The 144,179-nt window shown below is 39.8% G+C and overlaps 1 protein-coding gene across 12 annotated transcripts; it reads right to left on the bottom strand.

Moving 5' to 3' along the window:
- Positions 1-32,063: 32,063 nt before the first annotated feature.
- Positions 32,064-143,761, bottom strand: EYA1 (EYA transcriptional coactivator and phosphatase 1). 12 transcript variants are annotated; one of them, XM_077352166.1, is made up of 19 exons: positions 143,632-143,761; positions 136,529-136,578; positions 135,028-135,155; positions 133,619-133,681; positions 115,547-115,624; positions 114,172-114,241; positions 113,751-113,896; positions 111,437-111,574; positions 99,313-99,395; positions 97,144-97,330; positions 88,883-89,025; positions 87,546-87,629; positions 66,070-66,159; positions 48,580-48,638; positions 48,220-48,380; positions 47,356-47,470; positions 45,491-45,612; positions 43,192-43,292; positions 32,064-35,401 (listed from the first exon to the last, which is right to left on the bottom strand). In XM_077352166.1, exons 3-19 carry the CDS (start codon positions 135,149-135,151, stop codon positions 35,321-35,323), a joined length of 1,845 nt encoding a protein of 614 aa, XP_077208281.1. In that variant the 5' UTR covers positions 135,152-135,155; positions 136,529-136,578; positions 143,632-143,761; the 3' UTR covers positions 32,064-35,320. The 12 variants fall into 12 exon arrangements, with proteins under 12 accessions (XP_077208281.1, XP_077208282.1, XP_077208278.1 ...); XM_077352167.1 differs by lacking the exon at positions 143,632-143,761 and adding an exon at positions 141,690-142,335 and having other exon boundaries at positions 113,751-113,893; XM_077352163.1 differs by lacking the exon at positions 143,632-143,761 and adding an exon at positions 141,690-142,334.
- Between the last annotated feature and the right edge of the window lie 418 nt (positions 143,762-144,179).

The raw sequence follows: 144,179 nt of genomic DNA, 5'->3' as shown, positions 1-144,179 counted from the left end.
TTTTTGAACAGTTGATTCTTGGAATGTAAATATGTTGTTCCTGTTTTGCAAGGGCAATTCATATTTACAGAAACCAACCAACCATAACTTCTAGCTAAAGAGAAGGCCATGATTTGTTTTTCTAAGAGAGCAACAGTCATCTTTTTTATTATCAAAGAACCATAATAGGTTCAGACTGGCATAGAGGTATGTGAACTAATGATTCACAGTTAGGGTTGCCAGCTCTGGGTTAGGAAATTTCTGGTGATTAAGGGGTAGAACTTGAAATGGGTGAGGTTTGGAGGGGAGAGGGACCTCAGTGGGGTAAAATGCCACAGAGTTGTCCTTTTAAAATGGCCATTTTGTTCAGGAGAACTGATCTCTGCTGTCTGAAGATCAGTAGAAATTCTGAGAGTTTGGCAATCCCATTTGCTGTATTAGTCAGTTCTGCTGGTGTAACCAAAGAACTAGGCAACCTCATCTGTGCACACTCAGTAGGGTTTTAGTTGTTAAAAATCAAAAGGCCACTGAATACGCAGGTTAGTTTCACAGTACACAAGAACACATGAAGCTGCATCATTGGCCCATTGGCAGTAGCTCTCCAGGGTCTTAGGGTTTCAATTCTTTAGATCATAGGCAATAGAGTCTTGTGTAGGGTTTGTTTGTTTGTTTTAGTGTCCAGAAACTTGAAACTCTTCTATATGAATGCATCTTGGGATACTTAAATCATAAAATCATAGAATCATAGAATAATAGAATTGGAAGGGACCTCATGGGTCATCTAGTCCAACCCCCTGCACTATGCAGGACACTCACATCCCAATCGCTCATCTACTGTAACCTGCCACCCCTTTGCCTCCACAGAATCAGCCTCTCCATCAGATGGCTATCTTGCCTCTGTTAAAAAATTTCCAAAGATGGAGAACTCACCACCTCCTGAGGAAGCCTGTTCCACTGAGAAAGCGCTCTAACTGTCAGGAACTTCTTCTGGATGTTTAGACGGAATTTATTTTGAATTAATTTCATCCCATTCGTTCTGGTCTGTCCCTCTGGGGCAAGAGAGAACAATTCTGCTCCATCCTCCATATGGCACTCTTTTAAATACTTGAAGATGGTTATCAGATCCCCTCTCAGTCGTTGTCTACTCTGCAATTGTTTACTTAGGAAAACATTTTTATCCTTATTTTCTCACCGTAAACAGTATCTAAAAGTTCTTGATGAAGCCAGCTGAAGCTAGCAACAAGAAATTAGAATGAAGGTCTCACAAAATCGAAAGCATCAACAACAGCTCCCTCCCCATCCTCCACTGGACCAAATGCCCATGAAAGGCCCACATGAAAAGAATATTTACATTGCTTGTGGAACTGGGCCAAAGTATGAGTACTGTTCTCTTTCCCCAGGAAATCATTTAAGACAGTGGTCCCCAACCTTCTTATCACCATGGACCGGTCAATGCTTGATAATTTTGCTGAGGCCCGGGGGGGGGGGTAGTCTTTTACCAAGGAATCGTCACCGCCACCTTTCAGCTGCCGCGGACCGCTGCTCCGGAGTGGGGCGACCGCTGCTCCGGAGTGGGGTGAGAGGGCGGCCCAGGGGCCCGTGCACGTGTGGCGGCCCCAGCGCAAACGCGCATGTGCGGACTGCCGCACACGCACGTTTGCGCCCAGCAGGGGCGCAAACGCGCGTGCGCGGCAGTCCGCGCACGCACGTTTGCACCGCCGCCATACCGGCGGCTGCGGCTCCCCCTCCCGGCCCCATCGGGCCGCCAGCAAATCAGCCGCCAAAGCAGCCGATTAGCTTGCGGCTTGGCAAGCTTCTCTTCCCCCCCCCTCCCGAAACAAGAAGCTTGCCGGGCCCCAAGCTAATCGGCCGCTTTGGTGGCCGATTTGCTCGCGGCCTGGCGAGCTTCTCGCTTCGGGGGGGAGGGAAGAAGGAGCCGCGGCCCGGCGCCAATGCCTTCGCGGCCCGGCACCGGGCCGCAGCCCGCAGGTTGGGGACCACTGCTGTAAAGGTCGAAACATGTTAGGTCTTTGGACGCCTGGTTATGTAACTAATATGTATGTGTGACCTATAGGAAAAAGTGTCGCTCCCTGCTGTTTTAATCATTTTTATTATGTTTATATATTTCAGCCCCATAAATAAAATACAAATTACATTAAACACATTTTTAATTTTCTTAGCCTTTTAAGGTTCTCAATTGTATTTCAGGCTGGGTTGTGTTACCCCTTCTTGTTTGCTGCTCCTAAGGGGGATTATGCCTGAAGGTGTCTTATGGCTTGTTCATACAGCATCAAATCATAGCTTTGTACTATTGCTGAACCAAGCCACAGATTAAACAACTGATGAATTAATCCAGTGTTGCTGATCCATTCTAGTTCTTTATCAGGACTTTCCATTTTTCTTCTTCCTTCTCCTCTGCCATGCTTTTTAACCCACAGAATTTATCAAGCTAAAATCATAGCCAGTGTTATTGAATACTGATTCAAAATTAAGAAAAATGAATTCATGCCCCCCTGTGAAAACTGATATGCTGCTATAGTGTATAAAATTACTAGTGATAATCATTTTCATGTTATTTGTAGTTCAGTTCTGATGTATTTACTGTCTGTTACGGCACATATACAACAATATTCTGTGGGCAAGCACATGCCTAACATTCCATCCTTTGTAATTATGGTTACATGCGCATACCTTAGGGGGTTAGGTTCCTGCATGCACAGCACAAGTGCTGGTACAATTCTTTGTAGCCTATAGGCTCTCAATTGTCTCTGGATATCAGTGAAACCTTTGCAATACTGGGGAGCAAAGGACACTTTAGAACCAGCACTAGAGAATGATCACATGTCCTCCTGCATATACATTTCCTTGTTTTAAAAATATGTTTGTTCATTTATTTTGATATAACTGTTGATCAGAGTACTAAGGCAACTCAAAATATTCAACATCTTACAATTGGAGTACAATTAATGAATGAAAATCCATAAATGATACCAACATTACACTAAATTGGGGTGGCTTGGCTATTGGAGAAGCTCACAACCAGATTGAGCCCCAGTGACACTGGCACTGCTGCAGGGAACACTTGGCTTGGGAGTAGCTTCTGGAAGCACGACAGGAGGTACCCCATTCATGATGGTCAAGTCCAAGCTGAGTGGGCTGTTGAGAGACTGCTTGACTCAGTTTGGTCCTGGGCTATTTTACTGGCCAAATCACTTAAACTATTGCTATCACAGCTGTAATAAATTTGTAAAGCTTTCTCCAAAAGGCTTGTATTGATGAACTCCCAGTGAAGGAAGTGCAACTAAACTGGCAGTGGCACATCCTTGGAGTAAGTGGGGAAGAAGGAAAGAGATGGGCTCAAAATGCAAAGAGAAACACAAGAGAACACGATAAAGATATGGGGTGCAGAAGTGGGACTGTACGTTACCAGAACACGAATGAGAGATCCAAGGTGACTATTGCTTGCTTTAGCATGTCTCAACATCTTTTGCTTTTATTAGTGGTTGCAGAAGTTAATAAACACAGCTCAAATACCAATAAACAAAGCTGGTATAATGGCTGGAAAACTGGCCATATTATTCAATGCAGTTGGCTAAGGCTGGTCTAAATTAAAGCTTGCATATTTTGTTCCTAAATGGCCTTTCTTGCAGATGCTGCTGATGGTATTTTCACCAACCATAACTCCTACAGACAGCAATAAGTGAGTTTAGACAAATTGTAGTCTTTGTGGTTTTGTTGCTGTGACTTATACTACAAAAGGCTTGTTTTGACCCCTTTTTGGTCATTTGGATGAAACAAAGCAGCTGTTTCAGTTTTAAGAATTCACTTACAGTGGTCTTTGGTAATTATATAGGCTTGGGAACTCCTGTGGTAACTCGTTTACTATACATAATTAGCTTCAGGATGTCCTCATTCTGTTTGGTCTGAAATAATTCATGGTGCCATTTCAGAGCTGTGTGTATGTTTATGCACTTGTATAAGAGGGGCAGTTTGGGAGGTGAGAGAAACAATATCCAACAAGGTATGGTTCAGCAGATCCATTCAATGTTTAATTAGGCACAGGAATTTATCACAATGTATTTTATTTAAAAATTGGTCCCTAATTACTGCCTGCACTCTTCCTACTTTCTTTTCTGAAAATATGGGATTTATGTCTTGAGTGATGTAACGATTATACTGGCTCTTGTAATTTCTAAATAATGGGAAGAGCTACCAGGTTCAGGACAGATGCAATAATATATTTATATGAAGAATGCATTTCTATAGCACTTCACCCAAGTCTGGACTTCACTTACATTTGCTCAGTTCAACCAGAGAAAGTGGTAGGCAATTTCATTACCGACTTATCCTGAATGGCTGGCAATGCTTGTAGAATCTTAGCTCCACAAAGTATTGCACCTGTTCTTTGTTATCTCTTTGTGACACAATAAAGTCTATACTGTATAGATTGGACAGCAAGTGTGGAAGAAGAGCTGGAATGTAATAGCTTCTGACACTGAGCAGCAAACAAGGAATAAAGAGCCTGACCTCTCAGAAGATTCTGAGAGCCTTTGACAGGCATGTGAACTGATGAGCAAGTAGAAAAGAACAAGAGTCTAGTAGCACCTTGAAGACTAACAATATTTGTGGTCACTGTGAGTCACTGTTCATTTATTTTGTTAGTCTTTAACATGCTATTGGACTCTTGCTCTTACACTCAGACTAACACAGCCACCCATCTTGTGCTAAGCAACCATATGAGTACTGAGAAGTTAAGGAAAACCTGCATGCTCTTTCAACTAAGGGAGGTTTTGCCAGACTTTCAGACTGCTTTGATTTACTGACGTACTATGATACAAGCACAGTGATCTTAAGCAAGTTACTCAGAAGTAGATTCTACTGACATTAATAGTGCTTACTTTAAAATAAGCATGCTTAGGGTACACCTAGAAAGCAGTGAGAAGTTCAAAAGTAACAACCTCTCAGAGCTGGATGTCTTCTGTTGGCATGGGCTTAAATGGAGGACTAACCTGGTTTAACTCAAACTGACCATTATTTGTTTATTAACAGTGTACTCTAAGCAGAGTTGCTAAGTTTTAAGTCAATGAATTTAGAAGAATATAACTCTGTTTAAGATTAAATCACTTGTAGAACCCAAATTTCCCACTAGACAAGGGCTAGAAGGTGCCACTACTGAGAAGTTCCTCTTCTGTATGTCACATGCCTAATCTTAGAAGACAAGAGCACCCAAAGCAGAGCCTCCAAAGATGCCCATGATGGTTGGGTAGGTTTATAAGGAACAGGAAATCCTTCAGGTATATTAGTCCCAAACTATTATTGTTGTTGTTAGGTGCGAAGTTGTGTCCAACCCATTGCGACCCCATGGACAATGATCCTCCAGGCCTTCCTGTCCTCTACCATTCCTCGAAGTCCATTTAAGTTTGCAGCAGCTGCTTCAAGCAAGAGCATCCACAATTACGCATGTGCTAAAAAAACACCCATACTCTTTTGGATTCAACCAGAGGAGGGATTTAAATGGGTGGGTGGGGACCCTGTCATTATCAGCTGTTAGATGAACACTCTCCCTCTGTCGTCTCAGATGCAGCCTGAGAAAGTGTGGAGGATTGATTTGGGCATGTTTCAGCTTTTCCGAGCCAAACTGCCCATACCTAACAACATCAACACACTATTTCATATAGTTATAAACATCAGTGCACCTACATGTCAAATTCTCACTCCCCCTAATAAAGAAACCGGGGCTATGACATGCAGATCTTAATGCATACATGTTTATGATCATTCTGATCTACCATACGTTCAGCAAATCTGATTATGATCATATTTACGAGAATGAGTTATGGATATTTTCACTTTTATAATCTCACAATATTTTAAACTTGTTGGAAATTATTTCAAGCCTGTATAAGAAGTAGTCTGCACTAAAACTACCGCCTTGAGGATGCAGCATGGCCAACAAAGCGCCCATGTCTTAAACTGCTTTTTGTCTTGAATGAAGAACATTGAGAAAAGACTGGCTGATAAACCAACTGAAATTTGAATGTGATGTTGAAGTTTTCTGTGAGCCTTTTGGTGGGTGACTAGAACACTGAACCAAAAGAAGAATTCCTTCAGGGGCTTTTACATGTGTCTAATATTAAACACTGTTGATCTTCCACATGGTATAAAATATCTATATAACATTATTCCACTGAGAAAACTTTGGTGTGCGGTAAGGCATTTGTAGCTAACCAATGACTGCAGGCCTCTGAAGCTGGATTTTTTTTTTGTGTGTGAAAAAGACCAGTTTAGAAAATATTCTCACTATAAAACTGGCTATAGTCTAAACAAATGATATTCACCAAAAAGTACTCACTCTGACAACAAGCGTATCTGATCGTATAAACAAAATGCAAACATCTGCCAGTCATTTGTAAAAATGGTTTTGATTTGACTATATTAAAATAAGGCCTTTTTATATTTTTACTTTCGAGCGCAACGCATGTGGTTTTTACATATGTAGCTTTAGAAATCAAGCACCATTAGAAAAATGCAAAAGGCATGTTGACAAGGTTACTGCCTGACAACATGGTGGAAAAACAGCAACAGGGTTTGTGGAATTTAAAAATCAAATCCCCAGTGTCATCAGACTTAGACACAACTAAATGCTGGGAACAGAAACTGGATTCTGGTCTGTGCCCTGTTTTTTAGCCTTCCAGAGCAACTGGTTTGCCATTTTAAGATAAAGTGTGCTGGACTAGAGGATTCATCAGGGCTCTTTGGGTGTTCTTATGAATCCCATCTTACTAACAATATGAAACTGAATACAATATTCAGCCTGATGGGGCATACAACAAAGTCAGAAATGGTTCTTTTCATATAATGGAAATGGATAAGATCATTCTAGATGCTTTGTGACAGCAGTGAGGCTGTTCGTGTCGCTTTCTAGGCTGGTACAGGAAGGTTCTCACATATCATGCCTCTGGCCCAGAAGATAAAAAGCAGTTTGGGGAAGAGTAGAAGATAACGGAGCAGCAAAAAAGCATGCAGGAGTAGCTGGCAGGTAAAAATCCGTAGAAGTAATTCACTGTAAATCTACTGCACAAACCATGCATCATAGCCAATATGGAGCAGCCTTTTTAAAAGTTAGTAGAAGAATCAAATTGTCTCCAGCAAATCATTTCTCTAGCTGGAGAGTGGTGAACTGAACTAGCCAGCCAAAGTCAATTTGCTACCTGATCTGCATCCTTATTCATGAGGGCCAGATCAACAAGCTGGCTGACAGCTTATCTTAAATGGAAGACTCTTTTTCTGTTCCATTAATGGAGTTCCTGCAGGCAATCTACTATATTTAAGCCTGATGTTACATTTAGCTTGTGTGGCAGACCAATACAGTGTGAGGCTGCTAAGCTGAACTGATGCTGCCAGTCCTACCAGGTCTTTACTCCTGTTTTCTTACCTATACCTGCTCAGTATTCAAGCTGAGTTCACAGGTTCCTCTACCAGGAAAGTGTATATATGGACCCTTCAATTCTTTTTGCTACCTATTCCATGGAAACACAAAGTTATGGCAAAAATGGCTCTCATTGTAAAAACTGATTTTTAAATAATATTTTCTAATAGACTGATGCTGGAGCCTGAATTAATAGCATGCAAAGTTCTTTTCTGCTGTTGATACATGTAAAGATAAAAAGGTCTTCATTGTGGCTGAAAAAGAATGTCAAGTAGACGGTAGCTGAGTCAATTCAAAACTGTCCACCTGGAGCAAAATTCCACCTTAGTGTTCTTTCCCTAGGACAATGCTTTGCTTTCCAAATGCTCCAATGGGTGCTTTGTTTTGCTTTCCAATGACCTGTTTTACCTTTGCAACCTTTCACATTCATCCCAAGGATAACCCAGAAAGCTGCAGTCTCCAATGGAAGTCACAATTTGTTCTGACCACCAAACTTTAGGGCCCGAGGAAGGGCAGCCACACTGCAGTAGAGATAGCACCCCAAAGGACATCTTGAGGAAGATATATGGTTATTGTTGAAAAGTCTATTATGTTCCCCATGCTACCCATTCAGATGAAGGCAACTACTCAACCATTGAGGGTTAGGCTGGGGAACAGTTGAGGATCTGGAACACAGCACATGCTTTGTGTTTGGAAGGTTCAGTTCCTGGCACCACCCTTTAAATAATCAGGTAGTGGATGACATGACACACCTGAGATGCCAGAAGATCAGGGCTTGCCGGAGTGGATAATGATACTGAGCTTGATAGACTAATGTCTGGCAATTCCTCATGCCCTTTTTCGTCTTGTGAGCACTACAATGTGAGAAGCATTGTGTTTTAATAAATATACTATATTGCCCATTAATGTGGCCCAGTCCTAATATGAGTGGCAGCAACATGTTAATGAAATTTTCAACAGAAGTAAACCACTATTGCTTCAGTCACCTCAGGGACTACTTAATATGCAGTTGCCTTTTGCCAGTAGGAAATGTTTACCTGCTTCAGCACCTCAGAATGATTTGCTGTCTCTAGCTGTACTAACAATATCCTTTATGTGAGAACTTTATGGCTTAAAGAAACATAAAGGAATAGTTGGCTCAATGGAGTGATTAGCCCATGCTCATACATCTTCATTAGCATTTAAATTCAGACAAAGTCAATTGCACCTCTCATCTTGTAATCTGATACACAGTAGATATTTCTCTCTGTGCTCTGTGTTTACTTAGGAGATTTGAGATAGATCATCAGTTGTTTTGCAAATCCCTCTTTAATAATATAGCAAGTTGAATTGGGACCACATTGAGCACTCTGGAATGTTGAGAATCTTTTTTTAATCTGAAAGATGCAACTCGGGTTGATTCCTGTCTTTTAAAGTGCCAGCACAATAGAACATGAAAAGTGTTGAGCAACTGAGAAGCTAATATCAATCACAAGAAGTCACATAACATGTAGTATTCTGATATATAATTGGACAAATCCTCCAAATAACATTTTGGCCTCCCAATTACTTCCACCCACCCCACCCACCCCATTACTCCATTGTCTTGGCACAGCAGTGTAAATTGGTTATAGTTTGTTGGCAGCTCACGCCTGATGACTGAGAGATATGCCAAACAGGCCATTTAACATTATCAGATTGAGATATCCTGAGGATACCACGTTACTGGCCGAAAACTGTGAAGACCTGAAATGGCTACTGATAAAGTTTAAAGCAAAAAGTGCTAAACATCAAAAATATAAAATTAATGACTACTGTGGAATTATACAAATTTAAATTTGATGATGAAGAAATTGAAATTGTTCAAGATTTTCTATAACTTGGCTCCATCAACAACCAAAAGGGAGACTGCACCCAAGAAATCAGAAGGCAATTGAAACTGGGAAAGGCAAATTAGCCCTAAATCAATGTTTACATAGCCAGAGATAATGACTTATTGGACCTTTGAGCTCACAGCACTCTCTTTTGACTTTCCATTCATTGCTTGTAAAACTACAAAGGTATGACAGCAAAATCCAAATTAGGGTAGGAGATGTCCACAGTCTAAAATGTGGCAGTTTATTAAGGTAGTTGTCAACCTTTCTTTTGGGGGGGAGTGGGAAGAATAGCGGAATCTTGATTCACTGCCACCTTCTAGAGCACGTTTATAAGAACATTTGTTTTTATACTAGATTACCAAATGAATTATCTTGTTCATCTACTGATACATGAACAGAAAACATGTTCAACAGGTATCAAATCCATATTAAATGCCTCCTAAATATCCATAACCCATGCATTTAGTCAACATTATAAAGCAGCTAGGGCCTCATGTTTTTGGCTTAGTTACTGGAAGATAAAGAATTGAGAAGGCCGACCACAGTCCCTCTCCTGATGTGATCTTTGCTTATAACAGCAACCATAAAAGTGCAGTTCACAGGAAGGTGTGATCTCTTTTGTGTAATTTACTGTCCTCTGAGACCTAGAGGCTACCTTCTGATGAGACAGGCATCAGAGAGACTAATTGCTTTTATTTATCATGCATCCCAGGATACTTTCACAGCCAAGGCCTGAAGTCACGTGCCCTGACTAACCAACCAAGTCCAGGTTTAGAGAATCATTGCAGAAAAGAGGAGAATGTGGGGCTTATAGTGCCTTCTGCATTTGCTAGGCCCCAAGTCAGAAATAAGCTTGCCAACCTCCAGGCAAGGCCTGAAGATCTTTCAGAATTACAACCAATGTCCTTGCTTCAAAGAACCGTTCCCTTGGAGAAAATGGCTGTTTCAAAGTGCAGACTCTATGGTAGTGAAACCCACTGAGGATCCTCCCCTCCCGAAACCCCAGTATCCCTAGGCTCCATCGCGGAATCTTCAGGAATGTCTCACCCTGGAATTGGCAGCCCTAGTCAGAAATGGAAGGTATACATGTGTAATTTTTGTAATGCTAATATCTATATTTTGTCATATTTTTTCGTATGCGAGTTGCCTTCAGTACCTCAGATCAAATAGTGTAGGGGCACATAAAGAAAGTAGTAAAATAAAATAATGGCTAATTATATTTGACACAAAGAAAAAAGAAAGCAACATCTGTTTGCAAACAATACTGCTATATCCAGTCACTGTGAAGGAAGAACATTGGAGACTGAATGGCTCTTTTGTGATCTTTGTTTATTTACCAGTTATACAAATATTTGTCATTATGAGGGGTGAGGGAAATGTTGAGGGAGGCTGGTGTACTGCAAGTACTCAAAAACCAGTCTTTCTCAATCAAGTCTGTAATTGCATTATTTCCAGTAATAGCTGGACCAGGGTGCAAAGCAGGCTACAACACCGTTTTCAAGGGCTTCACTTAAGTTTTCCTGTCAAGACAAATCGCAACCTTTTACTCACAATGGAAAAAAATAAAGCGTGTACCCGAGAATACCACTGGGCCAAGCCTCAGCCTGCAACCTGCATTTTGTGGCCTTGGGCTTTGAAAATCCAAAGTGCTCAGAACACAAAGCTGCTTGTACTAAGTCAAACCATTAATCTATCAAAGTCAGTATTGTTTACTCTGATGGGCAGCAACACTCCAGGGTATCAGTAGAGGTCTTTCACATCACCTATTACTATTGATCCTTTAACCTGGAAATGATGGGAAATTATGCATTCTCTCTACCCATGGCATGTCCCTTCCTGAATAGAGTTGGTCTTGAGCTATGCTTTTTGGTTTGTCAAGTTCAGTGGTCATAAAATTCTATAGACCTGGAACCCACATTTAACAACTAATAGTGTGGGACCCACTGGTTCAAGACTGGAGGCATCAGGTTAAGAGATCTGGATAAAGGGGACACATGCCATGCTCCAGGAGGTATACCATGGTGAAGAACATGGTAAGAGACACATGAAGACAGAGGTAACTACTGAATAATGGAGCAAATGCAGAGACCACTGGGGGGGGGGGTGGAATGCTGAAGGGAAAACTCAGAAGGAGCTAGTTCAGAGTGCACAGGAAGTTGAGTTCAGCCTCAGCAGTGAGAGCTCAGATCTGGCTCAGCGAAAGACAAGATGGAATGGTTTCTCTTCTTGGTAGTATGGCAGGGTGGTAAAAGCCTGCTTATATGCTGGGAAGTATTAAAGTAAATCAAAACTACTCTCTGAATTGATGTGCCTCGGCCAGGTTTATTTTTTATCTGACTGGAGATCTGTACTGTGGATCTTATAATATTATTTATGTCTCAGTGATCTCCATACTCTAGTGGGTGCACCACAAAACATACCTCACAGTAATAAACCTGCTTCCTCTAGAACACCTGAGAACTGAAGAGAAGCTCTGCCCCCCCCCCCCAGAATCACTGAAGGTTGCGAGGGTCCCTTCAGGTGATAGAAACAGCCTGTCACAGGGAGCTGGCAGGATTGGAATAGGAGGGAATATGCTAATTTCAGCCCTCAATGAAATGAAGGTGCAGAGAGAAGATGGAGAAGATGGAAGAGGTAGGGCTGGCGGATTCTCTCTTGGCCACCAGTGTGTGTGGGGGTAGGGTTGTCAGATCTAGGTTGGGAAACTCCTGGAAATTTGGGGATGGAGCTGGGGAAGGACAGGAACCTTAGTGGGCTACAACACCACAGAGCCCAACATCCAAACCATCAATTTTATCCAGGGGGATTGATTTCTGTAATCTGGAGATGAAGTATAATTCTGGAGGATCCCTGGGTCTCACTGGTGATTGGCATCCCTAGAAAGAGGTTATGGAGAAAGGAGGCAGATCATAAAAGATACTGAAAAAAGAGCATGATTGTTCTCTTAAAACAATGGGGGTATTGAATAAGGATCACACAATCTAATGACATTGAGAAAATCCTGATGTAGATATTTCCTCAAAAGTTGTGATCTGGTTTGGTGATCCATGCTCTGATGTCAAGCAGGTTAGGCTATTGTAATGTGCTGTACATGAATCTGCCTTTGAAATCTGTGAAAATGTTAGTTGATCCACAGTGTGGTGACAAGACTATCACCAGGAGTAGGATGCAGGGGAAATATCACCCACATGCTGAAATAACTTTATTGCTTTCTGATCTATTGTGTTTTACGATGTCAGCTACCCTTTGTGGCTTTCTGAAGAGGTGGTGTAGAAATGTTCTAAATGCTGATGAAAGATATAAACCAAGCAATGCTCTACGTTTACACACTCTAGTGTATATAGAGGCTGGCCACATGCCATCAAAAAAAGCCTCTCCAAGACTATTTGTGATGGAAATTGTAGACTTTGTGCTGTGTTCTGCACCAAGCTTAGATGATTAGGCTGTTCAGGACTTGAGATCTGTATAACACACAAACATAATGACACTTGTGGAAAGGCATGCAAAGTGAAATATTAGCAGAATTAGGATCAAGCTGGATATTAAAGCTTTGATTCCTCCTCACCTCGGGGAGTTCTCTCACCTTTACCAACCAGAAGAAGGCAGGAACCGATCTGAACAGTGGCATCTTTAAGACCCACAAAATTTTATTCAAAGGTTCATTAAGCTTTCATGTTCACAGTGAAACAAGATGTCCACAACCATTACCTATAGGTACAGAGGGGATATATATATATATATACATATAGAGCGGTTTCTCAGTGGAACAGGCTTCCTCAGGAGGTGGTGGGTTCTCCATCTTTGGAAATTTTTAAACAGAGCCTGGATAGCCATCTGACAGAGAGGCTGATTCTGTGAAAGCTTAAAGGGGTGGCCGGTTACAGTGCATGAGCGATAGGGTTGTGAGTGTCCTGCATAGTGCAGGGGGTTGGACTAGATGGCCCATGAATTTCAACTCTATGATTCTATGATTCTATGATTCTATATATAGATAGAGTGGAGGTCTTGTTTCACTGTATCTCAAGACGTGCGAGTCCACATGACAGGTTATACCTAGAAATGAACTGTGTTGGTCTTAAAGGTGCCCCTGGGCTCAAATTTTGTTCTGCTGCTTCAGACCAACATGAAAGAACTAATGGGTAAATCTTTCCCTCCCTCTATCTGAATATGAGGAAAAGCTTTAGCCACTGGATTTCTGCAAATCACCCTGCTGCTAATGCAGGGGGGGGGGGGGGGAAACAGAAATTCTATACTCCACACTTCTTAATTCCTAATACTAGAACTTGAGAGTCGTGGCTTTGTCGTTAATCCAGCCTGGCTGTGGAGCATGCTCAGAGGAATTCTGTGCCCCACAAATTCCAGGCTGAGGCTTGCAGGGAACATACATTCTCAGGCATGAGTCCTGCTACATCCTGGCTTACATGAAGTTCTGCCATTCTCCACAGGTGTGAGTGGCTGTGGAAGGCCAAAACTGAGCTGGGAAATCTGATTTAAATTATTAGGTTGCTTAATCCTTAAGCAAATTTTGGCAAGGAAGCAGGGGAAGGATTTTAAAATGCCAATGCCATTTAATCATGTTGAAAATTAAAAAAGAGGAATGAAGGTGACTCTTGGCTAGGATCATGTTTCAGAAATGCAGCAATAATTAAAATGCCACCTCTGAGTGAGAGCCAAATCTTTCTCAAGGAAGAATTAGCGGAACCATTTTATTTTCACATATTTATGCGCAAATGTATATATAGGTGGCTGGGTGGAGTTTCAAGAAAGTGAAAAGACGAACAAATCCTTTTCATTGCTGCTGGGATTCAAAGAGACTCAAAAAGAAACGCAGCTGTGAAAAACAACTCCAACTACCAGATCAAGCTTCACCTTTTTGTTTTTTGAGGGTGTCACAGCAAATTGCATTGATTTCAGTTGTGGTACTGCCGCATGAAAAACAGTATCTTCTTTTCTGCCAATAACATTTTGTTGTACCAATGAGTTAAGATAGTTTGGCTGCCACACGAAGCAGAACCAAAGAGGTCTACTCAGAAGTAAGCCCCATCTCATTCAGCAGTGCTTACTCATAGGAAAGAAAATCTGAGGACAGTGATACTCAGTAGCCCTGGAGCTGCATACAGCTCTTTCACACATTATCTGTGCCTCTTTCATATTATGTTCAGTGATAAATAGCATGCCAATACATTATTTTACCACAAATCCATTACATCACACATAGTTTGGGCTCCCCAGTTTGAGAAATACTGAAGGGGAGGCTACTATATGGGAAGAATTAGTCGTGATTAACTTATTCTGCTGGCTTGGATGGGACTCAAATTATAGTTAACTTTCATTGGATTTGAGCCAAAGGGTTTTTTTAAACATTTTTTAAAAAATTAAGTCTTTAAATATATGTATTTAATGGAATTGTTTCTGGATTTGTTGGTGGATTGTTAAAATAAAAAGGCCTGATGGAGTGTAAAACTTAAACGTGGTGGAACTGTATGTAAACATTGATTTATGGCCCATCTAGACATTCTGTTGTATATAAGCCACTTAGCTCTCATGTGGGGGCCCTGAGGAACATGTGGAAACAATTGGCTGGAAGGATTCTAAGTAAAAAAAATATGCATTTTTACCATTGTGCAACGTTCCACATTTGGGCTCATGAGACTTGTTTCCACTCCTGGAATTGATGGCATTTTAAAATTAATCCTTTTTTTTTAAAGGCCAATCTACCTACATTCTTTATCACTTGATAGAGACAGAATAATAGGCTGACTTATTCCGTTAAGAGCAAACGCACATTACCAGTGCCCAAAGGGATGTGAGATGCTCTTAGTAAATTTGCATGGGAGGCCTGTCACCAGAATAACTTTATGTATTTGCATAAAATGAGCTACCTGAACTCAGGTCATTTTCATGTAAAGTTTAGAATGTTGGCGTGTAGAGTTGGTGTTGTGAAAAATCAACCCACTGTTGTATATATTTAGACATACAGGTGTGATGCTTTAGAGAAAACATTCCAGGAAGATTTCTGGGCTTTTCCATATAATGAGATATGTTTGTCGTATGTCACACAAACATCATCCACAGAGCCTGTTCCCTACCATTATGTTTCTATAATGCACTCATTATCATTTTGCCCTTGTATCCAGACAACTCCGTTAAGATCCCTGTACTGGCATGATTCCTCCCTTTCTTCCTGAAACTCATTTTCCTGTACTTCCCTCCCATTGCAGAAGGAATCCGCAAGATAGCATCTAGTTTGAAATGTGAACAGTTTTTTTCCATCTTGTGGACTGCCACCCAAACCCACCCAGAATGCCAGAGTATTTCAGGGTTGGAAGGTGCTTGCGCTGAAACAGAAGTTCCATTTGGAGGCCCGACAACAGCAGCCAAGGATTGCCTTCCTTACCATTTCTTCATTTCCACTGAACAGCAGAGTCTACCTTGTCCTTGGGCACCATTTTCAAATACATTTTTCAGTGCACGCTCATACCCCTGTAAAAATGCAATTGAAGGAAACAGCTGTTGCAGACTGTATACTGATGCAAGTCAGCGAAAGGAATTCAAAAGGGCAGGGGGAGTGAAGAATGCTCAAACATGGAAAAAGAGGCAACCCAAAGGGGTGTGATATACACCAGATACAACTTTCAGGTGTGGTGTGGTAGGGCAGGGAATGTACTCATGCAGGGAATTCTTGGCCCCTGGAGGCTGCCAAAGCACTTCAATGCTTCAGCACATGTGCAGCCCCCCAGCCCCAACTCTCCCTGGAAAACCAATCCACAATGTGAATGTGAACAGATGGACCACTGACAGGGGAAAAACATAGAACTCTGTTTTGATCTCACCGATAGTATTGCCATTGGAACCACTACAACACTGACAAAAACCCAGAAAGCAGCTTCAGTCTGGAAAATGCCTTGTCAGGTAAGAGATCATTACTGACCTTTGCCTTCATATTTTGATAAAGATTTCCTCCTAGATCTTTTTGGTCCTCATTTCAAATTCTGATACTACACCACACTGACTGACTCATGAAAATGCATCAAGCTTGTGAAAACGCATGTTCGTGCTTGTGGACAAGGGTGATCTGTTATCTATTTGTTTTACTATTTATTTTATTTACATCATGCACACCCAGCCTTTCTTTGGGTGCACAAAGTAGCTCATATTGTTCTCCCCTGCTCTATTTTATCCCCACAATAACCATGTGAAGTAGATTTTGCAAAGAGTGCGTCCCACCCAGCTGGGCACCTATGCCATCTAACAGGCTTCCATGGCAGAATAGGAACTCAAACCTGGGTCTCCTAGATTCCAGTTCAACACTCTAGCCATTACACCACATTGGCTCACCACAACCATGAACCAAAGTAGCAATATAAACACAGGAGAACAGAATCAAATCCCTGAGAATCTCTGCAGCAGAAACTGAAGGGAGGCATTGTTGCAAGCCCAGAAGAACCAGTGCCACCATGGATGTGCAAACCCAACAGAAATAAGGTCAAGCCAGGAAAGTGGTTTTGTGGGAAATGTCAGGCACAGTGCATAAGTTCAAAAGTGCATAAATTAACCCCCTACAAGCTACACACACCAAACATACAGGATATCTCACCTTTGCCATCCACTCATCTAAAATATTTCCAAACTGGGGGTGGATTACATTTTGGGAGTCCTATTTATGACCCACCAAAATGGTAACTCCATTTGGAGATAGGCAGTCAGTCACTGGAGCTGATGCTGAACTCCTCTTCCCCATACAGGATGGTCATGGAGGAGTTGACATCCTGCTCCATGCTCTCCTGCTCCACCAAACACACAATAAAAGCATATGTAGATTTCCAGCAGATGAGGATGAGCTGCGGTTCAGACTCCTCTCCCTGTCCCTGCCTCTCATGCAACAGATAGGCGGATGGTACTACATGAAAAATGGGTGGCCAGACACTGGGAGGTCTCTAGCAGGACCTGCATCTCAAGAATTGCAGTGTCTCAGATGGCCATGACAATGCTCCCCACAGCATCCTTCAGCACCAGGCAAACAATGCCCTTAAGACATGAATCCTTCACCGCTGCTGGCATCCATGACTATATAGCCATAGATAATGTTGTTGTTGGCCACCTAGTATTTCAGGCTACTCCATATCATGGTGGCGATGCTTTGTGCCAAGTCATCTGCATCCATCCCCTACTCATGGAGCAGAACCAGTTTGTAGCCTGGTGGCTGGACTGACCCCTCCTGGGGCTTGGGCCATGCCTTGACAGTCTGGAAAGTGAGATTCTCTGGTTGACACAAGTGGGGAGTAAGAGAGATGTAGCCCATGGTGCTGGCTGCACTAGAAGTCTGCTGTGAAGTACATCATTTTGTCTTGTGCTCTAGAAAGCTCACCCTTGATCTTTGCCATTGTGCTGTGGAGCAGTGCATAACAGGAAAGACTTGCTGGACCTTGAAATTGAACCGAGTAATAGGGAGCCAGGTATTACACAGCTGGTGAAAGACTACATCCTCCATGAGGGAGAAGGGGTGGCCATCCACAGCAAACATCTCACTGCAAGTAGAGTGTCTGCTTCCTGGGTCCTCCATGTAGCTCTCCTGGATGTCATTGTTGACATCTAATTCAGGGGGTTGGACTAGATGGCCTCTATGATTTGATTATTCTCATTTCATGGAGACTGCTCTCTGAAGGTGCTAATTCTTCCAGGGCAAATACTCTCTGCAATCTGAAGATTGGGTCACCTTGGGCTCACCACAGCACTGATAGAACTGTTCTGACCAAGCAGTAATATCAGGACTCTCTCAGCTTCACCTATCTCACAGGGTGTCTATTGTGGGGAGAGGAAGGGAAGGTGATTGTAAGCTGCTTTGAGACTCCTTCTGGTAGAGAAAAGCAGCATATAAAAACCAACTCTTCTTCTAAGCAGTTTGCCTCCTTCATCAGGCTTCATCAACTGAAAGCCACCCATACAATTATAGCCAGACTTCACTCCAACAGTAGTGCTCCAAACCAAAGAACAGTACTGTAAATATATACCAAAGAGGCATTTTAATATCATGTAATTTTAGTTTTATAATTTTAAGCTGTCTGCCTAATCTCATGTTACGTCTGCAATGCATGCTAATGATTTGTCAAAGTCGTAATGCTTAACTTTGTTTACCAGTTTTTCAAATGATGAATTTGGAAGCATAAAACAGAGGGGAAAATGCACACCCATAAATGTATATAAAAATGAAGCATTTGTTTCATTAACTCAACAGAACAGGGCATGGGCATAAAATTTAAGTGTGCAGATAGTTTGCAAGGCTCTAGCTTACTGGTAGCTAAACGGCAAACCAATTCATTCTGAACATTCTAGAATCTGTTCATGTAATTTTAAAAGTCCACACTTGAATCTTTTAAAAACTTTATGTGCATATTAAACATTTATCTCCTGGACACATACTAGAGCTGTTGCTTTGGGCTTTCAGCTGAAGCTCAGCTATTGTAGAGCAAGCCTGGGGAGCATCTTGTAAAAGTTTTAATTATCATGTTAAATAAAACATCAGCTGTCTCTTTATGGGGTGCATCAGCCTGTGCAGCCTTTCTCCTGGGTTTTAATAGCTTTGTAAAAGTAACCATTAATAGACAGCTAGGTTTTTTGGATGATTGTTCAGACAGGGTTGGAGATGTGCCTTGAACTTGACTAAGCAGATAAAAATGGTGTTCATGGTCTTAAAGCCCTTTGAACTACAGGGGCTGAAAGTCTGCTTTTAATCTCGAATTGGGATGAATTGGAGAGCAGTAGCTGTGGATCTTTGGAACGAAATGTATAACAAATATGCAACCAACGTTAATAATAAACAGAGTCCAGTAACAAAGAGACTACTGTGTAAACCCCATTCTTTTCAGAGATGTCCTAGTACAATATGAAAGTTGGTTTCCTAAGGTCTTTAGGAATATCCTGGCATCAGGATCACACCTGACAATGCCCTGTGGCACAGCAGTCCCAGAATGATCTCTCTTGCCTGGAGATCAGATGTAATCGGGGGAGATCTTCAGCTACCTCTTGGAGAGACAAAGGGTGCTGGTGCTATTGTTTTGCCATCCTGATCAAGGGGTCCTGTGTGTGCTTCATCCTTTTTCATGCAAGGGAAAGAGGAGAGACTCTTCTTTAAAGGAAAGGATAAGAAAATGTTTATAGCAGCACTGGAGAGTGTGGAGAGTGACCGGTCACTCCCAAGTGACCTTCTGTCCACACCTGCTATAAATTATTCTTCTTGACATAAATTCAAAGGACGCAGCCAGAGCTCTGTTTCCCTTTCCTTTGCAGACTTTTGTGATCGTTAACGGAGTACTTGGGCATAGTGTGGGGCATGAAATGAGGTTCTGTAATAGGAGGGGGATATTATAATAAAAAGAAATCCCTTGTGTCATTGAAAGTACTTTTTTGTGTACTGAAGACAGCTTTACATCCAATCTGCTTCATATTTCCTGCATTTAATTAATCATAAGAAAGGATAAAACAAATTTCCCCCCTGTTTTCATGTTTATAGGTCTTTAAAAAACTTTACTTAAAAAAAGATGCTCCTCTTTATTTAGATAAAAAAGAGAGCAAATGTTATCTACTAAGAAAACATTCAGACCAAACACAATCAGAGAGATAATAAATTTTATTCAATCTTATAGCAACAACTGTGCATTGCTGAAACCATCAGAGGAGAAGGAAGAGGGCATGTTTTTGCATCCCAGTCCTGTTGCAATGTTCATTGGATTTATCATGTCTGGGGGCCAGACCCAGCTAAGAATGTCTCTTCCAAACTGCATCACATTTTGTGTTTTCATGGATAATTGTATTGGGATTTCAGTCCTGTCAGCTGCTTTGGAGAAACATTTTGGCTTCATAGCAAGATAAATATGGAAATTAATAGATACAACCATATAGCAACGTGTTACTACAACAATGTCAATTAAGTAAAATCATTCAGCACAACCTCATGCAAAATGAAACAAATCTATTACCAACATTTTATTCTACTATGTATGTCAGACGAGGGGAAGGCCCAATCAGAGGGGCTGGCACACTGTCTGGAAGCACAGCCTCCAATTGGCCCTCACTGAGAAGGCCCTGCCTGTCAGGTTTCTTCAGCTGCCTAGAAAACAGACTTTGACTTGGCACGAAAAAAAGTGAACTCAACATATACTTTGTCAGAACTGAGGTTCAGGGAACTGACATCCTAGACACATAGGACGTACAGGAAAGGTCCCCCATCCGCTCAAACATGCCACCATTGACCTCTCTCAACACCTCACCTGAGGCAGGGGCTGGGATGAGCGGCCACCTCCTCTGTGGATGCCTGCCCAGCCTTCACATCCCTTGGAGCCAGTTTGGTGTAGTGGTTAGGAGTGCGGACTTCTAATCTGGCATGCTGGGTTCGATTCTGCGCTCCCCCACAGGCAACCAGCTGGGTGACCTTGGGCTCGCCACGGCACTGATAAAACTGTTCTGACCAAGCAGTGATATCAGCGCTCTCTCAGCCTCACCCACCCCACAGGGTGTCTGTTGTGGGGAGAGGAATAGGAAGGCGACTGTAAGCCGCTTTGAGCCTCCTTTGGGTAGGGAAAAGTGGCATATAAGAACCAACTCTTCTTCTTCTTCTTCTTGGCAGTGGCCAGGAGGCAGTAGGGGTCTGCAGGACCTCCGTGGACTAGACACCAATCCTTCCTAGCCCCTGCTGCCAGTGAGGACCACCTGGCATGTGTCTCCCCCCCCCCTGGGCCTTGTCACTGTTTATGGCCTCAGTGCTGCTGCTGGGGGCAGGGCTGCCACCACAACCTCCACTGTGCTCCCATCATGCCCTTTGGGCTCTTGTGAGAAGGGCTCTGTGGGGGAACGCTGCCTCCAGCCAGCTTTTATAGCAGGCTTCACCACTAGTATTATGATAGAATTGTCAGCTAGGCTGTTGATAGTATTAGAATTCTGAATCTGGTCCCCACTCCCCCAAAGAGTTTACTCTTTTCACAGGACATTGGTATATGTTGCCTTATCTACAAAAACTTCCACCAATAATTAATTTAGTTTTGAGATTGAAATTGCAGTCTCACTCATGTATATTTTCTGTAGTGGCTCCCACCTTGTAGAACAGGAAGACCCCAACAGTACTATCATTCCACAAAACATACGCAATTAAAATGTTCAAGAGAGCATTCTTATAGTGCAATTGACCTGTTGAGGAATAGAATGGTCCAGAAGGGGGGCTTTTATATGGGAGTGGGCACTGCATTGCCTACACCTATATAATTCCACATTCTGTATTGGTCACATTATCCTGGCCTGGACAGTTAGCTGGTTATGTTTTCATTTAGGTTTATTTTCCTAGTCCTATTGCAATGGCATTGGTTCTGTTGCGGTGTTCATTTGCATTGTTCATTGTATGCTGTATTATGTATGGTCATATTGTTGCTCACAATGTCCTTCTATTTGGAACACCTAGTCCTTTTGCATTGTTCATTGGCTTGTATTGGAGAGCCAGCATGGTGTACTGGTTAGGAGTGAGGACTTCTAATCTGGCATGCCGGGTTCGATTCTGCACTCCCCCACATGCAGCCAGCTGGGTGATCTTGGGCTCGCCACAGCACTGGTAAAGCTGTTCTGACCAAGCAGTGATATCAGGGCTTTCTCAGCCTCACCCACCTCACAGGGTGTCTGTTGTGAGGAGAGGAAAGGGAAGGCGAATGTAAGCTACTTTGAGAATCTTGATTATTATTTTTCTTTCTGTACTTTGTAATTCACCTTGAGTCTCAGGGGAAAAGATGGGCTATAAAAAAAACTAAATACAGGGAAACAATAAACTTTGAAATTACACTATTTCCCATAAAGATGAGAAGTGACATGACTCTTTGTCTAATCAATAGAAATTTCAGTCAGCAGCCATACATTTTATTCAGTCATCGTGCAGTTCTTTGCATAATTGTTTCAGACTTTAGAAGAAACTTAGACTGAAGAAACTCTGAATGAAATTCACCATACAGTTTCATTAAAATGTTTCTAGGTCTTTTCTAATTGCCTATGTAGTTTAAGCCTATTGATTGTAGATCAGTGTGATTGTTACCATGCTCTTATGCTTGATGATAAATACATGAAATGTTTTGTTGGCGATAGTTGGTTATCGATCCATTTATTGATGGTTATTAATCGCTTGTTGTCAATATAAATTTTGTTTTGATGATAAGTGTCTATTACAGATGCACAGATATGTTTTAAATTTAGTGCATATTAATTACACTGCAATATTAAAGATATTGGAGTTAAATAAAAAGGGAGACTTTTATAGGTCAGCATGATTTAAGATTGTCTTTGAGAAAGATTTGGGTTTCAGTATTAATCTTGATAGTATCCAGTACCTGGACCATCACTGCACTTGTCCATCCCACATTGTACTTGTTCATTTTTTGGTCATTGGCCCCCCTCCAAAATCTCTCCCCTTCTGTACCTGCATAAGAACATAAGAAGAACCCTGCAGGATCAGAGCAATAGTCCATCTAGTCCAGCATCCTGCCTCACATAGTGGCCAATTCCTCTGGATGGACAACAACGGGGTCTAGAGCAGGGGTAGTCAAACTGCGGCCCTCCAGATGTCCATGGACTACAATTCCCAGGAGCCCCTGCCAGCGTTTGCTGGGAATTGTAGTCCATGGACATCTGGAGGGCCGCAGTTTGACTACCCCTGGTCTAGAGGCCAAGGCTTCTGCCTGATATTGCCTCCTGGCTCTGGGATTCAGAGGATTAGTGACTCAGAATATCGAGGGAATGTTTCCCTCAGTCACCAAGTAGCCATTGATGGACTTATCCATCATGAATCTATCTATTCTAGAAATAGTGAGCATTTGGGAATACTGCTAGTTTGAGGAACACATGAAAAATATGTGTGTCTCTTTTATTATGTGGTCAAAGCAAAGACCATCAAGTATGTAACATAAGTTTGGCTAAAGAATAAAGGTTCTTCAAAACCTTGATGGGTGTTACACATTGATGGAATTTTGTTTCAGTCTCTACTGTTTATTTAAATAAATGATATTTTCAGCTGTGTATAATAATGAAGACATTACCACTGAAATAATATTAAATATATAAGAGCCTTTAGTGAAGAAGACAGATTTCAAAAGTGAAATAAGAGGAAGCTTTTCAGAATTAGTCAGTTTAGTCTCAAATTTCAAACTTTCAGATAGAACCATGGAAATGCATCCCTTAAGAGCACTTTCTAAGAGGAGACCTCCTTAGGACTGCACCCATATTATATACGTATTTATTAAGCAAAGGGCATTAGAAGCTTTACTGTTTGCCCTCATGAGGATGGAGAATAGAAATTGACAAATTAACCCAGCCGTGCTTGGCCCAACCTGCTATCTTCTGAATTAGTTTGACTTGACTGGGACCATGTAGCTCGATCTGTCTGCCTACCTCTTGTATAGAACTGGTGTGTGTGTGTTCACATTTAACACTGATACATATAATTGACACTGTGCCAGATATATAGCCTGTGAAGCTGAGGGCATAGGGTGAGGTGAGGTGAAAGCAGAGAGTGAGAAAGAGGAGGGACAGTTGCTAGGAAAAGGTGTCTGGCGAAGCGATTTTGAACAGAGTTACACGCTTCTAAACCTTGTGCTTGGGGTTGCACTGTAAGATGCTCGGCCAAGTGAGCAAACCTGAAATGGGTAGCACAGCAGATCCTTTGAGGAGAGTTGTATAGTGAAGGGTGCAAGATTAAATTCCTTCCCAGCATTCTTCAGGGAACTAGTTTAAGGTTCATTGCCTCATTATACCATCTGTGGTTACTTGTTGAAAGGAAAGGTAACAGAGAGGGAATGAGTTTAGTGGGTTTACTTATCTGCAGATTTCTACTTCATACCTATAGCAACACTAAAGAAAGCAGGATATGCAGTGTCCTTTCATGAATAATAGGCATGCCAGCCTCTAGGTGGGACTTGAATTACAGCTTACCTGCAGACTACCAAGATCAGTTATCCTGGAGAAAATGGATGCTTTGGAGAGCGGGCATCGTGCCCCACTGAGGTCCCTGCCCTCCCCAGGCTCCATCCCAAATCTCTAGGTGTTTCCCAACCTGGATCTGGAAACTGCAGGCCCCGTTCCCCACGGGTGAATAGGGCCTGGCAACCCTAGTTAATAAACAGGTTTTCCAAACTTTGAACGTTTTGATGAATACAGCTATGCTGTTTGTCACCTTCCTATTCCTGGCTTTGCTTTCTCTTTGTGTTCCTTCTTTTCTGCTGCAGTGTAACCTGTAATTTCTTTATATAGCCATGAAAGCCTAATTCACAAGCCTCAGTCTCCTTGGGAAACTGGAACATGACTCTGTTGTATGTCCCCCTTCTTTCTCTTTTCCCTTTTGTTTTCTGTATTACATCACGGGTAATAGAACTCAACCTTGCTTGTGTTTTACATTGTTTGCTGGCTATTGCTAAGGCACATCCATCAGTCACTGAAGCAGAATAATTTTTCAAATATTTCTTTTCAAGTTTCCTTTAAATTTCAAAGTAATTAACAGTGCTTGGCTTGTTGAAACATGGCTTTCCGATCTCTCTTCCTGTCCGAGACTTCTGTGGCCCCAAGAAATCTTTCTTGAGTTTCAGAGGGAATGCCTGGGAATGGTGGGGAACATAGACTGGGAGATGCAAAAGGAAGAAACTGTCAGGCTCATACAAGGCCAGGTTTGGGTCCAAGCCAGTGTTTTTGTGCAAATAGCAAAAGTTATTCTCATTGAGACAAGAGTCTACTCTCACATATCCAATTAAATAAATGGCAAAGCATACCCAGTACATTAAAATACCACACTCTATCAGATTCTGTATTATCTCTGCATCAACAAAGTTTAGTGTTGGTGGTTTCAGTAAAAAATGTTCACATCATTTATATAATTTTTCACTGGGTCATTTCTAAAACTCAAAAGATGGGTTATTTCCAAATATTTGGCCCCCCAGGATGGCTTCTGAGGCTGTCTGTCGCTTCTGCTGATGTCACTACAGTGGCTATCAACCAAATCTGGAAATATGAACCTGAGATAGATTCAGTACAATGGGATTAGGGGTATTTGTATTCATTACAGGGTATAAAGATGCTATCTTTATTTGGAGTCCTGAGGTTTTGCTGAATGTTTGGATCAGCTCTTTTATTAGATGCTACAAAATAATTAGACTAAATCTTGAAGCCACTTTTGCTTTATGAGATTTCAGTTGGCTCACAAAGTATTTTATTAGAGAACAGGATTTCATGTTCTCCGTTCTCCTGTACAACAACTCAAGTACTTTTCTAAACAAAAGATAATTTTGATTGTAATTTTTTGTGTGTTTTAACTTTATGTAATTGGCATCCAATTTTTAACCTCTTATTGGTTTGACTTGCTAATCCAGACAGACAAATATGGTTTGATTTCTACCCTGCCTTTTGATTCAGAAAGGTCTGCAAGGTAGCTTAAACCAGGGATAGTCCATCTGTGGTCCTCCAGATGTTCATGGACTACAATTTCCATGAGCCCCTGCCAGCGTGCTAGCAGGGGCTCATGGAAATTGTAGTCCATGAACATCTGGAGGACCACAGGTGGAATACCCCTGGCTTAAACAACACAATAAAATCAAGTTTAACGTGTGTGCGTTCATTCCATACACTCTGACATGCAATTTTGGAGAGAAAAAATATTCAGTGTGATGCAGAATTACTATGGTTGCTTATTTGGAGGCAGGACATTTTCAGTTCTAGCTAGTCAGGGCTTTAAAACTAATTAAAAAACCACCATTATCTTGCTTGCATTCATTTCATTCTCCTTACTCCTACAGTGACTGACAATAATGATAAAAAAACATTTCTATTGAAGACTGCATGTGCCATGATTCCTTCTTGAGGTTTCTTTATTTTAGACAAAGTGAATGTGCCTTCCTTTGACAACACTTCCCTTGACGACACCTTTATGTTGGTCTGCCATGATCCCTATGAGAGGATGGAAGGGCTGTTTTTCAACTAAATGGCTCCAAAACTTGCAGCAAAGTGGATGCTGCTTGTCCGCTAAGTTTCTAACAGACATTAGGGAGTGGTGATATAGAAGTCAAAATATTAAACAAACAAGAAAACAAACAAATTGGACCAAAGGGTAAAATTGTACCTAAACAAAGCTCTCTATTATCTCAAGAACAAAAGGAATCCACACCCATAAAGGAAGGAGGAAAGGAAAACTGTCATTCTCTGAGGCTTGTTTACAAAGGTAATTGGCTGGAAGCACTCTGTCCTCCTCCCTTGCAAGAATCCAATTGGAAAAAATGCCATTGCCTGAGAAATAATTAGACTAAAGGAAATGTTGTTAAAGTGCAAACTGTAGCCAGCTAATATGACTGAAGATATGGATGGTTTGGGGTCAGGGAGGTCCATAATACAAAGAATCTCAGATTGATGATACTGGTCTGGAAAATCATGATAGTGGACCAATTATTTTCTATGTATATCTTTGACTTGGGAATTTTGTTATGCACACCATTACACAGCATTGTTCCGGAAAAGTATCTACCCATACCACAGGTCTCATGTGGTTGCTGTCATTCTCTTTATTCTCTTTCATTCCATCTCACTCGCTCAACTGCTAGCAATTGGATGGTCAGTTGACAGATTCTGCTACTCCAGGACTGCTGTCCTTTTTCTGTATAGGAACAGAGAGGTACAAGAGCCTGGAGCTCCAGTTCATATATTGTCACTCATATTTGATACAAAGCAGTTTAATACTTTTGTCACTTCAAAGTACAGACACGCTTCTCCCAATCTAGGATGCAGATCAATCAAGTATTTTTAATGTAAAGGAAAACCATTAAACCTAAATGTTTTCAATCTGTCACAACATGGAATGTGAACTTTAAACCTTGCATTGAGTATCTGGCATGATTTTAAGCTCTAAAATGGTCTCTGGTCAATTGTATTTTTTAAACTATAGTAGTAATGCTTAAAACATGCTGGTAAAAAAAAAGGATAATTCAACATATACACCGCCAGTGGCTTTCCACTGCATGTTTGTGGTATTCTTTCCAAAGAATATAAGGATGTGGAATTTGCAAGCCTACAGCTTCTTGGTGGTAATCCTATTGAGCTCTTGGTTTTGAAAATCCAGATGACATACTGATTAGTAATATCTTTAAGGAACTCACATCTTAGTATTTATTTATTTATTAGATTTTTATACTGCCCTCCTATGTGGCTCAGGGTGGTTTACATATAACATTGCGGGGTGATACATGGAACAACCTAAACATATAACATAGTCAAAGTAACATCAACAATAATCTAACAGTGGTTCTAAATCAACACAATTTCAATGGTCTTGATCAACAACAATTTAACAGGAATGGCAACTTAGGTAAGGCCCCCAGAGAGGTCAGACTGGTTCAGGCCATGGATGGGATGTCTGAGGGGGACCCGTGGATGTTATTGGGTTTGGTCGGTCTCAGGCAAATGCCTGGTGGAGCTCCCTTTTGTAGGCCCTGCAAAATTGTGGGAGTTCAGGCAGGGCCATCCACCAGGTGGGGGTCAGGACAGAAAAAGCTATGGCCCTTGTTGAGGACCGGCATGCTTCTTTGGGGCCAGGGATCACCAACCAGTTGGCGGGGCAGAGCGCAATGCTCTTTTGGGGGTATAGGCAGAGAGATGATCTCTCAGGTACACTGGGCCCAGACCACATACGGCCTTGAAGGTAAGAAAAAAAAACCCTTAAGTCTGATCTGCAATTCAGTTGGGAGAGAGCTGAGTTGTTGAAGTACAGGCTGGATGTGGGATCTCCATGATGTATTGGTCAGAATCTTGGCTGCAGCATTCTGAACCAATTGCAGTTACTGGATCAAGGATAAGGGTAAGTCTGTGGTGAGTGAGTTGCAGAAGTTCAGTCTAGTTCAGTCTGCAGAAGTTCAGCATGGATCACTGTGACTAGGTGGTGCCAAGTAGGGCGCTTGTAGCTTGGCTTGGCATAGATGGTAGAAGACCTGCTGCGCTACTATCATGACCTTTGCCTACATAGAGAGAGAGGCATCAAGGATCACACCCAGGTTTCTGGCAGAGTGGACTACTGCTAGACTCACTCCGTCCAGGCTGGGCAAGCACGCTTTCTCACTTGGTCCCTTCCTACCCAGCCACAGGACCTCTATCTTTGAAAGGTTGAAAGACTCTACTTGAGCCATTTCGTCACTGCTTCCAGGCATCTGGCTAAGGTTTTGGGGTGGGGGAATCAGGGCAAAAATCCATCAGGAGGAAGAGCTGGGTGTCATCTGCATATTGATGGCAACCCAGCCCAAGTCTGCACACCATCTGAGTAAGAGGGCACATGAAGGTGTTAAAATAGGAGAGAGGACTGCTCCCTATGGGACTCCACATGTGAGGTGATGATGGTTGGATACTCTCTTTTCTATTTCTACCCTCTGTCTGTGACCCTGGAGGTAGACCAGCCATTTGAGGGCTTTTCCCCATATTCTGGCATTGGCAAAGCAGTGAGCTAGGAGCTTGTGATCAACAGTGTCAAATGCTGCTGACAAATATAATAGTATAAGCAGTGCTGACCCGCCTCAGTCTAGCTGGCTATTATTATTATTATTATTATTATTAATAATAATAATAATAATAATAATAATAATAATAATAATAATAATAATAATAATAATAATAATAATAATATTTATTTCCCGCCACTTCCTGTGAAGCTCGTGGTGGGTAACAATAGTCTTAACCCCATTAGAATACCCATTAAAAGACTTTACAAAATCTCAATATGACGGAAAAGCAATCTTGTTCCCACCCTCCACTACCAGAGCGGTGGAAAGAATGGGGGGAAGTGATGTGACTTCCAATCCCAAGGGGGGGGGGATGCAGCTCTCATTCACTGACCCCAGCCTCAACCAAAAGCCTGGTGGAAGAGCTCAGTTTTCAAGGCCCTGTGGAAAGCTGGCAAATCCCGCAGGGTCTGCGGCTCACCTGGGAGCTCATTCCACCAGGTAGGGGCCAGGACCAAAAAGGCCCTGGCCCTGGTTTAGGCTAGGTGCGCTTCCTTGGGGACGGGAACTTCCCCAGGAACAATAGGTGCGAGATGGTTGATTATTTCCCAGAGGGGCCCCCCAATTTTTATGTCTGTTGTTTTTAGGAGCCACAATGGGCATGGGTCTCATTGCTGTTAGCATCTTGTCCACTTCAGATAACGAGAGTTGTCTGAAGTAACTCAGTGTTCTCTCCAAGGACAGCCATGGGTCCTCTAGTTCACTTTCTGTGTCCAAAGTTGGAGCTCACGGTGGAGAGTTGAGATTTTGTCTGCGATATGACTTGTGAATGCCTCACAGCTAATAATCAATTGGCTATTGTTTTGGTGCCCTTCATCAAGGGTGGTGGGGGATTGGACAACCTTGAATAATTGTGCTGGGCATGAGTGCACAGATGCGATGCATGTTGAGTAAAACTTTTTTTAATATATAGCCTTGAATATATAGCCTAGCAGCTACAGATACTTGCAAATAAAGATTTAGAAAGGGTCTTATCACGTACTGTGACAGTGTAGCACTGCAATTTAGGGCACCTTGAAGAAACTTAAAGAATCACTGTAGTACACCACTGATTCGTTTGCCAGCTGCATATGCAACATAGCACTGCTGTGCAAAGGGATCAGGAAAAACCAAGGAGAAAAAAGTAAGCTGATGCATGATGGAAGCCAGACAGGTGATAACCCCTTTGGATAATGCTGGACCATTTGATATTTTTTGTTGTTATTAACGTTTTTTCTACATCTTTTCTACATCTTTATTACTTTATTGTATTTTAGTTCTACATATTTATTACTAATCTGATCTGATAAAATAATGAAAATATCATGGATGATAGACATGTAGATTAAAAAGGACTTTAAATGGCGGCCTTCTTGATTCTATTACTTTTTAACAGCAATTCTACGTGCTTATGCTTTTATTGTACAAAGATTTTTTCTAGAGAAAAGGATTTCTTAACTTTGCATAATGAGTAGTGATGGGGGTTATGAAGCAAGTTTACAGTACCATATTTACTTTCCCTTTGCTCATGAATCTTGTGGCTCACATCTAAATTGTTTCCTTCCCTCTCCTTTGCATAGAGCTTGTTTTATCTATATACTGATAAACTTCCCTTAGGTGCTCCCGTGATGGCTTCTTGTTTTCCACCTTTTCTGCTACGCCAGTCAAGGGAATTCCAAGTAAAAATGTAAATGTTTGCAGGCTGGTAAATGTCTGTGCTGCCTAGTATCATACCTGTCTAGGAAGCCCAGAGGTATACTAGTCAGAGTGTTGGATTAGGATCAGAGAGACACAGGTTCAAATGTCCTGTCTGCCAGGAAGCGCGCTGGGTCAATTACTTACTCTTAGCCTAATCAACTTCACAGAGTTGTTAGGATTTAAAAAACAGAGAAAACAATATGTGCTGATTTGAGCTTCTTGGAAAAAGGATGGGATACAATTTATTAAATAAATAAAATGTAGGGAGGGCCCACATTACACCAGTTTTGCGGCAGCTACATTGGCTCCCAATAGAGTTGTGGATTTACTTCAGCATTGTTTTAAACCTTTAAGACCATACACGGTCTGGGCCTGGCGTATCTGACATACATCCCTGGAGTGCACTCAGTTTAGCAAATCAGCTGACAGTCCTTGGTCCCAGAGAAATTTGACCAGCCTAACAGGGCCAGGGCCTTTTCGGCTCTGGCCCTGGAGGAATGAACTCCCCAAGAATATCAGGACCTAATGGAACTATTACAGTTCTGTAAGACCTACAAGATGGAGCTCTTCTGCTGGGCCTTTGGTTGAGGCCAGTTTGAACAACTTTACCAACTTAAGGGCCTCCCTCAGTGATAAGTCAGATAGCTCTCCCATCTGTTTAAAGTTGGAACAGAACTGACATGTCATCAATTGTTTGGTGTTTGAACTGTTTAAATATTTTAATTGTTACTGTATTTATATTGGATCTTTCAACATGTTGTGAACTGCTCCAAGATGGCTGGGCCGATATGGGCGGGTTATAAAATAAATAAATAAATGTAACATTGTGTGCGCTTGCATATTGATGTGGCCTTCTATGCACTGCTGTTGAAAACTGACATCACAGCAGTGTAGCTAGGAACTCTGTAGCAGCAGCCACTGTAGAACTATGCCCTTTCTTTTGGTTTTAGTTTATATCTGACATTGCTTCTGAGAATGCACAGGTACAGAGGTATATCTCAGGCATCGTGGTGACCATATATTATGTTATACCAAGACTGTTATACCAAGCTGCAAGGGTTGACTATATTAAATAATGAATTCCATGGTAAATAAACCACTGAACTATTCTGAATGTTTACATCCTCTCCAGATAGAAAATGCCAAACAAATTCCTTGGCAGTTTGCTGCTTTTCCAATGGAAATTCCATAATTCTGTCGTTTACAGAAGCAATATAACTTGTGTCTGAAGAAGTGTGTCTGCCCACAAAAGCTCATGCCTTGAATAAATCTCTGTTGGTCTTAAAGGTGTTATTGGACTAAATTTTTCTTGCGCTACTTCAGACCAATGCAGCTACCTACTTGACTTGTTCTTTCACTATTGTATCTAGAAGATAGATTAGATTTTGCCTTTCGTCCAAGATGCTTTACAATGACTCTGTTACAGTATGTACCTCGAGAGTTAAAACTTGTCCATGACTTGTCTTCCATTTATCCAAGCCCAGCCATATAGCCATCATATGACTCAAATAGGAACACTTAAATAAAACAGTTATGCACTTGAGGGACAAATATGATGATTGCATGGAGATGGTCAAATTCATCCAGGAGATAAGTCTTTAATATGTCACAAATCATTTTATTAATTTAAACACAAAATGGAGGAAAATTTCTGTACAGAATTGTGGACACAACACACTTTTTGTACAATAAGGCCCAGACAAACTTTTTTAGTCAGATAATGACTACAAAAATAAAACAAAGAAAAAAATAATTGTCCATCATTATTTTGCTTGAAGCAAAAAAATAAAACATAAAATCTAATTACAGCCCCTGTCCTTAAAAGACGTATGTGCTCAACTTCATAGACTGTGAATAGTCCCTGAATTGGATTGCTCTTAGAGAATATGGTTGATGAAGACAAGGGGCCATATTTGATAGTCAAACAATCTGAAAAAATCACAAAATAATATAAACGGTAGCAGCAATATACATCCTCCTCAAAGAGAGAATGTTGCCTCATAGCTACTGCTGTTGCTTTGCTAGTAGCTGGCTTAAAAGCTGGTGTATTTTGCAAAAACAAAATTGAGAAATTGGAGAAAAAATTAGAAGAGCTGAGGTTTTTTTTTTCTTATGAAGACATCAGTGAAAAGAAGATACCGTTTCAGACCAATAATTTGGATGTGTGAATCCAGTGCAGACATAACGAGACTGGTAAGTTGTAACTGTGTTAATGTAAGTATCAATCTATGCCTTCACTAAAGGTAAGATGGGATGAGATTGCTCTAGGGATGGGCTGGGAGGAGGACATGCACATCAACCACAGTTAAAACAATCCCCTCACATTAAGTATACACTGGACTAAAATAGACTGGATTTTCCAGGGTCTTCATATATCACAGAAGACAAATACAGTTCAAATGTAATATAAGCTGGTTACAAGTATGAATGCATTTTAACAAAATTGGCAGTAACTATTTTACCATGCCCATTGCCAGCAATGGACCAACAAAAGTTTAAAATTTCAGGCGCACCTGTTATTTGATAGTTTTTACTTTCACCCAGACTGTTAAGTTTAAAAAGAAATTCAGTTTAAAATGTTCACATATTCCCAAGGTTTGAAATTCTGAAGAGGCAGGTGTAACACCAGTTTCTTTAATTTTGGGCTTTACTGTAGCTTCAGACTTACTAAAACCACAACCCTCATTATGGTCTAAAACAGTGGTCCCCAACCTTTTTATCACCGGGGACCGGTCAACGCTTGACAATTTTACTGAGGCCCGGGGGGGTAGTCTTTTGCCGAGGGACGTTGCCGCCTGAGCCCCTGCTCCACTTGCTTTCCCGCCGGCACCCCTGACTTCCTGCTGCCTGCTGGGCGATGCTGCCCAGGGGGAGCCCCAGCCATGGTGGCCACTGGATAGCACCAAAAGTGAGCCGGCGGCAGAGTGGCAGGGCAGGCCTCGAGGCAGCAGCTGGGGAGGAGGATGAGGAGGAGTTGTGTCCCGGTACCGACTGATCCACGGACCGGTCCTGGTCCCGGAACCGGGGGTTGGGAACCACTAGTCTAACAGTAAACTTAAGGGAGTTCTGTGAACTTCAGCAGTTAAAACTCAAAATCATCATTTTCTACCCACCTTCAAAATATTTATCTGTATTATGCCAGGGTTGTATTCGGTAGGTCTGGTACTTACAAAAAAAGCTATAACTGTCACTATGCCATGCCCCCCCCCCCCTAAATATGTAAAGATTTTAGCAAGGAAATAAACTTTTAAAACACTGCTTGTTTGAAGAGTAGGAATAAAAATTGCCAAAATGTTTTAAGAGAGTTTAAAAGTTTCAGCCTATCACTAGTTATTGTGCATTAACTTTAAAGTTAATTATTTGTTTTCAATATTATTTTTTTTAGTTAATTAACAATTTCTTTTATTATTTTAAAAGGCAAGAAATGTTGCATAAAATATTTTTGAAACCTCTTCCCTTTTAAGGAAATATGAATAAAGTGAATGATTAATTTCTACCATGTTCAAAATCTTCTCAGTAAAGAAAATGAAAGAGCAGAGCATGGCTTTTACTTTGCAGTTGTGCAGATTCTAAGCGTCACTTCTCACCACAGATTGTACTCAATTATATATATACCACAGCACAAAATACATGAGCTACAAATCAGTTGAATATTCACATGCTTCATTTTCTGCCTTTCTTGGAAAAGTACATTGAAACAGTGAAATATTAAGCCTGTATATTAGCATTTTTATAAGAAAGTGACAAATTAAACTTGTGCACTATTTTCAACTGACATGAAGTGCACTCATTTTGTACTGGGATGTCTGTGCACAAAATGCAGGTGGGAAGCCAATCCATGATGGGCAGAGTATAAGGAAGGAAAAGAGTAACTGTTATTTGGATATTACAGAGATGCCGAGGGGCAGGGGCAGAACGACAGAGAAAAGAAGCATAAAAAGCAATTCCGTATTGACACTTGACATCCATGCTTTTGGTCTTAACAAACTGATCTAAAAAAAATCCATTATCTACATATTTATACACAATACTTTCAGTAAGGCACCGCACAATAGTTTGTGCACACACTGCCTCATACTTCACCAGATAGTCATTACTACTGTTCATAGCATTTGCCTAAACAATATGTAAAACATTATCCATTCATTACAAATTTACACAAAAACATTCTTCCTGTACATGATTGTCTCAGTGATGTACCTATTTACTTAAATTAGACATAATTTTAAACTACTTTGCCATGTGCTAAAATCAAAATATTTTTTTTATTATCAGAAGGCAAGGACTCAGTATAGCCTTTTATCTATTATACATATCCACATTTAGGTGATGATGTCAAAACAGAGTCTGTTCATAAATAAGTAATAAGATTTACAGAGTACCCTGGGTCTGATAAACTAAAAAAAGTAAACCTTTTTTTTCTCCAAGAAATGTATCCATGGGATTTTGTTTTTAAAAAGCGCAGTCTTTGACGTGCAATCAAGTTTGCTGAAGTTTAAGGTATGTGTGCCACACTGAACATTCTAGAAACCTCACAGCAGCCCCCCCACCTCTTCACAGGTATGAACCTTTCAATGTAGCAAATGTGATAGGACACATTGTTAAAACATTCTCATCATGGCTTGTTTTCATTGGATTCACAGCACTAGAATCAACAGCTGTTACTGAAGAAAGAGACATGCTCCTCCGCTTACTGGAAGGGCAAAGGTTAAGACCAGTTGCAGCTGTATATCAACATGATGAAATCACAAAGTTCTCCCATAGGCCGGTGCTGATACAAGACATAGGCACACTGTCCATCGGTTTGAGGAAAGTTCTGGGGTTACAAAGTGCTACTATAAGTACTCCAGTTCCAAAGCATGATGAAGGGCCATAAGGTCAGAGTGGCTTGTGATCCTCCAGAACGGCATGGCATGCTATGAAAATACAAAACAAAAGTAAGGGGACAAAGCTCCATGTTATTTTATCAGCATATTTGCATCAACTAATTTAAAATGGAAGAGGCAAGCAAACTACCATGTGGAAAGAACAGAAAATCTGATGAATTCAAGTTTTTTTTTTTAAGTTTGCAAAATATAAGAGCTAAAGTAATATATTAAAATGTTTATAGAGATAGAACACATTAAAACAGAAAATCATTGTGCTTAATCACTGTTCTGGTTGCGGTTCTTGCCTGACTACAAAGACAGCCTCAACTGGAAACTATTTGAATATTATTCTTTATTAAGAATTCTAGGCTCTGAGAGACAGTAAACATATATTTTGTGTCTCAAGATGAAATTATGTGCCCCCTGCGGCCAGGAGATAAAAGCTGTATTACAGGACATATAGCCTATGTTTTGCATTTGTACCTCCACATAGACAAGTGTTCTACCATCCTCATTCCATGACAATTGTCAAAAGGAAACAGGAATAACTCTGCCTGCAGAGCAATACATATTTTCCCTAGGGTCATATAGAAGTACAGAAAAAGATTGCTGCAAGTAAAAGTTTACTGCTGCACACTATTATACAGCCCAACTCTCTGCTAGTGTCCCCTCATTATAATTTCATGGCTGACTTTGTTAAAAGATGTTTTAGATTTCCCTGCCCCCACACAAAGTTTAAAGAATGCAACAAACAATGAGTAGTTTAAATAAGGAATAATTTAGGACAAGAAAACTAAGCATTTTGCAATGTATTTATATTTATTTATTTTGGATCCAAGGCTCATATTATTTTATGAGCAGACTTGTTGTGTCTTCAATTGTGGTGCCCAAACTGAACACAGTATTCTAAGTGAGGTCTAACCAGAACAGAGATACTATTACCTTGCATAACCTGGACACTATACATCTTTTGATACAGCCCCAAATTCCATTTGCTTTTTCAGTCAGCAAATCACACTGCTGCCTCATGTTCAGTGTATGGTCTACTAGACCCCTAGATCCTTTCTGCACATACTACTGCCAAGATAGGTCTCCCCCATCCAATAATTATGCATTTAAATTTTCCTACTTAAATGCAGAACTTTACATTTATTGCTATTGAAATTCATTTTAGCCCAGTTTTCCAACCAGTCAAGTTGATCCTGTATCCTGATTCTGGCTTCTGCCATGTTTACTGCTCCTCTGAGTTTAGTATCATCTGCAAATCATCTGCAAGCACCCCCTCTATTGCTTCATCCAAATAATTTAGAATCATAGAATTATAGAGTTGGAAGAGACCTCCAGGGCTATTAAGTTGAATCCCCTGCACAATGCAGAAACTCACTACTACCTGTTCAACCACAATGACTCCAATTTCACGCCCAAATGATTCCCTTCCCCAACCAAAAATCTCTAGAATCCAGCCTGGACTGGAGGAAATTCACCTACTGTCCCACAGTGGTGATCAGCAATTACCTGGTTATGCAAGGAAGGGTCACAAGAGACAAACACTGTCACATCCCTTACTGCCCACCCACTCACAATCTGCCTAAATTCATAAAATTAGCATTTCTGTCAGATGACTATCTGATGACAGATGACTAGCCTCAGTTTAAAAACTTCCAAAGAAGGAGAACCCAACATCTCCCAAGGAAGCTTGTTTCACTGAGGAACTGCTCTGTCAGGAACTTCGTCCAGATGTTTAGCCAAAAATTATTTTGAAATAATTTCAACTCATTGGTTCTGGTCCAACCTTCTAGGGCAACAGAAAACAACTGTGCTCCATCTTCTGTATAACAGCCCTTCATGTATTTGAAGATGATGCAAGACTTTTATTAATATGTTGAACAACACGGGGTCCAGGACAGATTCCTGAGGCACTCCACTTATCATTCCTCTCCCAGAAGATGATGATCCATTAACGAGCACTCTTTGGGTGTGATATGTCAATCAGTTATTGATTTACCTAACAATAATAGGATCCATGTCACATTTTACCAACTTGTCAGCAAGAATATCATGTGAAACCTTATGAAAAGCTTTACTGAAATCAAGGTAAACCATGTCCACAGCACTCCCCTGATCCAGCAAGGTAGTAACTTTCTCAAAAAAAAAAGTTAGTTTGACATGACTACATGACTTGTTCTTGAGAATGTTGTGTTGACTCTTAGTAATCAAAGCCATCTGCTCTAACTGCTCAAGGACTGATTCAATGAGTAGTCGTGTTGGTCTGAAGTAGCACAATAAAATCAGAGTCCAGTAGCACCTTTAAGACCAACAAAGATTTATTCAAGGTGTGAGCTTTCGAGTGCAAGCACCCTTCGTCATCTGTTTGCAAGCCACCTGGATCAACCAGAGACAGGAATATCAGGAAAAGATACATACTACATCATCTATCAAGGATGATGGATTGATTGTGATTTGTACTCCTGAAACAGGCCTTTTAGTGACAGAAAAATATCTTTTATATAAATGAGATAAAAGACAGTTGTCATCCAAACAAAGCATTTGAGTCACTGGAAAAAAAATCCCATTGTACATGCATAAGGGGCTTGTTGCTGGAGTTGATACAATAAAGCAAATAGCTCAGGAATAGCCCACACCTAATCTCATGTTCCAGGGCAGTTTTGAGGCAAAATAGTCAAAGTTTGGACTTGAAGAGGAAAAATAACAATAACTTTCTGAGGACCAAATTAGGCAACTAATACCCCGCCCCCCAGCGCATTTAGCTGATTCATAGAAGTTGATAGACCTATTGTGTATGAATTCAGTGAATTCAGTGAATTGGTTAAAAAGTGATCCTAGGGTCTATAATTATATGTCATAGAACTGTAATGGGTGACCTTGTGCCAGTCATACTCTTTTGCACTAATCTACCTCATAGGGCTGTTGAAAGCATGAAATCGAGAATGTAAACCAATTGTGATTAAATGTGGACTATAATCTGTAAACCGCTCGGGGAGCGGTATAAATAATTCGGTAAGGGGGGTGAGCCGAATCCAGGATATGAAACAGGGAATGACAACTGGGAATGGCCCTGGAATGACAACAGACTGCCTCCGACTGCTTCCACTTTGAAATAGTTGGGAGGCCGGGGACCGTTGGCTGCCTTCAGTCCCTGCGGGGGCGGGGGAGTCTTCCCTGCCGCCATTGGGGGAAGGAAGGAGGGCAGGAGGGGAGAGGACCCAAACAGATTGGACTATGAGGAAATGTGTGAAATGTGGGGGGCGATGCATCCTGATCCACAGAGGCTGCAGCGGGGGAGAGAGGTCTTTGCCATTGCCAGAGGGAGCGGAGCTGTGCCACCGGGACCACACACCAGCGGGTCTGCGTGAAGCTGCAGGAAGAAGGGAAGGGCCAAGAGGGGAATCATCATGAAGCCATTGCTGCCCCGGGCACTGGAGACACTTTTGCCCTGGGGTGAGTCCTTGACTCATGGAAATGGCTTTTCCGTGGAGAGATGCAGACTTGCATTTGGTGTGTGCTTTTCAGTGTATGAGGTGAGATCAGCAGCCAGCTGGACAAAGCGAGACCGGGAAGCGGGCGGAACGGCAGGCTCCCTCCAGCATGTGGCTTTAAGGGGAATCCGACTGAGACAACAGCTGAATAGATTGTGGGGGGCCTTTTGGGGGGGGCTGATAAGGAGCAGCTAGATGGGCTCCGAGCTCTGGCCAGTCAGGGTGAGGGGCCAATCGCCCCCACGCCCACCCCTTCAAAGCTCGCTCTTACGAGCGGGCTTTGAAATCTAGTTAATAAATGTGAGATTTAGATGACAAACAATAGCTTGATAGTAGTTCCTGCCAGGAAAAAGTAATTTCATGAAGTGTTCCTCCCTTTTTACACTGGATTTTTAAAAAGGCTTATATAAGGCAAAATCTAGATCTTAAACGTGGGGTCGCAATGGGTCAGACACGACTTTGCACCTAACAACAACAACAGATCTTAAACTGGCAATCCTAAATTCCTAATGAATCTCATTCAACAGGGCTGGTAGACTGCCACCTGAGACCTTGTGGATTTATTTATTTGTTTGTTTGATTTCTTAACTACCACTCCCAAACCCAGCTGGCTTCTGAGGAGGGACCCAAGATTTTTCCTGACCAAGCCTCAACCAAAGGCCTGGTGGAAGTGTGGCAAAGATAAACAGATTTATATGGAGTGGCAAGAAAAGAAGGATAAGCTTGAAATTACACCAAGAAGAAAAAAAGAGGAGTGGCAGTCCCATCTAAAAATGTGGCAATTAAAATGTTTACATCCAAGCAAAATTACGATCCAAGTTATCTTTACAAGTATTCATAATTACAAACTGAAAAATTGTATTTGGAGGCTGGTCAATAACCAAACATTCTGTTAAACTTACTGTTACATTCTATATGTAATTTTCATAGCACTTAGAGATGAGAATTTCCCCAAACATACAAAGAAAGTGAATTTAATGTATCATGACACTATAAACTCAGCTGCATAAATGATTCCTGTTCTCCCATTTGCCATTACTGCTTAGCCTGAATATTTTAATTGTGTTATAAAACAAGTCTGCAGGAAATAACAACTTATGAGAAGGTGACAATGCCATGACTTATCCAATCTGAATGAAATGTAAGAGGGTGTTGCATCCTGTGTGAATCATATTTATTTTAATCAATCAAAGGGGATACCATAAAAATCCATTGTGAAAATGGTCACAGACTGACATGTTCATTTACAAGTAAACTGCATGATGTTCAGCTTTCTCTTATGCAGATACGACTTTTTCAGTTTGTAACAGATATGCTGTAGTATGTTATCTCTAATAAAATCTGGCACAGTTTGAAATACAATTTTTTAATTTTGTCCTACACAAAAATCATTGTGTGTATACAGCACATCAGGCTCTCTAATAGACTGAATATTTGGGAAGAAAAAATACAAACTAAAAGCTGGTTTAAACACTTAGAAGCTGGTTATTTTTTTGGGGAAAAAGGGGGGATCCATGGTAGTGCTTACTAGGAAAGCCAGTGCAAAGAAAACCATCGTATAGATCTAAGATTCAGGCACTTTTGAAATATTATGTAGTTACTAAGGGCAAAACCCATTGTACCCCAGAATACAATGGGTGTATGGATCTCCAGGTGGGGAAAGGAAGGAAAGGAAGGAAGAACAGGGTAAAAGTGGGGGGAAGGAAGGAAAGGGGGGAAAGTAGAGGGGAAGGAAGGAAGGAAAGAGGGAAAATGAGAGAGGAAGAGGGAAGGAAAGAAAGGGGGCCAAGAAAGGAGGAGGGAAGGGAGGAAAGGGGCAGGAGGCTCAAAGGCGACATGGTCAATGCTGAAACTGTTCCCCCCCTTCCACCCGGCAGCACCCCTCCTTCCTGCCAGCACAACGGGAAGACAGCAGAAGCAAGGCTTGGGCATCCCCTTCCTGCCCATGCAGCAACCCGAGCAGGAGGCTTAAAGGCAGTGTGGATGAGGCCTGGCTGTTCCCCCTTCCCGCCTTGTTGCACAGCCACCCGAGCAGGAGGCTGAAGGGTGGTGAAGGCGAGGCCTGAGCATACCTCCTCCCACCTGCAGAGTTGCCTGAGCAGGAGGCTTAAAGGTGGTGTGGGTGAGGTCTGGGTGGTCCCCCCCCCCCCCAAATTCCCACTCCCTTGGGTAGCTGCCCTCCTGCTGGCAAGCAAGGGACTGGCTGGCCCACACAGCTGCCCGAGTGCGAGGTTTGGAGGCTGCTTGGAGGCCAGCATGGGCTATGCGCAGGCAGGCAGCCAGAGGTGATGTACCGTGTCACAGGTTCCCCTCTTCCAGCCCCTCTTCCCCACAGCGGAGGCCCCCCACCCATGGTGCCTAGGCCAGGGCTTGCTTCCCTTTCCCTCCCAGCTTCCACCCACTGGCTGCCAGACCTCCCAGCCTGCCCTCCCACATGCAATGGTGAGCCCAGGAATGGGTTCCTCCTCTCTCCCAAGCCCCAGTTACTGGCTGAATGACCACCCTTTCCCCAACTATGATCCCAGGGCTCCTATCCCTCACTCCCAGCTCGCTCACCCCCTGGCTCACCTCTGGGCATCAGCACACTAGAGTGGGCTGGCACTTCTTCCATGTGGAAGAAGTTGGAGAGGGATGCAGCAAGGGGTGGGACATACCTCCTGATTGGCCATTCATTGGACGGATGACCAATCAGGGATGGAATGGCCAGGACAACTTCCCTGATTGGTGGTTACGCAATGAGTCACAGCTCTTCCCAGCCATATATGACCACTTATCAATCTTACACAGAGCTTTGGAATGCCTGTGAATATCTGGATATTATTCATTCATATCCCTTTACATCACATTTCTACTGAATCATTAAGATTCCACTCAATATTTTGAACAATATAACTGTGCTGGCTCAAGCACTGGATGAAGATGTAGGAAGAAATATGAAAGATTAGATAGATCCAATTGACAAACAGCTGGCAGTTGAGGGTGACTGCTTGCATCACTGTCTGGCAGCTGTAAAGAGATGGAAAGCTGGATTGACCCTCAGTAACACCTAGGATGAAGTGAAACTAGCATGTATAATTAATATGTAAATATAGCTCAAATAGGAATCTATTTCTTTTAATTTTAGATTGGTTTTTGACTATGCTAGTTGCAAGATCTGCGTTGGAAAGAAAATGTGACATTCTGTAGTTATATAAAACCAGCCATACACTGTAGATGTGTTACAAAGAGTGCAGCACTGACTTTGGCTCACCTCTCCCTGCAACACAGGGCTGGCTTGGTTCAACAAAACAGAGAAAGTGCATTTGCTGTGGTGGGCAGAGCCAGCACAGTTTGTTCTCTCCCCAAAAGAACAAGGGAAATTGAAGGAAAATCTCCCTGCTGGCTGCTATGGGAGCAACACAACCACAAGCTGTCCTTTATTATTTTGGCCTTCGAGCAAAGCCACAATTGAGACCTTTAAGTTGCAGGCATATAAATATAGTCATGGAGAACTTGAAAAGTAGTATTTTTGAGGTGAGGTAAGAATCTGAACAGTTGTAGGCTCAGGGAGATGTTTTTCTTAGTCATGAATACATATAGTTACCAAATTCCTTGTTGATATAATTCCATTGATTTCACTGTAGTTTTGCCAGGACAAAAATTTGGCTGTTGCCTTGTGTCCTAGAGTGGAAATTCCTTCCGGCAACAAATAATACATGAAAGCAATGCCTCTAGAGGATGCTTTGTACTAGTGATTTCCTGTGTTCCTCTTCCTGCCTGCAGCCCCTTTTGATCCTTGGAAAGCTAACTCCTTGGGCTGTATTATCCACATGGATAGACTGTTGTGTGGCTAGGGGACTTCAGTGAGAAGTGGGAAGAAGATGAATTTATCCTTCCTTTCTCTTCTGTCAACATGGCACCTCTGACAGGAGGAAATGATCTGATCTACAATGTGAGCATTGAGTAAAAGTTTGTATTTCTTCTTCATATTTATTTAATTATGAGACTTCAGTAATATATTTCTTTGCCATGAGTTGGTTAGAATCTGTGCAGGAAAGAAAAGGCTTTCCAAACCCCCAAAGCCTATATGGGGGATTACAGAACATGTTATGAGGGGAACCAGATAAGATTTCTCCCCCAACCCATCGTCCTGTGACAGTACCAAGGCTGATTAGATGCAATCAACAGTCTGTAAGTGAATGGGTTTAAATAAATTAAAACATTCAAATTTTCAGATATGATGTATTTATTTAAAAGCAAGTCATTGGTCCTTTAATTGTGAAAGAAATTAGAATATAAAGACAATATCATGAAAATTAAACTATAGATATATTTATGGACATGTAAATCTTGCCTCATTACCTTCTTGGCTCCTTGCTCTTCTTCCACACCATCTCCTATAACAACATATACTACTTTTCTTCCAAACCTTTGAATTATGCGCTCAAAACAGCTTTCTTTTCCTGAAAACAAGCATAAGTTACTAAAGACTGTGCAACTGAAGTTATATAATCTAATCTAAATGGTGGGGAATCATACTGTCTTTTATCTGAATTAAGAATTCAAACAAACATGGTTGCAGGTATTTTATAATATGAAATAGTTACATTCATAAAAACATAAAGCTTCTTTGAAGACTGCAATGTTTACTGCACTAATGGCACCCTGCTGGGCTGCTACTAGGAGTTTGCAATAGGATAATTTGCCCAGCCACTTCCAACGTTCCCATGGGGGACCGTTTCTGGAGGCGCACCCTGTTCATCCCAGATTTCTGTCTCTGGATAAGGCAACTGGGGCAGAAAGGTTCCATCACATGGGGGGGGGGGGTTTGTTTAGGAATGGGGTAGCAATACTTCATTCCTAAACAGAATATATGCCCCAGGTAGTTCTGTGGCGCACCGTGGAGCTTGGCTGGGGCATTTTTTGTCCCTTCTGGGACACTGTAGTCAGAGGAGGAGCTGGGCTTGGATGGTCCGACTCTTCCCCTGCCACACAGGCCTGCCAAGGCCCTGATGCCACTTGGGACAAAAAAGGGAATGTGTTTCCTTGCCGTGGGGCAATGGAGGGCTTGAGTTGGGCCACACCTGACATAGGACTGACTCACTGACATCATGTAGAACCAGGAATTAGCCCCACCACTGGATAAGCGGTAAGGTGGGGTTAATTCTAGGCATGGAAAGGGTCTAGGAAAGGCTCACTGGTTGAAGGAATATTTTACCCTTTTCTCCTAGGCATTTTCTACAATTTAAAATGTCCTCCAACACTGTAGAAGATAGTTCAGTTGATTGTACCTGTCTCTTCTACAGCTAAATATAGCTTTGGAAAGTCACTTTAAATAATGGAAAAGACCTGGGAAGCAAGACTAAGGCACCCTCTAACCCACAACATTCCTCCAGTCTACAAAGCTGCCACCAGGCATTGAAGGTTAGTTTTTGCAAACAAATAATGGAAGATTTATTCATAGATCTTTTCTGTTATGGCTGGTTTTTTCTTGGTGCTTCATTAAAGAGGTCCTAAGAATTCCACCATAAATCCCACCATAAATAGCAATGGATCTTCATATAGGCTATCCCCTCCCCCCCGATCTTAGGCAAATTCCTAATTTTTTAATTAAACTTTTCCTCCTAATTTCATTTGGGATGGACAGAGTATTTGCATATTCTTAGTTACTTTAAGATATTTTAATATTCATGGGCAACAATACCTTTTCTGCATGTATCATCAAAGTTACTAGTATACAGCTATATAAATATGATTGTAAAAATCTAGCATTAATTAAGAAACTTGATCTTGTGAAATTAAGAAACTATCTTGTAAAATTAAATATGCTTTTGATATACTATGGAATGTTACCTTTGAAGATTGTCAGAAAAGAACTTATAATATGGCAAACATTAACTAGGATGTTTGGGGTAGAATGTGTACAGCTATTGGTAAATGTCCCTCCTTGTATGTCCTTGAGTATCTAAAGAATCAGCTTCTCTTATCTGAATTTGCCCATCCATTAAGATGTTCACCAAAAGATCTCTTTTAGGCGCCACTAGTTTTAGAAAATAGAAATTGATAATAAGGGAAGGGCGCTTTTCTATACAATCTCATGAATGCAAACCTTTCTTCAGATACTTGTATAACACTATTATTTTTTGTATTTTATGGAGAGAATTAAAGTATCTGCCTGGGATTTTTGGTGTCAAAGTGTTGGAATCAATCCACAGTTTCAGTACTGTTCTTTTTGTATATCCTTGGATGACAAATTAGTATTTTAGTATTTGTTATCCTTTGCTTTATATCTCCTGAGAGATAAAAGATATATAGAATTATGAATGTGGAATATAAATATTTTTTATTATTATTGATACTAATAATGATTATGATGAGTGGCAGAAAATAAAACACTGATGACAAATGGAGTAGCATTCCATACTGAACCTGCTCAACTAATTTTATTGTGTCCTAATATTAAAATTTAGTTTACTATTATTATGAAAAATAGCATGCACAGAAATGCTGCATGTTGTACACTTTTGTTGTACATATAAATATAGAATGAGTTAAAACTATATTCATGCATTAGAAAAAAAGATTCTCAAGAATCACTTCTTATCTGCAATTACAACCTCAAGTAATAAATAACTCTGACTACTGTAAAAAAAAACCTCACCTATTTTAGTTGCACTGTAAATATTTTCAATTGGAAATACCACACCTAAGCCATATAGCAACACTTTTGCAAGAGCTGGAATAAGCTGAGTAGTCGTCACTAGAATATTCACGCAATTTGTCCTAAAAAGAAGAAGATATCTTAATAAATCCAAAGGAATGCTGGCTTTTAGAAGGGTGTTATAATGGCAATTTCAAAATCTGGAAGGAATATGGGAAAGGGAAACAGCAGAAATTCAGGACAGAAAAAGCTCAGGATGGAGACTAGTATTTTTCGCAATAGACCAATGGTACAATGTTGTTCTGAGGTCAGTGCTAGCATGAGAAGCTGGCCTTCAAACATTGTGTTGGAAAAACAGCATGGTGCTGCTAAAATTGCACAAGTCAGCATCACCAAGCAAAATGCAGTATATCAATTGCAATGGGCACAGTTAGGGGAAGGGGGCAAGATTGCTTTTTGAAATTACACATGAGGCAAACTTCCAATTTATGCACTAGCTAGCCCAGTGTGAGTAATAAGTGACTCAGGGGACAAACAGCTGTGTTGGTTGCCGATAGAATTCCAGATCAAGTTCAAGGTGCTGGTATTAACCAAGGTCATATGAGGTCTGTGCCCTGTATATCTCAGGGACTGCCTCTCTCAGTATGTTCCCCAAAGAACGTTGTGCTCAGCAAAAATACTAACTTGCTGACAGTCCGTGGCCCCAGAGAGATTCGCCTGACCTTGACCAGAGCCAGGGCCTTCTTGGCCCTGCCTCCTGCCTGGTGGAATAAGCTGCCAACGGAGATCTGGACCTGATAAAGTTGTCAAGATTCTGCAGGGCCTGTAAAATGGTGCTCTTCCACCGGGTCTACGTTTGAGACCAGGGGGATTTAAATCCGAACTATATTGGGCCTCCCTCCCTTTTTTTCTTTACCGGGTTTGATCTTTCCCCTCATTGTAGGCTCCCCCTTGCCTGCCCTTTACCATCAAAATGGCTGGGAAATTGCCAGCAAGATGATGGTGATCTGAATAAAATGGCAGAACAGCAGAATGACTGAGCATTTTAGAAATGATAATTTAAAAAATAATTTTCCTGCATTTTTGTATTTTGCAGAGTGCTGGTTTTAAATGTTAATATTGCTGTTAACAGACCCGAGCCCTTTTGCAGGGAGGGTGAAGTCAAGGATCAAATAATAAAAAATAAATATTTTTATTTTTCCCCATTATTTTCCCTGCCATTTTCAGTCCCTTCCCTCATTACTGAGTTTCCAATCCAGGAAACAGTGTGTAGCATTAAGCATCCTTAATTTTGGCCCTTTATACCCAAATATAGGCTGTTTCATAGCATGGAAGAGGCTAAGCTTTCCAATAATTAAATACTGTTTTGCTCTTGTAAGACAAGGGCAGCATTCAGATATGAACAAACCATAATTTATTCACAAAGAGAAAGAGACAGGAAGTTATTTAACCGATGGATGTCTTTCCCCCTTCCCTCTTTCTCTTACACACCATGCTGAGACCTTCCTGGTTTAGAATAAATCAGAAATTCTCATGGTATCTGAAAAGGATTCCAAACCACAATTAAGACTAAGCATTTCTGAAGCTCATCACAATCAAACCATGATTTTTAAGGATTGTTAGTGATGTCTGAATGAACCCAGTGTCATTAAACAAAAACAGAAAAAATGAATCTATTTGATTGTCCAGATTTAATTGTCGCATTTAAATGGGTCATGATTTCAAATAAGATATCTATTTACAGCAATACATAGTGCATTAGCCACAAGCACAAGTTTTAAGGAAATATAGTAAATCAGGAAGACCAAGCATCAGTCTTGCATTTGGTGTCTTTCTGTATTGCCACATAACTTGACTCTGCTTACCTAGAATGAATTAGAGTGAGTGCTTTCAGCGCAAGTGTTAACCAAGAATCTGTAAGGGCTTCAATTTCTGCTCTGAGCTGCAACCAAGCTTCTCTCTTTGTTGGACCCAGAAGACCTGTGAGAAAAAACAGCAAGCACTGTATAGTTTACATTTGATTATTTGCCAGCCTTAAGCAAGATTGCCAAGGCTAGACAAGTCTCATTAGATCTCAGAAGCTAAGCAAGGTTGGTATCTGTTAGAACTTGGATGGGAGACCACCAAGGAAGTCCTGGGCTGCTGTAGAGAAGCAGGCAATGTCAAACCACTTCTGGACATCTCCTGCCTTGAAAACTCTACAGCAGTGGTCCCCAACCCCTGGTCCGGTGACTGGTACCAGTCCATGGATCAGTCGGTACTGGGCCATGGCTCCTCCTCCTCCCAGGCTGCTGCCTCGGGGGCTGCCCTGCCACTCTGCCGCTGGCTCACCTTTGGTGCTCTCCAGCGGCCGCCATGGCTGAGGCTCCCCATCGGCATGGCACTGCGCAGCTGCTGCTGGCAGCGCCCCCCAGTGGAGGCGGGAAGTTGGGGGCAAGCAAGAGGAGCAGGGGCTCATGTGGCGGCGACGTCCCTCAGCAAAAGACTACCCCCCCCCCCCGGGCCTCAGTAAATTTGTCAAGTGTTGACTGGTCCCCAGTGATAAAAAGGTTGGGTTAGCCAACTCTACAGGGTTGCCATAAGTGGGCTGCAACTTAATGGCACTTTCCACCACCAGCACCATCATGTCTGATAACTCTGTAGAACACACAGCACTAAAGCGCATAATAAATCCAGTCATGGTAGAAAGATCCCGAAAGCAATGATACAGGAAAAGACAGACCACTTGCCTCCAACGTTATTTTTGTAGGTGTTATAGATTTCTTTTACTCGTCTGTAACGGAAGGCCAGTTTTCTCATCCAGTCCACTCCTCCACGCACACCTGTTGCTAGGCATAAATTAGCACTAGTGGCTGCTGCAGGGAATCCATCAGTTCCGAAGTTATAGGTGCTGATTTAGGTATAAGAAATTTAAAATACATGTATCAACAGAATGCATTAGACCAAGTTAACTCAGTGATACTATAGCAGTTTAGTTGGATTGCAAAGACAGAAAAACAAGCTTGGTTTAGGATTAAATTTTTGAAAAAATACATCACTTTTCAATAGACAGCTGGCAATAAGCTGATATCTGAACAGTTTAGACTTACCTTAAATCTTGGCCATTATCATCTGATGAAACATCGTCAATGTGAACTTGGTCACATTCCTACAGTGAATGAAAATTGTCATTATGTTTACTTTAACCTGTCAGCGGTAATTCAACAAACATTTATATCACTAGGGATTTATTTATTAAGAAAATGTATCAGTACATATATTCTATTACTATATTGCTGTAGTGGAAGAAACATGTTGTTAGGTACTTTTATGAGAAAACAGATTATCACATTTGCAGGGAAAAGCAGTTAAAAACAATTAGTTTGTGTGTTCCTTATATACTCTGGTCCCCTTTCAGATGCCTTTGGATGCCAAGCTACTCAAAAGCTGTTTCAGACAGTGTGTGTGTATAACTAAAACCAGACATTTTGGTAAATGCAACATAATAGAAAAATTAAACCTGATGCTAACCACCAATGAAATTATGACCTCTGATTGCTGTTGAGCCACACACCAACACAGCCTGAGGGCAATCTTTCAGAGTAATGCAGACAAAATCTGTTACTTTTTTCCATTCATTTGAGAGCTGTAAGCTTCTCTCCTTCCCTTTTTACCACCCCCATGCATTCATCTTAATGTATGAAAATTACAAACTAAGAGTTCAGAAGCATTTAAAAACTAGAACAGATTATTTTTTTTTCCTCCTCTAGAAAATTCTCAAATTTTATATGCTTAGATTTATCTCTTTGAAAATTTTCAAAGGAATATGCTGTGTGTATCAATACTGAGCACGGTTATTATTAGTGTTTGATATCTGGTGAGTAACCAGAGGACCTCCAGAATGGCAGTTTAATTAGATTCCAAGGTCAAAAAGCACAATATATTTTAGTTAGTTAAATAATCATCTCTTAATAGGAAGACCATTATTAAAGATGATGCATTTTTAAAAAATGCTAAAACACTGGAGCCACATATTTTCATGTTTCTGGTTACCTCTGAACAAATTTCTTTCTCTCCATGGACTTGTGACGGAGGGAGGGGAGACAGCAGTGGAAAGAAACTCAAAACAGCTGTTCCCTAACAGAATTAAAATTGTGACCCTTAACCCCTGTTCTAAAACATCTATTTTCCAGCCAACCTTCTCCCAGCAAGAAGCTAGCTCCAAGGAGGAAAAGACTTTGACCTCATAACCTTCTCCTGCTCTCCTAAGGTCAACAACCTTAGATAAGGGAGGGGGGGGGAAGGTAAAAAGTCGATGTGGCCTCACATGATGGCTGTGAGTGTAAGTCTTTTGAACACAGATTGCCTTTTGAGATCATGCCACAGAATAGCTGAATACAGCACTGGCACCGAAGTACTGGAAGGGAATGGGGTAAAAAAATTTATTATTATTGTTTGGTGCAAATGTTCCTTGAAGGGTACAGTTATCAGTCCAATAACAGAGTTAAATAAAAATAAATGTGAAAATAACTATTTAAAAATTTTCATGAATAGAATGTTTTTTCCAATGTGAATTACTCCCTGTATTCTTTCTTTTTAAACGTAAACAAGATTTTATATCCAGTTAAATCCAAAATGAAAAGTAAACAAAAGGGAAGAGAAATCACAGAAATTCATTCATTCCCATGGCAAAATTCTGGAAGTCATGCTATTCAATCTTGCTGAACAAACTTTTAACATAAAATAGACAAGCAAAATACATTAGCATGAATGTAATCATTCAAAAGGGAATAAATTAACAATGTAGCATTGTCTGTCTTAACTCACATAGGAACAACTTTAGTACATTTTCAACATACCGAAGTATGAAAGTACATGAGTAATTTTTTCATCTTCTCAGAGCAAAGAAACATCGATGCTGGTAGAGGTTAATTCAGTATTATTAATTAATTTTTACTTTACTTGAATGGGTTAGATGCATAAAGGGATCTTCCCAGATAGAGGGGGGTTGATTTTTGCTGATTCTCCTTGTCTACTCCAGATTTGAATCTCCTCCCTCATTCTATTCTTGTATCTCAATGGAAGCATGTGGGGAGGGATTTGGGGCTGTAGTAGAAGGGGGGACAAGATAGTTGCTCTTTATAGACAGAAATCCTTTCTGCCTATAGAAAATTTCAGTATGATCCAGAATATTGGTTGGTGAATGGCAAGAATCAAATGTTCAAAATCAGAGCAAGTCACGTCCATTACAATCATTAGCTACTCAGGGGAAGAGGAAAACAGAAAATGCTTCCTCTTTTCTGTGAACTCACACTATTACCTTTTGAAAGCAGCCAGCCTGTACCTAGATTATTTCTTCACTTTATTTACTACTATTATTTATTACTATTTTTTTATTTGTTATATGCTGCCACTCCCGGTAGCATCCAGCCCACTGTAACTCAAAAAATGTAAAATAAACTAAAAGAATAATTAACAACCTTAAAAGCTTACTATTACTACTACTACTACACATCAAGTTTTAAAATACAGTTAAGTAAACAGCAATTATCATTTTATATGCTATAACAAGACACTAAGAGTAATGTCTATGGCCACCCATGAATATTGAAGCTGGAACTTGAACCCAGATCTTCTAATCTTTGTTCTAAAACTGCAGTTGCACAGACCTGATTAGAGATGAATGCATTCTCTGAAGTGCAGCCAAGAGCAGCATTCAGCATATCTGAATGGTTCCCACCTTTTGAGTGAAAATGTGTAATTTTCTTTGACACTACTCTAAGTGTTGAGTGAAGAAAATACGAGTGAAGTGGGTGAGAAGAACACTTTTGGGGGCTGATTGTGACGACTAAGGAAGAGAGACAGGAAAACGCTACAGGGGGGAAAATGTGGAGACAGACAGATCATGATGGGAACAATAGAGAAAAAGAAAAGAAGCATCAAGACCAGCTCAGGAGATGAAGGAGAAGACGGCATAATGAAAAAGTAAACAAGAGGAAAAACTTTAGAGACTTCTAATTTAAAAGGCACTGAAAAACACAGAAGGTTTAGAGAAAATTCCTGGTTACTGGAGAAGAAAAGCACTTCTTTAAAGCCTGGGAAAAGATAAATCATTAAACAGCAAATTCAGCTGACAGAATCCAATTATCTTCTAACTGTTAATGAATCTATTCTATCTATTCTTTAAACATCCTGTGTTTGTTTTTGGCTTTGGGGGATTTTTGTTACTAAGCAGAAGGAAGCATTTCAAGCATTGTTAGGTTAGGCATAATTAAGTGTCAACAGGATTATAAGACTTAAGTTTTGAAAACTTTAATTTGTTGAACGGAGACAATTGGGGTTTGATTCAAATGAACTTCAGTGGTGCGACTGACAGCCAACCTTACCTCTCCATCAGTATACTTTTGAAAAGTTCTTTACTGACAATTTTGTATGCTCTCAGACAATCTTGTGTGGGTGTTAAGAGTCATCAAGTCGTAGATGACTTATGGCAACCCAACAGAGCTACAACTGAATATAGAGAACAACTGTTTAGACATATTGCCAGGAGCATTTTTGAGGAATACAGATGCAAATATAATAATGCTACTGGACTCTGATTTTAGTCACACATAATGTGTGTGTAATTCCCCTTATTTATAACAAGTCATAATATTTTAATAACATAAATCTCTTTTTCTGTTTATATTTCTTATCATCAAAATGCATAGTGGCTGCAGAAACACCATTGTTAATAATTGGCAAGCATGCCTCAAAATTATTTATCTGAGCAAAGCCTTTGGAAGGTTCCATCCTGCAATAGCTGATACCTGAGCATAATGTGGCTCCCACCTGGTGAAACGGCCTCCCAATGAAGAAGGCACTCACAATTCTATTGTTCCACAGAATATGGAAAGCAGAACGGTTCAGGAGGGCATTCATATGAAGGGAATAGGGATGTTGTAAAATGGAATTGTTCAGTGGGGCACTTTTTAATAAAAGAAATAGGGCTCTATTGCAATTGTCGATGAAAAAGAATCAATATGACAGTTTCATTTGTATGTTACTGCTTTTATTATAATCTTATATTTTGGAATACATTTTGTTTAGTTGGAACTATGACTTAAGGTTTTTAAATTGATTCCTCCCTGCAATGTGTTTTGCTTTTCAGGAATCAGACATGGGATAATTTTTTTAAAAGTAACAACAGTGCAGCATATTCCAGTATCTTCCCACAAGTGATTACAATCAAAGCCTATAGGACAGCACAATCACTTCTTCAAAAGTAATTCACATAAGCAAATGAATACTGCCTCACTAGAGAAAGTAAAGTTTTGAAAAAGCAAACTAGAAAGATAATAAATCAAACTTCCTTCCTTCACGCACGATCTGCCATCTATAATCTTCCCTTCAAATTAAGCTATAGTACCCACACTGAATTTGATTTTCAAATGGCTTAGGAAATATTTATCAATTCCCACTGGAATTGTTCTGTAGAAGAGACAGAACTATCTGAAGAAGTGAACTGTGATTCATGAAAGCGCACAATGAAATATATTGTTAGTCGTTAAGGTGCCATTATATTTGTATTTTATTTGGCTACAAAAGACCATGACTAATCATTTTTAACCATCAGAGAACTATTATGCAAATTGAAAATAATGCAGTGGCTATTTGATCAGGCCTCTTTACTTGCTAGACAACAAGTTAGAGAGAACAAAGACACCAAACACACACAAAGTGAAGTCAGAGGGCAGGCAAGAATAAGGGAGTTGATTGTGCCTGCAGTTTCTCCTAAAGTGATGAGGAGGTACTAGCAGTTGGCTTGCCCATCAAAGTGAATAAGTGGATGATAAATGGGTGCTTCCATCCTGAAACATTATGGTTAGGGTTGACAGCTTGTGTTTTGGAAATTCCTGGAGATTTGGAGGTGGAGTTTAGGGAGGGCAGGGTTTTGGGGCAAGAAGGTCCACAACGCCATAGAGTCTACCTTCAAAACCAGCTGAGTTTTTCCCCCAAAGGGACTGATCTCTGTCACCTGGAGAGCAACTGTAGTTCTAGGAAATCTTCATGGCCTACTTGGAGGTTTGCAATCCTAACTATAGTGGTGTCTGCTACTGATATGTAGCATATATGTACTTGGCCATGTAGTTCCTTGACAATACTCTTCTATTCATATTTACACACAGCCAATATTTCTTTCACAACATTCCATTCTCTTGCAGCTTAGAGTGAATAAGAGTCAAGTTGGGAAATTATAATGAATAAGCTGCACAGATAAATACATGGAAGTTAGCAACTATTATTTGTAACCAACTAAAATTAAATACCTGTATGGATTTATATTTAGGTATAAGACGAATATCAAGCACTAAACTGCAAATTTACTAACCATGCTAAAGTTCATATGTAACTATTAAAGCAAAGCAGTGTTTACCATCTACATTTTATTTTGTATTTTTGGTCACTTTTCAAGGTGCTCAAGTGCCATGAGAATAAAAAAATATTTTAATGTGTATGTATATATGTATGTATTCTATTTTTATGATGCTCTTCCCCAGAGGCTCAGGGCAGCTTAAAGGATTAAAACAATATAAAATACATAGTAATTAATACATTGTTAAAATACAGCTAACATTTTCATTAAAAACATTTAAATGCACTATAAAGGAAAGTTTAGGGAAATCAAAGGAACAAAGCTTTTGTTAATTCAACAGTTTTTCATAATTTTGCCAAAAACACATCAGCTGTTGTGATGTCATGATTAAATCTAGATGCCTTAGAAATCAAAAGGTAAAACCAAGTCACACCATTCATTCTTTGAGTGAATAGTGCTTATAAATGCTTTGGACAAGGTAGCACTTAATGAAAAGGGACTATATGAATAACATTATAAATATATCCTTTGAGAATGCTAAAGTTCTATAGGCCATGGCTCCAAATGTGCTGATTATAGTTAAAATGCACTTCCATGTTTGCTTAATCTTTCTAATTTACCGTGAGAAAACCAACACCATGCTGTCAACTAATTGTTTCAGTGATTTGCTTTACAAAGTAAAATGAGCGGAGAAAAAAACACTCCTTCAGAACTAGCCCTTTCCCTCAGCCTTTACATCAGGGCGTCCTTTGAGACCTGCTGGATGACGGCCAACTCACAGGAAATGATCAGTAGATTCTCTGTTCCTCTCATATCTGTCACTATGCAATTATCCTCACTGCTTCGTTTTCCCTTACTGAACCCATGGTACAGAAATTTGGTTCAAATACGTGTGAGAACAAGACTTTAAAGCTGCATACACACACACACTGATTCCCTGCAGTTACAAAAATAGAACCACAAGTTTGGAATGTGAATTTTATTTTGTTCCAGAAACAATAAAATTGTTTATACGGAATCATTTCATATATGGTCATAACCTGTTACATGTGACTAAGAACAAACACCAAGAAACTTGAACGATACACCTAATAATCTCTAGCTGAAACACAGCTTGATTTGTATAACTTCTATTAGGTTACATCCTCTTTTGTTATCTTTCCTATTGTCAAAATTAGATTGTAAATTCTTTGGATCAGATACGGCTTATATCAGTCTTTGAAAAGCCACATACAATAGATGTAGTAGAAGAATAACTTTTTTTTGTACCCCAATTTTTACTACCTGAAGGAGTCTCAAAGCAGCTCACAATTGTCTGCTTTTCTTCTCCCCACAACAGACACCCTGTGAGATAGATAAGGCTGAGAGGGTTCTAAGAGAATTGTGATGGGCCCAAGGTCACTTGGTTGAATGCAAAAGAGAGGAGAATCAAACCCAGTTCTCCAGAATAGAGGCCACAGCTCCTAACCACTGTACCAAGCTGGCTCTCCATAGTAGCAATAGTAATAGTAGTCGTACAATTAGATAATTGTTTCAGTGTAATATTTTTATTTAATAATACACTTAATTATAAATCAATTTTATGGCTATTAGTATGAAAACTCTATACTACTAGAGGTTTCCTGCAGATAATTGTGCTAAAAAGAAGGAATGTTCACCTGGGACTTTCTTACTGCATATGCATAAATTGCCTTGTCATGGAAAACAACAAAGGAAAAAGAACCCGTCCCTGGCTTATAACAACAGACAATATTACAATAAAGTGTTTCAAAAATATAGGAATAATTTTTAAATTGTACAGAATAAAGATCTGCAAAATGAGAAACTTGTCTCTTTTCTTTTATTATGAAGATTCCAAACAAAACGATCTCTAGATGTGTCCCATTTTCAAGAAGTAATTTTCTTCAGTGGTTGTCCTATCTGCATTTTTTCAGTATAACTGATACCAAATAAGGATATATAGCCCCTTGATTAGGCAGTTAGATATGTATTTAATATACTGTGGTCTTCAGCTCTGAATCAGCATGGGGATGCTTGCAAAGGCCACATTATAAACCAACTGGTTTAGAAAAGACAGAAATGGCTCCAGATTGTACCTTCAGCTAAAATTTGGTTGACCACATGAAAAAGTTGGCTAGACTTCATATCCCAACCGTAAATATCCGAAAGTCCTAAACCAGCCACCACATACAACATGGTTATGTCTGTTGGCTGTATGTACTCATAGCACTTCAGAGACTAACTGGATTATTGTAACAGGAACTTTCATAGGTGCATGCCACAACTAAGAAGATTCCTCTAAGGAGTTATAGTATGTCTTGCCTCTTGCTAGTTGGCAGAATGTACTAAAGGTAGCTAAGTACAAGGAAGAATAGAGTCTTGGGAGAGGATGAGATCAGTGAGCAAAGAAAAAGAAATCAGCATGAAGAGCTCCTTGAGTACAGTCAGGGAACCACAGCGCATCCCTGTTTACCAAAAACAGTTTGGAAAAGACAAACACTACACTTTTGATTGTTACTAGGCTTGATATCTAATCTTCATCTCTTATTGACTTTAATACGGATTAAGTTTTTAGAAATTAGGATTTTTATATTCAAGAAAACAGTCCAGACGTTTAAAATTGCATTTCCTTTATTTTACAAATATCCAAAGGCTGCCTCTTAGCTGGGGATAATAAAAAGCTTAAATGCTTCTGCAAACTGCCTAACCTATCATCACAAAATTCCTGTTAGCGCACAACATAAATCCATGTGAAAAGAGAGAGACTATGGTTCGCAGGTTCTCAATACTGGCACATAATTGGCAGAACCTGTCATCCCTATCTAGGCTGCACTTTGTGACCTGAACATTTCCTCCACTTTCCCACAATAATTATTCTGTGCAAAAGGTACAGAAAGGTGCATATTACCTGTGGGACAGGCACGAGATATAGAGAACAAAGAGGGCTCTTGAAATCCATTTCATTCCATTTGACAATTTGTGGATTAACAGTCAAGGAATTAAAACTGACCTTGAAGAGTTTCAAAATACTTCCATTTAAAACTATGGAATGGGCCCTTCACAGATTATATTCACACAAATTACTACAGCAATACTTGTCAAGTAAAAGTTAATGCAGGGCCCCGGAAATCAGAGTGTATGAAAAAACTGCCCTTTTCTTTATGAAAGGTCGAGATTTTTCTCAGCAAACTGCACACAGAGGTACATCTCCTATAGGCACATTGTTTGGTTCAGGTTCTTTTCTCAGATACCATTCTTTACAAAATGTTGTGAATTACATACATAAATATTATCCATGCTTCTTAATTTTTAATATAAAAATATTATTGATATTAGCCACCAAAACATGAAAATTACATGCAAAATGCAATTTCAGCATATATTACAAGCACAATAGCCTATAATAACCTTTCCCGTTTAAGTTCAAAACTTCCTCCTCAGACCAAACAGTGAAGATAAATGTATACCAGTAAGGGAGACATCCCATGAAGCTACTGGCTGCACCCTCTCTCAGCCTAAGTCTCATCACAATGAGAGTTATAAGGAAAAAAGAGGAAATAACTATGGATACTACCATAAAAAAACAAGAATGTAATGAAAATGGATAAATTCTAACTTTGTATTTAACTTCTTATAGGTAATAAACATTAAATAGGATTACTTTATCATCCATATCCACGGTTCCTCGATATATTTGTGAAACAGCCTGGAGGGTGTAACGTGTCCGGCTGTCCGGCTGAGTTGGAATAGGACCCACCAGGGTGCGGCCAGCAACACTGGCTGCACCCTGATTGGCCCTACCCTTACAGTTCCCTCCCTCCCTCTCTGGATGCTAGCCACGTTCCTCTCAGCCGTGCCAGAGACAGTGAGAGACACACAGAGCCCTGCCAGACTGAACACAAGCCCTCATTACCTGCTGCGGGGCACACCGAGAGACATGCAGCAAGAGAGAGACAGAGAAAGAGAGATCTACACCTCCCGGTGCCCCCTGGGTCCTAGTGCCCAGTCCATTCATGCTTGCAATGGGCTTTCTTGCTAGTTTATTACAATACAAACATAGCTGGCATATTAAAAGTAAACATAATTCACAGAAATTTGTGCATGGATTTAAACTGTTCTTTAAATGCGCATGCACAGCCCTGCTTCCCTCTCCCCCCCTCCCACAGTAAGAAGCTTGCTGGGCTGCAAGCTTGCGGCCTGGTAAGTTTCTTACTGCGGGGGGGGCGGAGAGAGGGAGCCGCGGCCCAGTGCCAGGGCCTTTGCGGCCCGGCACCGGGCCACGCTCCGGTGGTTGGGGACCACCGCTATAGAATATACCTTTCAGAACAGCCATTTTCCTCTGTCATCTGGAGATCAGCTGAAATTCTGGGAAATCTTCAGCCAGACCTGGAGGTTGGCAACCTAATTAATCTAGGTGGGTCAGAGACATGAGCTCTTGAACTAGAACCAAAGGACTACACAGATTTTTAGATTGTGTGATTTTCAAATAAGCACTACTTTGTCCAAAGAAATATGGATATTCAAGTAGTTATTTCAAAAACAGGTTAATGGTCTTTGATTTTTAACATAATTTAAATTTAGTCCTTTACAATTTTAAATTCAGTCCTTTACAATGAGTGGCTTGTTATTTGACAATCAGTGATGTGTCTTTGGCTCTTGCCAATGAACTCTATAGGTTCTATTACCTTTTATTCGGATCTGATAGTCCTGCTGAGTCAATCTTGCACAAAATAATTTCTCATACTGACATCAAATATACTCTTGCTGTGAAGAACTACATTTCAATAAAATAGTTTTTATTGCAAGATTACAGGCTAATATTAGGAAAAATAGTGTGCTCAGGAAATCTTTTATTCTTTTGCAACTTTCTTGAAGCTTTCAAATTGATAAACATAATTTATTACATTTGTATTCTCAGAATAACTTTAATGCTTTCTGAAGAGTTTACAATTCAGTATTCCCCAATTATAGCATAAAAGTTATTCTGAGAATACAAATGTAATGAATTATGTTTATCAATTTGAAAGCTTCAAGAAAGTTGCAAAAAGTGGTAGCTAGTAACTATAATCTTGAAATTTAACTCATTAATTTTTATGCTATACATTTATTCAGTGCATTTGCATCTTGCTCTTCCCTTCAGGGAGTTCTATTCTGTTTTGTTTGAAGTAGGAAAGAAAGAAAATGCACCACTGAGCTTTCAAGATCTGAAGAGATTCCAACCAGAGTTTCCTCATACCTTTTAAAAGGTATTGAATCTTCCCCAGATAAAAGATAAAGGTATCCCCTGTTCAAGCACCGACCCTTGGGATGACGCCCTCCAGCGTTTTCTTGGCAGACTCAATACGGGTGGTTTGCCAGTGCCTTCCCCAGTCATTACCGTTTACCCCCCAGCAAGCTGGGTACTCATTTTACCAATCTCCCGATCGAACTCCCCAGCCTCATGGGCAGAGCTTTCAGACTGCATATCTGCTGCCTTACCACTCTGCGCCACAAGAGGCTTCCCAGATAGGTTTAACAAAAAGAAAAGTGACTCTTAGAGTGATGTCAAGCATGGACATTTTCAGAAAGATCGAACAACATGATCCAGGAAATCATGTGATCAACATACCCACCTTAGGCAAATAGTTTCTACCACAGTTCCCTATGACTTCCAAAAGGCCCATGACAGATTTTGTGAGCCCTGTGGATAAAGTGTCATGATGCACCAGGAGCTGCAATTAGGAAGGGAAATCAGGCAAAATTGCCTATCTCTCTTACTCTACCAACTTCTGTCAGTGAGTATAAGGGCAATTTTGCCAAGTTCCTACTCCTCACTGCATCCTCCATGTTTAAACCATTTTGGTTATGAGACACCCCTCAATCCTCAGCATGAACTTTTGTGGAAGTAGCTGGAGAGGAGAAACAGTGAAGAGTTCCTGAGATTGACAGAGCTTTATAAAATCATGCATGGGATGGATAAAGTGAATAGAGAGAACTAAAATGAAATTGATGGGCAATAAATTCAGCACAGATAAAGAAAATAACTTTTTACTGAACAAGTAGTTAAAGTATGGATTCATCACGAGTAGATTCCACAAGCATGGGACACAAACATTAGGCAGATTCATGGTATGTCCACCAGTGGTCACCAGATATGGTGATTGAAGGGAACCTCCATACACAGAGACAGATAACTTCTGAATACCAGTGCTAAGAAGCAGACTATTTGTTTCCCCTCCAGGTTAACTGCTGAACAAGATAGACTACTGGTCTGATCCAGCAAGGCTTTTCTTATACTACAATCTATAGCACTACTTCTAACTGCATGTGAGTTCCACAGTAGGTGGGGCCATGGCTTTGTCATGGACATCTGTTTGATATGCCAAAGATTCCAGATTCACCCCCAACATTTCCAATAAAAAGGACCAGGAAGGAGGTGATGTGTAATACCTTTGTCTTAGGACCTGGAGAGCCACTGCAACAGTGAGTAGACCATACTGACCTTGATAGATGAATGGTCAGATTTAATATAAGTCAGCTCCGCTTGTCAGTCCAGGGCTTTGGGGCTAATCCAGGAGTTTTGATCCCGGACTCATCCCACCCCAACCCTGTTTTATTAAGCGGGACAGATATTCTTTACAGAAAATAAATCATTGCTAATATATCCTTTGAGCTAAAACAATAAAACAATTTACAGAAAAGTAAGATGAATAAATAAAAGACCATCTCTGGCATTAGATCTCCACTGAAACAATAAGAATTATTTTTCAAGTAAACATAGTTGTGAATATGCAGGTTTATGAAACTGCCATATTACTTGGTTCATCGGAACTTAAGCTAAACAGGAGCATCATGCTGCATTTGCATGTGCCCTGCAGCATCTCATGTATTTAAATAGAAAAGAATAATAAAAATGTATTAAAAGGAACTTTTGGACAAATAGAAATTGGGTAAGAAATCAAAAGGAAAATTTAGAACGATCAAGGTACTTGAGTTTAGCTAGGAAGCCATAGCTGTCAAGTGACTACCGTATTTGCCGGCGTATAAGACAACTTTTCCCCCTGGGAAAACATGCCTCCAAGTGGGGGGGGGGTCGTCCTATACGCTGGGTGCACTTCAGTTGGGATAGATATAGCTGCCCATGGCCTCCCAATGCTCGCCCGGTGCCCATAGTGTAAGGTGACCAGAATCCCCCCGACTGGACTGAGCAACTCTGCTGCTGTCTTGTGAATTCCTCCCGGCTCGGAACTTGCTGGGTCCGCTAAACTTGTGCCTGCGTGCACGCCCCACCTCGCCATGGCAGCGATGGGCCCTCTCTCCCATATATGACTCTGAAGTGGGAGGGGGAGAGAGAGAGCTCCCAAAGGGCTGGGCGGGTGAGCGAGTGGCAAAGGAGTGGAGAAGGAGGATGTTGGGGGGGGGGTGCCAGCCTCTGCTCCCCCTCTCTTTAGCGGTTTCTAATGTTTTGAAGCCGCCCCCATTCAGGAAGAGACCAAACGCGGTCAGCCTGGTTCTAGGGCCTGAAAGCTTGGTGCGCAGGGAACGCTACTCCTTGCTTGCTTGCTCGCTCCCTCTTTGTTTGCAGTTAAATAAGCAGAGGAAGCTGTTTTAGTTCAATGCATAGAAGCGCCGCCAAAAGCAGCCTCAACTTGCAAGAAAGAGAGAGAGAGAGAGAGAGAGAGAGAGAGAGAGAGAGAGAGAGAGAGAGAGAGAGAGAGAGAGAGAGAGAGAGAGAGAGAGAGAGAGAGAGAGAGAGAGAGAGAGTTACCCCTGTCCTCTCACCTTTTTGGGGGGAAGGGATCACTAATCCGAGCATACTTTCTTGCTTTCTTTTCTTTTTTTATGTCTCTCTCTCTCTCTCTCTCTCTCTTTCTCTCTCCCCCCCTTCTGATGCTCTTTTACGTTTTATTTGGTGTGTGGAAGGTGTGCGGAAGAGGGGGTAGTCTTATATGTCGAGTATATAACAAACTCTATATTTTGAGTGGAAATGTTGGGGGGTCGACTTATACACCCAGTCATCTTATACGCCGGCAAATACGGTACATGTTTGTCTGCTCTGTTACAAAGTTATATTACTTGATGATTTTGATTTTTTCCTCTTGAAAATTAGATAATGGCTAAATTGCCAAGACAAAATGATGCACTGCAGTAAATGTACTGTTAAAAAGCAAAGAAGAGGCTGTTTGGGCTCAGAATGAAATGTGAGTTGTGGGGGATGTGAGTGGGCTCTCCCAAGTTTTCACACTGGGGAGGGGGATGTGTGATGGCTCCCCCCAGGTTTTCACACTGGAGAGTTATTTTCTTGTGGTTCTTTCTTGCTGCTCTAGATATGTAAAATGCACAAATGGGAAGCAGCAAAAATGGGAAAACTTCCGCACTATACTGTTTTAGTGTGGGAAATGGTTGGGGGAGAGGAGGCAGGAACCCTTACTCTCCCTTTGGTGGTATTTCAAGCTCATACATGTTCTGCTTTATGTTTTAATGCCTATTCACCACAGCTGCTGTGTAGTTGTGGGGAATACATTTTGGGTTCAGGAAATTTGGGACACTGTGGACTCTTTAAAAAGGCTACCATCTACTTTAGGGTAGGGTAAGACATTATTCTAGAGGCATAAGCATATTAGAAGATAAAAATTAGATGAAAAATTCTTCATATAAGTTTTTTGCACTGTCTGTGACTGAAGATGAATGCACCAGGCAGGGTTTTTTTTTATCCTAATTTTAGCCTTCTGTACTTCTCAGGCAAGTACAAGTATAAAGATCCTTCATGTTAAAAAACGAAGTTTTAAACATGGCAGGAGGGGAACACCAGAGAAGAAAACTGAAGGAAGCATTGTTGGGTAAGAAGAAATAGTTGCAAGTAGAATTTATGTATTCCATATTGACCAGAAGTCACTGATGCGGGCAAAGAGTTCCTCCGCAGAAGCCAACATGGATGTATATGGATAGGTACCAGTCTTTTGCAATACAGTTGACAATCCAGAAGGTCAGATATATTGTATTGCTAATCCATACATAATTCAGTGCTTTCAGGCGGCCTAGGAAGCTGATGTTGAAAACATCACAGCAGCCACAGGTTTTATTCATTGCAGCAGAGTGCACTCTGAACTTTAAATGGTGATAAGAAATGTATATCTCTGACTTTACTACATATATGCTTTGGAGTAGTACAATGGGTTGTGAGGGTGGGAAGAATGTGAAGGGAAGGAGGAGACCAGAATTCATTACTGTGTTGCACCAAGGAGGATTTATCCCTTTCATTTATCCCATGGATAGTTAAATCAAAACTGCCTCAAAGCTTTCCTTATAATGCAGTGAACAGTGAAAACAAGCCTACTTAAGAGGTTTGAGAGGCTCAAATATCTTCCATACCATTGTTTTTCATTTTTTCATACATCTACACTTCCTGGTTCTGTCTGAGACCAGATGTGCCAAAATACTCTAATAAAGAGGGTTGTCATAACCCAGCAAGAAGCAGGAAACTCAGGTAATCTGGTGAACAGGAGATGTTTTCAAGTCTAAAACATCTGCTCACACTTTTCATTATCACTGCATACTTTTTAAAAACTGTCATATTGCATTTTCAGGTATTTTTGATTAGTTGTCTGGGAATATTCTCTCCCCCTTCCTTCAGTTTATTAGGTATAGCAATTTGTGTGCATTTTCCAGAAAGAAAAAAAAATATTTTGTTAATTTTCACTACCTACTAGGTGCTGCAAATTAAAAATGATTACTGTTTTATAAAGAATGCATTCCCCTCTGTTTTGAAACAGTAATGGACAGACTTTCTTCTGAGCTAATTCAGCAAGCTCATTACTATGTAGCTGAAATGAGTTATTTATTCCCAACAATTACCTAGACCAGAGGTAGTCAACCTGTGGTCCTCCAGATGTCCATGGACTACAATCCCCATGAGCCCCTGCCAGAGTTTGCTGGCAGAGGCTCATGGGAATTTTAGTCCATGAACATCTGGAAGACCACAGGTTGATTACCCCTGACCTAGACTATTTCATTTCCACCCTTTTTTTGGGGAGGGGGGCAACAATGGATGTCAAAGAGTGACAATAATGTGAAATAATTTACTGAAGACTAAACTCAATATATGATGAAAATAAGGAATAATATTGCAGTGTTACATTGCTTCCCTTTCTCATTATAATACAGTAAGTGATCACAGTATTTATTTACTACTTCTACTAGCAGAAGTTAGCAATGTGGACTTGGCAGGGAACTCCACTAGCCATCTTTCATTATTTCTTATGGAGAGCTCCCCTCCCCCATGGAAAACCTGAGCCCTTTCTCCCTAGGAATGCCATTGAAGCTATTAAGTCCAACCAAAGTACATATGAGAATCTAAAACTAGAGAATCTAAAACTATAGAACACAGTTTGAATCCAGTGGCAGCTTTAAGACCAATAAAGTTTTATTCAAGCTATAAGCAGTATCTGAAGAAGTGTCCATGCACATGGAAGCTCATACCTTGAATTAAAAAGCTATTAACCCAGAGAACTACTTTGGACACATTCAGTGGGACTCTTGCACTGCATCCTAAGCTACTTCTGAAATTTCTGAAAAGTCAATAGTCTATGTGGATTGAGAAGTTACTAGATGTGAAATACAACTCCAAAACCCTGCTTCACAAGCTGAATTAATCATACCACTACTCTGGAACATGGCCAGTGTTCAGTCACAATTACTAAACTTATGGTAAATTCCCTTTCAGTAGTTGCTGCATGCCATTATAAGTTCTTATATATCTCCTTGTGAATGTTTATGGTTGAGAAAAACAAATGAAAATACTAGAAACTGACATAGGAACAATATGATACTACTTTCAACCTTTGAATAAAATTAAACACAACCAGAAAACAGATACAACCTTGAAAAATAAGCACTTATATGCAATCCAATGCACAGCATTCACTAATTACTCTATTTGTACTAAACAATACATGCCTTTAACATTAAATTGTCTTATTAAAAACACTTGTCAATATATAACATTTTGTAGTTTATATGTAAAAGAAAGAAATATTTCACTGAGGGATGGAAGAAAAAATAAAGCACATTTAAATAATTTTATTACATTCTTAAGTTGCCAATTCATCTGTGAGTAGTTTCTTCACAGATGAAAAGAAATCAAAATATAGGACAGATGTTTGAGAAACCACATTTAAGGTTCGTCACACACTAGCATTTTTCAAATGATATTGGCTCATCTATTAAATAAGGTGTATTTTGCTTGATTTTTGAGAAAAGGAAACATCAGGAAATATTTAAAGGCCAATTGCTGCCAATTAACTTTGATCAGCAAAAGAATCTTTTGGATTCTTTTGCCTGTCTGGAATAACATACATTTATAAATTCTAACAAAACAACAATGTGATGATTAATGCCTGTTGGCAGTGTTGCCACAAGCTTGTTTAATGGTTGGATTTTAAATAAACAGCTGCCTTTATTATGATGGGAGCAAAGCTTGACTGTTTTCATATTTTTTAAAAATGAAAATATCAACAGAAATCACTTTTCTCTTTATAAGATGAAACAGACAGGCACTTTACTGAAAGCTGCCCTCAGTAATCCAGAAAAAAAAAGTTAAAAGATGAATTCACAAAAGCACTACCACAAAAAGATTGGGGAAAAGGCCCAACTCATTTTTCAGCTTATGTGGAAACTGTTTTAACAAGATGTGATCCCCCTGATCATGAAATCAAGTGGTTCCTGTAAAGACCATTCCCTGCAAAAACCACCTTGCTTGCATCAGTGAGCTACAAAGGAAAATAAATGATCAACTGTAAATGTGCTAAATGGCCACACGTCTTAACACCACACCACACCACATGATATGCATGACTCACAAAGAAACCCTTATGCATAACAAGCAGAAGTAGAAGGCAGTAATAAACTGAGACTGACAGCCTATGCAACATTAATGATTTCCCCTGGATTCAGAGGTAACGGCTTCCTCACCATGAGATATAATGGAGAACACTAATGATCACTAAGAAGCCAACATTTAATATGCAACAGCCGGCACAAACTATCACATTGTAATATGTATAGCTGGCACGCGCACTGAATAATTATGTCCGGTTATTAAAAGCACTAAAATATGAGAGTAACAAATGATAATTGAAATTTGTATAACTGTATATATTCAGTGAGTACAGCAAGCATATTCAAACAGTTTTGACAATTTAAATTATTTCATGAAATCAATATTAAATACATTCTGTATTTTTCTGCTAAAAGGATCATTACTTACTTCTAAATCATTAAAGAATAAATGTGTATCTGCCAGGTTGAAAATCATCTCCTCCATTCTCAATCCAAGTGAAACAGAAGTAGGAGGATCCTCAAAAAGAAACAAAATGTATGGTCAGGGAAGTATAAGCCGGAAAGGAAAACATCTACACTGAAAAACAAAATGTTCCCCTCCAACGTGAGTAAATATTTGAATAAAACCAAAATGTATAAATTGTACAGTATCTTTCTTAGTATACTACCTGCAGATGTAAAACAGTACAACACTATGTGAGCTGATATTGCTTGACTAACTTCCTACACCAAGAAACTTCACTTCAGTGGACATTTGGACAGATGGAATATGGGGAGCCAACACCATATTTCTGAAACTCACCTCAAACTGTGAAAACTTCCAACATGAAAGAAAGACATTACAGTGGGATTGGGGTGGATAGGAGCTAACAAAACAGCTTAGTTCAACATTTTTTAAACTTGTGAGATGTCTTGTGAAATGTTCATAATTGGAAATGAGGATGAAAAGCACCCATAGTAGAATCCATTATGAACCATTGTTTCCTGACAAACAACAGTAGATTCTGGCTCTAGGTAGTGTGTTTGTGTAGATGTGTGCACTCCTCTCTGTAGAACTGCAGCAGGATAAGAGACTCTCAGAATATTGGAGCACAGTTGGGAAAATAAATGGATTTAACACAGAACTCTGTGTATAGATCTAGTATATTCAAAAACTAATGTGCTCTATGGTCAGATACACAAACTACTGGCTGTGGTAGATTCCAAGGGAGATATGACTCTTGAAAACTCATACCGGAAAACTTTGTTGGTCTCTAAGGTGATGATTGGACTTGAATATTGCAGTTCTGCTGCAGATCAACATGGTTACCTTCTTATATCAGCTCTATTCTTGATTCCAAAATTAGTATCCTCCCATACACAGAATAAGGCTGTAGCTTCTTATTAATATGCAACACACTTTAATCACTCTGCAGAAATTACTTTAATAAATATGGAATGTGTTCAGTGTATTGGGTTTAATATTATTTTTATATGTTTTAACCAACAAACTGCAACAAAATGCTAAAATATTATTGTAACATTTATATATAATTTAAAATGTCTTTTCGAGGTCATGAACACAAATAACAACTTCTACTACGACTTTATTTTTATAGCCTGTCTTTCCTGGTTGATGCAGGGTGGGTAACAGCAAGATATATAAATACAAAATAATATAATTTACACTAGGGGCCAAGCCTGTTGCATTCAGGAATTGGGGGTGGGGATGGAAGAACTCTGTGGATGGCCTCTCCCTCCCCCCAGGACCTAGAAAGGCTGCAGGCCCCTGGGAAGGGAACTCACTGTCAGTGGCAGCTCTCATGCAGCAGGGATTGGCAGCTTCTGAGACTCAGAGGGTAGTGGAAGGAGGAGAGGGTGGTCAGAGGTGGGGGACAGAAGGCAATTGGCTGGCTGCTAGACAGACAGGCAAGCTGGTTGGAAGAAGAGGCACTCAGGGGCGGGACAGCTGCCCTGAGTAGGTGAATGGCACTTAAGCCATGAGACACGCTCCTCCTCCAAGGCCTTACCAGAAATATTTTATGTGGAACAGATAAGTTAAAACAATTAATTTATAAATTTATATTATATTATATTAAAAACTGCCTTCTTAAAATCTTTACTGGAGTTAATTTATACTGGGCAGTCTAGTATTTTGTGGGTAGGGAGGCAAATAGATGAGATAAAACTAATGAACTATATTTCATTGTAATTTGTATTACGCAAATTGCATGAAAAGCAGTCTTTTCCCTTCCCATATTAGGCTCATTTGTTATAGCCACTACTAGACGCACATGAGCAAGACAGCTGAAGTAAACCAATAGTAATCTAGAGTTTTATAAAAGGTAAAGGTATCCCCTGTGCAAGCACTGGGTCATGTCTGACCTTGGGGTGACGCCCTCTAGCGTTTTCATGGCAGACTCAATACGGGGTGGTTTGCCAGTGCCTTCCCCAGTCATTACTGTTTACCCCCCAGCAAGTCGGGTATTCATTTTACCGACTTCGGAAGGATGGAAGGCTGAATCAACCTTGAGCCGGCTGCTGGGATTGAACTCCCAGCCTCATGGGCATGTCTGCTGCCTTGCCACTCTGCGCAACAAGAGGCTCACAAGAGTTTTATTACAATTTTTTAAATCTGTAATTATACCTATTAATTTTTAATACTTTTTTTCACTCTGTTTTTACAAAATGTTTTTCATTTTTCTTGCACATTGTATATTGCCAAATATTTCATCTGGCCACAGCGCTGTATTATATAAACTAACTAACTACTAGAAACTGAACACTATAGCAATAAATACTATTTCCCAATTTTGCTCCTATTGGGTTCTGTTCAGAGAACTTTCAAGATCTTTTGTCTTCCTTAATATTTGGCTGTCTTCCACGAAATACATAGCATGGCCACAGATGATAACAATAATTTGCACGTACACATAAAATTAAAATCTGATGTGACAAAATTAATTAACAGATGTTAAGAATTAACATTATAATTAATTAATTAATTAATTTGCTGCCACTCCTGGACAAAGCCAGCTTGTGGTAGTTTACAATGAAACCTCCATAAACCAACAATAAAATATAGTTATAAAAGCTCCTGTCACAGCATAATTCCTTTTAATTCCTCCCTCCCAGCCCACCACTAATTAAGAGAAAAAAGAAAACTTGCAATTCAGGAATACTTCACACATTACATTTCTTTTCCTGCACAGAAATAATCTCAACACAGAAAAACATACACAAAATATTCTATACAAAGCAACCATAATTATAAATCAATCCTTTTTTACAAAGGTAATTGATGATATTTTCAAAGTGAGTTTTCATTTAATTCCTTTGTTTCTAGCAAATAGTGAAACTCAGTGATAACTAAGGACATGATTTAAGGCTAGGACATCCTGCAGAAAAGTCAGCTCAAAAAAACTGGATCTTTTAATTGGAAGAAGCACATACAGGTGGGATAGATGGAAGTGACAACCAACAGACTGAGGAAACCATCCTATACAACAGGTTGCAAGCCTGAGAATATCTAGTTGAGCAATTTACCTGACAGATATACAAGATCCTGAATCTTTTGACGGTAGTGGGGCTGCCAGCAAGAGTATTCCATTGAAATATTAGCCAGTATTGCAGTATTAAAAGCTAATGAACCTAGAACTCTGTTCTAGGTTCCACTGAAACCCTACTACATCCTTTCCCTGACCTCTCTCAATACACTTTGGCCATAACTCATATATACTAGGTTATAGCTAGTTCCCCCCCCCCAAGGTACCCCTGAAGGGGTTTAGTATTTTTAATCAAAGTTTGGCACCCTTCACTTCCATAAGGCAAGATGAATATCTAAATTATCCATTATTAGAGCTGAAACATACATATAAAATTCATATCCCTCAAAAAGTGCACATTTTCAAACACATTATTTTTAGGCGCCAAAACCAACCATAGGATTAATTCTGAATGTGAATATGTACAAATAGACAGGTGAATGAATAAAACCATGAAGTATAATCTGTGATTCAGGAACTGAAGTCTGTGATGGGCCCACGTTAATGAACTTCCAAGGACTTTTAATATGGTGTGGCTCACCATATTCATCTTCTCTATCAATTGCCTCAGTTGGATGCCCTTCTTCTGCTTTCCAGCCTCCACCCTCACTAGCCTCCTGTGTAAGTTCCAATGGGAGGTGTGGGGGCCTACTCATGTGAAAGGAGGAGGCCATTCCTGAATCACCAGGCAACAGAAGGAAGTTTTCCCCTTTAAGGCGACTGTACAAGAAGACCTGAAATAGATGAGCAGCTGGGAGTGTTCCTGACACTCAGCTGCTTTTGCTGCTTTCAAAAAACCCATTAAAAGGGATTGTGGTCAATTTAAATAAGATTTGCAGGGCCCACAAATGAAACTTTTGTCAGAGAACTAACCAGTTTGGTTCCGTTTGTAGTTTTGCCATGAACTGGACCAAACGGCATACTTTTGTTTGTATCCATCCTTATGGAAAATAATTGAAATCAAATTGTAATAGAGTAGGCAACCATGCCTTTGCTATATTGATAATATAAATGATATTAACCTAATGCCACCCAGCCATGAAAAAAGTACCTATTATTTTGCTAGTTCTAAATGTGCCCAACTAGGTGAATAGTTAGCATTATCTACTAACCAATGCCTCACATTCCCTAGCAAGAGCTTATATACTGAACTCCCCTGAGCCTTCGGAGAGGGTGGTATATACATATAATAAATAAATAAATATTACAGTAGGCTCCATGTGGAAGACTGAAGCCAACTTTGACTAGAAGAAATTTGAGTTTTAAATATTCCAGGTTAGGTCTGTATATTTTATCAAATTATTTTTGTGGAGTAGCAAGTTGGCAGTTCTCTTAAAACAGACTCTTTAGGGGTAACATGAATTTTGTGTTTAAACTTAATCACAAATGCATTGAGAGAATTAAGCAATTAAAACCCAGGTATTTTATGTTGAGACCCAATAGAATTGCCAGTAATCAGATTATTTGAGTTCTGTACTAGCAGAAAAGCCTATTTTGTGCCAGTTAATTCTGCAACCAGAGACCCCTCCAAAATGGTTAATGAGCTGCACTATGTTAATTTAATTATGGGAAGAAAAAAGATAATGAGAAAAATCAGTTGATGGAATCTCCATACAATGTAAATCTCATGAAGCGAAGAAATAATGTGGAACATGTTTCTTTTAAAATAAAACAATGTTTATAGAGAAATTTCAGATATCAAACTGTGTCTTTTAGTTGTCTCTAAAATATAATTACACATCTGATTTTGATACTGCATTTAGTGTGGTTTTAAGAATTTGAATTTTTCAACATTAAGCTAATAGTTACCAGTGTAGCAACATCAGTTTAATCTGTTGGTTGCTGAATGTGAATTACATACTGGGATTTAATTCTGAAACTTCTGTGAAAGATCTTCTGGGCTATCTTTATTCACTCTCTTAATGCATAAGAATAAGAGCAGTTTATATTTTAACCCTTTATTTACAGCGATGTATGTAGCATGTAGTATGTAGCATTTAGGACTTCCATATGTAAAACATTATTTTCCTTTTTAATTTTTAAGTTCACATTAATACTAATTAATGATCAAGTGATCCACATATTAAATTCAATGACTGGCACAGATTAGGTGAAGATAGCAGTATCATTATATCTAATTCTGAAAAGCTAGAATGTGGATAAAAAATCTACATAATGGACCCATGTACATATCAGAGGGATTGTCTATAAACCCAGGGAAACTCCTTGGTGTTCAGAAAAATCTGAAGAGTTAAAAAAATATTTTAAAAAACTTTCTAAGACAGAATTTTAATGAAAAATACAGCCTGATGTCACATAAGAACATGGTCAGCATTCTGAGGGAGATTTTTAAAAAGCACTGAGGGAAGATAGCAGCAGTAGGAAGATAAGAAAACAAATACTTAAGAGAGTTGGAATGGGAGGAGGTATGATGATGACAGACAAGTGCAACACTTACACCTATCAGTTGTGAGCTGGGACAGAGAAGGTTTGAAGACTCTCCTGTGCTTTCTCCTTGAAACCCTCTTATTGCTGCTGCTTGCTGGTTGATAGTGCAGGGGTTAGAACATAAGAACCTAAGAATGTAAGAGAAGCCATGTTGGATCAGGCCAATGGCCCATCCAGTCCAACGCTCTGTGTCACACAGTGACCAAACCCAGGTGCCAACAGGAGGTCTACCAGTAGGGCTAGAACTCCAGAAGCCCTCCCACCATTTTCCCAAGCACCAAGAATATAGAGTATCACTGCTTTCCCATCTACCTCTCTGAGATGTACTTTCTGCTTCAATCCTCTTCCATCCTCTCTGATGTCCAGCTGATTGGAGATCTGGCTAGCAAGGCTGGAAGGCCATTGGGGAGTGAGGGGAAATAGGGACATATGGGAAAAATGGTGTAAGGGCTGGATGAGATTTCCCTTTCCAATTAATATCATAGGTCCAGCTTCTTGTTTTTAATCATTCTAATTTTACTCATTATTTCAGTGTTTCTTTCAAATGAGCCTTAAATATTTCAATTTTTACAGATATAGGTTTCGGCACGCACTAACATGCTGCCTTTTTCCATATGTTACTGAAGTTACACTTCGGAAACCTATTTGCATGTGTGGCTGGCAACCATGCGTAAAAATAAGGGACTCTGAAGTATTCATCATGCCTAAGTCTACTCTTTTCAAAAGAGAAAAACTGTTCATGACAGTTCACAAAGACTGAAATCTGGTTTATATATGTAGGAGAATCAGGTGGTAAAATAGTGAAGTGGTTTCTCCAGTATTTTAAGTACCCAATAAGATTTTTAAAACTGATATATTTCCTTCCTTTGGGGTAATCTGAATTTGCCTGTCAAATCAAGAACAAGGTCTCTGAACATATAAAGAAATTCCATAATTTATCACCAACAAATCACAAACAGAATACACAAAGGTAATTAGGGTGAGGGCTAGTATCCTGTCCAGCACAGTATTTAATTTAAACAGTGGAAGAACTCAAAGTAAAACCATGGCTTGTATTTAACAAAACATCTTCATACCTGCACAGTGGAGCTTTCTTACTGCCTCCTTCTACTGCAGCCCCAAAAAGCTCCCTGAAATACTACTTGAGAATATTAGACTGCAGTTAGAAGGGGAGATGAACATTTTTTTGTCTGGTAGGTGGAAATCCTTCCAGTGAAAGAAAAGCTCTGTTGCATTCAGTTGTATAGTCACATTTTAATATTTTAACCAAGCTTGCATGGTTGCTAATCTTCCTCGGATATGCATAGTAGTTAGGCAGCCAAGCATCTCAATCATCTGCATTTACAGGAATCTATCAATATGGTAAAATTTTAGGATTGAGTTTCTCCTTTTGAGGGGGGATTAAATGGTAATTTCCAAAAGTGCAATTCCTGAGAAAAGTCATGATTCCCATATTAATAACAAGAGAAGCAGAAGAGTCTTAGTATATTTTACTTTTGAAATTAAACAATGGAAGAAGCACAAAGCAACCCCCCCAAAAAAAATAATTAACACTATTTTTTTACCACTATTTTAAATTATCCAGTTAAGATTTGCTGCTGTATACTCTCAAACCTGGTTAAACCTTGGCAAACCCCTGGGTGAAGCTTGAAATTCACCTAGAATTGTCAAAGATCTGTAGACTACATAGAGCAGTTCCCTTGGATAATATGGCAGCTTTCGGGGATGAATTCTGTGACATCAAATGTTGTTGAATTCACTCCCTTCCCCAAACTTCACTCCCTTCCCCAAACTCCCCCTGCAGAGGCTTCACACTCAAATCTCCAGATATTTATAAATATAATAATAATAATAAAAAAATATTTCCAAGCTAGCAACTCTGTTTCAGTGTCAGGTCTGTTCCCACAACTTGAGAATTCCAGAGAATCAGTAAATACTGATGGAATGAATTCTCTTATGTAATGTTATGAAAAATTTCAACCAACTTAAAAAGCAAAATGTAGTTATTTTATGCCTACAAGAAAACCACATAAAGATAAAACATGAACATATTATAAATAATAAATATCTTGCTTCAGCCCTAAACAAAAAGTGTAGAGTAGCTATTCATATAACAAAATCACAAAAGTAATAGACGAATTAATAGATCCATAGGGAAGATAACTAACTTTAAAAATGAGACTTCCAGTTGTATATAATAGCAACAATGCCAATCTATGTCAATTTTTTCAAACTATATTAAAATTTTAAGATGAATATATAACAATTTTTGGATACATGAACAAAGTTTTATATATATAAAAAAGGATAGATCTAGAAATCCTAAACCTGGGAAATTACTGAAAAATGTATTCCAAAATTTAAAATGCTGAAATTAAAAGACACCTGGAGGATTAAACATCCAAATGATAGACATTTTATACTTTTTCTAATAGACATCAGACATATTCAAGAATAGACATCTGTGGGGTATCAAAAAGTCTTACAATAAATCTAGATAAAGTAGAGATTTAACCAAACTATTATCATAACTATAAAGAAATAGTTTGTCAATGGAACAGAAGACTAAGGGAAAGATGGCATCTAAACTATGCTCTTTTACTACAAGATGATGTAATAAACAAGAAAATTTGGAAGAATTTTAAAAAATGAATTCATACAGAAGAAATATGGGATCTGCATATCTTATTGAAAAATTTTGATCCCTTTCAGGATCTAAAATTAACAAAAAGTAGATAAGATTATAATGAAATTCTTAATATAAGAAGATATTATAATGAGTACAGAATGCACAGTAGCCTCTGATCCTATTAAATATCTGGGGATAAACATGACTGGACAAAATTGTAATCTTTTCAAATAGTTCTAATAAATCCTGCAAATTAATACAAATAGACATATAGATGGGAAAAAATTTAAAATCTCATGGCTGGTAGAATTTCAGCAATCAAAATGAATGTACTGCCAAAATATTTTTAATTCCATTTGTAACCTATATAAGAATACTGACAGAATGGCAAAGACAAATAAATCAACCCAAATAATCATAACATAAGTGTTATATAACTATGGACTTGAAAATATGATTCACACACTGGAACTTACTGAATCCTCCAAACCTTCTGCTTACATTCCCAATAAAAGCTTATCAGGAAAAGAATACGAGAAATAAAAGTGGTTTCTTAATACGGTAATATTGCAAATGCTCAGGGGAAACTCAAGTCCTGCCAATATTAGATATGAACAAATCAATATTCAATGATTATTATATTACTAATCAGTTTCAAGATTAAGGAAGATCATCAACATAGAAGGTGGAGCTATAAGAGATGAGTGTTTGAACAGCTGATTACAAAATGGTATCATTTATTATAGTTATTACTTCAGTTTGAAACATGTGAACAAGTGAATAAATGTATGATGAAATGGATGCAGAATTTTAGAGAGCAAATACCTATGACTATGACATGGTAAAATACTTATGACTATGGTAAAAAGACCCTAAGAGTAAATTGGTATAAAATGTTTTTCAGATTACATTACTCCAAAGAATATTAAGAAAATAAATAAAAACTATAAAGGAGAATGTTGGAAATGTCAAGATATAGACAGAATTTTTTACCATATGTGGTGGACTTGTAAAAATGTTATATATAATCACCTGTGCAGCAAAACCGAAATCCAATGTCTGTCCAAGCTTAGAAGAATGGGAAAATAAACTTGTCAACTATGGCAAAATTAAAAACCTATTTGAGAAACAGATCATTTTTTAAATGAAGAGAGATGGAGTGTTTATTATGAGAATATGGGATCATCAACCAAGGTGATCAGAGCTGTCTTGGCCACATAGAATGAATCGCCTGATGACTGAGTGAGAAGACCTAAAGCTGCTCAGCCACTCTCCCCAGGAATCACTCTCCCCAGAAATGCTAAAGTAGATACAGGGCAGTAATTCGGCATCTCCTTTTTTATGCTTCATCAAGCTATATCTGAGTGATCTGAGGAGTTTCTTTCAGTGGAAATTCCAGATTAGGTGTACTGAGGAAGTTGGGGTAGTGGGAGAAGAACCAGTTGAGCTACAAAGTGACACTGAGCTGAAGCCAAAATCTTTGGTTTACAGACATTCCTGATTGCTATCCTACACTAGGGGCAATGATTAAGAAGTTCCTTGATCAAGTTCAATTTGATTTTATTACATACAGAAAAAGAACAAAACAATAAAATGGGATTCTACCATATAATGTTAAAAGTTACGTTTCTGTAACAATTAAAATTCATTTAATAAAAGTGGCCCTTTGGACATTTGTCCAGCTCGCTACAGAGAAGAATAACATTTTGCTAGCATAGTCTTTGAACACTAATTTGGATCAGATTTTCTAGAAGGCTTGTAGGGCAGCCTTCATAAAGGGCAGCCTTGTAGAAGACTATTGGTTATTCCTCAGCAAGGAGAAATAAAACGTTCTCCATTATGGTGCTTGAGCATAAACAAGCAAAAATAATATCTAAGTATTTTTGCTTTGGAGCTGAATAAAGTGTATATACCAAAAAGTAATGAAATAAATCTTCTAGTTCTAAGGCCCTGTGAATGCATAGATGCTAATCAACTGTTTTTTTTTATATAGTTTCCTGAAAATATGGCAGTTTGCACTGTTTAGAAATAAAATAGATATGAAGACTGAGCAAAGTTTGTAAAAGTTGGTCAGATAGTGTGCCCTTGAACAATCCTTCTTAGTTACTTTAAACCAGGGAGAGAATTTAGTACCTGAAATAATGTGCGTATTCTCTGGTGCAGAAATTGAAATTGGTCTGGGAAGCACCATCAACAACATTAGGCAATTTATATAGAGAGATAATTTATTGAATTGGTGAGCCATGAAGAATCTTTTTGAAATAGTGAATGCAATTCTAGAGAGTTCACTAGCTGGAGCATTCCTCAATTTTTGCCAAGAGTTAAGTAAGGTTATGTGCACATGTGCCTGAATAGACAGAAATCTCAGTCCAGCTCTCATGCAGGCGGCTGGAGTATTTGGGGGTAGTGCTACAATCTTTTTGAGGAAAAGATTTTTAATTTCTCCAGGCTAACAATCATGGTACCATTCCAATCCATATTTTTACACTACAGAGGAGTTTGGTGATTTTCTTGCTCTGGAACAATTTTATGGCAGTATTTATCAGGAAGCCCCCTTTAGAGTGGTAGCATTTTAGAATGGCACCCATTGCCTAGAGCAGTGATCCCCAACTTTTTTATCTCCGGGGACCGGTCAACACTTGACAATTTTACTGAGGCCTGGGGGGGGGGGGGGGTGTAGTCTTTGTCCGACAGACGTCGCTGCTGCCACCTGAGCCCCTGCTCTGCTTGTTTCCCGCCGGTACCCCTGACTTCCTGCTGTCTACTGGGGGGTGCTGCCAGCAGGGAGCTGTGCAGTGCCACACCGAGTGGGAGGCCCAGCCATGGCTGCCACTGGAGAGCAACAAAGGTGAGCCGGCAGCAGAGTGGCAGGGCAGCCCCCGAGGCAGCAGCTGCGGAGGAGGATGAGGAGAAGCTGCAGCCCGACTGATCTACGGGCTGGGACCGGTCTCTGAACCGGGGATTAGGGACCACTGGTCTAGAGGACTGTAGGTTTTGTATTTTCTAAATGTGTGTCATTGAAAGTGATTCCCAGGTATTTGAAGTTTCTGCACCAGTCAATAGGAATGGGAAGTTGTCTATTCACCAACACAGATTGCATTGCCTTGTTCCAAAGGCTATCACCTTGGTATATGAATATTTAATGTTTAATAGCTATTCTTTACAATAATGACTGTGCTTCTAATGTGAGCTAGAAACAGAAGAACCAAGCAAGCCATGTTCAAGAAGACTGAAATATTCTGTGGGCCAGGGAGGAAAGAAAAAAGATCAGGGCCTGCGTGTCTCTTAATTATGTCATCATTAATATAAAGATTGAAAAGGAGAGGAACAAGAACGCAACCCCGTTTCATTCTACACAAATACTTTCTGCCAGAGAGCATGAGATGCCTAGTCTAATTTTAGAAGATACATTACTGTGGCATTCTTGTATCAGATGCAGAAGTCATTTGTCAGTGTTAGTACTTGCCAATTTAGATAGTCTTTCTCTATCCACTGAGTCAAAAGCAGCTGCAAGATCACCAAAAGCTGTATAAAGATGTCTAGTAGGGCTCTTGATGCACCCTGTGGCAAGGTGGTGAAATATCAGATAGTACACTGGCCGTTTCTGAAACCAGCTTGTTCAGGGTAAATGACCTGATTAGCTTTTCCTGTTCTTCCATTTTTATCAATAGGAATTTATTGTAGAGTTTGGAAGCAATATACAAGCTGATAGTTTTTGGATCTTGTTTATTGCCCCATTTAGATATTAGAACAACTATGCTTTTTTTTCTAGCCAGTGGGCAGGAGACCTGTAGAGTTTGTTTGAGTGAACACTTCGCCAATACTAGAACCGACCAGTTGGGAAATTGCTTGACAAGCTCAGGAGAAAGCATATCTCACTTGGAACCTTATAAGATAAAAGAGAAGCAATTAATTATTTTATGTCAGATGCTGTAACTGAGGGACTGAGGCATGTCGAAAGACTAAACAGAAGTTTGTCACTGCTTGCCTAAGGAGTGGAACCTCCAAAAACATGGCTATAATAGCAGTACCAATTTTTGGCAGATATCTGCACGCCTGCTAATGAGAATGAGTTGCCCATGTTAGAGGATACTAAATCCCCAAACCTCAACTTGCTCTTTGTTGCATTCCGACATCATATTTCGCGGAATGTGGTTTTCATGTGGACATCTGACTTCTTTTGAAGCAAGGAAATCAACTCCAGATTACTAAATGTGGTGATTTTATGCTAAATGACTTTAAACCAGATACTGGGAAACTGGCATCACTTCATCAAGCTCGTCTATCACATTAAGAATTTACTGAACAGCGGTGGTATTGCTTTTTACAGGGTAAGAAAGGGCACACTGGGCTGGGTTTATGGAATCAAGACGGCAGTGGCCTGAAAAAGTTTGGGAACCACTGACACAGAGCATATTTTTTCCATATTTTTGCACACTGCAGATCCAGAAATTTTACAGATAAAACAACAAAAGGACTACTTGCAATAATATAAGCAGCTTATAGAATTCACTGGCACAGGATGTTGTGATGGAGTCTAGCATAAGGAAAGACCTAAAAGTGGCATTGGGCCATAATAATTAAAAACAATGGCCAAGTTCAGTAGTTTAGATTTACACATATTTCAGAAAACAGTAAAGTCCTGAGACAATAGAACAGACAGTTCAAATTTGTAAAATGTTTTAACTGCAATTGAAAAATATTCCACCTACAGCCCAAAGTGGTACAGTTCACCACCACTACCTGTGACACCTAATTCTGCATGAAGAGAGCAGGCCAGAGAGCAGGCCAGCGGTGGGCAAATAAGTGAAACTATAATTGTTTGCATACTCCCCAAGCAGTGAACAAAGACAAATCAGAAAATTACATGAAAATTACATGAGTCTTACATAGGATAATTCAGCAAGGCAGTAGTTAATTGTTATTCTGAGTCCATAACTAGACAGTGTTTTCAAGCCAAGTTTCCCAGTTTTGTTTTGTTATTTTACAAAATGTATGACCTGCATTTTTGCTCTCATAAGGTAACTAACAAAATATATAAATAATAAAACCAAAATACACATATCCATAAATACTTACTGTGTTCGATCGTCATGTATTAATTATATAAACAAATTAATAAAAACAAAATAAAACAAAATGAATAGAATACAAGAATAAATAAAAAGAATAATTTATTTCTTGTGGTGGTTAAAATTTATCTACTAAACCTGCTCCTTTTATGAAAATGGGTCCAATACTGCGCTTGAGCTGTGTGAATCATAGAATCATAGAGTTGGAAGGGGCCATACAGGCCATCTAGTCCAACCCCCTGCTCAACGCAGGATCAGTCCTAAGCATCCTAAAGCATCCAAGAAAAGTGTGTATCCAACCTTTGCTTGAAGACTGCCAGTGAGGGAGAGCTCACCACCTCCTTAGGCAGCCTATTCCACTGCTGAACTACTCTGTGAAAATTTTTTTCCTGATATCTAGCCTATATCGTTGTACTTGTAGTTTAAACCCATTACTGCGTGTCCTCTCCTTTGCAGCCAACGGAAACAGCATCCTGCCCTCCTCTAAGTGACAACCTTTCAAATACTTAAAGAGTATGTCCCCTCTCAACCTCCTTTTCTCCAGGCTGAACATTCCCAAGTGTGGTTCAAGTACTGGCCAGCTTGACTTCTGAATGAACCAAACCTGCCTTGCTTTTCTCTATTTCTTTCTTTTCAGAATACTAGAGACTATCTCCCAGGGCTAGGAAGTAGCAAAAATGTAAACCAACTGGATAAGACCATAACAGCTTTGTGATTCGTGAGGATGAAAAGGTCTTCTAGCCAACTTCCTCAAAGAAAAATAAAATAAAAAGAAGAATGGACAATATCTACATCTTGATCAGAGAGGATTAGACTTGGATCAATCCCCTTATAACAGGACCAGGAAGAAACATATCCAGATAATAACATTATAATGGTGGGGGTATCTGAACAATTTGTAACACGAGAAAATAACAGATATATCTCATATGTATAATTCTCAAAAATAAAAAAATATAATAAATAATAATACAACCACATCTTAAAAACCATTAACACGAACCAGAAGACATCATGAAAAAAATTAAAATCAGAGCTAAAATGCGCATGCAGAAACATATACACAACATAAAAACAAAAATTAAAATATAGTTTCAATACAGGGCATCAAAAGATTACATTGACTTAATATTGGAGATGCATTCAGTTTTCAAAAGATGTCCAAATTGAACTACACTGGGTCTAAACAAGAACTTGACAACATTCTAGTGCTTGACATCCTCCATTCATTCAACACAAATACTATGGTGGCTGGGATGATGGTGAGACTAAAGTAATCAAACGCTATGAGTGAAAATTCTTTTGCTATTCACAATCATCACTCTTAAATAATCACTGTACTAAAATAACCACAATGCACTATATATTTACTATGATTTGTAATTCAATATTTATGTCCAGAAAAGTATACACTACAGGTCCAAATCCCAAAAGGAATATTGACTTCACCTTAATTAATAAGGGAAGTACTAAAAGTGCTGAACCACATATTCTTGCACTGAACATGGATGTCAGGCAACAAACACTACCAGCATGTAATTCTAAAACATTCACCAGTCACTCCCTTTGTTCTGTACACAAGAAAAAAAAGTTGAAAAACAGGAAAGTTCACTCACTATGCATGTCTCGGCTTATTTTCCACTTAATCTGAAACACCACAATTGAAATCTTAGGAAAAGGAAAGGTTTCCTTCACTCTTTACAGAAAATATTACGGCACAAAAAGAGTTGTTTAAAAAAAAATAAGGCAAAATTGATTTTACAAGTCAACAGCGCAAAATTTCTAGTGTTATTCTCCTCCTGTTTCATCTATAGCCTACTGGCAGTTTCAGTGAGTTAATCATGTGGCAACTGGTGCTGTCCACTTTGAGCTGCTAATCTTGTAAGCAGTAAAGTAATTAATAACCACAAATGTGCAAAAGGCACCTCCCTTTGTATATATTCAAAGAATGTAAGCCTTTCCAAAGTCTCTCTTTTGGCACAGTATCTACACAGCTGCTATTCATTTCTTGCACAGGATCCAGACAGCTTTATTCTGGATACAGGGAGAAATCGCTTATCTTCAACACTCAACTAACAATACTGTTTCTGACAAAATGTAAAATCACTTATTTATTGCCACATGATGGTGTGAGTTTTATGGATACTCACTGACATTGCCCACGACATCCATAGGGTCTTTCTTGCTTATGTTATTACAGTTCATTAAATACATAAATTGTGATATTTATAACTAGAAGGATAATCTGAAAGCTTTTTTGCGTATGACTAATGCATTGTGTTGTTACTGTTTTTGTCAGAGTGTGTTGCTTATAGCTATAGGTCTAAGCATCTTAAACAGCAAACAAGGATTTCTTTACCACTTGACATAGTTTTTAAAAATACATCCATGATGAAACTGGCCTTGGGGATGCTAAACAATAACTTCAGTCCATATCACCTCCTCAACATTAACTGAGTTGCTTTGCTCCATGCCATGCCCTTATGACTAATTACATGAAAATGGATAATTAACCTGAGATGGAAATGTGATGATAGCTGTGTGAACAAACACAAATCTCTACACATGCAAGGTACTTAAATAGTGTATTGGTTTGTATCCGGTGAGGGGTCATGCCTCAGTGGTAGAATATATGCGTTGCAAGCAGAGGATCCCAGGTTCCATCCCTGGCATCTTCAGTGAAAAGGATTAGGTAGTAAATAATGTGAAAGAAGCTTTCCTTGAGACCCTGAACAACCATTGCCAGTTGTAGTAATACTGACTGTGACAAAGCAATGGTCTTTCTCAGTATAAGGCTATGTGTGTTCATATGTGAAGAATTAGAACACCAGCATATGTACATACACTGTGGATTCTTAGTGCACTGATGCTGCTGCATTTACAGTGCTCAAATGCTGCAGCTGGTGACCTAGTTTAAATACAACCCCAATTGAATATGACCCCACATAACTCAATTTCCTTTATACACTCAGCATCACATTTAGAATCATAGAGTTGAAAGGGGTCATACAGGCCCCATAGTCAAACCCCTTACTCAATGCAGGATCAGCCTAAAGCATCCATGACAAGTATTTGCCCAGCCACTGCTTAAAAACCACCAGTGAGGGGGAGCTCACCACCTCCTTAAGCAGCTGATTCCACTGCTGAACTACTCTGTCTGAATCCCCCCCTCCGATACCTAGCTGATACAATTCTACAAGTAGTTTAAAGCCATAAAGAGGGTCCTATCCTCTGCTGCCTGTCCTCTAAGTTACAACCTTTCAAATACTTAAAAATGTCGCCTCTCAACCTCCTCTTCTCCAAGTTGAACATTCCCAAGACCCTCAGCCTTTCCTCATAAGGCTTGGTCCCCAGGCTCTAGATATCTCAGAGGAAAAGATTTTGCAAATTCTTCACTTTTCAAAAAGGGCTTGCTAGTCAACATTTCCAATATTCTGAAGACATATATGATCTGAGGAACCCTGGTAATGCAACACACAAAACCAAAAGGCCTTAATGAAGTACAAAGACCGACTCAAATCCACTAAATATTTTAAAAGCCCTGATAATACTTTGGCACATTTCTCTCAGTTTTGTATATTCATTCTAAAAAACTGAAGAGAAAGAGGGACAGAGATTCAGATCTAATCTGGCATGCCGGGTTCGATTCTGCACTCCCCCACATGCAACCAGCTGGGTGGCCTTGGGCTCGCCACGGCATTGATAAAACTGTTCTGACTGGGCAGTGATATCAGCGCTCTCTCAGCCTCACCCACCCCACAGGGTGTCTGTTGTGGGGAGAGGAATGGGAAGGCGACTGTAAGCCGCTTTGAGCCTCCTTCGGGTAGGGAAAAGCAGCATATAAGAACCAACTCTTCTTCTTCTTCTTCTTCTTCTTCTTCTTCTTCATGAAAACCTGGTTGAGAAAGCCTGCCATATGCCAATAACAGACTTCCCATTCTATTCTAAGGAATCAGAATGCTATATATCAGCTCAGCTCTGCAACCTCTCTTCTGTTGACTATTGGCAGGAAACTTGTTAAAAGCAGAGTGCAGAGCAGATACTTGATTGTAAACACCTCTCTCCTGCTAGGGTTTGGGCATTAGGTAGACCCAGGGCTCTGAGCCATCTTGTCTCTCTGTTCATGCCAAGCAGTGGAGCTTAGTTGCATGCTTTTATACCCTGTTGATAGTGAACTTCTCTCTCCTGCCAGAGTTTGGGTGTTAGGTAGACTCAATGCTCATGACCACATAAGACAGGTCAGACCTTGCATGACCACTACTCAGCGTTAAGCAGGCTCAGGAAACTTGGTGAGGTGCTCCCATGCCAGCACTTCTGCCAAATCCTCTGCCATTGCATGCCTGGCATCTCCACCACTGCTGATCTCCCAGTTCACTATTGATAAACAGTAATGGGGCCTTTCCCTGCTTGGGCTCTTTGAGAGAGAGGTGCTGGTCTGCAGCTATTCGTCTCCCAGACTCTTCTACCTGCTGTTCTCTCAGGTCACATGTGTTGGTCTTTAGACTCTGCACTTCTTTGCAGAGTTCATGCATCCATTGCAAGTGTCCTACATTTAGGAGAGCAATGCTGCCTTTTATCTGAGTGTTGCACACATAAGTTAGCTTGTACTCTTTATTGCATTGAGGTAGGAGGGATGCCCACCTGCAAACTTCATCGGATCCTGAAGGCTGGCCATATTGGCGCACAGCACATCAGTGGTGTCCTGAAGGGGCTTAAGGACACACACTTTGGAAGAGGGTCAGCCAGCCACTGGAACTGATGTTAAGCTTCTCCTCCATGTACAGGATGGTTATGGAAGAGATGATATCTTGTGTGATGATCTTCTGCTTCACCAAATGCGCAATCATAGCATAGGTGGAGTTCCACATCTCTCGCTGTCTTGTGTGCAGCACACGGGTAGACATGATATTGCCAGGCACTGGCAGGTCTCAGGCAAGGACCACATCTGAAGGGGGCAGCAGCCTACATGGCCTTGAAAGTACTCCCCAGCCCCAGAGCATCTTTCACAACCGTGTATACCCTTGATGTGAACATCACCTAGCAGGCAGGCACTGGCATCCATGAACCATGTAGCCACAGATGATGTTTCTACCGCACACCCACTCTGTTATACATGGCAATGATGTTTTGCACTGTGTATTATGCATCCATCTCCTGCACATGGAGCAGAACCACGTCGTAGCCTTTTGGCACAACTGTCCCCACCTGGGACCTGCGCTGTTCCCCAACAGTCCTTCATGGTTCCCCTTTCCACTCTGGAGAGTTGAACTTGATCATTACCATTACAGCTGACAAAAGGCTAAGTCCTCCATGACATAAAAGTGATGGATATCCATAGCAATTATCTTGTGAATGAGGTTAGTGATTGCTTCCTGGGCCCTCCACAAAGCCCTTTTGACCTCTTGGAGGGTGTCTCACCTTGATGTCCCACTCACAGCAGCCCAAGTACAGGGAGCCTTTCTTGGAGGGGCCCTCCTGCTCTCCCTTGTGTTTCTCCATGCTGAGAGGGAGTGGGTCTTTTCTTTCTCCTGCTGGCCACCAATCTTTCCTCCAGTGGCAACATGGTTGAGTGCACTCTTTGCAGGTGCCTGTGGAGGATGGGGAGGACGAGCATTGGGGGTTTGTGCCTCTCTGGAAGACACAGCTACTTTCTGTTGCTGAGCTGAGAGGGCTGTACTCAAAACAGAAACAGCAACAAGAAGTTGGATTTAAATAAATATGCTATGCTGTGCTAACAAGAAGTTGGATTTGGAAGAAGAGGATGCTTCCCTCCTGCTGGTGTCTGAGCACACTAACAACTAGTATTTCTATTGCTACATAATAACATTATTTTAAACAAACTGAAGCATTTCCATTATTCTACAACTGACAAGGACAAAAGCAAAATCAAGTTTTAACTAGCACATTACTTCCATTCACTTTAATGAACAGAGAATCCTACTAGAATGAATGGAAACTGTGTTGCAGCAGTAATCTCAAGATTGCTCCCAGTACTACAAAATATGGTTTAAGCATTATGAAGTGTTAAAAGCCACTCCTATGCTTGTTTCACATTCAATTTTTGGACAAACTGAGTTTTATTTTGTATAGTCAAGATATTCATTTTATTAGAGACGGAATCCAAGCTCTTGGAGAATGTAGAACATCTGTCAGGCTGCAGTGAGGTTGATGGAGAGTGATAAGATCAGTTTGAGAAAACTGTGGAGATTTGAGAGTAGAACCTGAGGAGGATGGAGATGGGAGGGTGGGGTTGGTGGCATTTATTTCAGAGTCCACCTTCTGAAGCTGCCATTTCTTACAGAAGAACTAATCTCTGAGTCAGCCTGACTTTCTCTCTGCTCACACTGAGGGCTTAGCTACTGGGTGCCTTGGCTAAGGATTCTCACTTTTGAACCTGGGTATGACATCTTCCCCAGCAGCACATTCCTGGGGGCATCATCTTTGCGGTTCTTAACCTGTAGAGGTTCTTAACCTCTACAGTTGATGGGTATGCCCTGGACTTGTGTCAGCCTGGAGGGGGGGGGGGCTGTAACAATTATAGGCATTCCCCCCTTGATCATGTGGTGCGGCCAAGATGGCATGACATAACTTTGGAGAGCCCCTGTCAGAACTCTGCCTTTCTGCCATTCAGAACCTGCCTGTGAAGACATGGGGGGGGGGAGAGATGGGAATACTTCCCTTGCTTCCAATTTCTGGCAGGGTGGGTCTGCCCAGGTGAAGTTTCCCTGTGTGGTTGGTGCCACTGATTTGTTCCGAGAGCCAGTTTGGTGTAGTGGTTAGGAGTGCGGACTTCTAATCTGGCATGCCGGGTTCGATTCTGTACTCCCCCACATGCAGCCAGCTGGGTGACCTTGCGCTCGCCACGGAACTGATAAAACTGTTCTGACTGAGCAGTGATATCAGGGCTCTCTCAGCCTCACCCACCCCACAGGTTGTCTGTTGTGGGGAGAGGAATGGGAAGGTGACTGTAAGCCGCTTTGAGCCTCCTTCAGTTAGGGAAAAGCGACATATAAGAACCAACTCTTCTTCTTCTTCCTGATCCATTCCATAGATTCCTGCATCTGCATTTGACTTTTCAAGAGAGAGTACTGGGGAGATGTTTATGGATGGTCTATAATTGGAATTCCAGAAATATAATCTGTTGTGACTTGGATAAATTGTAGCAGAGCAGGTGGCAGGGTGGGGTTCCCTGTATGTTTGGTGTGCGTAGCTTGCAGTGGGTCCATTCTATACATTTTTGAACCTTTGCCTTTTTCCCTAAAAGCACTTTCCTGAGGATACCTTATTTGGTGGACTGTAACTTGGACCTTCTATTTCCAATCTGTACAGAACTTGGAGGGTATGCAGAAGAGGATCAGAAGAAGATATCTGGTGTGGTTTTGTCCTTCCAGTTTGCACAGGGCTTGTTATATATACTTCTGAGCCTGTTGAATCTGCCTATTTTTTCAGAAAGCACTTTCCTGGTGGCACCTTCTTTGGAGGGCTGCAATTCAGACCCCTAAGTCCAATCTTCACCAACCTTGGATGGCAGGTAGACAAGAGTCATATATAAACCCCCTGTAGTTTGGGGTTCCAGCATGTGGACAAGGGGAGTTTGACTATATGACAAACTTCATAAACTAAAACAGTTAGTTTAGCCCCTAAACATTTGTCACGGTTTATGGTCTGTGAACTGGACATGCCATAAACTACGAACTGAACCTCATTTCTTGGTTTGTGCCCACCACTACTCATAATCTATAGAAATGAATATTCTTTTTTTAGATGGTATATTGCTCCTAAATACATAGAAAGAGTAAGTGTTATAATGGGAAATGTTGGAAATGATCCATAAAATGAGATGGAAAGGAATAACTGAGTTATAAAATGTAAATTGTAATATTATGGGTCCTTTTACTCCGTAAAAGCTGTCTTCTAGAAAAAGATTTGGAAGTTTTTTAACATTTGTGTTATATTACAAAACAGTAGCATAGGGTCTTTAAGAAATAATATACAGTGTGCTACTTTTAAATCAAACTTATTTATAAAAAATCTATAGAACTGAATATTTTTGTGAAACCAGCCCTCAAAGACAATTAGACAACTCTTGGTAGGTAGTCCACCTACTTCACTTTTTTAATGCTAAAACATGACTTTTATTTGTAAAAGTCTATAGATTTCTTTTGCATATAAGAAACCTGCTATGAAACAGAATACTATAATAAATAAAAAGTAGTATAATGATACTTACTCTTCCATATCGGTTAGCATAGGATCCTGTAAGCAATGAATGGAAAACGATGATTGTTTCATCCAAATCCCAAATGAATACTCTCTGTAAAAAGGTAACCAAATCAATGGATCCCACTCAGTAAGTGAAAGAGAATATATGTACATGATCAATCTATATGCAGAAAATCATTCTAAAAGTTGTACTAGGTTAAAATATTTTTATATTATTTTAGAAATGCAATTTCACTAGAATAATATGGCATATTAAAATTGTAAAGAATTTTTTTTATTACCACACATTTAAACTCATGAATATTTTAGATAATTACAAGTAGGGACCATTGGAAAGAGACAGGAAGAATAGGATGAGAAGGATAATTTCTTTAACTTGTGGGTGATGGGATCCTGGGTTGTTTAACACAATGTCCTAAATATGCTTGACATGTGTTGCTTGGTCTCCCTAGAGTCCTCTTATGATATCTCCACTTAATCTGGCACTTATGACAATGGGAAGATATAAATGTTGCCAGGATATCTTGGTTTCCCCTCAAATGGCCACTCTGCTTAAAATGGCAGCATGGGGACCTTGAGAAAGCTAGCAGCAGATACCAAGAACTCTCAAGTTAGTGGCTTAAAATTTATTTTGTGGTTCTTCCTGTCAGGCTTGAAAGATAAACTATACTCACTACCAATCAGCCAAGACAATCTCCTGCACTATCAGGGTGATGCAAGTGCGTTGGTATTGCATATCCCTATCTTTGTCACTGGAATTCAGGGAGGACAGAAGCGGGTAATCATTTAGATCCACTGACAGTATATCTCATCTCAGTCCTAAATTTATTTTCTTCACAAACTCATGTTCAGCAATACAAATAGATTAGATATATTAAATATTTGAGGAAAATGCCAACAGGACTTTACAGTAATTGAGTTATGGCACTACCTTTTCCCATTTTCTTGCTTCTGTAGATCCTTCTTGTCTGTGTGTGTGTGGAGTCAGACAATTGGTGTGGATAAGAGGAATTTATGGATGGGGCTAACGCAATAGATTTAGGGAGAATCCCTTCTAAATGGAGTAAGTACAAATGTTATGCAGCTGCCTTATGTGAAAGATGAAATTAGGTCAGCTGTGGGCTGGTAATTTTGGGGGTAAGGTAAGGAGCATGATACACTAAACAGTAGGAGGGAGAAGCACTGGTATAGATTCTCTCTAGGAATTATAATTAACTTTGATTTTCTGGGCTACAAGTTAATAGAGTTTGCTTTTATTCATCACCTGGTTTGATATTTTGTAATTTTCCCAAACCTTCTCGGGAAGTCTGAATGAGAAATTAAATAATACTGCATATACAATACCTCTAAATCAGAGTCAGGCGGTGGTGAAGGATTATTGTTCCTTCTACCTCGGCCACGTGATTTGCCATCTGAGCTGCGGCGCAACCTGTCTGCCTCCGAATCTTTAATGGGGGTCGTTGGACTGTGGATTGTACCGTAGTCTGCTGCAGAAGAAAAAAATTGCTCGTATTTTAATTGTACTTGAATTTTGTTTATTTATTTACCTATATACCTAGCTTATTATTATTATTACTATGTTTTATATGTTACTTTATTTTTGTATTCTTTTAGTCTATGACCATGAATAAACAATAATTAATTTTGTTTCTAGTAGTACGACTTACTGATCTAAATACACAGTCTCAATTTACTTTGGAAGTAACATATTACAATATAAATCTAGTATTGTTAAAGCTGGAACACTAATTAATTCAGGGAAGTCAGAACTCTTCCCAGGAGGTCCCTTCCAACTCTATGATTCCATTATATATATAAACACATGTGGAAGAGCCAGGCATCCTTTTTGCTTCCTTTTACATTACTATTATTATTGTTGTTGTTATTATTATTATTATTATTGCCCGTTACTTCTAGACTAGCTGGCTCATGGAATGTTACAAGATAAAACCCCCACAATAAAAAGCACATTACTTAAAACCGCACAGCAGAAAAAAAATACTATAACTCCCTCCCTCCCCTCCAACTGCTCAGCTCAATCAGCCCCCCAATCTGTGTCTTGGGGGGATGTCAATGGGGAGTTAGCCCGATGTACTGGCTATTCTGAGAAGGAGCTCCCTGATTATGCCTGCCTTGGCCTCAACTGAAACCCTTGTGGAAGAGCTCTATCTTGCAGGCCCTGCAAAACTAAGAAAGCTCCAGCAGGGTTCTCAGCTCTCCTGGGAGCTCATTCCACCAGGTTTGGGCCAGGACCAAAATGGTCAAGCCCAGGCTCACTTCCTGCAAGCTGGGGATCACCAACAGATTTGCACCCACAGAGCAAAGGGCCCTGCGGGGGGCAAAGGCAATAGGCAGTCCCTCAGATATGTGGGGCCCAAACCACAAATGGCCCTAAAGGTTAATATCAGAACATTGAACTTGATCCAGGATGCAGCTGGCAACTAGTGCAGCTGTCTCAGCACTGGCTGGATATGGACCCTTCAAAATGTTACTGTGAGGACCCTAGCAGTTGTGTTCTGTACCAACTGTAATTTCCAGGTTAAGGAAAAGGGAAGGCCCACAAACAGTGAGTTATAGAAGTCAAGCCTGGAGATGACCATCACATGGATCACTGTGGCTGGATGCTCCAAGGATAGATAGGGCACTAGTAGCTTCACCTGGTATAAATGGAAAAATGCCAGACAGGCTACTCTGGGGACCTGTGCCTCCACTGATAAGGAGGCATTGAGGCTCACCCCTAGATTCCTGGCTGAGGGCGAGATCTCAAGCTGCACCCCAGCCAGACTAGTAAAGCACACTCCTGATCTGGCCCTTTTCACCTAGCCACGGGACCGCTGCTTTGGAGGAGTTGAATTTCAGACAACTCAGATCAAGCCATCCAGCTATGGATCCTAAGCATGTAGCGACTGTTTCCAGGGGGAGGAGTCCAGGCAGCCTTCCATCAGGTGATAGAGCTGGGAGTCATCAGCCCAAAACTCTAGACCAGCTTGGCCAGAGAGTGCACATAAATGTTAAAAACATGGGGTGGAAAATCACCCCTTGTGAAATTCCACGAGGGAGATGGAAGGGGCATGACAACACTAGGTGTCTGGTTCTGGAGAAAAGAGATCAGCCACTGGAGGGCTGTCCCATGTATCCTTATTAATTCCTGAACTTCTGGGTTTCCTTCTGCAAATTACTGTCTCGCAGCCTAACCTGTCTTATGGAATTCAATCCAATTAATGCTTCATTAAAAAATAAGGGGCTGAAATGAGGCAAATACTCAAATAATGGACCATTAATATATTTAACTCTGTGTCTGGATCATACCAGGAATGTTTGTAATCAGTTTTCTATATTTTATCAGTTTTTATTTCAAATAGGTTTACAAACTGATCAATTAAGGAAGACTCATGTTCTTCTTTCTAAGGCAGAAATTTCAAGGTGTAAAATTATTTGTGGCATTTTTATGTGTGAAAACTTGTTTGTATGCTGAATGTCTGGTCGTATGTTTTTTCTGATCAGAGAGAGGTGCAGGAAAATCACTGTAGTCCAACAAATTTTTGAAATCCTGGTTTCTTGTGTCTAGGCATAACAGAAATATGATATTATCTCTCTAAGATCCACAGTAGTTTATGGTACATCCTTAAAGTTGCCATCTCCAATTTGGGAAATTCCTGCAGATTTGGCGGACATGGCCTGGGAAGGGTGGATTTGTGGAGGGTAAAATGCCATACAACTCACTATCCAATACAGCCATTTTCTGTAGCACTTTCTGCTCCTGTCTAGAGAGTTGACAGCACTTATGGAAATTTGGTGGTATTGATCATTACTTTCGGAAAAGGAATGCTATATAATATTAGGGATTTCAGTGACAAAAAATGCGCTGAATGTGAATAAAGAGAATTATTTTTTAAATCTGCAAATCATCTAATTACAGCCTTCATTTTCGGACAAAATAAACGCTGTTCAAATGACTATAATTCCAAAACTTGTTTTCCAAAATCCCCCAGCAGGTAAATTTGGAAGGCTTGAATATACAGTGATGTTTCAAGGAATGCAACTAGAATATTTTTTGTGTTGGAATATCTAGGATCTGTAGTGTTCATGATTCATCAGAGGAGATTTGCATTAGGATAGTTAGGTTAGGAACTTCCTAGGTTTTTTTCTTCAAATAATCTCCTCTAGCATCCTGATTGGCTCATTTGGAGACTTCCTACTCTTTTGAGCACACTTAGTCCCTACCTGCCTCCTGATCAGACTCAATGACTGAGTGACTGAATAGACAATTAGATAGGACTCTCCCCCCCCACACACAAAGTTAGAATCATAGCATCATAGAGCTGGAAGGGACCTCATGGATCATCTAGTCCAACCCCCTGCACTATGCAGGACACTCACAACCCTATCGTTCATCCACTGAAATCTGACACCCCCTTAAGCCTTCTCAGAACCAGCCTGTTGTTTTTCTTCACAGTAACATTATTTTATTCTTTCAATCAGCCTGGTGCTTTGTCCCTCTTTGCATATCTAAATGTTGCCAACACTTTGTAGTTGCTATTCTACATGGACAATGGAAAATAGAAATCATGCACACCCAACTTGCAAATATAATGATGCAAATGATCCCAGTTAAAACGCACACACACAATACTCCTATGCTATACAAAAATTCAGTCCTGAAGTTTTGAGCAAAAGGAAGGTAAATGCTAAAAAAAGCTTCATGTCCTTAATATTTAGTCCACCTATGGGCCTAACAACTTGTAGACCAAGAGTACATTCAGAAAAGAATCAAGTGGATAGCCACATTAGTCTTAAGTAGCACAACAAAATTTGAGCTATATCTGTACTCATGATCCCTGTTCCATTGTTTGAGGATGTGTGTATGCACACGAAAGCTTACACCATGAATAAATCTTTGTTGGTTTTAAAGGTGCCATGGGACTCAAAGTTTGTTGTGTTACAATCAGAATAGTAACTACTGTTGTGCACTTTGGCTACTAAAGCACAGAACCCTAATAGTAACTCCTTCCCCAACCATGAATCTAAGTTTTGGAGCATGTTGTCTTATTTTACACTGGAGCATGTATATTGAACTATGTTGTAAAGTGCCCGAGGGTGGTATAAAAATCTGAACATATAAATAAAATGGGAAGAGGGTGCTGGAAGGAGTTGGGACTCATTGTCTACCAATCAGGAAGGCTGTCCTGGCTGTCCCATTTCTGATTGGCTATCCATCCAATGAACAGCCAAACAGGAGGGATGTCCTGCCTCTGCCTCGTCTCCCTCCTTCTATCTGGAAGAAGTGCCAGTCCAGTAAGCGAGAGCTGGGATGGAGAGCGGAGGGCCTGGGATTGTGGGCCTAGTGGGGGTAGTGCTCTCCCCTCCCCCAGCAGCCCCGGCCACAACCTTGCCAGGCCTGGGTGGTGCTACCAGGGTTAAAGGGAGAGCCAGTCCCCACCAGTGCTCCCAGCACCCCAAGCAGCTCTGGCCACAGCCTTGCCAGGGCTCAGCAAGACTGCTTGAGGCAGCGGGGAGAAGAATGGAGTCCCCACCAGTGCTTACACCCCCACCTCAAAAAGGTCCGCTGAAGCCTTTCCAAGCCTTGGCTGGCCTGCCCAGGGTGGGAGAGGGGGGATTAATGCCTTCTATAGTTTTGGATACAACAGCCTTTTTTGCTAATGAAATAAATAAATAAATATCACTGTAAACTATTAAACTATTAGAAAACAAAGCAGATAAAATGATACTTTCCACAAATTCTTGACTTCTTGCCCTAAATATTTAAAATGTGCCATCAAATACCGTCAGTAAAATGAAAAGGCCTCAGAAAGTAGTATTTAGTGCTAGCATGAAATCTATAGATTACAGACTGCAACTAAATGGTTTGCATGAAGAGGTTCCTGGGTTTGATCCCTAGCATCAAATGAAATTATGGTCAGACTAGACATGATTAGTTCAATGAATCATATTCCTCTCTGAGCTGTTATATAGATGGTGTTATATATATGAAGCTCCAAAATGGGGAAATAACACTCCTTGAGCCATTTTGGTTTGTGGAAAAAGCGTTTTCCGCTCCAATCATATCCTGATCTGAATTGCTGCCACTGTGTGGCTGTGAAGAAAGCAAGTTGAGCCCTGGAGGAAACCCAGTTCCATCTCACTTTAAAAGGTCACATCTAATTTGCCCTTCAGAAAATGAATGCTGCCTGAAACGCTGGAAACCAGCTTCCAGTCACTGGGCAATACTGAACTATTTGGACTAAAGGTCAGACTTGCCATAAGGCAGCTTCATATGTTCCCCTGTTCACACTAAATTTTGTTATGGCAAGTGAAATACAACAAAAAATTGATTTCAACTTTGATAAAAGTTTTTTTTATTTTCAATACTACAAGTGGGGACCCACAAGGATTTTAAAGAGGCATCTAATTTCCCTCTTCCTCTACTAGTTCCTCTTTCCCTTTCTTGAAAGCTATCCTTTTTCTTCTTCCTTCTTTCCTCAGGGTTGTCAGCTCCAGGTTGTGAAATTCTTGTCGATCTGGGATAGTGCCTTGGAAAGTGAGGTTTGGTGAGGAAAGCAACCTCAACAGGGTATAATGCCATCGACTCCACCCTGGAAAAGACCCTGCACACTCCCCCTTCCTTTTACTGACCTGGAATCTTGACTAGCAATAGCCAATATGTTTGCTGAGTCCACTCTGGCAGAGAGTGTGGTTTACAAATTCAAAGAAATAAAATAACTAAAAATTAATTAAGCTATAGATGTTTCGGTTATCATTTTGTGCTTTTAAAAACCAGACAGACAGACAAACTTTTTTACAAACTTGGGGTGTTTTTCAGGTTTGTAGAAAGATCTGCCTTGCTTCTTCATCAATCTAGTCTCTCTATTCACCACTCTAGTCTATGGAATTAAGTATCTTCAGATTTGGCAAAGCTTGCTATTAATATATAGGCTACATTTTATTTATTTTCTGATTGCACGTTTAAAAAAAATTCTATAGACGAACATGTAATTTTGAGTTACTTTAAGTGAAGCCCAATTATTTCAATGGTCTTAGAGTAAAGAACCTCTGCATAGGATACACTAATAAACACATCTGTATCACTTGTGCAGTGACACATGGCTACTGATGAACTGAACTAAAATTTTACCATAAAAAGGCAAAATTTTGGGGGGAAAAATGTAGACAACAAACTTTTGCTCTTATTTGGATGTGTCATAACAACAGCTCGCTAATTTTATCATGTCAATTTTAATTTTAATTCCATGTTCATATGGAAGTTATCATGTCACACATAAAAAGGTAAAGGTTTCCCCTGTGCAAGCACCGAGTCATGTCTGACCCTTGGGGTGACGCCCTCTAGCGTTTTCATGGCAGACTCAATACGGGGTGGTTTGCCAGTGCCTTCCCCAGTCATTACCATTTACCCCCCAGCAAGCTGGGTACTCATTTTACAGAACTCGGAAGGATGGAAGGCTGAGTCAACCTTGAGCCGGCTGCTGGGATTGAACTCCCAGCCTCATGGGCAAAGCTTTCAGACAGCTGCCTTACCACTCTGCGCCACAAGAGGCTCACAAAAACCAAAAAGAAAATGGGTTCATTTAAATAATATTACAAAAGTAACAAGCTGCAATGCAATAACAACAAACATTGAGTCCTATGGCACCTTTAAGACCAATAAAGTTGTATTCAAGCTAAAAGCTTTCTGTGCACTTTTCAAAGAAGGCTTGAAGTACAACGCAAAGAGGCAAGGGATGCCCTGCTATTCCAAAACACAAAACCTGGTGACATGTGTGCAATGCCTTGCACAAAAGTTACAAGCAACTTATACTGTTTGGGCTACATCTTGAAACTTGCAAGATGCTTTCATGTGAGCATGTTCCACTGAATAAAATGGTACATAATTACGAGCAGATCTGCTTAGTGTCACTTATTACATGGCACATCAAGCAACTAATTTTTTTAAGATGTAAAGAATTCTAGTTTAACCCTTTCCTCTGCATTGTGCTACTCAGTGTACAAGGTTCCATGAAGGTCATTATCAGAGAATGTACACTCGAGAAAATTGGAGGCTTGGAGGCTCTTTCCTATTTCAATCAAACCCACTCTCTCTGCCCAGCCCACCTTTCCTATTTCCATCAAACCCACTCTCTCTGTCCAGCCAAGGAACAAAAAGAGAACAGGGGGCCTAGATGCTGAACCTTATTTATTCAGGCACAATTTTTAAGTCAAGTCGGCCTCATTGCATCACAGAATAAGTCATAGTAACACTGATTCAATAAAAACGAAACAAAAAAAATTCCACACATTTTCATAGGAATTATTAAAATACATTATTGTTAAAACATCTCAAAATAAAACCACCTTACAATCCAAACAGCTAATGACCCGAAGTAAAGCAGTTAATGTGCAGGTCAACCATATTTACACTGGCATGCCTCATCATCACCTTTCCATTCAGAAAGTACTAAATTTATCCCTACCTTCTAGTAGAAATACTAATTAGTCTGGATCTGACTTTCAAAGGAAATGAGATAATGTTCCTCAGAATTTTTTTATGCTTAGCCTCAAATATCAGGCACTGGAGTGTACGATGAGACAAGTCCTCAATGGATCTACAGTCATATGGGCAAACATTCGTCACTACATCGAATTACATGGAATTGCCTTCCAGGCAAAACAACTTTTTATCTAAGAAGATATTTACTGGATACCAAAAATAAACTTCACACTTCTTTAAAGAAATTTCATTTTATTTATTTATTATTACATTTATATTGTTGTTCCCAGTGTGGCTGGCTCATGGCAGATCACAACAGTAATAAAATAACAGTCTAACCTGCCCACCAAATGACCCCCAAGCTCCCCCAGCTGTATGTCCAGGAAGATAGTAAAACAGCATAACAGAGCAGGGGCTAGATCTATATGGAAATAATTTTTAGGGAAAGATTTTTGCACTTGCTTAATATTAGTATTAAGGAGCCTCTTGTGGCGCAGAGTGGTAAGGCAGCCGTCTGAAAGCTTTGCCCATAAGGTTGGGAGTTCAATCCCAGCAGCCGGCTCAAGGTTGACTCAGCCTTCCATCCTTCCGAGGTCGGTAAAATGAGTACCCAGCTTGCTGGGGGGTAAACGGTAATGACTGGGGAAGGCACTGGCAAACCACCCCGTATTGAGTCTGCCATGAAAACGCTAGAGGGCGTCACCCCAAGGGTCAGACATGACTCGGTGCTTGCACAGGGGATACCTTTACCTTTAATATTAGTATTACTAATCTACATTTCTCTACAATATTATTATACATAGAAATAAAATGACATTGTAACAACCTAAATATGAAGATTATCAATTCAGCTTTCCATCATGTTTCAATGCTATAAACAAGTATCTAGAATTAGTCATAATATGTAAAGACTTCCATGCAGCTCACTTGTATTCTTAATTCTTAGTGCTACCACTAAAATAGCTGCAAATTCTGTGTTTAAAAACTCACTGATCTTCATTTTTAACCTAAGTGCTCCCTTTGTCAATACTGTGCTAGTGGCATCATAAATTCAGGATTAAAAAAAAAACCTTTCAAGTTCCAAAAATGTGGCCCTCGGGGATAATAAAATCTGTGCAATTACCTGCTGTAGGATCTGTAACCGCTTGACTTGCAATGCCAGATGGTGGTTCTTGTAGCTGGTATGTTGCATTGGAGGAAGGAGTTGTTGGACTGGTGTTGCTGCTTGCCATATAATGTGAAGGATACGGAGAACTGTTATAATACTGTGCATACTGACCCTGGCCAAAGCTGGGGTAAGACGGATATTCCTAACAGAGTAGGGGAAAAAGCTGAATTAGACTTTCCTATTAATATGCTGCTACATTTCTGTGCATATTGTAGAATCTAACTGTGAACACGTACTTCAATTTATCTGCCCTTTTGGATTTGTTTGGTAGAGATAATGAGCACTGGATTCAAATCTTGTAAAGTCCAAATTACCCCTGTGATTCAGAATTCATTGTACACACTGAACTTTAGATAAATTGTAAAATTGGAAATAAATCTGTAAAATAACTACTGTTTGATGTTTTTGTTTTGAAAGTATAGAACAATGGGGGGGAGGCAGAAAACCAAACTTTACAGTTGTATTCTAATTACATTCTTCTGAACTCACTGAAAATATTGGTCTCAGAAACAAGTAATATTGCACTATTAAAGTACTTCTCAACATTTTATGTAAGATAAAGGTACATTTATAATCTGCTTTTTGCAAAAACATCCTTTCTTTTGTGTATGTTTTTATGTAACTCTTATTTGGTACTATATATATATATATGTGCTAGTGCCACCATGCTAGTGCCCATTGTATTTCCAGTACAACTGGCTTAGCTGCTATATATATAATATACTTGAAATGCAACGGGCGCTAGCATGGTGGGAGGATGGAGGGTAATGCATAATAGAATTTGGAGGAAGGAAGGAAGCAAGGAAGGAAGGAAGGAAGGAAGGAAGAAATGAAGAAGGGGAAAAGGAAGGAATGGAAGGAAGTAAGAAAGAAGAATGGAAGGAAGGGAGGCAAAGAGGTAAGGAAGGAGAAAACAAGGGTGAAAAAAAGGGGGGGAGAAAGGGCTGGAAGGGTTGCCGGATGGCCAGTATTCAGGATGGGCCCCTCCCCCACAAGGAGCAGAAACAGTGGCACGGCAGTGAGTGGGCTGAGGGAGGCCTCTCCCAGCTGTGGAGATAAAATGGGGAGAAGAGGATGGCTCCTCCCTGGTAATGGAGCCGGCTGGGGTGGCTAATGAGGGCAGTCCCTCATGAGGTATCAGAGGAAATAATGACACACAGTAGGAGGGACCAGCCTGCAAGAAGTGAACAAAATGAAGAACAGCAGTCTCTGGAACAATGAAAACATGTCTCCCTGATGGCGCTTGCCACAAAATAGACGGCATCTCATATGATCTGTTTAGTAGCCCGAAAACCTGCTGGAGGAAATGTAGCGGGCGGTAGCAGGGAGCAGGTGGGTGGGTGGGATTGGGAGGCGGCGATCGCGTGGGGAGGCTTAGGGGCCGGGAGCTGTGGAGTGGCCTTACATTGGCGGTGTATACCTGGGGGGGAAGCAGTGGGGTGAGAGCACAGTGTCCTTGGTGCTGTGGGTGCCTGCAGCGACCTTGGCTGTCACGCTGCGGCCGCCAGTGCAACCAGATTTGTATAGGTGCTCTTGGGGTGTGCAAGGTAGGGCGGCAGGGCTAGAGAGCAGTGGAATGGTGGTGGGTGGGCTGGTGGCTGGGCAGTATGGCTGGCGGCGGTGAGACTGAGTTGCTGGGCAAGGCGGCAGAGGGCCATAGGGGCCGAGGGCTGGAGAAAGCAAGATGGGTGGTAGTGGGCAGGGTGGCGGGAGATGTCGTACAGCAGTGGGTGGAAGGTGGGGGCAGGTGGTTTGCGAGGGAGGGCAGTCCCGGGGAGGGCGGCATAGGCTCCACTGGCAGTATGGGGGCGGGCAACTGAAGGCTGTGGCAGCCCTCCAGCAGAGGGGCTAGGAAGGGAGGGTGGTGTTTCGGTTGGCGTGTCAACTGTTGGAGAGGCGGCAGACCCTGTGGCTGCTCGATGTACCAGGTGTCTGGCTGGGCCGCGGGCAGGTCCTCAACAGAGCCCCTGCTGCATCCTGACCACTGGCAGCCAGTGGGTGGCCGCACACTGATTGGCTCGTAGTCCCGCTCGGACACCCCGGACACGCTCCTCCCAGAGGAGCCATTTCACAGATATATAGAGGAACCATAGATAAAATATATACCATAGATAAAATATATACCTGCTGCGAACTATTAAATCCACTAGAATTTGTGAGTGAATTATTTCCAGCATATATTCCAGATGATGTTGTGAAACTGCTCCCTGAAATAAATATAAAACCTGTATGAATAATCAAGACACTACATTTATTAAGAACATTTAAATATACTTGGTATATTTATACGTATTTTCTGTTAATGCAAAAATAAGTCATGCTTTGATTGTAATCAACAGATTGTATGACTGAAATGGTACTCTTTGAAAGAAGAGATACACTTTGAAAAAAGGAAATAAGAAAATCAGAAGTGATTTTTATATGCAATAGAGATTTCACTAACTTTTTTCTGTTTGCTAACCTCTTGCTACCCATAAAAGCAATGGTGAGCACAGAACGTACAGAAAAATAGCAGAAAGCAGAGCCCCCCTTTTCATGAGTTAAAGTACCTTCTGCTCACTCAATTACTACACACTGATGTCAGAACTTTGAATTATATGAAGGTAAATTGTGACCACTGCCGCTATATGTTATATGTAACTTTTGCTGATGTTAATTGGGGTTTTTATGGGGATTTTATTGTGTTTTAACTATTTATGTTGTAAACCGCCCTGAGACCTATTGGGAGAAGGGCGGTCTAAAAAATTAAATAATAATAATAATAATAATAATAATAATAATAATAATAATAATAATAATAGTTGTTTCCATTAAATATACTGAGAGACAAATGAAAATTTGCAATCATTCAGTTTTCTTTGAGATACCCACAGAAATCATATGGTGCATTTCTCACAGTTCTGACTACAAGAAAAGGATTCATGACATAATTATTTTATATATGATTCGAAGAGCTTCATGTACACTCAAATGTAGTTGACTAACTTGCTAGATTAATGGTGTACACACAGAATTCAGGCATGTGATGGACCACCAACTGCTTAAGAGGCACAGTGCAAAGGAACAGCTGCACTTAGCAATTCTTCTGATCATGTATGTAGACTACCCAAAAATCCCCAAAGTTGAATGTGCTTTTCAGTATACCATACACACAGACACATACACAAATACACTGCTATTACATTTTCGTATTGCAGAAACACAAGTGAAGTTTTTACTCAAGTCTCTCAGGAGCATATGCACTTCTCCAATAGTGGCACTTGCAATTATAGTACTATAGCAGTTTCTTAAATACAGCCTTGGGCACAATTTTCTCTTATATGAAGTTGCTGCTGCTCCAATACTAAGAACATTATTACATGACATTTGAATAGAAAGGCCAAAGCTTAAATGTGTCTGGACATTGCAATGTTCCCTCTCAACCCGGGTTGTCCACAATAGACAGATGGGCCTTTCTCTTAATGCCTTTATCTACAAAAGCTATACTTTCCAAAGGGCAGCAACCTCCTGTCACACCCCAAAGCAGACTTGATTGAACATATGGACACTTAAGAGTGTGGAGGGGGGGGGGAAGGCAAAGGGAAATAAAAAGCTGTAATTGACACAAGGATAAAGATGCATTGAGGTAATGAAAAATTACTATAATCTGTCTTGGTCATTTATCATAATTATGGGATATAGTGGCCTAGTTCATAAGGTACAGAAAAGACCACAATATGAGTGGGAAATGGCTATGTAACAGGCTTGTGTCTCTTATCCCAAAAAGCATAACCTTTCTTCTTCCACAAACCTGTCTATGATTTCAGTAATACTCCTAAACACTTGTGAAACATTAATAAATTTTAAACTGTTGGTGTGCAATTGATCTTTCAGAAGTAGTGGAAACACGAAGTCTGAAATACGCAGCCAACCTGAGATAGTACTTAATTATTTAAATGTCATATATAAACTGCAGTCTTTGGCTACCAATTTTTATTAAAAATACCTATGGATGTAATAATACCTAAAGCTCAACAGCAACTGAAAATATACAAAGTGTCAGTAGATGTGTACATTGCTCCTAAATGGTTTTCTTGCAGATGCTATAGGTTCTGAGATTACAGGAGAAAAGGCAGCATGGGAATATTTTAAATTAATAAGTATCTTCAACTCTGAATGGCATTTCTGCATCAATACCAAATGTAATACTTGAAGTGATGGATCATGGAGCAGTTCATTGGTGGGTACTACTGATTGCTGTACCATGCAATCTACTCTGCGGCCATATGCCTGTACATTGCTAAGGCAGACATCCATGTGACTCAACACCTGTTACACCCTACAGAAACAGACGCAACCCAACCCCCAACCCCCATTTCAATAGTGCTGAACTGTAGAAGCGCTTCAGTGAAGCATAAATGCCTGAAATGTTTTAACAGAACAAAGTGCTACCAGGGATATAGGAAGAGGCATTTAAAAGGGAAAAGTTTACTGACTTCCATCTTTACAGCAGATAGCAGCCAACTGGCACAGCTGCTGGTTTTAGAATTTGAGGATAATAAAATACAAAGAGGAACTAAAGGACAAGAAGTGATGGAACTAGATATGACAAAAACCAAAATGAATAATTCCGGTAAGGTTTGTTGTATCCATGATTTCAACTTGCCTAGCTTGTTTGGTTTCATGCTTTAAAACAGCCTTTTATGCAGTTTGTAGAGTTGACTTAAGAAAGAAGCTGGAAAGGGAGCTATCTGTTAGCTAATGTAAGCCCCATCCGCTGCATATTTCCTAAATTACTGGAAGTATCAAAGAACAACTTTGATACAAGCATCAATATTTTGGCATGATATATAGCTTAGCTGAGTGCAGCACAGTGCAATGAACTACATATTTAAGTGATGAAGGAAGACATCTGAGAAAGATTCGTTCATTTATCCTGATTATATGTCAGAATTCATATGCTGAGCATGGCAAATATATAGTTTCTAATTTTTCCTAAAAAAAAATTCCTCTGAGATGGCTTGAGAGAAAAAGACAGGCCCAAGGTAACCCAATGTCATTTGAGGGCCAAGCACAGACATGAAAATATCCAGCCTCTAACTACTATTCTAAACTGGGCTTTTTTTTTGGTATTTATTAGTATAGGAGAAAGTATCAATATTTAGTTTATGGAAAAATTAATATAAAAATGTTCAGCATTTCTCTTGAAGGAATATTATTACTGATTGCTTTAAAAAACGATAGTGGCTTAAGATGTTCATAAGCTTTAAATAATATGATTTGCATCTCTGTTGAGGTTCACTACTATCCTGCTAATAGGAAAATAAATCAAAACCAAAATTACAGATTAGAATTTGCACTTATAAAAATCTTTTGGATTTCACCCCTAAATGCAATTGTCTATGGATGTGACATTACAGTCCTCCCCTTTACCTAAGCAGCAGAGCAAGAAGGATGACGAGATGGCTAGAGGGGTCCCGCTGGAAGGCTTGCCTTAACATGTGGAGAAGGGAAAAGGCGAGGAGGAGGGAAGAAGCGCTGCCTGCCCACCCCCCAGGACAAGCCGAGGGGCCATGGTCTAAGAGCAGAAGTGGTAGCCAAGGGGCAGCCTCAAATACCTTCTCAGTAGCAGTAGCAGAGGGTCAGCTTTTGGTGGTGGGCCCCTCCCAAGCCTGGCCAGAGGCTCCTGCCCCCAAGAAGGGGATGGGGAGAAGACATCAGCAGGGTGCCCCCAGTGCCACCAACCACTTGCTGTTCCCCCTGCCCACTCTAGCAATGGCAATGGCGACATTTGTCCCATCTTCTGGAGTCTCCTCATGTCTGGCTCTGAGCTGTCAGTCTGGCTTGTCAGCTCTGCCATTTGTACGGCTGTAATGCCTTTGCCAGTTGAATCCCTGGGTGTGCTGGGATTCACTGAAGTGGGAAAAGATGGAAAGAAAGGTTGCCAGATGGCAATGGAATGCAGCTTTCCAGACAAGGATGATAGAATAGGCAGGGAGGTTGTTGGAGGAGACAAGGATGTGGGGGAGTGACGTGAAAGGAAATTTCTGGGTAATGTTGGGCATAGGAAAAGAACCAGTGGAAAGGAAGAAATCGGCTACCCAGATGACCCAAAACGCATCAAGCATGAGGCAAGGAGCATATACCAGTAACAATCTTCCCCCACCACGCTCTGTTGCCTTCCATGGCTTATTCCTCCCTTCTCCTTTACCTCATATACAAACACACACACAAGTGCCTCCTTCCTCCTTCCTTTCTCTCTTTCTCCCTTTCTTCCTCTCCCTCCCTTCCTTCCAGTTGGCCTGGCAGACCCTTTTCAAGAACGTTGTAAATATATTTGTTTTCATAAAATCTATCACAATCAAATTCTCGCAAATTGCTAATCTGTGGGCCTTCACCAGGAGGTTGGCAACCCAGCTGTCCAAAGTCCCCCCCCCCCCCCCCCGGTCATAGTGCGAAAATCAGATCCTCACATCATTTATTCCAGCTTTTCAGGGATCCAGCATGGTATAGTGGCTAAAAGTGGCAGCTTGTAATCTGGAGAAGCTGGAGAACCTCTACATGCAGCCAGCTAGGTGACCTTAAGCGAGTCACCTTCCTATTAGAGCTGTTTTCACAGAGTAGTTCTCTCAAAGCTCTCTCAGCCCCACCTACCTCACTGGATGTCTGTGTGGAGAAAGGAAGGGAAAGTTATTGTATGCTACTTTAAGACTCTTTGGGTGATAAAAAACGGTATAAAACCCAACTTTTCATCTACGTCTGATAAATTTTAATGGAAATTCAGAAGGAATATGTAAAATAAATGCTTATTTTTATCCATAAATATTATCAGAAAATCCACAGGCCAATGAAAACAGCTACTACATCTAGGCCCGCATATTATAAGAAATATCTATTTGATCTTATGATCACTATCGTCTCCTTTGGAGAACAGCTGGGGTCTTTTAGACCGTAACAAACATGAAACAGGTTTGTAAAAACTGTTATGTGGGCCACCCAGGGATAGCAGCTTAGAAGTGCTTTAAAGTTCTTCAGATTACACAACATTTTAACAAGGTATGCCCATAGCTCAAAAGCACATGGTTTTGTATGAGATTATGAAGAGAGACCAAGATGGTAATCATTCCTACATCCAATGTTATGGTATTCAGCATACTAGTGAAGCAAAATTATACCTGAGACGGTCAAAATATTGGCTGTCATGCACCTACTGACTATTAAGAATACACTTTATCTGCCTTACTCTCTAGAGAGGAAGTGATCCTTCTGAAATGGTTGGATTTTAATATTTAATTAACTAAATTAGGAATTTATATGATATTTTATTGTATTCTGTCATATTAATTACTTTTGTGAGCCACCCTGAGATCTCAGGAGAAAGGCAGTATACAAATGGAAAAACAAACAAATAAATAATTCTGCTACTAAATTAAATCCATGTTTTATAAAATCTTAGAAATATGCTGAAATAGCCTGTCCATATATAGTACAGTTGGGACAGTTTATATTCAATCCATGGGTTCAAGCAAGACATGGACACTCAGTTGCAAACAACCAGTAACTTTATTAGAACAAGAAAACACTGAATATCAATAACCAGAACTGTTAAACTTATAGACATTTTCAAGCATCCCAGCAACACATGCCATTGGCTGTTATCAGAGGCCCATGACTAGTCCATAGACTTTGCCCAGTGATTGACTAACACCCAGGACCACCTAATCCCTAGTGAAGGATCAGGATCCCAGTTTCAACTTCCAAACTTAAGGTCTCTTTGTGTCTGCAGACATAATACCCCTCCCCCATTAAGTACAAACACACCAACTGACACACAAAGTCTTGGAAATGCCAGGGTTGAATCTACCCTTATTGCAAATGAAGGCGTACCACAGGGGAATTTGCTGATGGGCTAAGGTGACCAAAACTGACATCAGTACACCCTTGGGTGTACTGCTTGGGTGATTGCTGCCGTGTAGGATGAATTGACCTCTGTACCATACTGGGCAATCACAATGTCCTGTGTGCATGCAGGCTTTGCCATCGGTGGCTCGGGTGCCAAGTAGGATGTGGGAGCTGTTGCCATCACGAGTGAATTGGACTGCCTCATTGGTCCACATGCTGCTGGAAGTCATGTTCGTCTGGCAACTGGACCTCCTATGAGATGAGTCTTGTCACCCTGGTGACAACTGCCAGAATCCAGGCTGGGCCACTACTATAGTTCTTCGCATAGATGGGGTCATATGGGGTGAAGGCCAATCTAACTTGGACGCCAATCTGAAGTGAAGTCAGGGTTTAGTCTGTCTAGGAGAATCACTAGCCTCCTATTCACGAGGAGCTCTGCTAGACTCCTCCTGGTGGATGAATTTGGTTTAATGTATTGATGCATCAGGAAATCAGCTTTGGCTCCAACCCCCTGGATCATCCAGGTGAGCAACTCCTTTGTAGTTCTCACAATCCACTTAGCTTTGCCAATGTTGGATAGATTGAATACCAATGATGTAATGTGGAATATCAGATTTGTGGCCATGAACTCTTTGAACTCAGCTGATGTGAACTAATCCCTGTTATTGGATATGATGGTGTCAGGAAGATTCATGGGTGGTAAAAACTCATTGCAAAGCCTTGATGATGATCTTGGACATCATGGTTTAGACCAACAGGATCTCCCATCATTTCAAATACGAGTTGATGATGATGAGGAATGGTTGGCATTGGAAAGGGCCAGCAAAGTCTATGTGAAGCCATGACCATTGTGGCATCTCATAACAGTCTTCTTGACTTACTCCTCAATTTCTGTGTCGATATCTGGCCACCATGCATAGCTCCTAGACAGAGCTTTGATATGGACAATGCCCAGATGACTTTCATGCAGGGCCCCCAGCATTTGGAGTCATAGCATGGTCAGGACCAACACCCAATTTCCCCACAGCAGGCAGCCTCAGTGGGCAGTTAACACTGCCAGAGGATGATGGGCATGATTACCAAGTCCTGATGTCGCTTGGGCCACCCCTCCACACCCAGTTGAGGATGTGAGAGAAGACCCAATCCTTAGCCCAATGTGCAGTGAAATTTGAACTGTGGAGAGGCAGTTGGGGAAGAGTTTCTATGAGCTGGACCCTATGAGCTGACGACAGATCAGTGTTAACACTTGGAAGTGGCAGGTGTCTGAAGATGTCAGCATTCCCAGTGCCCTTTCCAGGATGCTGTTGCAAGTAATCATAGCTATAAAGGAAGATGGACCAATGCAGCATTCTTGGAGAAAGGATCTTTGTTTGGTGGTCCGATGCAAAGAGGGTTTGCAAATAGGAGTCTGATACAAATAGGGGTTTGCAATCAATGACTATAGTGAAATTGTAGCTCTAGACATAGTTATAGAACTTCTTGCTGCCAGCGATGGTCACAAGGGCTTCTTTGTTGATTTGGGCATGCTTTCATTAGGCCAAAGACAGAGTGTAGTAGTAGTAGACAATGAGAGCATAGCACTCATTGGGCAGTAGGTAGCTGGGGACTGCTCAAATTTCAAATGGAGAGGCATTGCAAGTTAGGATAACTGGCTGACAACAAGGATTCTGTTGGAGAACAGGAGACTTTTGATAGTGTCGTATGTTGTTTGTTGAGCTCGGCCCCAGAGCATGAGGCTTTCTTGTACCGAAGGTGATGCAGTGGCTCAGCGACTTTGTTTGGAAGGAATGAGTGGTAGAAATTGAGCAAGTTCAGGCATGATCGCAGGCCTTGCTTTGACTGCAGCAGAAGGGCTTGCTGGATGGCCTTCACTTTGGATGCCGTGGAGTACATGCCATTGGCACAAATCAAGAACCTGAGAAACTTTACAGATGGCATGCTAAGGTGACAATTTTCACACTTTACCTTTAGACTGGCGGACTGGAAACAGTGCAGGACCTCACGCAGGCATAATGCAAGCTCAGTGTCAGAGCTGCCAGGTACAAGGATGTTATTGAAGTATGGGATGACACCCGGAAGACTATTAAGATCATCTTCCATGAAAGCTTGAAAGATCCGCAGAGTAATGCTGACACCAAATTGGAGCCTCTTGACTCAGAAGGCCCCTCTGTGGGTTACATGGTTTGTGCTTCAGTGGTGGCATCATCGACAGGCAGTTGTTGGCAGGCAAGGTTGAACTTGGCATACAATTGTAGTCAGTGCATATCGTGATGTTCCTGTTGGATTTGAGAGGAGTAAATACTGGGGTTTCCCTGAGTGCATGTGGGACTGGCTCAAGCACCCCTTGTTCAATTAGATCAGGCTTTGTCAACCCTGTGGTTTCTTGACAGCCCTAGAAGGGTTTCCTCAATGGGTAGGAGTTAATTTTTAAAATATTATTTAAATTTGTTAAACATTTATTGGGTGATATGACCATATACGGTCATGTTGTCCTGCCCCTTCAATGATGGGCATGCCAGGGGTGGGAAGGGGAGGGGCCTTGGGTGGGCATGTACATAGCCATGATTCCCAACCATATTCAACATGATCGTGCCACTTCTGGGCTTTCTCGAAGCCTGAAGAATATTTCAGGGGCTTCTCAATGATAAAAAACGTTGAGAAAGGCTGGATTAGATGGTCCAGTTCAGTATCCATTTTAGCCTTCAGAGAACATGCCTACCCTTCAACTGAACTGGTGGACAAACTACATCAAGAACCAGGGAAAATGTTGGGCCACTATAGCACCCTAGAGACTTGTCAAACATGGCCATGAAGTCTTTGCAGTCCTCATTATAGCAAGTGCTATGGATGTGTTGGATCCCAGTGACATTGGTGTCCAATGGATCAAACCAATCGAGGTCCAGCTGACTGGTGTGGTGGCCTATAACTATGATTAGCTGCAATGTGTTGGAGAACTGTTTGAACTGCACATTGAAATCCCTAATGCTGTGGACTGGCACCTTCTTCCCCTGGAAGTCTGTGAGAAGAAGTTTAAGAGGCGGGAGACATGGTCCCCCCTTGGGACATAACTGCTTAAAAGTCTACTGAAAAATTATTGAGAGCACTAAGCCAGAGTCGACCTCCATTTCACAAGGCAGCCCCCGGAACTGCACCGTGACCCTGATTTTCTTCAGTATTGGGAACGGGATCTCCTGGATCAATGCCTGGGCTGTTGGTGACGGTGAATTGATCGTGCTGGCATTCATGCACTTTGGTTAGGCAGAAAACCTAATAGTTTATTTCATCAGGAGTTGGTTTCAGGAGGGTGGTACCTTGTTGCCCCGATGAATGATTAAAATGTGATATTTAATTCCAAAGGATATAGTGATGGCCACAGGCATAGACAACTTTAAATGGAAGTTAAACAGTTTCATAGTTCTATCAGTGGCTACTAGCCATGATAACTAAAGGAAGCCTCTACATCAGAGGCAGTAAACCTCTGAATACCAGCGCAACATCAGGAGAAGGCCTCAGCCTTTATGCCATGTTGCTGGCTCATCAGAGTAATTGAGTAGCTACTGAGTGAAACAGGATGTTATACACATTCTTCTTTTGAGTCCAGTAGCACCTTTAAGACCAATTAAGTTTTATTCAAAGTATAAGCTTTCGTATGGAAGCACACTTTTTCAAATATAGTGAAACAAAATTTCTTCAACCGTTACATAAAGAAAGGGGGGGGGGGCAGGAATGTCTGGTTACAGTCAAGATGCATAAGTAACTGGGTGATTAAGACTGAGATTGGACTAAGGCAGTTGATAATATCTGTGAGTGGCAATAAATTCGATTCTGGTTGGGATAGTCCTTGGATTATGTCCATTGTTTTAATGGGGTTTTATTAGGGTTTTAGCACGGACAACCTGTAACCCACCATGAGCTAGTCTCGGAAGTTGTGGGAAATAAATAAATAAATAAATAAATAAAATAGAAAATCTTATCCATTTGGTGCCTCTATATAATTCTGAAACAGCCTTGGGGGACAAACGGTCCGACCTCTCCAGGGCCAATCAGGGTGCAGCCAGCTGCACCTTGATTGGCCCTGCCCCTACAGCTCCCGCCCTCCCTCACCGAGCCCTTACCCCTTGACTCATAGATGTGCCTGGCTATAACAGCCAGGCATGTCTGTGACTCTGTGGCTCCATTTGCAAGGCCCCAGGTAAGAGGACCGGCTACGGGGTGGGGGTGAAGGAGTGCTTTCCAGGCCCTGGGGAAGCACTCAACCCACGGGAGGGCGGGGGAGGGAGCACTTCTCCACGGCCTGGAAAGCACACCCGGGCCCTCCACTCCCTTTGCGCTTTTCGGCCGCCTGGAAAGCGGCCGGCCAGCTGAATGGGAGGGACCCTTTCAAAGCCCGTTCTTATGTATACGCTTTGAAGCTAGTGATATTAACAATTAACAATTAAATTGTTATGTAGGGTGAGGATGAGCACCTGTTCACTCCACCCACGCACCATTTTTCAGGATCCAAATCTCTGGTGTGTAAGCATTTGAAAATAGCATGTGCTTGTGTGGTGCATATATAAATGAACAAGTGTCCCCCCCCCCTCGGTTGGTGGCCCAATCAAGATTGGGCACCTGCAGTTTTTATAAACAAAGGGAATTAGGTGGCAATGGAGAAATTTAGAAGCCTGTCACATAGATTTGGGACCTCAGATAGTGAATGTTTGAATCAGCATTGAGTGTGCATAAAGTGCCAAATAGAGGTGGCTTGCCATTGCCTGCCAGTGTAGCAACTCTGAACTTCCTTGGTGGTTTTCCATCCAAGTATTAACCAGGGCCAATGCTGCATAGTTTCTGAGATCTGATGAAATTGGGATAGCCTGGGCATCCTGAATCAGCAATGGTACATAAGCAATATGGAAACATGTCATCCTATTATGGCATGTATCATCTCTGAAATTAGTTATGATTAATCCAAGATGACCTGAAATTGGAAGAAGCAGAGCTTTTTGTTGTATTTTCATCCCTCTGAAAAGCCATTTTCCTTTTGGCAATTTGTGGCAAGTCCTTCAAAGGGTACCAAGTTTATGTGTTCAGAGTAAGAACAGGATAAGGCAAGAAATATTGTTCTTACTACAACTTGGTTTCATTTCAGTAACAATGTCATATGGTAAATTTGATTTGCTATGTGATAATGTCATTACTTCCACAGAGAATCCAATGACTGATTTAAGCAAAAAAAAATGTGCTGCTGAAATAGCAGCTGAACAGCAATCAAGCAGTGAACAAAATTAACGAAGTGTATTTTTAGGGACTAAGGACTCTGAAAAAGCACTTATATTTGTTTTAAAATGCCTTCATTTTATCTAAGAAAACTTTACGTAGCTTAAAATCATGTTCTCTGTGTTGTAAGAAGGTTAGTCTTAATGCAGACATTATGTCAAGGCTGTCATCTGTCATACAGTTTGCTATCAAATCAAAAGGTAAAAATTTCCCTTGCTTATAAGCAAAATACCAGATCAATATGTCCTAAAAGCTATTCAGTAGTAAACCTATTCATGAAGTATGATCTATCTAATACATTAACATCAGTCTGCCTCATAACATCTGTTCTAAGGTTTTTAGAGGCTCAGTATCCACGACTTTCACTGACCCATCTAAAATTAGAGATTATATTTCTGAGGAGTTTTAAATCTTTTAAAAATCATTCTAAGAAGAATTAGATTCCAAAGTATTGACACAGAAAAATATAAAATGTATTAGGCACAACATGAAATATCAAGTAAATACTTAAAACTGCTCGGGGAGAATCTGCAACTGATAACATCTAAACATTCATTCAACTTCCTGCGTATACAATAAACATTAATTAAATCATTCTGACAAATTAGCTTGTAGGGAATGTCATCTTAAATGTACAGTACAGAACACACCTAACAGATGAAACCATGTCAGTTTATATTCATACTGTTGTACACCACCCTGAGTTGCTAGGGAGGGCAGTATATAAAGTAAATTCATCATCATCATCATCATCATCATCATTTCCATTATATGATTTTTCATGCAATTCCATTTTTCATCACAGTAGAGAACTATTATTTAAAAAAACAGAATTTCTATATTAAAATTTGGTTTTGACTACAAGACAGATCATTTATATATTTGTTTTAAGGGGTTAATTGAAGGCTATGATTCTTAGTCTATGAATTTTAACTGTGACAGTAAATTTTTAAAATGAATTTATAACTGGCTGAATTAGACACATCTTTTGAAAAAGTAGCATTAAAAGAGGATATCAGCATCAGCTGGTATGCTATATTTGTTATTCATACTTAAAAAAAATCAAAATAATATATAAACCAAATAGATACTAGTTATGTATACATACCTTGCATCTGGTAACTGTATGGAGCTTGTCCTGGTTGGGGAGTGCTAAAGCTAGCGCCATAACTTAGAAAGCCTGTCTGTCCAGGTGACTGTGTTTGTGACAATCCACCTTCTGTCTTGATGCCTGCCCACAATGCACCTAAATCAGTTAGTGATAGCAAAGCTATTTGTTCACAGTTAAACACTGACAGGATAGCAAATAAATCACACATACATATTCATGCAATTCAAAACCATACTAATCTACATTCCATTTAATTAGTATTCAAAACAATATTTCTAATTTTTACTTTTATTATTATTATAGTACTTATTTTCTGCCCCATCTCCTAAAATGCTGGGCAGATTACACCATAATAAGATCACATATACAAATAAATATGAGAAATTCTAATCTGTGGATTCTAATCTGGCCCACAAGAGGTATGCCTGGCCTCAACCAGGTCCAGGGCCTCTTCGATCCTGGCCCCAACCTGGTGGAATGAACTCCTGGAAGAGCTGACGGCCCTGATGGAGTTTTCATAGTTCCGTCGAACCTTCAAGATGATGCTCATCCACCAGGCATTTGGTTGAGGCCAGAGCAATTAAGATCAGAGGCCCCTCCCCAGCTCAGCCATGGCAGCCAGATCCCCATGGACCTCTCTTGAAGCACTTGGAGAGGCCGTTGAGCAGGAGGGGATGAGGATTGTTTTTGTTGCCTGGGAGGGGATGTTTTAATGGGGTGTTTTAATTATTGTATTGTGGTACTGTAACTTGCTGCAAGCCAGTTTTGGGATCAGTGAGTAATAAATCAAATAAATAAATAAATATTTTCAAAAAAGTCTTCAGAAGAGGGGGAGCAATTCCCACCAACTGCCCAATGCTGTTATTGAGGCTTTGCTACGAGCTCCAGAATAAGAGGAATAATCACAGCTCAACAAAACCCGAGAAGAACTCCAATCAGTGTTGATTTGAGTTTTGGGGGGTATTTTAAGCTGAACCACACATCCCCACCAGTGACTCCTCTATGGCATTAAGCAAGATACTGCTGCTTGTGTGCTTCAGTTAACTTCAGGATTAAAATGTTGGGGGGAGGGGAGTTGCTTCTGAATTCCAAAACCTGATGGCAAACTTGTGACTACCATGAGTTTGCCTTGGCTGTTTTCCTACGAATTTAAAAACCTGTGAGGTTTTTTACAAGATTGAAATGGGAAAAGGTGTGGATAAAGAAGAGCCAATGGGAAGGACCCAAATGGAATTGGTGTGGTTATGAGAAAGGGGGTGTACCAAAAGATAAAGGAATCCCATTATACTGGTTGTCTGACACCCATGAAAATTTGAAACTGACCCCGTAATCAGAGTACTGTTGATAAAAGAGAGGCAGATCAAAACTTTTAGGGCAGGAGTCCTGAGATATGCCAGTACTCTACTTTTAAAATTTGTACTCAGTTTTTTTAGTTGGTTGGCTGGTTTGAATAATAAGATCAGGATATACTATTATGGAATTTTTATGTGTTCCCAATCGTGGATTGGGAAGTGCTACTGTTAGCTTTATTATTGTTTTAAAGTATTTGATTGGATTCCACTTTGCCTGAAGGACAAACAAAGTTCAGCCAAAATTAAGCACTTTGAAGTTCTATTGGTTTCAAATATCTCACATGGAAATCAATGGAACTTCAAAGTGCATAATTTGTCTGAACTCTACTCTTTGTGTTTAGTAAGCAGTTTTAAAATACCTAATAACAGCCAGAAGAAATCAGGACAAAGCATGTATTTTTTCAACTAGCACATGTATGCTTTTGAGAGCTTTTGCAACATATCCCATGATTAGTAAAGGAAGGTAAGATCAGAAGAGAGGCAGATCAGAATCTTTAGGTGCTAGTACATTTCTCTTGTTAAATTTGGACTGTTTTAGTTGGTTGGTTTAAATTAAAACAATTCAGGACATGCTAAAGTGAAAACGCATTGATCCTTGTTCATGAGCCTTATACTGATCATATGACTGTATCTGGCAAAATTCTGGTTGGGCTTACATATATATATAACACTACATAACATGTTGCATATTATAGGATAGGATAGGAAGACACACAAAGGCAGACAAACAGCACATTTAGAGGCATGTTTCTAAAATCCTGTAATGGTGACCTACTACTTTCCAGACCTAACCTGTAGTCGAAAATATTTATGCCATATCATAGTAACTTGGTAATTAGGTTCTGCTACTGAAAATTAGTTCTCTCATCACAGTTAGTACTACTGCCAGCAGCAAAGTAACTTCTTAGTCCAATGAAACTTCACAAATATTTGTTTCTTTGTCAAGTAACTTTACTCACCATATGATGGAATTCCATATGGCTGGCCAGGCTGGGGGTATGTTGAATAAGCTGTGGCTTGCTGCATCCCTGTAGTAAACTGAGTCTGCCCATATGCAGCCATAGTTTGTGAAGAAGGAGTAGGAAGAATATGTGGGTATGGTCTGCTATTTGTTGCACAATGACAGAAAACAGGAAAGCCTTTGCGTTAGATAGAAACATGCAATCATTCTTCTTAAAATTCCTTGGCCACTGTGCAATACTAATTAATTAATTAACCAATTTTCTATGTCTAAAAAAACAGTTTCAGATTGTTCATACTTCAGTTTCTCTCAAGGGTAAACTGATTTCAATTATGACTTGACAGATGGATTCAATTATAATTATAAACGATGTTTTACTTTACTTCTTTTTTATTTTCTTAAAGAAACAGACATCTTACTTGGAAGGGTATATCTGTGGTGGGGAAAACTGGTGAGTTTGTCTTGGGCTGAAGCCACTGCTTCCAATTGCTGCATGAAGGAGGAAAAAAAGCATATGGAAGTGTAAACACACACACATCTAATCTAAATATTATTTTTACTAAGGGAACTTTAGAAATTTAACAAAGTTTGATTAAATTAAATTAGTGCCAAGTAATACTTTACTTGAATCCAGACTAGCACAACAATTTTCAATATCTTTATTACAAATTAGCCATTTTTAAACTGGCCGTAAGAGACCATTCGTAAAGTATGTCATACTTAAAGGTATGTCAGAATTAAGGGTCCTTTTAATCATCTATCTCATTTTTTGTTTCCATTTAAAGAACATTTAAGTCTTCCTTTGTCAGAACTACACTCCCCTTCCAAAACTGATTACATACTTAATGAATGGTAAGCTGTTAAAAAGTGAGCTGTTTTACATCATGGCCAACTTTCAATCAGTATATGACTATGTTCTTCTAACTAGTGACATTTCATTTTTTTCAAGACACTTGATGGGGAGTGTGGATTATTATTGTCTTTAGTGTTCATTACTTTGTCCTTTCAATGAGCTTCTGTGACCTTGGATACAGGAAAAGATGCAATAAACTGAAAGTTACTGGGAGAACTCTTTGCTCAGCCAACATAATTGTCTAAGGATGTTTTAAAATCATGAGGCTTATTTGAAAGCACTGTCATTGCGTTCTGCCCAAAGGTCATGCAGATCTTGCTTTTTCAAGACTTAGCCATGGGTTTAGGAGGTCATGCAGATTTGCAAAAGAAATTTTCTGCTATTATTATTATTATTATTATTATTATTATTATTATTATTATTATTATTATTATTATTATTATTATTTCGATTTATTTCCCACCACTCCCAAATGGCTGGGTACTGCTAACAGGAGGCTACACATATATTCACTAAAGAAATTCTACCTGTAATGCTTGAAGAAGTTAATTTTTAAAAAGAAAAATCTTGAATGTCAATATCTTGGTATCATAGTTAGTACATGGGTAAATATATATATATGACTTTAAAATACAAGCCAGAGCTGATTTCTACTGTACCTATCAGTACTCACAACAATGAATCAGAAACGAAAATATCTTCACATTTTAAAAGATAGATGTATTTAAATACCAGATCTAACAGTATTTCTAAAATGCCTGCAATATTTCAACAAAGAATGGCAAAAAGGAAAAAAAATTCTAGACAGTATGTGTAATTTAATTTCAAAGATTTGATGACTGAAAAAGTGGCAACAGCTGACAAGGACAATATGTACATAAGAACGCACTGAATAACAATTAATTTTTTTGTTATGCCTATTTTATGTGCTTTTTCCTTACCTGATCCTGAGAAACTGTCTAAAGACCCGTCTGCTGTAGTAGTAGCAATTTCACTGCTGCTCATTGGCTCTGTTTTAACTAGAAATATAAATAAAATGGGTTCTACATATACTAATGCTTGCGAACTAATAACCATGCATGCATGCATACACAAATTCTTAAATTCTATATGATCATAGAATCATAGAGTTGGAAGGGGCCATACAGGCCATATAGTCCAACCCCCCGCTCAACGCAGGAATTTTTAACCCTTTTTAACCCTTGATATTTTAACCCTTGTTCTTTCTGGTTAAGGTTATTTTAATGTCTTATTGTGGGCTGCTATTTTTGCAGTTGTTATTCTGATATTTTGTTTTCTTGCTGATTTGCTACATTAATATTTTAAGCCGCCTTGAAAACTGCTTTAGGCTGAGAGGCAAAAATGTTTTATTAAATAAACAAACATTTTACTGACTAGAGCTTTAAATAACATTCATTCCAGCAACTTCCCCTAAAACAGCTTATTTTAGATATTGTATAGATATATATGACATTCTTGAAGCAGCAGCTGGGCAGATACTTAGTATGGATGCTTTAGGTTGATCCTACATTCAGCAGGGGGTTTGACTAGATGGCCTATATATCCCTTCCAGCTCTATGGTTCTTTGATATTAGAACCAAATTGAATATACTCAGATCTAAACAAGATAAAAAAAAACAATATTCTTCAAGCATCTTTGGCACAAATTTAGCCTCTTTTCCCTCAGATTCTTCTAGCTCATAATCTGGTTTCTGTGGCAGAACTAGGGAGGAAACAGGGATATCAATGCTAAATGAATAAGGTCTAGATGCAGCATTGGTCCATCCCTTTCCCTTTCTACAAATAATGCAAGACTGGGCAGAACTAGAGAGTGCGACAGTCTGTGTTCAGGTGTGTCATACTAACAGAACCATAAACAGTTTGGGTAGTTCTTGTGGTTCATTGCCTGCTTAATGTTTGTGCTGGGGGTTCTATTGTGGCAAACAGATGTTTTATTAATTGTATTTTTATGTTTGTCTTATTTTCTAACTCACTTTTGAGTGCTATGCAAAAGCAGGATAAAATAATTCTAAATAATATAGAAAAGAGGAACCAGCCTCGCACTGGGCTACAGATTTGGCCTCAATTAGCTACTAGTTCTGCAAAGGCAAGTAATTAAGAAATTTCAGCACAAGTATATGGTGATCAAAATAGTGTTCAAATTTAGCTTTGAAATAATTTATTTTGGGATATTTGAACATATTCCTTGCCCAATTGTTCTGCATTTTCCTTCTCCAAAGACTGTTTTCTTCCAGTTTTTACAAATAATTAATATTCCAACTGAGCACAATAATGCTGATGCTATCTTACTTATACACACATATGGTATAATAGTTGTTGCTGCACTGGATCTGCTACATACGTATAGGAAAGCAACCAAGCATATAAAACATGTTTATTTAAAAAGAAGGTGCCCCCCTCATTTTTATGGGGGACTAGTCTTGCAGTGGAGTAAATACTGTAATGCAATAATAGAAATAAAAGTTTTGCAGAATTCCCTTAGGATTGGCAGAAAAGTTAAAAGTTCCCAAAGCATTCTCAAGGTCATAGGTAAACATTATGTTTATTAAAATATTTATATCCTGCCACTTATACTTATATACTGCACAACATTCACAAGGCAGCTTCCAACAATTATTAAAATCAATATAATATTAATAAAACTATAATGTTTTAAAATAGGCCAAATAAAACCAGCAATAAAATGTGAGCCCACAATGAAACCAAACCACCATAAAGAACCAGCAGAAAATCTAAACATAAAAAACAAATGATTCTTAAAATCTCAGAAACAAATCACATAAATCAATTAAAAACTTTGAAGACAAACAATCCTTTCTGGAATCTACAGTTCAGAAGCCCTGGTTGCAAGTAAACCATTGTGGGATGGTTTCCCCCTAATCAATATAATGCACCAAAGAATGTTCTTCTGCTTAGGGTGACACTGTTCATCTCATTCTAGGTACGAAAGTAATTCACCCCCGCCCACACACCAAATGCAGTGAATGTGTATTGATTGACATCACATCTGCTGTGGTTCAGAAACCACATTTAAATAAACTGAAAATACTGAATGAATTTGGTCCAGTGTTCACTATGTTTTCTTTGTGTTGCCATGGTTTCCAATTTCAGATTTATCTTTGCATAATTCTTCTCTGCTTTTTTTGGGCCTACTAGATCTCTGTTGCCTTTCCATATCACGGCATCGCATAGCTGTTTTATATTGTTGATATACAACTACTGGATATCGGGTGGGGGGGGGCAGAAGATGCCATGTTCAAAATGAATGAATCATATAAATCCAAAACAAATTGCCAAACTAATTAACTGAGAGACAGGTGTGTTTAGCTCAAAATGCTAAGGACTCAGTCACTCATATCACTAAACACTCAACTTCTCATTACTGAAGCACAACACAAACACACAGTTCAGACACAAAGGCATGGTTCATTCAAAACTGCTTGTCAATGTTTAAAAATGCTGATTACTGGAACATTGTCCTACAGTGACATTGATCCATAATCCCCAAAAGCATGCATATAGATGACCAATGAGGCACTTGTTTCAACATTATGCTAGTTGTATAGAACAGAAGTGCAATGCTAAGGACCAACTTTGAACATACATTCGGAGCACCAAGGCCATCATACTAAAGGTAAAGGTATCTCCTGTGCAAGCACCGAGTTATGTCTGACCCTTGGGGTGATGCCCTCCAGCGTTTTCATGGCAGACTCAATACGCGGCCTTGCCAGTGACTTCCCCAGTCATTACCGTTTTACCCCCCAGTAGCAAAGCTGGGTATTCATTTTACCAACCTCGGAAGGATGGAAGGCTGAGTCAACCTTGAGCCGGCTGCTGGGATCGAACTCCCAACCTCATGGACATACAGCTTCAGACAGCATTTCTGCCGCTTATCACTCTGCATCACAAGAGGCCACCATACTAGACAGCTGTAAATCCCAGTGTGGACGGTTTGCACCCAGCTGGAGGTATTTTGAAAGTTATTATTGCAACAGATGAGGAAAGCCACTTTTTATTTAAAAGTAGCTTGTCTCTTCAGCTGAATAACAGGGTATAGTAAATGTTTTCAAAACTGCTCTGGCTGTGTGCCGGCTCCTCCCGTACTGCCTAAAACTAAGTCTAAATGTTTGCACTTGAAAAAATACTTCAGTTCTCTCCTAACTCGTAATGATGTTGCATGTACACTGCAACATGTACACTGAAGGTACCCTAAGCACGTACACTGCTATATCATTTATTTGGAACTGTAATTAAATTTGCCTGCTCTGCACTCACCCCAAAGGCCCAGCCTTAACAGGAAAGACACTAAGAAATCCAATCACTTCTTCCAAAATAAACATGTCCAGGAACAACTGGTTATTTTAGATCCAATTGGACAACACTGATCATACTAAATGGATGATTCACAAGACAATTAATAGATACTAACAAAGAAGATATTAACAATTCACAACAATCAATTAGTGGAGGACTATGCAACCCCTTGTCCATCACACCAATTTTGTGCAGAAGTTCCATTGTTCCACCAAAAAAGCTGTGTGTGGTCTAGTCAGCCTAGGCTGGAGCACAATTTTAGGACCTTTTCTGACCCTGGAACGGAAATGTTACCAACTGCAGCCTCTTCTGGCTCATTTCCAGCAAGTGCCAGTGGCCCAGTCTCAATGGCTGGTGGTACTGCTTCTCAGAGATTTCAGACTGTAATACAGGCAAGGGAGGTTAAATGTGTGGTTCAACTATTCCTCTAAAGAGTCAAAGCTGTCATTGCAGCAACCACTTCATCAAGTGGAGTTGCCTCTGTGGCCAGAATTATCCTAATCTCACCACTATCACCACCTCATTTGTCAATAATAAAGAGCGAATATGACTTTAACTCTGCAACACTGTACAACATATTACTTTAACTCTGCAACACTGTACAGCATGAGTTCATTTTTTTATACTCATAAAGTGTGTACTGGATACTTGTCTTTAGGAAATCAATTTGATCTTAAGAATAATGAAATAACAGTTTCCTAAGAAAATGATCCCTGAAGCATGAATCATTGGCATGGTTCTGATGTCATTCCATGGTTTGACAGTATATTAATTAGCCTCAAGAGTTTCAGGAATGTTCATGTAAGCTTTACTTTCTTGCCCATGCAGTTCTGTAGCAAATTAGTTTGCTATTATATCAGAACAGACAAACTGCAGTTTCCTTGTGAGTTGCAAACAGCAACTCCAAACATTAATTTGATTCACGTGTGTAATCCTGGTTTGAGTGAAGCGTGCACAAATACAATTTGCCTGTTTACATGTAACAGCAAGCGCATTCTGCCATACAGGATGAAGAATAGGCGAGATGACACTGCGTGAGGAAAATTACACTCTTCCTTCTCTCCTAAATCGAGGGAACAGGAAGGGATTCCAAGAGTGTGATGAATCTGCAATGGCAGATGTTCTTCCCCTTCTGTTGTGCTTTTCACAAGTAGGAAAGAATGTAAGAGGGCATCCAAAATAGAGGAAACCAAGATTCATCTGGAAGTTCACGTGGATATCTTAATGCATTATTGTTACTGTTGCTTTTCAGTGAGGACATCACATCTTAGGAATCTTTTAAAACATTAACAAGACTAAAATGTTAATTCTGTTTTCTTAAGAATTCAAAAACTTAAAGATACTCCAAAATTTTATAAACATCATGCTGTATTTTAAAAGATTGAATTTAAAATGATAAATATACTACAAAGCCTGGATATATAAGACAGATCTGTTCATGAAACTGATATTATGGGCATATGGCCTGATGATGAAAGAAAGGCAAAAATAGCTATATACTTGACTTTTCAAAAAAACAGAAATCTGGAGGGCATTTTAGACAGCCAATTATCAAACACCGTTCTTGTGACAAATCTCCCTTTCCCAAATCTGTTTTAAGAGACTTTTCTCGCAAGGAATTCCAGCGTGAACTAATAACTTAGGGGGAAAATGATGTAGAACCTTATATTATATGAATGGCTATAATATAAGAAAGGTCTTCAGGATAATTCTGTCACGTCATTAAAGAAACTGTCTGTTTTCCTACTGATTTAGTGAACTGAAGGACATGTCCACTAATGGGGGAAAACAAAATTTGCAGATTCTCCTAGCGATGCCAATTCCCAAGTGGTTTCTGGGGATCCCCTAGAATTATAGCTCATCTCAAAGCTAAACATATCAGTTTACCTATAGAAAATGGCTGGTTTGGACTCCGTAACGTATTACTCCACTTAGGTTTCTCCATGTCTCAAATCCCACCTCTCCAAGTTCTACCGCCCAAAGTCTCCAGGTGCTTTGGAATGTGCATCTGGTAACCCTACTCAAAGTATTGGGAAGGATCATTCTCCAACCCAAGATGGCATCCCTAGATTCTACCCTTTCACATTGATCTCCAGGAACAGTACTACTGGGAGCACAGGGGGCTATAACTGGAACAAAGAGGCAAGAAAAATGTATTTCATGTGCTGCTCAAGGTTTTGGATCCAATCCACTAGATATAATATTTTTAATTTTAATTTTAAAATAAAAACACAGCATTTTGTAATTGGATGCTAAAACAATTTAATAACAATATTGTGACAAAACAGCCAATGAGTACCAAATTATTAAACTATTCTTTTCTAAAGCAATGATCCTATATGAAATTTTAGCAGGTATCACAGAGGAACGCATGAAGCCTTTTTTTGAAGTATGCTACTTCCTTAGTTACTTGAAAAACATTTTTCACTTTTTAAATGAACTACTTCCATTCACCATAAGTCATAACTGTATGCAGAAAGAAACCTATATACTTCTATTGGAAGCACAAGTTTCCTCTTCTGCTAAAATTTCCATTTGCACAAGATCAGTGGGTTTTTTGTGGGCCCTTTAGTGGTAGCAAAATAAGTTTTTTCTATAGCAAAAGCTATTTAGTATGTATAGTAGGGTTTATTTGAATGTGCAGTAGGCCACACATGCAGTAGAAAAATAAAATGTGCATTAGGAAATAATTTTTTCTGCAGTTGGAAATATGGGCTTTTAAAAGGAACAAGTTATTTTTAAGACAGACAGATGAGAAAAGATTTAAAATAGAAAATTAAGATTACTGTTATCTCAGTCTTTATAACCATATATTAATAAAAGTATACTAATGGGAACAACTATTTGAGAGACCCAGCCTGATGTAGTGGTTAGGTGCGCCAACTTCTAATCTGGTAAGCCAGGTTTGTTCTGATGGATACATTGAAGGACTACAATCTGGATTTTCAGATAGTTAGGTGGATAAGGAATTGGTTAGAGAACCACACTCAAAGAGTTGTTGTCAATGGTGTTTCATCAGACTGGAGGGAGGTGAGTAGCAGGGTACCTCAGGGCTCAGTGCTCGGCCTAGTACTTTTTAACATATTTATTAATGATCTAGATGAGGGGGTGGAGGGACTACTCATCAAGTTTGCAGATGACACCAAATTGGGAGGACTGGCAAATACTCCAGAAGATAGAGACAGAGTTCAACAAGATCTGAACACAATGGAAAAATGGGAACAAGATGCAATTTAATAAAGATAAGTGTGAAGTTCTGCATCTGGGTCAGAAAAATGAAAAGCATGCCTACTGGATGGGGGATACGCTTCTAGGTAACACTGTGTGTGAACGAGACCTTGGGGTACTTGTGGATTGTAAACTAAACATGAGCAGGCAGTGTCATGCAGTGGTAAAAAAGGCAAATACCATTTTGGCCTGTATCAACAGGGGCATCACATCAAAATCACAAGATTTCATAGTCCCATTGTATACGGCACTTGTCAGACCACACCAGGAGTACTGTGTGCAGTTTTGGAGGCCTCACTTCAAGGACGTAGATAAAATTGAAAGGGTACAGAAGAGAGCGACGAGGATGATCTGGGGCCAAGGGACCAAGCCCTATGAAGATAGGCTGAGGGACTTGGGAATGTTCAGCCTGGAGAAAAGGAGGTTGAGAGGGGACATGATAGCCCTCTTTAAGTATTTGAAAGGTTGTCATTTGGAGGAAGGCAGGATGCTGTTCCCATTGACTGCAGAGGAAAGGACACGCAGTAATGGGTTTAAACTACAAGTACAACGATATAGGCTAGATATCAGGAGTCAGAGTAGTTAAGCAGTGGAATAGGCTGCCTAAGGAGGTGCTGAGCTCCCCCTCACTGGCAGTCTTCAAGCAAAGGTTGGATACACACTTTTCTTGGATGCTTTAGGATGCTTAAGGCTGATCTTGCATTGAGCAGGGGTTTGGACTAGATGGCCTGTATGGCCCCTTCCAACTGTATAATTCTATGATTCTATGCTTCTCCTCCACATGCAGCCAGCTGGGTGTCCTTGGGCTTGCCACACAGTACTGATAAAGCTGTTCTGACCAAGCAGTGATATCAGGGCTCTCTCAGCCTCACCCACCTCACAGGTTGTCTGTTGTGGGAAGAGAAAAGGGAAGGGGATTGTAAGCCGCTTTGAGACTCCTTCTGGTAGAGAAAAAGAAGCATTTAAGAACCAACTTCTTCTATTAATTCATATTGATTTTTGAAAACAAAATATTTTATAAATACAACAATTACATAGCTATACAAATTCAGACCCCCCCCAATGCATTGGGTTGTGTGTCATGTCAAAATCTCCTTTGTTTCAAGATGGCTGGATCATGATCATCTGGGATGAGGTGAGATGAACCATGTTCTTGCCAGCCTCTGAGAAAATTCCTTTAAACCACATCTGCTCTCATTCCACCTGTCTTTTGTTTTGTGTTCAAGAAAAAAAAAACCCTTGTGGGCATTTGAAGTAAAGTACTGAATGGGGTCTTGTGAAGTCAAGTACTGAATCTGAGTCTTGTGTGCCATTTCTGTAGTATTATAGAAAGAAACAGGCTAATCTTACTACACCTGCGGGAATTGCAAATTGCCTCTGTGGAATAGGCTAATTTCCTCCAGGCCAGGCTGGATTCTAGAGATTTTCAGTGGAGTGATCATTTGGGCTTAAAACTGGAGTCACCATGATTGGCCAGGTAGTTATGAGTTCCTGCATTGTGCAGGGGGTTGGACTAGATGACTCTGGAGGTCTCTTCCAACTCTATGATTCAATGAAATGAGTATGCACTCAGTCAGTTTCTTTCCATTTTCATTAAGTGTGTATGAGGAGCCCACAAAGGTAGTATGTCAGCTTTTCATTGGCCTTGCACATTGCTTTTCCCACAGAAGAAATATGTCATGTCTCAGCAGGTATCAAGGTTGAAAGACGGAGTGCTTCAGTACTTTCAATGTGATAGAATTTTCTAAATGTTTTTGGATTCTCAGAGCATTTCCACACATTGTTAAAAATAATATTACGCCAGCTGAGTGGGGTAACACTACATATAATCACGCTTCCAGGCCCTTCCTCACCTTTTTTGCTGTTTCGCTCTTCTCTGTCACCATTTCGAGCTTCTCCCCCTTCACAAGTGCTGCTGGAAAATGGTGGAAGAGAGCAACCCGATTTATGCTTTATGCTTTAAAGGGCCTGCAATGCCTGCTAATTTTTTTTTAATCACTAGTTCTGTCTTGAAACGCCTATGCATCTAATCATGGGGGTGGGGCATGCTTTGTGCTACAACTTTGGGGAATTTTTTTTTTTTTTGCTTTTGACTGCACAATTGAATGCCTATTGGTTGCTCCAGGCAGGTCACTCAAAAAAAAAAATCCTGTCCCCAGGAGAAGGGAGAGACGGGTGCAAGGGCGGGGCGTTAAGACGCATAGATAGCGCTTCTGCATCCCCATACTTTTTTGGGTGGTGGCCTACTGGTTGTTCTCCGGTAGGTAGCATTACATATGTTGGTGAATCTACTTTTTGGGGTTCACCAACTAGCGCTTTAAAATGGAGGATGTAGCCGGCTGTTTACTGCTCAGACACTGCATGTTGGTGACGTCATGTGGAGGGGCCGGAATATAACGACACCAAAGGTAAGTACCTCACTATTTTTAAAGGGTGCAGAAATCCCATTAGTCCTGTAAACAGTCCCACATTTTGCAAATGGGGGGGGGGAGTACTTGACTAAGCTTTAAAAATAATTTTACTGTATCAGGCAACTTGAAACATGTTCAAGATTGAATACAGTATTGGCCATTTTGATGAAAATGTTCAAAACTGTTGTCTAATTTGGAAGCTGGTTTCATGACTCTTTTGACCTGACATTCCACCAACAGACATAGTTGGCTTGGACATATTGCTTTCAGCATCTCCAACAACAGTGTGTGTGCCCTGGATTTCTTCCTATTTCCTGGCAAGTGAGAGCATTCCTTGTGCAGCAATAAGTGTACCTGCATCAGCAAACACTATAGGTACAGGTACAGATGAGAGTACAGCTGTAAATGAAGTGACAGCAAGGGGTGCAGGCGTTGTGTGAGTGAGCGAAAGTGGAATGGGTGGTGATGCAGTTTTAATGGTACAAGCCAATGCTTCAGAGAATTTGGTCACACACTATCAGTTTCAGATCAATATGTGTGCGTGCGTCCCTTTCTGGTACAAAATAGTCCAACTGGCTCAAAACATAAATTTTAAGCAGGAAGGATGTGCAAGGGAACAACAACTGACCAAGTAGGTTATAAGAAAGTAGAACTATGTTTTCCCCTCCTTTCTTTCCAATGGTATCCTTAACAGACATACAAAAAACTTATAATTGCCCAGGTCTGATTCTGCACTTACTTTGTTTTTTCCTTCATCGATCCTGCTGAATTCAGATGGATTTGAACCTGGGTCTTCCCCCCCCCCCCCCAGGTCTTCTGCACTTGATTGGGGAAGCTCAGAGGGGGGCGGTGGTCTCGAAGCTGCTTAATTAGCGAGGGGGGATCAGGTGAAGTTCATCTGGCATTACTGCTTTATTTCTTCTCTTTTGACTCTCAAGCCAGCAGCAGCCTACCTCTCAGAGAATGAGGCAAATATCTGCTGAGAAGCGTGGGCTTCTGAAGCGCAATCACAGGGAGGGAAGCCTTGCAACCGGAAACCAGGAAGTCTTTGAACTGACACCCTGGCCAATCAGGGAAGACTGCTTTGCTAAGTCAGCATTGCAGGCATGGAGCAGGAAGTTAATGTGCACAAATCAGAAACCTACACTTATACTGATGGCTTTCAAAGGCGGTTTTTCACATATAGTGACATATTGTGGGAGAAAGGTAGGGTATTTTGAGCACTGTCAATAAGACATAATTTTGGTTGTCTGAATGGCTGCCAGGTCCATCAGCACTGCTGGCAGGGGATGGGGCACTTTCTCAGAACAGGGAGCAATCGTGTGATGTGTGCTGATGTCATACAGCAGTGATATCAGTACATTGAGGATATGATACTCTAGCTTATGGGCAAAAGTCTATTGTAAAATTAGCTTCTAATCATAGAGTTTTGCTCAGAAATCAGAGCATCACCTCCTGATCTCATGCTAATTTGCAGCATTCTTTTGGTTTCAGAAGGGTTGGGGGGTGGGGGCAAGGACCTGGCAACCCTAGTCAGAATTTTCATCCTTTTAACTCTGTCTCCTTCTGTAAAGTATCCAATTTCTAAAAGACTCTCTACTACTTCTGGTAGCTTTATTTCCAAACGTTTTACCATGTACAATAAAAATTCAATATTTTTGTTTTAAGGGCAGATCTGTTTTGCCTGTTGCACCTAGAGAATCATAAGGTTAGATAACGAATCTCCAAAATAAATAAATAAAATAAAATAAAAAAAAATATAAATAAATAAATAAATAAATAAATAAATAAATAAATAAATAAATAAATCTTGTTCAACTTATGCACTGCCAGTTCAGGCTGTCTGCAACTACAATATTCAATAGATGATTTTCCAGCCTCTGTTAAAAATATTGAGCAACCATTTTGTAAGGACTCTGTGGCAGTTTTCTGTTCCCAGTACATCATATAGAACTCACATCATGGAAGTGTATTCTCAGTTTTACAAGGAGTCTTTTGGTGCAGTGGTTAAGAGTGGTGGCTTCTAATCTGGAGAGCTAGGTTTGATTCCCCACTCTTCCACATGTAGCCAGCTGGGTGATAGTCCTCTTAGAACTGTTCTCACAGAGCTGTCAGCCTCACCTACTTCACAGGGTTTCTGTTGTGGGGAGAGGAAGGGAAGACGATTGTAAGCCGCTTTGAGACTCCTTTGGATAGTGAAAAGCACGGCATAAAAACCAGCCCTTCTTATCAACAATAATTATTTAATAAGGAAAGATATTCTTTCTGTTTCTCCTCTTATTTTTCCTATCCTCTCCTTCTTGTCAGTTTCTCTCACTTAATTTCTTTAATCGTTTTCAATTCCCCTTCACTCTTTACATTATTTTCAGTTAGAACAAATTTAAGAAGTGCTCACAGGATTGCAGATTTTGTGCTAGCACTGGCTACTTGTTCAATGGGGAAATCATGGTGCACAGAGTTTGTTCAAGGAAGTATACATTATAGGTAGTAGCAAGAGTCATAAAATTATGCAAGCCAAACTTATCTCCATAACTCCAAACTAAATTTGGGGCAATATAACATATTTGGAGGGAAACACTGGGTACTGCATAATATTCTTACACACATGGAACTGTATTAAGTCTGTTTATGTATTTGTTTTGTATTGCTATAACCCTATCAAGAGAAACAACTAATTGTGTGGCCCATCTGCAACACATGGAAAGATCCACAATACCAAGAGATTCTTGGCAGCAGCTGGAACAATCTTCAGTTACTGGGGCAAGCTATATGCTGAGCTACATTCTACAAGTAGGGTTGCCCACATCCAGGTGGGCCCAGGAGATCTCCTAGTTACAATTGATCTCCAGTCCAATCTGGAAAAAAATCACTGCTTTGGAAGGTACACTCCATGGCATTGTACCATGCTGCGGCCCGTCCCTGACCCAAACCTTGCCTTCCGTAGGCTCTATCCCCAAAACTCCAGGTCTTTCCCAACTCATAATTGGTAATCCTAAATGCCACATTTAAAGGACACAACCTTCCATTAAGAGCCTGGGTAAAGCAGTAAACTAGGGAAGGGCATTCTAAAGATGATGCATGTCCTCTGCAAAAGTCCTGTTACAACCACTTCACCTTTCAGGCAGGGTACAGAGCACAGGGCTTAAGAAGAGGATATTAACTGCCAGGGCGGACTCTACAGGAAGAAGCAGACATTCAAGTACCCTGGCCCCAAGATTTATCTGGGCAGCCACATTATGCTTTCTTTTGCATTTACAATTTAGTCATTCTCTTGCCATTAGAATTTACTGCTCACATTATGTTTTTCCTAAATATAAATATGTTTATACACATGTACAATGGATGGACAGACAGATGACAGCTAGATAGTTTACAACATATGGAGAAGCAGTCCCTCGGCTACACTGATCCCAGATTGCATTAGGCCTCAAAGGTTAAAACCAAAACATTAAACCTGATCCAGAACTCAATCAGCAGCCAATGAAGCTGCTGCCAAACAGGTCAAATACAGGTTCTCCATGGGGTAAGGGTGAGGACCCAGGCAGCTGCAACTGTAATTTCCAAATCTGGAATAAGGGAAGGCTCTTGTATAGGGAGTTATAGAAGTCTATCCTGGAGGTAACTGTCGTGTGGATCACTGTGGGGCCAGATAGGGTGCTAATAGCTTTGCCTGACATAAATATAAAAACTCCTGGCAAGCTACCTTAATGACCTGTGCCTCTATACTCAAGGAGATGTCCAGAATCACTCTCAAGCTCTTGACCAAATGTGCAGCCTGAAGCTGTATCCTGCCAAGACAGGGAAAGCATCCTCATCTGGTCATTGCCTGCCAACCACAGGACCTCCATCTTCAGGGGATTTAGCTTCAGGCAGCTTTTCTGGAGCCATTCCACCATGGCTTCTAGACATCGGGCCAAAAATGGATATATGAGGTTTTGGATTATACTCATGTTTTGTTTTAGCAATCCCTGAAAAAGATGTATGGAAACAGATCTTTGTATTTCACTGGTTCAGATAATTGCAACTGAAGTATAGAGCATAATATTTATTGTTTTATATTCAATTATCTTAAAGAGATTTCATATTGATTGAATTCACTGACAATACATCCCAGAAGATACTCTTACAAGTTTGTTGCAGAAAAATCAACAAAGTTTCTTATGACAGCTTAGAGATGCACAGATTGACTCTTAACCACAAAATCATATGCCACAATAAATCTGCTAAATCTTTAAACCAATATGACAGCTATATGAAACACTTTACACAATTGTATTTGTGTGTATTTACTACCCAAACCCAAAGCCCAGGATAGTCACGTGTCCCAGAAAGAAACTTACGATTCTTACTATTTCAAACACCCAAAGCCTTCATGAAGAATTCCATATGAGATAGAATGTTCCTTTTCTTTAGACTCCACTCTTTTTCACTTGCTAATCCTATACAATATTAGCAGGTGGTATTTTTGTGAAAACAGGAATAGGCTAGATCTCTCCAGAGCATTTAAAAATCCTCCTCTTTGGATCAGTCTTTTCTGAAAAAAAACTCAGATGTATTTCTTTATCTCAATATTCCCAATATATTACCTTTTCTGGGGCAAAAAAACCACATCAAATACAAAATCAGTCATTTCTTGTATTATGTGCTTGGTGCTTTTCTGTTTACAGAAAGAAAACTATATGCTGCCAGTGACAGAACATTGGGGATGATATTTGTATGAATAGAGTAGGTGACAATGGCCCTTAAAGGAAAAGTAGTAGAGTCACCAACTGGACTAGAACTTGGGCTGATCTAAGACTTCTTGTTGTTGTTACTAAAAATAAAATGTCTGTGGTGAAGACATCATATATATTGTATTTGTAATATAATAATTTTTGTCTTGTTATTTATAAGGTTAACCTGCAAAACAGTACTGAAAAGGCTTTGTCTTCCCACCACAAAGCCTCTTGAAATTCTAGAATTTCCCTTTAACTCTGTTATATGTTTTAATATTTCACATTAATATTGCACACTGGCATTGAGCTTGGCAGTAGATCTAATTATCAGTATGCTCCATCTGTGGATTACTAAATCCAGAGTAAGGCACCATGGCTTGATTCATTTCTGCAGAAGGCAGGGGAAGAGGGAGGAGGACCTCTCCAGGGCTATATGGGACTTCGAAGGAGGGCCATCAGCAACCACTGTGGCTACTGCGCAAGCTGCATGACTTGCTCAGTCCTAGATGTTTGCTACTGTTTAACACAAGCCATCCCATAAAAGTCAAGGTGAGGTAGTGGCTACAGAGTTTCAGATCAGGATTTATTTAATAAATAATGACAGAACTAAGTTGTGCCACAAGATTTAATTATTGGTGAAATCAGGTCTATGTTTGTATTTATTATTAACCTTTTGATACTGTCATATCATGAATACAGATTCTAAATTGGAATTTACAATAAAAAACCCTTCTGTTTCAAGTACATAATTTATCAAGTGAAAACAAATGTTAGGCTTCCCCTTTCCTAAATGTTTCCTAAATATACAGAGTAACCATCTATTCTTTCTGCAAACCAAATATGGGCCATGGGACATGTTTATCATAAACTGGAAACCTAACCTATCCAGAGTACCATGAATATTCCAAGATACATACTTCCCATGTATGGCCACTGGCTGATAACAAAATGACTTCCAGATTCAACTATCCCAATTTAAACAAAGTAGGAAGTGTGAAAATTAAATACCTATTAGCTGTTCTACTAAGACAGAAATAGTACGTTACTGCTTAGCAAAGAGCTATCTTAATGTCACCCAAGTTAATGACTGCATGACAGACCAGAAATAATATCTATCCTACTATTCAACTTCTCCCACATCTAAGTAGTACAGTAATAAAGTTTTTAGAACAATAACATTATTTTTCCCTTCAAAGTAGAAACATAAGAATAATGTAATACAACAAGATAATCAGGATACAAATAAAAAGGAACATAAAAAGGAAGTAAAATTGCAAAATAGCATAGGTAGATGGAAGTTATTTAAGACTGGCAATTGGTATACAAACTATGATCAGTTTAAACAGAATGTGTACATATAAGGAACATTAACATTACATTACAGCCAGGTAATTTTTAATAAAGTCCCTACAGACTGAGAGCATATCAAGATCTATCTGTAATATTATTGTTTGTAATATTATGACACTAAATGTGCTCTCTTGACGATAAGTTAAATCAAATGATAGGAAATTCTTAATTTCTACTGAAACTCTTAAAACTCAACTAAAACTCTACTGAAATAAAGGAGACACTGCTCATTCATTTGAAAAGGATTTAGGTGTCTCTAACATTCTTTGGATTGCATCCAATGGCTGAGATCCATGAATGAAGGAAGACCTATATGCTTCCACAATTTCCACTTCCAGTTGTAGCACCTTGCGCCACACTGGATACCACTTCGGAAGATCTCCAACTTTAAGAAATTGTGGAATGCTTTTATAAGAAGTGAGATCTCAGAATCCTTAGTTACATGTACAGAAGCTCCCCTCCTTACCAATGTGTTCATTTTATTTATTATTTTAAACACTTTTCTTTCCTTATCTGCACAGAATTAAGGCAGCTAACTTTGCAATCCATTAGCAAGATGAAAAAATGAAGTTAATGTTGGAGCTCTTTTAAAACTAAAGCAATTTGTTAATAAAATTGAAAGCCCCAAATTTTAAAAAATGCATATATTGCACTTTTAAAATACCCCAAATTAAAGTACACACAAAGGTAATGAGTGGAAGCCAAATCTGACATAACAGTTAACCTTCCAACAAATGATATCTGGAGATTAGTACTGAGTAATTCTACCAACAGTTCTAAAGAATAAAGTGGGTTTCTGCATCACCCACCTATAAACAAGCATATACACAAACACTTTTTCAAAAAATTGGAAATCCCCCCAATACTTCACACATTTACTAATAGCAGAATGGAACTTTATTGGAATTCTATTATGCAAGTCTCTTGCTCTAACACAGAATTGGCACTAAATGAATTCATCCGATAACCTGAAGTTGTAGCTATGGCAATATGATGGGATAATCATTGTACACTGTAACTTTCTTATAACTTTTTTTCAAAAATAGTGCTATAGAAACATTGCTTTTATATGTAAAAAGTAGACGTGAAAATCTACCTCACTGCCATCTCTTACAACAACACATACCCTTCTTCTATCAATACTTACAGAGTTTTGTAAATACCAGCACATATATCCCAGTACTACAATTATCTGAACACTTGTTGGCAGGGGCTCATGGTAAGTGTAGACCTTGGACATCTGGAAACCCACAGTTTGGCCACCCCACTCTATAATATATGCTGAATTGATGAGAAGAGAAACGCCAAATGAGAGCATCCCAAAACACATAATATCAATAAACATGTAACTGGACATCTGATTTGCTTACACACTTCAGTAATCATACTGAAAATATGAAAGCACAAAATAGGCTACCAAAACTTTTCCTTGTTACCTCTGCTCTGTTTTGAAACAGTGTTGCAAAAATGGTCACTATATAGCTGAATATAAAAGTTTCTTGTGTCAGTCATAGCATCCAATCATGTAGGTATGCTGTATTTATTACTACCTATAACAACTGTTTTTGTAGATATCGTTTTGATAAGTGCCTGAACAGTTCTGCAACCAGCCAAGATTCACTTTCCCTATCCCATCTTTATCTGGATATTAGTTCCCCAAATGGGATCAGTGCGGAGTTTATGACAAAGGTAACAAGTCATAGACTTCAGCAATAGTTTCATTTCCCTCCAACATGAATCAAAGTAATTTAGGCATTGCACAAAATGAAAACTGTCACCTGTGAGGCAAGAATATCAAATCTTGAAACTGACTAAAAGATTAATAAACTTATTAATACATTAATAAACTGTTATCCTAAACATAGACTTAATTGGGGGGAAAGAGATTCTTCTGAATTGATTGCGAATTTTTCTGAGTAAATATCCTGAGTTAATCAGGATATATAAATAGCATTTCTCCACACAGTACCCCAAGATGTTAATACATATTATATTAATTTGGTTCAGCCCTGTCACTTCTGAATAGATCTTTAGTTCACACAAATATGGCTGTCACGTAAGCAGAATGAAGACTTCTGATGGTGTAATACATAAAACATACCAAGTACAAATTGTACCATCATCCAACTAAACTCAAATTCCTTGCTCTAAAAAGGTTAACCACTAAGTGTGAAGGAAAAAATATTAGCTAATAACAGATACACATCTATCAACCACATCCTCCTGTAGTACATTAATGAGGCACATTTGAAAAGAATTAAAGAATATGGATTTTGACATAATACTATTTCATTTTAGTATATTTTAACTCATAGAATGCATTTTGTCCTGCAAGGTTCTGTGTTGTAAAATTTTTAATGATGTCAAAATTGCTTCTGAATTAGTGATCTGAAGAGAAACCAGAGTATGCTTCTAAATTAGCTTATTAACATGCAAAACAACCTGATACACTGTGCAAAACCTATTATTTAAATTAAGACATGACTACAATGCTGTAGTAGTGATGTCACAGTACATGTAAGAATCTGACCCATTCTATCCTTAGACATTATCAAACACTGATCACCTGTTTATTCTGATATATTTTATTGCACATGCAATAAACAAGCAGCTCCATCCAAATCATTTTAAAATAAACATATGGAAAATAAAAGTAGACAAATTCCATTATAAGAGTACATTACTCTTTATAATAATATTGTCTACCTCCAATATTCTGCAAACTAAAATTACATAAATTCATATTAAGATAGAACTCCCACTGTTCACTGGAAATGGCTTATATAGTTGTAAAGCAAATTTGGCCTAGCTAGTATATGGGAATTAAACCTGGATTATGTATTCGCACACACCCAATCAGGTTCATGATTGAAAACAAACCACAGCACTTATACTTTTAGCCAGAACTTTCTGAAAATTTGAAAAACCTTAACATGCATGCTAACAATTGCACATTCACCAAGGCTGCACAAACCTGCAGTGGTCTGTGTATTAGTATTTAACAACCAGTCTGCAGTGCTGAGCAGAGTCATGTCACCTGAAGGAAAATTACAAAGAAAATAAAATGCTAGTACTGTTTTACATATATCCTATAAGCGTAAGTAGAAAAAGTCCATAAAAACTATTTCCTTTAAAGAAATGAAATTTAAAGCAGTACTGCAAGCGCTGATCCTAAGCACACTTTACTTGGAAATAAGTTCCATTGAAATCAATCCATTCCATTGACTTAACTTCTAAGTCTGTTTATTTAGGAACAGGAAGCAGGTCTTATGGGTTGATCACTAGGATGAGTTAAGTATGCTTAGGTTTCAAAACATGAAGTAAAAAGTTTCAAAGCAAATTGCAGGACTAAACCTCATCACTACATTTACAATTAATACAATATATATACTCTGTGAAAAGACTAGATAGATAATCTGACCTAAACAATGCTGCTTTAATGTGCAGATTTTAGTTTAGTTAAAATATTCATATAGTTATTTATAATATAAATATAACTTATTTTGACTCTAAGTAACAGGTGTTCAATAAACACATTTTAACGTTTCCTTATCATTAGGTACTATTGTATGTTAAAAACAAAAATATGACAATTAGACATTTTGGCCCAGATGGATTATCCTATCACCATTGATATGCCAAGACCATCCTATTTATTCTGTATAAACATGTAGGAGTTTAAACATACTTTTTAATTGTCATCTCCCACGGTGTAGTTCATGTGCATTGCACAAACTACAGCTCTTTATACTTTCCACTACTGAACTACCTTTCTAAGAGGTAAACATGCTACAGTGGGAGAACAGCATGGAGGCCTGTATTACTTAATTTGCCCATATTATAAATGTTTGCTATATTTTGCTATATTTAACAAGGGAAAGTACAATGTAAATATATTTTATATGATCCTGACTGCAACAGTCTATCTACCATAAATTATGTCCATAATCAAACTGAAAATACTGAGGGTTGTTAGTATTTTACACGATATTGCACAAAACATAGAAATCTAGATAGTAGCAGCATTAATATAGAATGGATAAGTAACAGTCCCATGCAGCATTACTCAATTCAGCAGTAATGTCATGTACCATAGCTACCTGACAATTAATCCTGCATAGAATTACACAGTTAACACCTCAAAGAGTTGTTAAATCTTCAGACTCTTGGGGGAGGGGTGTTATCACTATACAAGAACAAATCTTCCACATAGACAATGAGATGATAGGGAACAAACAACATTTTACTTCCCTCACCTCAACATTCTTTTGTTACTTATATTCACCATGTACTATATGAAGTGATATATCAGACGTTTGATATCAGAACTAAGCCTAAGGCAACATCATATATCACAAGTATTCAAGAGAAATAAGAACTCACCTTCTGTGCCATTGGGTGTCATGGAATTATTATTTATGTGAGAATTATCAAGTTTTGGACCATTGGGGGATTCACTACTACCACTGAGACGGCTATGTGGGCTGGCTAGATCCTGCATTTCCATAGACCTAAAAAAAGGGATAGTAAATATGACTAATGGATTCAATCTGACTATGGAAGGACAATTTATATCCTCCCACTTATCAATTATATGACCAATTATACTATTTTAAATGTATAATCATATTCTCAAAATAGTCTCAATTTATTTCGGTAATTCCATATAATCAATTCATGATTAATGCAAAAATTCACACTTTAACAGACTAAAATACATAGTTAATCCATACCAAATTATACTTGTGTATGCATGAAAGGCAAAAAAGTAAGAATAAAAAGGTACTAATAAATACATCCCCAAAGCAATAAACTTATACTGTTTGCTTGCATGTAATTTACCACCCAATTGCCATTTAATGGGTTTCCAAACCAAACAAAACACATGGAGTAATAGCTGAATCTACAGTCTACTGACAAGGAATGAGATATTCATGATGTATGTGTTTACTCTAGCAAACTACTTAATTGTTCCTCTGTTTCCGCTGAAACAAACGCAGCATTAAAACATTATTATGTCTACTCTCTTGTTTGCTTTGTGGATTATATAAAGCGCGCCCAATTGAAAAGGGATAAGGCCAACATACAGTGAATCTATACAAGCATTAGTATGCCTTAGCACTTGCAGTACTTGAACTGTCACTTATAAACAAAATAAAACAAGGACTGAAAATCAGTATTTAAAAAGTAAATATTCTACTAGATCATCTCTTTTGCTTAAATAAATTACTGTGATTCCTAATCAAAACAATACTTTGAAAATATTAACTTCCATTTGCATTCTATCAAATAGTATACACTTAATTCGCAATTAAGGGGCAATGGTCAAGTAAGACATCCTAGGAGTTCTATATACATATGCTGACTAAAAACACTTCAAGAAAGAAGAAAAAGGCAAGGCATTCAAACATCTTTTGTTGAGAAAAAGTCCTATCTGCTTGATAGGTTTATTTAGTATATACAAAGTTTACAAAAGCAGGATAACATCTAAACAGGTATTCAGCTTTACCTGGGAGAAAATCCCAGAGCTGCCAGTGGGATTTACTTCTGAGTAAACATGGATGAGCTTAAACTGTATGATTTTCTAGTATGAAAATATATTTTGCTTCTATAGTAAAATATTCCATGCTGCAGTTATTTTCATACATAACACTGAGTTATAACAGTTCTAACTGGAATAGATTTAAATACAAAATTCCAGGTAATTACTATCTCAATACACAAAATGGAAAAATGTATACAGAAAAATCGATATAGCAGGCACATATTTAAATTATTTCTCAAAACACTGACAATTTCACTCCAGATAAAAATTCCTATGTCTCACCATTAAAAAATTTAAACGCTGGATTTCATAGAAAAGCCAACTTGATCTTATCCTTACCTGCAAACTGAGGAAACAGCAACATCTGAACTGATTTGGGATTTTTGCACCTGCAAACCAGGGACACAAATAGAAGCCTCTGTTATTCTACTTTCATGTCAGGTCTTAATCTAACTAAACAAAGAAATCTTCCTTGGGAAGGTAATGCTATCTTTTAACCAAAAGAGAAGGAGGGGGTTACTGCTGCAATGAAAGACATATTGTCTTTAAATTGAAGCCTCGACTGTTGTTTCCTCCAGCAGGTCTATCCCCCTCCTGCCCATGTCATGAGGAAGGCAGCCAAATGACGGGATAGTGATTCATCATTCGCCTATGACAGCTGCACACTGGATTACCCCTCCCCTAATCAACATGTAAAGTAGTCTTGCTAAGGTAGTTTAAGAAGAGGTGCCTGGGTAAGGTAGCTATTAACTGGGAAGGCATATTGAAGAGAAGCAGAAGCTCTAGCATTAGCCCCCCAGCAGCCCCAGAAGATATTTCAGCTTTTGTTATCACTGGCTGAAATACATTTCCCCTCCCACTCCTTTAACTCTTAACAGTCTCTTGTCTTTTATCATGCTGATTTTCATCTTCATACCCCACTCACTGTCATTTATGTTTTGTGTGTTCAGCCTCTAGTCAGTTTGAAAATGTGGAAGGATTCAAAGTCTAAAGCCATGTTATATATCTCTATATTGAAATAATAGGTTTAACCATACCATAAATACCTTTTTCTTCAATTTCATCCCCTCCCAAGAAAAGTTAAACTAGAAATCACCAGAGAAATATTTACAAAAAAGTTTCAAAGTTCCTATGCCATTATTCTTAAAATGCCATGTTATCATTTAGATACAGTTATCGTTAGCAACATCTGTGCATTCTTAGTAAATGTGGGTTGTTTAGGAAGAACTTTTTTCCCCAAAAAATATTTTGCAGACTTATATTGCATGGTTTCCTTGTTATCAGAAAATGTGTTCTGTTGGACTGCATTTAGCAAATAGTCTTTGATACTAGTTTCCTCAATAACAACTTCCAGCAGGTGATAAAGCCCAGGTGAAGACTGGCTGCTGGCTTGAAAGCCCAAACAAAAGTTCCCTAGCTAGGACATACATTGTCCAAATGTCTAAATTCAGAATTCCAGTCAACCTGAACTGACATCTCTTAGATGATCACAGAACAAAGACAAGAGAGATGAGGCATTTTAAGTGCCATAAAAGTCATTCAGGCAAATCTCACTTATGTGTCTGTAGTTTTTGTTATTTTTAATCACTGGCAGAATTACTACTTGAGCAAGAGTATGCCGCTCCTATAAGAAGCCAGACAACATATAATGTTACACACAATGGCAAAAAGTGCTCAGTAATACACAGCAAAAAAAACAAAAACACTGCAATGTTTTTCCTGAACGGTATTTAAAATGCTCCATAGTGTGTTTTTTAATCGACCATAGCAAGCCAACTCAAACTAGAGTATCATATGTGTATTTGTATCCACCAAGCCAAAGGGTTTTTTTTAAGAAAGAAAGAGAAAAAGACTCAAGTGTTAGATGGATTTTTTTTTTACTCTTAACTGTAGACATTGCAGCAGAATGCCTTCAGGATATGCTCTCTCTTGCTACTTCTGTACACCTTGAATAAATTATTGCTGGTAACTTAGCATACTTAAGAGCTATCTCTGGCTAAAAATGTGGAAGACCATTTAAAAACAATAAACTAGTGGTAACATAAATTTATCTTGTATATTATTTTACAATGAGATTATAACAACATATATAGAATATAATTTATTAATTCCAGACCACTAATCAACAACAACTAGTTCTGAAAATAAACAATAATAAAACGTCCCACCACTGCTATCTTTTCTAAAGCCAAAACTAGCAGATATTTGCATAGGTGATATCATATACGATGTAGATATTTGCATGCCTTTTTAATGCTCCATAAGCTGTAAGACTTCATGTCCAAGATCTTCATTTTCATTAGTCATGCTTCAGTTACAGTCCTTCGCCTATTAAGGATTATTTAAAACATGTGTTGTGTGTTATGGTATTTAAAAATGATTCTTTAATCAAAATAACTTTAAAACTACTAATCTTCACTTAGACTGGTCAACTGAATCCACATAGTGGTACAGGAAAAATAAATCTACTCTCAAGAATGCAAATGCATACAACAATTAGATACAGATGTTGGTGAAATTAGTTACAATTTACAAAATGCTACACTTCATATGCTTTCAGTTTTTATGTGGGATGCAAATCTGCAGTGCAGTGAGGAACTGTACTTAGGATGCCCAGTTTATAGAGAAAATGTATGTATGGGTGGTGCTTCAGTATCTGTTGTTGTCTAAGTCAACTTTACTCATAAAGTATAAGTTGCTGAAAAATAGCTCATTATTAAGCACAAGGAAAAGGTTTAAGTCATAATTAGAATTAATTCAAGAATGGACACTTTAAAATGGAGCCGGGTGGGTAGGAAATGCGGGCAGTACTCATATACCATGCAGTTAAAACTGACCAATTATCTTTTAAATGGCAACAAATATAGATCCTCTTTAAAATAATCACTATACAATGACTATTTAGGAAGTGAATGTAGGCTGATAAAATGCTAAGCTTTCACACCTACTACATACTGCAAATTAGTATTTACCTCATGAAAAAGATGAGCTATTAGCCAAGCCAGTAACACCAAAATGACATTTAAGTATCTTAAACTAGTAACATCTAATTCTGATTAGTTAATGAGATCTTTTAAGTTTGCCTTTTTCCCCTAATTAAATTTATAATTCTTCACAGATGTAGTATTGTTGATGTTCAATTTGTCTCTCTCATTTTGTTAAACCTCACATAGTACTCCACCAATCCACTGAATAGCCACATTAAATCTGTTAATACCATGCTCTTCAACCCCAGAAATTATTTCCAGAAGGCAAACTTGCTTTGAGAGATCATCAAACAAGACTTAAGGTACACATTTTATCACATTTTCCCTACCACAGAGCTCAGGATACAGGAGAAAATTCATGACTTTTGCACTGTTTATTATACTTTGCTAAATTACAAATCAAAAGCATCTGACAGAAAATCATGTATGAAGCCAAAAAGTTAATAATGTTCCATGAAAGGTAAACTGTAAATGGGAAAGGATTCTTAATCTCAGCAGCAAATAAGATGTAGGTACTTGTCTAAATTATGGATTTTCCAGACTTTTTCCCCCTTGTTAGAAGCAGTTCTTATAAAATGACTATAATTTAAAAAAACATTTATTACAGCTTAAAATAAATTGTGAAAATATCATGCTTATTCAAACAAATATATCTCACATGTGAGATAGACATTTATTTTCAACCATGGTTGTGATCTAATCTTGAATCTAGAAGACAATAGCAGCTTTTAAATCATAACATTTCTTTCAAGAGTTTAATTTTTTTCCATAAAATATTCACAAACTTTGAACTAAGCAGAGGAAACCCCTATCTAGAACTTAAGCACTACCAACTTCTGTCAATTTTCAGCATAGACTATTGCCTACACACTGAGACATACACACAGAGAATCTCATCTAAATTAGTATTAATTTTAAAATGGAACAATCAGATGCATTTAATTAACGCCATATCACCCTCCTTTCCTTCTAAGTACATATAATTCTTATGTGTTGTTTAAGCACTTATGAAATATTTTGACAGAAGTCTGAAATCTAAAAATAAAAGATGTGCCACTCTGTAATAGTGTGGGGAACAAGAAAATGTAACTGTTAAGCATGAAATTATACTTTCATGAGCCACTTTTTGAGTCACAATGAAGTATTATGTATGTCCCAAAGCACCATTAATTTATTCTGTTTCATTTGAAACTATGAACACACACACATACACACACACAGTGAGTTCAAAAAGTGAAATAGTGGCTGGTTTTCTTATATCTGTTACTATAAGTCAACCTAAAGTGGAAAATGACATATTACAAAAATATTGTTAATGGTCATAATATAATAATAACCTGCTCTTAAAATAAGGTATTATATACTGAACAGCAGGTAAAACTAACTTTTTCATATATATATATATATATTCAGTTTTGTAAAAAACGATAATGGTCTTGAGACCAGTGGAAAAATGTTAAAATGAAGATTGTAGAAAGCATGGATGAGGTAAAAACAAAATCCAAAATTATATCTAAATATAATCTTTGCAACTTTGTTTTATTAACAAATTACTTCAGTTTTAAAAGTGCTCCATTATTAACTTTGTTTTGACATTTTTCTCTGTGTAACTAAAATATGTTTGGGGAGCGTTTACCATACGATTTTTTAAAATGTCAAAGCGATATTTTGACATTTCTAAAATAACTTAAAAGATTTTTTTAAATGCCATAAACTTCATGAAAAATGAGATTGCTGTGACATAAAGCATGATAACACGTTAAACCGGTTTTAATTCTTCTAAATGTTTAGTTCCATGTAAAATCAAGCTTCCATAGTATGGTAGTGGAGTTGTTTATTTTGACATTTTGATAAGCCTCCACCCATTCAAATTCAGCAGAGTTTTGCCGGTATTTGCAAAATTTATACACTTTGACCAGGATTTCCTGCCTCAAAAAATAGCTGTCAGATCTCAGCCATATGTCTTCCTCCACGTTTCTTTGTTTTTTTTCCCCCCCGCACGTCTGTCTTTTATTCAGGTATGTTAAAAGAAAAAAACACCTCGTGATAAATAAAACCCACTGTTATTCTTTTCAGTGACTCCCCCCACACACACACTAGTCAGAAATCCAGGCACAAGTCGCAAACGGCAAGTTGGATACAATAAATAATTTGGAGCCACGTAACATCGGAGTTGTGGGAGTTGTACGTAACCAACTGAGAAACACCGCCAACATGAACTATCTCCCCCCCCCAAAAAAAAATGATGACGTATATTAAGTATTAATACGGCCGGGTGGGAGGTGGAGGGGAAACGTACAGTAGATCTCCCATCGTGGAAGATTACTCAGATCTTTGGGAAAGTACGGACTTGTTTGCAAACAGGTTATAGGTCTGGCTTTGTCTTGTCCGGAAGGCTTGACCCAGCCAGTCACGAGAGAAGAGCGAGCGCGTGTTCCCTCTCAGCGCGCCACAAGATTGGGCAACCCTTGTCAAACCCCTGCACGCCCCGAAACAGCCGGCTTTGTACTTACAGCGAGCGGCTCTGCAGCATCCACCAGCGCTAGGTGCCCCTTCGCGTCTGCTCTGACTCAACCAACCACCGAGGCGCATCTAGTTTTACTCCTGGAGCAAAGTTCTATGGCCTGCCCTGGTTTCAAACCCAAAAATAAAAACAAGAACAAGAACACAGCCGTTCGCCCCGCAGACCAGCAGCGCAGCTCGCTCCGCGGGGCTAATCCGAGTTTAGAGCAGAGCTGGGGTGACTGGAGCGTCAGGGAGTGAGGTGAGGGAGTGAGGGACTGCTGCTGCTGCTGCTGCTGCTGCTGTTGCCGCGGGCTGCGCCTGCCAAACGTGTGTGTGTGTGTGTGCGTGTCTGAGTGAGGGGGGGAAGTAGGGGGGATGGGTCTCCAGAAAGAAATTAAGGAACGGCCACCGAGGGCTTTCCCAGGAAGGCTCAAAGTCGGAAGTGGCACCGAGTGGTCCGTCTCCAGCAGCACCCAAGTCCAAACTCGCCGCTCCGCAGTTCGCGCTCCAATCCCACTTTGGGCAACTCAGGCGCGCGCGCGCCCTCGCTCGCTCGCTCGCTCGCTCGCTCGCGCCTCTTTCCCCTTCCGCAGATAGGATCGCAGGAGCGCTGGAGCAGACAAAGGGCGAGGCGGCTCTTCCCCGCCGCTCTTTTCTGGCCGCCTGCTTGTTCGCCCGGTCTTGTCGGTCTGCCCCAGTCTCGCCTCAGGGCTCCCCCCGCCGCTCTGCTCTTCTCTCCCCCCCCCCCCTCTGTTTATTTGTAATGCAAACCACAGCTATTCTCTTGTCTTTGGTCTTATTGGTTTAAAGGGGGGGGGGCGACGCTAACAATCGAACGGAGCCTCCGGGCTGGCATGCCTGAGGCAACCTCTGCTTGCGAGCACAATTTTGGTATGCAAATGAAGGATCCCGCGGTATGTGCATAAACAGCTGTGGGGGAAGAAAACGGCCCGAGCGCGCGCTGACAAGGAGCGGGCGGGCTGCTCTCTCGCTCGCTCGCTCTCCTGCGTCTGCTGCAGCCCTGGCACCTCCGCCGCCGCCAAGCCATTTATAGCTTCCGAGGACAGCCGGCACGGAGAGCCTGCCCTGCACCTAGCGAGCGGGAGCCGGGGAAGGTGCAGGTGAGGCCGCAGGGCCCGGCACGGGGCGGCTTCTTTTGCAGCCAGCTTTGGAGGGTCAGGAGACGGATGCCCGAAGCAACTACTATGGAATTCAACCAACAGACTCGCCCTACATGGAAGCGTTGGGGATCCAACCAACTCTCTTCCAAACATGCAGCATTGACGACTGAACTTGATCTTGGAAGAGATTTGAGCTCAGTTGCCTATTAAAGGGGAGGGGGGAGTATTCTTGCATACTGAAAACAAAACAAAAAGGAATTCGGATATGTTTAACCTGCACGAAATGAAGGCCAGTGTCAATCTCACACAATAACCACAAAACTTTCGACTGTTCATAACGTGTAGATTCAAATGATCGTGTGCAAAATGAATCTTTTCCACATGCTTTTGGTTGCTCTGAAGGTTTAGAATTGTCCATAGCTTATGAGTCCAGTTGCATTCACTAAGGGTTTTTTTGTTTGTTTCCTTTTTGTACAAAAATATATATATAATCAGGCTAAGATGATACATCGTCTTGGAACTGTGTGAGGTTTATAAATATAAACCCCTACAATTCAAAAGGAATTCAATTCAAAATTAAATTAATGCAAAATAGATCCCATGAGAAGCTCTGACCAAGATGGGTGGAAACTGAGTTATTTAAACAATCCACCATGCAGAGACATATTTCTGCTGCATCTTCCTCTGAATAAAATAACTTGTTCTCAAGAAGAAAAGAAATCCCTTAATTTCTACACAGGCACTTCAGATGCCCCAAATAAGATTAATTTGGGGCTAAACTTTGTATTTTATTTATTTATTTATTTTGCAAGTAAGTTCATAGTCTTACCTTCAGCTAACAGATTTTGTGAATAAAAGTCATCCTTATAAATGCAAAACATCTTCTGGGAACTGCAATATCCAACTGATTCATTTTCTCAAGAAAATATATTTTAAACAAGACTTCCCACTAAGGACAAAGTTGTGTCCTGACAGCCTCGAGAAGATACACCTAGGATCTCACATTGCTCTGCACAGGAAAATATACATGAGAGACACCTACCATATATGGAAGGTTAAGGTCAAAATTCACATATTTCTATTGGGTCGACGTAGCCAGTATAAACAATGAGTTGCCTTCTTTGTATTTCTCTAGCATCATGCTAAAATATCTGCTTCTAGTGCCTGGTTTAAGAGGCAATAGAAATAAAACTATCTTAACTCTGTAAGTGGAGACTTTACTAGAATAAAATGATTCTGTCTAAAGTATGACAGAACCAATAGTCATGGTTTTGGGGCCTTTTAAACAACATTAACAGTTAAAATATTGTTGCTATATACCAATATTGAAAATATATCCTTCTTTAGCAAAGAAAGACACTGCTAAAATGAAGATAA

This window comes from Paroedura picta, chromosome 9 (assembly GCF_049243985.1).
Source record: "Paroedura picta isolate Pp20150507F chromosome 9, Ppicta_v3.0, whole genome shotgun sequence".
Classification (NCBI taxonomy): domain Eukaryota; kingdom Metazoa; phylum Chordata; class Lepidosauria; order Squamata; family Gekkonidae; genus Paroedura; species Paroedura picta.
This window is presented reverse-complemented; position numbering and strand designations above follow the sequence as displayed.

Coding starts and splice junctions, on each gene's coding strand:
- EYA1 (XM_077352166.1), bottom strand. CDS start 135,151: ATGGAAATGCAGGATCTAGCCAGCCCACATAGCCGTCTCAGTGGTAGT. Junction 114,242..115,546: donor AGACAGTTTCTCAGGATCAG/GTAAGGAAAAAG, acceptor TCCTTCATGCAG/CAATTGGAAGCAGTGGCTTC. Junction 113,897..114,171: donor CCACAGATATACCCTTCCAA/GTAAGATGTCTG, acceptor TGCAACAAATAG/CAGACCATACCCACATATTC.